Here is a 144,179-nt window from a genome sequence, read left to right as displayed (position 1 = left end):
AGCCTTGAGATAATGTTTCCAGTCCAGATACCTGATGCCTTGGTATCTTGGGAGGGAACCTTGAAAGGCGCCGAGTTTGTGTCTTATTGTAAGTTATGGCTGTTTACATTGAACACCAGGTCTGGTTATAAGACTATGTGAGTAATTAAACCTAAAAGTTGGCTGAAGATTAAAAGTTTCTCTCACAATGACTACTGTATACTGTATAAAGTGCGTGGGAGGTGAATGTGTGTATACTTACCAGGTGACAGAGAGAGGAACAGGTCACTGAGGGGAGGGGAAATACAGGAGGACAGCAGCAGTGCACCACTCTGAAAGAGATTTGTAAAGGAAAAGAAGGACATGAAGACATTTTGTGAGGTGTAATTTGCAGACATCACATGTGCAGCTAATTTCATTATTCAGCCTCATCTTGTACACAAACAGTAATATTATGATTATGTGAGTTGCCTTCAGGGCAGGCTCTGACACATAAATGCACATGAAAACAGACACAAGCGTTTGCACGCATGGCACTCTGGGGTGTAATTACACACACACAATCCTCGTCCTTCTTTGGCTTGTGCAAATTTTTAATCATTCTTCTGGCTTCTGCAAACTAAACTGTTAATAGGAAGTTGCTTGCCTTAAGAAAGACTGCCTTCATCAGAGAGAGTGGTGGTAATGAGCTGGCAAATAAGACAAACAGCACTCCCGTCCTCATCTACTCCTCTGTAGATTTTTGAGTTGTGTATATGTCACCGAGGGTTACAGAGTCTGCTAAAAGCATACAATGTAAATGTAAAACACAAAAAGGATAGACAAAAGTGAAGCTGAACAATGGAAAAAAACTATAGATGGGAATCAGGATAATTCACATCTCGGCAAGCCATCTTATATCCTCATGTCCACACCACAGACAAGACAAATTCCTCAACATTTCCTGTACTTAGCAGTGAGCGTGTTGGGCTTGTGTCTCTCGTCACCTCATCATCACAGCTCCATCTTGCTCCGGCTGGTGCAGGACAGGAACTGTGGCAGTGATTGATTCTATATACAAGCACTTTGGAAGATAGACTTAGCCGGATAAGCAAAGACAGTCCAGGATCTATTTCAATAATCTAAGTGACAAAAGCTAACACTCTGCAGATTTTATTTACGTCTGGAATTATCCAAGTTTACCGAATGTGATACAATGTGTGAAAGAAAACACGTTTCCACATTAAAGAAACATCCATCCATCTTCCACTACTTTATCCTCCACATGAGGGTTGTGGGGGACACTGGTGCCAATACCAGCTGACATCGCGCGAAAAGCAGGGTACACCCTGGACAGGTCACCAGTCCATCACAGGACCACATACAGACAAACAACCATCCACTCTCAAACATACAGTCAATTTAGTGTCCGATATGCCTAATCTCCAAATCTGCATGTTTTTGGACTGTAAGTGTAAACCGGAGAACCCGGAGAAACCCACACAAACGTGGAGAACATGCAAACTCCATGTAAAACCGTGTCACAAACCTCGGTCTTCTTGCAGCAAAGGCAAGAGTGCTTATCACTACACCAACCATGTGGCCCATTGAAGAAACATGTTAGACTATAATGCCGCTTTCCCACTACATAGTCCCAGCACACCTCGTCTCGGCACAGCACAGCTCAACTCTACACGGTTTGATATGGTTTCCATTACTATAGTTAGTACCTCCTCAACGTGGATGGAGTCATCATATTACAGCTGCATGAAACTACTGTGACTTTGTTTTATGTGACTTGTTCTCTGTGTACTGCAGCATTAGACTCAGTTAATTAAAGAATTGTTCAGTTCTTCCTGCATGACCAGAGCACAGACTCTGACATAGTCACTGAAATGATTTATAGCGCATCATTGCTCACGATCACCACTTTCGGGTCATTAAATACATCAGACTCCTCTGTTAAATATTAACATTTCCTTGATAAATGTTGAAGATTAACGCGTGTTTTCATGATTTTAAAAACTTACTGACATGCAGTTCAGCATTGTTCGGTTTGATTCTTGTGTCCGACATCACGCTCATGACTCTTCCAGTGATGACACTCTAACCAATCAGTGGATGGCAGTCTCACGACATCACACATAGTATTGGCTCAGCTCGCTTGGAACCTCGCCAGAGCAGGTACTAAAAAAAGTATATTCACAAAATAAAATTTCATTTGTGGGCCACAAACTCGGCTTATGCTTCTGTTTGGTGCTTTGGTCTTGTTATGTCTAATAGCACAGCTTGTATCAGTGCAATACTGAATTATACCAGACCTAAAATGCCTTGGTACTGCTCTCAAAAATATACCAACCAGAGGAGGAAAAATGTCTAAAACATCTTAACCAGAGAAGAACAACAAAAAGGTCTGCAGTGAAGATTCATTGAAATTAAGACAGTTGAAAGTAGTGAGAAAGCTGACAACAGAGCACAGCAGACTGCGACATGCTGGATTTTAATACTTTGTCCTGGACAGTAAAGCAACAGGGACTTCAGCCAAGAATAGCTGGAACTCTCTCGACCACTATCTCTCTCTGATATATGTCTGCAGTTATTTAACGTATATAACTTTTTACGATTCATTAGTTGCCTTGTTGTCTCCTATCTTCATCTGATAATTCTCCGCTGCTGCTCTCAAGCAGCCACACTTTAACTTTCAACACCCCCTCACACATTTGTCTAACACAGCCATAAAACAGTTTATCAAAGCATGCAAAGGATGTTATCCGAGAAAAATCTGTCACTGTTATTTTCATTGTTTGATTATTTACGCAGGGCCTCTGCCTATTACTTCCTGTATGGCCATTTCCTAGATGATGATTCTTTCTTAGAGGAACCATCTGTAGCAGTGCTCAACTATCTAAATCTTCCACGGACCCATAAAGCTGAAGTTTATAAAGCAAATATGGACCAAAAATAGCAAAATGGCCTTACTACAGTAAACATAAAAATGTACTACTGAGCACTGGAAGGAGCAGTCACACACTGTTACATAATATAGAGGAGGAGTCCTTGATTACTAATCTGGCTACACATAATATCATGATGAGAAGAAATATTAATTAAATTACTCCATATAATTATTATTACATGTAAGCTACAAAACATCACAAGGGTGTGCGGTGGAATGCTATATTGTTGTTAGGCAAACAAATAAAAAAGGGTTATGGTTAGGCTAACAATAACTAATTTTGAAATCAATAGGTCTCCAACATCGACCATTGATATACTGATATAGTATTGATCTGTTTTTTTTTCCATCTCTCTGCCTCTATCTGCCTCTCTCTCCGTCTCTCTGTCTCTCCTCTTCATGCAGATGAGTCTCTCCCACAGTGGTGGCCTATATGGATGTGATATTCTACATGTCAAGTGGTCTCGCCAGATGAGAGCTGTTCACAGGCCTCTTCAGCCAGGGGAGCACATCAGTGGGAATGCGCTGTGCCAAAAATTGGATATTCAGAGATCAGTATTTATGTTATGCAGAGCAAATGGGTGAGAACACAATAAAGACCAGATACACAGACAGAGAAAAGGAAACCCCTAAGGCAGGTCATAGCCTGAGGGCCATCACAACACAAGCTCAGTCATCCAGGGTCTTTAGCCTGACCTGAGAGACAGCCAAGATGGTCTCGTGAAAGCTAATAAAGACTTCCACTCTGTAATGTTACAAGGAATCCCTCAATTCTTTCAGTCAATTGAATAAATATAAAATACATTTTTGACTAATACTGGATTTTGAAAGGTCAAGAGAATGATGATAGTCTGAAGCATGGGAAAGCATTTAGTTGGCAGTTAGGCCCCTGCACCCTACTCGTTTATTTTCATTCATTCAGTCATTCATCCATTGTCTACCGCTTTATCCTCCACATGAGGCTCGCAGGGACACTGAAGCCAATCCCAGCTGGCATAAGGCGAAAGACAGTTTCAGCCTGGACAGGTTGCCAGTCCATCGCAGGGCCAACATAGAGACAAAGAACCATTCACTAACACACCTATGGTCAATTTAGACTGTGGGAGGAAACCAAAGTACCTGGAGAAAACCCCCAGCCACACGGGAAGAACATGCAAATTTCATGCACAAAGGACCTTGTTCTGACCAGGGTTGCGAATGCCAGTCTATGTCATCATAATCGAGAAGAATTTGCAATAGCAATATTCAAAAGATAAAAAAAAAAAAAAGACATAATGATTACATAAATAAAACTAATCAAATTTACAAGGGGAATTGAATGCACCTCTAAGCTCAACACACTGTGGACTCAACATTACTCACACTAACTCCCATTTGCTGGATCTATTATGGATCTGTTATTAATCATCAACACACTGGTCGGTATGCAACATGGAGTCTCCACACAGAGCGGTGAGGCAGCACAGCTATCGGCCACTATTAAAGCCATTGACCACAGACGCCGGTAAAATGTCTTGCAACAAACACACCCTGCTGCTATGGAAACTCCCATGGATGCACTTTGCTACTTGAGTTCTCTCCCTGTGCCCTTTGTGTCTGTGTATTTTTAGAATGTGCTATTTAAAGTTAACATCCAGTGGTGCAATAATAATTCCTTTGATTAGGGCAATAGGTAAGAGGCTGGTAATCTATCAACCAGCCTGCCAGAGGATTAAAATGGCATTGGACAGTAACGGCTCTACAATCATCAGTCAACATGTGACAGCTCTACAAGGGAAGCACACAGGGGTGCTGATTAAAAGGACAGCACTGTTAATGCAGCCAACCAACATACTCCCACAGGTACCACAGAGACAAATATAGCAGGGGAAGTGACATTATCAATGTAAGCAGAAATAGCTTCTTCTAAAAATAACAATAATACACACACATCTTTACACACACTCACAATTGCTGACTGGAAGTAATGACTATTCTCATAATCAATTCATCTCTTGATTTTGAACCATCAATAAAACAGAGAATTGTGTGGTAAATGTCCGTCAGCATTTCCCATGTCCAAAAAGACATTCAGTTTACTATCATAGAGGAAGCAGAAAATATTCACATAGATTTAATGTGAAACATTTCTACATTTGAATAGATAAACAAGTATATATGTTGTTGAGTAGTTCATGAGCCAAAACATTTCCAACACCATAGAAATCAATTCACGGTCACAAAAACATTTTATTTTGCCTTTTAAAGACGCCTTGTCCTCTTTACCTGTCTCTGCTATAACAATCAGGGAAACCCCTGTGAAACATCAGAGTGTTCTGTAGCACCAGTTAGGAAGTGTGTGGTCTTTAGTTGTGTTGTTTAATTGTGTGATTGTTGTTACTAAAGGGTCAGGACTACTCACTGACATTTGCTTTGTTGTTCTGCTGCTGAGGACAAGTCATCAATTATAATGTTATATTACATAATTGTTTTCCCATGAGACGGAAATTACAGACTTTGTGTTTAAGAAGCTGAAATAAAACAAACTCTCAAAGCAATTAACTAACAATCAATATTGTTAGTGAATGATTTAGTCCTTTAATACTTTTTGCGTATTGCGGCGCTAACTCACACAGATGAGTAAAAATGGGCTTGAAAAAACAAGTGTGAAATAACTCAAACAAAGCAAATGTCGTGTAAACATGCACTACAGCTAACAGCCTCCTCATCTCACTTCTCCATGGGACTCACTGCTGGTTGTTTTGCTACCAGGAACAACACCTCACAGCCGAGTATTGAGAAGATAACTCTCATTTTGTCCCTGATGTTAGATAACATCCTCCTCTGTAATGCTCTTCTGAGGGTTGCTATGACAGGGACATCAAACAACACTCTGAGAAAACCCCGTCTGATGGTTTTCACGCAGCTGTGTCCCACAGAGCACCAGGACTCCTCAGAGGATTGAACGAGGGTCACCAGATTGGACATTGATTCAGTGGACCGGAGACTTGAAACATCGAGTCCTCAAAATGAAAAGATTATCATCATTTATTCTAACACCACATATCTTCATTTTAAAGCATACTTCTATCAGATGGAAATTCAGAGACGAGAATGACGTAAATCTTCTTTGATTCAAATGTAAAGGTCATGGAGTGAAAGGAAACATTGGGTCACAGTTTGAATAAAGAACGTTTCTTGTTGTATAGATGTTATAAGCCTATATTCATCAAATATTTCAATTTAGCTTTGGACACATTTATATACGAATATAAGCACTATGGACCTATAATTCACATTTGTACTTGAAGCAGCAGTGGCTTAGCGGTACGTGGTATTTCACCGGAAGGGTGCGTTGTCAACTTGAAGGTTGTGGGTTTGATCCCCAGCTCTGCTAGCTTATATGTCGATACGTGTCCCTGTGCAAGACACTAAACCCCAAGTTGCTCCTGGCTGACAGATGTGTGATAGAAAACGCCGTGCAGAGATGTGCTGTACGAATGAATGAATGGCAAAACTGTGGTGTAAAGAAGCTTGGAATATCCATCAAGACTACAAAAGCAATATATAAATACAGACCATTTACCATTTTTCTTTGTAATTACTGGGTTTTAATGATATTGTTTTGCTTCCATTACTTGCAATTGCACTATAAGTATTGGTACTAGTACTACTACTATTATTATGATGGCAATAAAAAATGTTCTCTTCAACCTGAGTGAAGAAAAAGAGGAACTGAAGAATTCCTAATTAGAAGAGTTCCTTGAACAGTAAATATTTACTGTATTTTATACTGTAAATTGTCTTTCTTTTTTACTCAAGTGTAAATATGCTTAATTCAAGTGGCTGCAATACAAACCATGACCTGCTTTTATAAAACACACTTAGATACAATAAAATGAATGAGTTGAAAGAGAATTCCGTTGTAGGAGAATTGAAATAGGAGATAAACACAAAAGCAGAGGCGTTCAGAGAGAAGCCCAGAATGGCAGAAGAATAGAGAGATGTACACACACCAAAACATTTCACATACACTTTGACTTTTCAATTTTTTTCCTCCATGATGCTGTCAGAAGTCAGCTCCCAGAGGGCCACAATAAAATAGAGAGAGGAAGACAAAGAATAAACTCCAGAGATAGGAAGGTGAGAGGGAGAGTCTGTCTACTTAGTGAGTCATAGAACGATTAGAGAGAAAAAACACTTATTTTGCCTTGGAGAATAATGGACAACCGTCTTTAACACGGACAAATAGATCTGGGCATATATCTCATTGCAGCCTCACACACAGACAACACATCTTATGCAGTGATGGTGTTCAAGACCCCAGGCCAAAATAAAAGGGATATAGTCATTACACCAATGATGGGGAAGTCAACTAATAATTAAACAGCCGATATATGACATAGACATAGTTTGCAGAGTTCTCTGATTTGCCATTTACAAGAACATGAAATATTTCAAGCTCCTTTTCAAATGCTTAGGTGTTGTGAATGTCTGCTTAGAAGGACGGTTAAGTTGGTTTTGTGTTACGAAATTAGCCCCCGTTCTGAAAACATCATTACTGTCTTATTTTTCAGATTAACCAAGAGGGCATTCAAAGTGGATTCCAGGTTAAGTTGCACTCAGCTAGAGCCCCTTAAGATGGTCTGATGCTTCTAGGCTGTACATTTTGCACTGTAAGGATAAAAAGTGACAGCCCGAGTCAGGGTTTAAAAGTACAATCCTCAGGTTGTACAGTAGATGTCGTTTTAACGATTTGGAGATAGATTTGAGGTCACTGTGTTGCAACTCATTTAGTGGTTGTCAGGCAAATAAGCCCTCAAACATCTTAAGTTCCTTTTGTTTGCTTTTCATATTCTGAAACCTATCTCCAAATGCCTGAAGGAGATTTGCAAAGCAGCCAATTCAAATGTCACAGCAGGTTCTTGTTCTTAAGAAAACACTGCATTAGTCCTTTCCAGTGTTCTTTAAATTTCCAGTAATTTAATTTCACTTACTTTGTTTTCACATTTGATATCAGAGATAAGTCCCCAGATAGGACACTGGAGCTTGATGTTATGCTCTGTTGGGTTTTATTTGTCAGGTTTGTTGTTTATTGCCTGTCAGAGAGAGAAAGTGGGACAATGTGTTTTAGGATACTTTGATGACGTTTTAATATTGCTCTGCAACTGCAACAATTCTCTTTTTGAATGCAGTTTCAACTATTTCATAAAAGAAGTGTGTCGGAAAAACTATTCTTAGTTTTGTCACAGGCGGATGTTTATGTTTTGTGGAACATATGTTATTCGTTATCCATCGTTTATCAAACGGGGGAAAAAACAATGTCATGTTATTCAGCGGAAACAAGGGTTGAATGTGATTAAGTGTTACGGTTTTTAAATTTACAGCCGCATAATATATGTATTAAGTGTTAATGCAAACCAAACCTAAATCACACAGTCACGTTCATGTTTTCTGTATAAGAAAGGGGAGCCATGCAGAAACGGTTGGAGAACTAACACTAACTTGGGCAGTATGACTTTCAAATTGTGGTTGCTTTAATTTTTGAATAAGTTCTTCATTAAAACAACATTAGTTTTTTCGGTTAAACTACAAACTGTTATGCGCTGTTTTTCTGCTGTTTTTCCAGGTATTTATCGTCAAATTGTTTCTATTTAGGAGGTTTTCAACTGCAGTGATGGGGATTTAAGGTCAGATCGGAAGATATTGGACAGCGTATTAACGCAGAATATGATTTAATTCAGTAGATGTTTGTGTTTGTCACTTTTGAAGACCACTGAGACAAGTATGATGGACTGATGTGTATGGGATGATCCCAGAGGATGGCAGTAATGTAACAATCTGCCATTAAACATCAGAGAAGAAGAGTTGTGTTTTTTTCAGTGTGTTGTATGACAACAAAAACAGAAGTTTTCTTGGCAAACTCTTGCATCGGTGGGTGAGAGTCATATTTCGCTAACATAAGTCACTAGTATTGTTATTATTATTATTACAGTGTATAAAATATCTAATTTTCATATAGAAGATGAGGTCACTACCAAGTAGAAATGAGTAAATAAAAGATGGAAAAGCTTTTTGAGAGGTTGGTCTCCAATAACTCACAAACGTACTGCTTAAATAATAAGATGTGTTAATATGTGCTCTACACACTTTGTTTCATTTCCCCATTCTTCCAAATGTTGTATAAAAGTGTAATTTGTGAAAGTTATTTGTCCCAGACTCTGCCAAAGGAAGATTTACAACACTCTTATGATGTGCTTCGATTGTGACAGTTTTCTAAACTTCGCATTATTTCCACAGTTTGTTATTGTAGCCATCTGGTGGTTTCATGTGCAAAGCCGAGATGTTTGTTTAAATGACACGCCAGACGTGGCTGATGAGAAATCGCCAGGGGCCTTTGACGAATATTGGGCACTGATCGGAAATCCAAGTGAGAAAACTGTTGTGTATGTTTACACTCAGTTTGTTTCTCTCTGGCCTGGAGTTCAGGGAGCATTTATTATTTTATGAGTTGTAAACTCATGAGAACGGTTGATAAAAATGCCATTAAAATCCACTTTGTTCCCCCATAACATAAAATAAACTACGTCTTCAGTTAAACCAATATTAAATATTTTAAATACATTTCCTCAAAGCCATTAAATAATGCAAGTTGATAATAAAATAGTACACTATTGTTTCAAGTCTGCATTTAAACAACAGCCTGCTGCATACTTGAAGATAATTGGCCAAATGTCAGTCCTGATCGGATTTTCCTCCCAGTTTGAGGCTGGTTTGAAGAGATTATCTGACTAAATTATCCTGTAGTGTGAGGGATTTACAGACGCAATTTTAATGTCATCGGATGCATCAGATTCTTTCCTATTTGAAATAGCAAGTATTAAACGTGTGATATTTACGGCTCGAACAGTGATTGGGGGCATCAGCAGAACCCTGCATGAGAGCGCGCTGACCGGGAAACAGATGTCGCCGACTTTTGTTTAGAATCGAAACATGGCGGCCCACAGTGTGTCAAGGATGAAGGCCAAGACTATCTCTTGAGCCCCGAGACGGTAGAGAAAGACGTTTTATGGTAACGGTATTTCTCAGCACACGCGTTGCCTAAAGTCCGCCTCCATGCGTGATTACATTCTGAAGTCAGGTTAAAGTGTGTGGTCCTACGTCTTGACTGGATCGTCTAGTCCATGCATTCTCAGGATTATAACAATGAAAATCGGTTACACTGTCCATTGTGTCTGTGGTCTCCCACATTTTTAAAATCTAGTTGGATTTGAAAATGTGTGTGGGGCTGGCTCGAGTAGAGCAGGATAATTGATAAGCTGCTAAATGTAACATAATTGCTTGAACTTTTTATCTCATACAGTAGAGGGTTGACTGAGGATGCTCATCTGACACATAATGTACACACACACGGCTTCTAAAGCTAAACAAGAGCTTTGCGGGTAGAAAGAGGAAGATGCAACATTCTTGCTGTTTATCGAGTCATCTGATCTGATCCAGTGAGACATGAGTCGGAGCCGTGCTCGACGCTTTGTAGCACACTTCAGGCTAACCCCAACCCTGGTCTTATGTATTCTGTGTTTTCATGTTTGATTCTTTCACTCTGTTCTCTATCTAAATGTGAACAAGCGCCCCCTACATCAAATCAAATTCTAGATTCAATATTTTTACTCGATATTACTGAAAATGTCTTCCATACACTGTTTACAGTATCAGTTCCAGCTATGTTATGTCATCATGATGAGAAACCAGGTTGAACTTTAACAAATAAATAAATCAGTAATGAACTGACAGTATGCAAAATCCAATCAATATTAAGTGTTGCTAAGGGTTTCTTAATTTCCTCCCTCAAATATTGACAGTGTGATAAATGCAGTAATTGTTTTTGCTGACTTCAATAATCCACGTCAGAGTATTGAAAAGCGCCAGTCTCTGCACCACTGGGCTGGATGGTTAATAATAGCTATCCAGGAGAGGATGGTACGAAATCAAGTTTTGTATTCTGGAGCGAAGGTCGACAGTTTAATTGGAAGTGCAAATTGTGTTCACGTGTATCCCCACAGTGGATTAAGCCACGGGTAAAGTGAATGTGCACATTGCAAATGTGGGAAGGGGGGGGGATGAGAGTGTGCACACATTTAGCTGAACTACAATTATCATCACATCAGTGTTGGGCTTTTTTTTTTTACTCCTCAAAGCCTCTTTCACACAGATCAGGATGCTCCCACTCCCTGCTACTGAACCAGCGAAGATAATGCTGCCAATTTTTCACTAAGAAAAAGTAAATATTGACTCGACGACTACGGCTCCCATCTGTTGGTGTGAGAGAAAGCGTCTCTCCTCTCTTTCTGTACGTCTCTCTTTCTCTGTGTTGCTGGCTGTGAGAGTCTACCGAGAATACCCCGTCATTATATTTACCCTCCAGCCACACTTACCCTTGTAGTGAAGATAAACTCACGGTCTCATAGCTGATATCTCAATTCTTCTTTATACAGAGACAACAAATGAACCTGCATGATAATCTATCACATGTGGACCTGTAAAGGTGGAGCTAACCTTTACAGGTCCACATGTATTCTGCATGCAGTAGATATTCCTAGTTATATGGTCCTTCCTTGAAACTGTCGTTCTGATAAGTGACCTGGACAAATATTTAATTTGTCCAAGTACACAATATGACACTATATACAACACAATAATTCAAAATATCTCCAACACTTGACCGTCACATCCATATTTTCAGCTGAGGGAAGGACAGTGTTTCACGCCGTTGGATCCATGTAAACATTGACTCGCTTTAGGTATGTTGACTGTGCTACTGGTCCAAACAGTCCAAACATTTGTTTTCATCCCTGGAAACAATGTGAAGGAGTTGTGTGTGTTTTTTAAGAGGATGAACATGGATTATTTGTGGCCAAGAAACGTGAATTAATTAATTTTAATTCCACCTTTGTTTTCAGAATACTTGCACTGTCATAATTGCATCCATCATTGTCGGTCTAATGTCACATACTGCTTTTGTAAAGATATGGACTTTAAAGGGAGCACTGGTGTTTTTCAGGGTGGGTGTGGGTGGGTACTGTGGGCAGGATGGTTTGGGTTTAGTATTTTACACTTTTGATCGTGACATATTGGGGAACAAATACAAATTTTAAATATAGTGGAGACGTTGATCAAATGCTTGGTCAGAACCAATGACCCAGTAAAGTCATTGGGTCCTGACCAATGAACACAGCCAGCAACCTTTAAATATGGTCATCATTTTTCCATCAAAACCAGTGGGAGATAAGGGGCCAATATTAGTGCAGATGGTGTTGCTTTTCTATTGCTATTATCCACAGATTTAACATCATACTGTCAAGTTAAACCCAAATATTCATCAATTTCAGCTCCAAAGTCTGTTCTGATGATGAAAAAGGAAAATGACTGCATTTTAGTGCTACTGTGTTAAAACTTGAAAGCTACACAAAGACTAATTCAGTCAACTTTTCTTTGTATTGTGAAGACTCTGCAGAACTTTGATTTATGGATAATGAAAAAGCTATACCTCTTCCCTCTATTAAAAATAAAGATCAAGTCATATGCAAATGAATCTAGCCGAGTCGACAATAGGCCTTCATGCTACACTAATACAAATGGCATCATTAATGCTGAGCATATTACAGAGAGCAATCACCTCTCGACTGTGTTACGGTTTTTCTAGCCTGACATGAGGGAACACACGGCGGCAGCAACGCAACCTGCTTATCAGAGAGTGATGTCTGGCTGAGGACGGACGTGCACTGCACATCAGTCTTGTTTGGAAGATACAGTGAAAAATTTGGCCTCTTGCTTTCATCATTCAGCTCTAATCCAATAAGATGTCTGTCATCCGCAGCTCTCAATGTAGCTTGTTTGCAGTGCTGAAAGCTTTGGAGCAAAAATGATGTGTTCGCTAATGAGCAAATGCAGAAATAAGAGTCAAGTAGATTTCTGTGCTGAATCGGAGGGAAAAGCCCTAGTCATTGTTTTTTTTTACCTTGGGGGTTTTTGTTCTTTCACAAGGACATTAGATTACACACTGACACCTTGCGATTACATAAGTTGTCAGGTGGGCCTACAGGCAGGATGAGGCCATATGTTTCACACACATTATGCACACATTTTAATCAATTCACTTGATGCAGATTAGGTTATTAATATGCAATCACGAACCCAACGCTCTGGAGACAAGACTCTAATATTAAAGAGGCAGCCTGTAGTATACTAAACTCAGGAAGTAAAGCCTTTTTACCATCCCAGGTGTTTACAGGACAACGCTTCTCTTGCACAGAAACGAACAGGAACTCAATAAAAGTAACACAAGGAAAAAAAAGAAATGAGTATTGCAGCAGTGATCTCTGGCAGTGAACTCACCAGTTCAGCATCAATAATGTTCAGTGGGAGAAGCACGTCTTGGCCTGCAGAGACAAAAAATGACATTCTTTAAGACGGAGAGAGAATTTCATAAATCAGTGAATCTGGACTTATTTGGCTGAGGTCTAAAAGCATTGGTACGGGAGGAAGGACATGGCCTGAAAAAGAGCTCCACAGAGAGAGATGAGCACATACCATGTCCAATGAAAGAAATATAAAGTATATCACACTATTGACAAACTGCTGTGGAACAGCCTCAGATTGTCAGATTTCAACTATATGAACCGACATATTGTGATTCAACATGTTTTGTAACATAACACAGACACTTGTCAGTTCGAATGCCAATCTGTTGGTCTGCTGGCCAATCAATCCATCTGGATGCCTGTCTGCACTGCCACGTTCGAAGTAGAAATGAACCTCATCAAAAAAGTGAGACAGCTCAGTTAATCAAGACCAGATAATGTGGAATAAAAGGAAATAGTAGCAGCAGAAGAAAATACAGAAGAAGCGTCTGTATTCAAAAACAGAAAAAAAGTAATTCAGATGTGCAGCAAAATGGCAGGCGAAGAGATGAACGTCCCACTGGAATAAACCTCCAATCTTTCAGCAGCTCAATATGATGTTGGAACGCACCCCAGTGTGAAGACATACGAAAAGAGAATATGAGATTTTCTTACTTTATTTATGTTCGGACCAAACGCTACAGCAAAAATCAAGCTGGAATCCCAGAGGTCAACACTGGGAAATGTGTGTCTTAAACACATTCCCTCTAATATATATGGCAGTCACATTCGTAACCCTTAGAAATGTAAAAGCAACGCCGGGCTCGTCATGTGTGTGCCTGGACTTCAACATGTTGTTTTACTTTCCTCTTCATTCTCCATTATATATCGAGATGAGAGACTAAATCTAGTTTTCTTATCATTGGCTTCACTGTGTCATTCAGTCGTGCTAAATGCAAAAAAAGATCAATATTTTTTTCATTCATCCAATTCTGAACATTTAATTAAATCCCGTCTCACCACCTGCATTACACACAGAACACTGCTACGTCTGCAAGACGAAGACGTAAATAATGAAATCCTCAATTAAATGTGTAATCATTGATTTCCAGCATAATGATTAAAAGGTATCAGAAGTCTCAATTTGTCAACGCTAATAATTGCTGATAATGACCACGATGCAGTATCAGGCAAAAATAATGAATGCTGGCTGCACAGCACCTGCCCAATAATAATCAGTCATTTCTCAAGTTACTGACCACTCAGGCTACATCCACAGCCATTTTTCTTTTACAGAAACACATTCATTCTGCACCTGATACACCTGACGTCCACATTACCCCAGCATGTAAGAGACACTGAAAAAAAAGGGCCACAATTCAGCTGTGAACGACTAGATATAAAAAATCTGCTCAACCCTTTAACACCAAGCACATCGCACACGACACGTTTGTGCAGGCGCACTTTGCATTGCCGAAATTGCGCTGCGGTTTGTGCTATCGGAAAAATCCCAACAGTTTCTGAAAGCTGAGAAGTTGCACGTCAAAGGCAACATGTGGTTATCACAGTGATTTCACTCGTGCTGTTACAGAAAGCCGGTGAATCAGTGTATTTGTCACCAGAGAGGAGAGAGTTGGAAAAATGCCTGTGTTTCCAAAATGTTCCCATTTTTTGGCCTATTTTTGTAATGTTGCCTTAAAAATGTGTTATACTATTCAAATTTAACACACACAATCTGGTTTGTGTTTTTTTCTAAATAAAATTACATGGCTAACCTAATGTTAGGGTTAGGGTTAGCGCACACTTGTGCCTAGTTGAGTAGAAAAATACAGGTGTCATATCTCTCCTACTGGGGGCAGTACATTAGGAAAAGCTCCTGTTCTCTAACTCAAACAACCCAATTAGTTGTTTGAGTTAGAGAACCGGTTGGAGCTCTTTCTGAAACTAAGCAAACTACAGAGGTGAGCTTCCTGTTTACACCCCATACCCAGTGTCACTGACGATCACATACGGTGCTGATACGCTCGTCTAGACGTACATGTAGATCTGTTTTTATCTGAAAACACATTAGTATGGATGAAGACCGGGGACACCAAGGACAGAACACTTTGTAATCTGGAGCTAAAAATATATACATATACACACATGAAATAAAATAACCTGTACACTCTCAGGTAGCCTTTAATCTTCTTACTACACCTCTATTAATGAAAAGCTTCACAGACCAGGGTTTAAGCCACAGGTGGGGGATTGTTAATGTGTGAGGGAGGGTAGTGTTTGTCTCCATAATGACCAGCCAAACGTTTATGTGGCCAAGTCAATAAGCCTAAGCTGAATTTGTTTTCTTTACAATACTTCTGTGCAACAGAGGTTAACATTTGAGAGATGACGTGGGTGAAAAAAAAAGCATCTGTAACTGTGCAATACTAGACACCCTCTGGGGTCCATGTCCAAAAAACCTGCTGAGATAAGGGACAGTGGCCTCACAACATTTACAAGACATTATAAGACACCTGTGGTGCATTAAGTAAGGCTTTCTCTGCAAGTATGGCTCACACACCTCACACTGTGTGCATCGTAAGAGCACGTCAGTCTGTGTGCACACAAGGAATAAGCTCAAGCAACATGTTTGTTAAGGCACAACATACACCCAAGTGAATCCCGGACAGAATAATACATTATGGGTTATTTGAACAGCAAATAAGCCTACAGGTTATTCCTAAACAAATAACGCCGTCAGAGTCTGCCTCCTGGGTGTATGTGATAAAACAGGTTATGAAAATAGAATGCTGTTGTCTGACAAAACCAAGCACTGTTGCCGCTCAAACTTGGTCTACGCAGAAACCGCTTTTTGAAGAAATTTCCCTGCTGTGTTTTAAAAGAAAACAGATAAGGGACTGCACTGCAGACAGCAAATTGACATTGATTTCACCTAAAACTCAAGTGCTGAGGTGTCAAAACTGAAACTATCTGTTTAAATAATCTTGTCGCATTCATTCATTCGATACAAATGGATATAACATAACATAAAACTCCAACATCTGAGATTATTTAGGACAATAAAACAGTATTATTGCACTATATATACTGTAAGTTCATTTTGTCTTTAAATGTCCTATTAATAAAGGAGGGATGTTCTTTTCATTCCATTTACCTACATTTACACACAATAAACCAACCTGCTGCTGAAGCAGAAATAAAGAATCAAATTAAAATTTGTTTTTTGGATGGTTAATTAACCTCAGTTTTGTTTGTTGTGTTGTTGTGTTGTTTTGTTTCCTGATCAAAACTAAATCATGTGACATTTACCGTGATATTTATTTTTAATAATCTCTTTGGCCCAGCCCTGAATTAATATAACACGTTATATTGACATGACATTTAAAGATAAAGTCACAAAATAAACACAAGAAACTAGCGCTTTCTGTTTGCCCTGACACAGAGAGGCAGTGACACCTTGTTGTCTGGGATAAATTCATGTGCAGCTGCAGCCTCCACATTTACATTAAATGAACCTTATATTACATTATAAACAGGGGTTATAACGGGCTGTAAATGCAGCACAGTGCAGTGAACCATAATGTGTACATGTTTGTGCCAAAATAAGACCAAAACCAGCCGCTAGCGGTGACTGCTCTGACTTTTATGGCCACAGAGCAGAGCAGTGTGCGCCTGTCACATCGGCCGGCTGGCTCTTTGCTCTGTCCCGCTACAGCTAGCTTCGGTCACTATAGTCTCCCCAGTCGCTGGAAACATGAATAACCCCGCATTTCATCAACTCCACAGGCCACGGAGGCTCTGCGGTGTGTCATTTTTACCTTGAGGAGAGGAGAAGCCGCAGCGACGAGCGCGGAGAGAGTGAAAAAGAAACGCTATATCAGGTTGCTAAATGTCCCCCGTTAATGCGTTTGGTTAGCTAGCTAGCATGTAACGTGTGTGTGTGTGTGAGAGAGAGAGTGTGCGCGCGTTTTGGTTATCTCTTCAGGACCTTTTCTGGCTAAAACACTGACCTTGTCAGGACCAGTAGTCCTCTAAGAACCAAAACCTGGTCCTAATGAGGCAGAATATCATTTCTGACGCGGTGGTTGAAGTTTAAAGGTAACATGTAAATATAGTGGTTATGAAAAAAAGGTTAGTTTAGTGGTAATGGATAAGGTTTTGGTTATAGGCTGTCCACATGAGTATAATTCAATACAGAGTCCTGATAGCTGCGCAAACATGTGTATGTGGGTGTGTGTGTGTGTGTGTGTGTGTGTGTGTGTGTGTGTGTGTGTGTGTGTGTGTGTGTGTGACAGGCGGATTTGGCGTGTACGAGCGTGATGGAGTTGAAATGAAAGGTCCTCACACAACATCCGCGTCAAATACAACACAGTGCAGCCCCGGTTTAACTGAGCAGCAGCAGCAGCACAGTTTACACAGTTCCACTGAACTATATGGATGTAGCAGCAGCTTCTACAGAGATTTCAAATGCCGGGTTGTGTGTGTGTGTGTGTGTGTGTGTGTGTGTGTGTGTGTGTGTGTGTGTGTGTGTGTGTGTGTGTGTGTGTGTGTGTGTGTTTCTTAAAGCTGGAGATGGGGACGGGTTTAACCCGGTGGTAAGAAAGGATGCTTGTCAGAGTTCAGAGTCTGGACTTACTTTCTCTGCCTGTGTCCTTCACCTCCTCCAGATGCTGATGCTGCTCCGTCTGTCCCGTCTCCCTCCGCCTGTCTGTCCTGTGTCCCTGCTCCTCCTGCTGCTTCTCCTCCTGCTGCTGCCGCTGAAGCTGAAGCTGACGCTCACTGTCCCGCTACTCTTGTACCACTCGCCCTCCAGTGGAGAATGAGCGGCCCTGATGCGACTCTGATGAGGAGCAGCTCGGCAGCGCCCTCCTCCTTCTCCTCTTCCTCTTCCTTCTCCTCCTCACAACAACCCACCCACTAAACGTGCATGCTCCGTGAATTACACGCGCGCGCACACAGCAGCGTGTGTGTGTGTGTGTGTGTGTGTGTGAATGAGTGAATGAGTGAACCTTGGGTTGACAGACAGACAGAGTGAGTCATCCAGCAGAAGCAGCTCCTCCCTGCCCTTCCAACAGCTGACTCTACTGTAGCAGCCAAACACTTCCTCCTCCTCCTCCTCCTCCTCCTCCTCCTCCCTGTGACAGTGCACTGTCTCTCCCACTGAAGACACTGTGCTGCTCTGCTGTCTCCTCACGATTACACTTTCATTTATTTCAGTTTGCATCACTTGCTCTCTATAATGTGACAGTGATTACACTGATCAGCATCAGCAGTAAAACTCCTGTCTGTTTTTTTTGAATTCTTGTGGCACATCAGTTTCAGCTTTGACACCACACAGGACAATTAAATGTACACACGGACCAAAACTAAATCGGAGGAAAACCCCCCCAAAGAACTGGGCAGAAATTTAACAACAATGAACTGTAAATCACCACATCACCTTCGTCAATGTCAAAAAATGGAGATTGTGCTAACACACTTTGACACACAACAAGTGTTAAAATAATTTTAAAAGGCAATGGTTATCAATATGAAACTGTTTTATCGTGATAATATTTAGGCCCACACTAATCCCTTTATTAATGACGTTGTTTTGATTCAAACTCTGGGTTTCAATTCATTTTTCAAATCATCAGTAACAACCACAATCGAATCAATCAGCCATTTCTAACGCTCTGTTTCATGTATTTAATATTTAGTTATGTTCGTATGAAGCCACAAATAGAGATTGGTGGGACATTAGTGTTGTTTATATACATTAAATCATGTGTTATGTCTAACCAGATGGAGAAGGAAAAGAAAGCCAGCCAAATATATCATTAAAAAAAGTTACGTCATATTTCTGCCCTGATTGAAGTTTGGCAGTGGCCATAGGAAACATGGTTTGAAGTTCAACATAGGTTGTCATTACAGATTATTTAAAAACAGGGCACACAGGCATACACGACTCTAGCACAACATTAAAACCATCAACCTAGTTTATTACTGTGGTCCATTGTTCCATAACAGAATCAAAAATAATGTAATGTATATAATAATAACGTTCTTTGGGAGATTTCTCTCCTAAATGTAATTCTCCCATTGCCTGAGCAGAAAACTCATTTATAAATGCTTTATTGTGATATCACTCTTGCTGTGTTCAATTCTGGAGGAAGAATCACCTTCATGCTCTGAACATTTAATATTAATGCCAAGACAAAATGACACAGGAGCGTCTTAGGAGAGCTACAGTTAAAATAAAAATTTTATTTTAACTGTAGCTCTCCTGAATACATCCCCTTCTCTTGAAAATGTAGTCAAATAAATGTTAGAAGTATTAGGATTAACACGGCTTTTCCCAGCTATTTCGTATTGTACACTATATTGTCTGGGGAAATTATGGGATATAAAGAAGAATAACCACAACAGATGCAGCAGAGGTGAAGATGCGGTGAATTTTGCAGAAATATTGGTTAGAAAAAAATGTATCTGTTCTATCCAAAACCAACATAACACGAGTTCTGACTTTAAGCAGTCTTTCACGGAGACGGAAAATATTCCCAACAACTCATACCTGCAACCCTCTATATCTTTGTATGTGAAATAAGAGAACTTCTATGTTGTGAAAGTTCATTATGTCTACTGATAGTTTTTTGGGTTTTTTTCTAGACAAAAGGGAAGTTTGCAACAACAGCTGATAAGGCACGTCGCCACCTGACATCAGGTGTCAGTTGTGAGGAAGAGACAGGTTAACAAGCTAATGAAAACTTCCTTTTGTCTAAAATAACTAACCAAATGACTGTGAGGTGCTTCCTCTATGGCGTGAAAACAACAAACAATAACAACAAAAGCAGCGTATCTGTCACTACACACGACACAAGTGTTCTGAACTTTGACAAATATTAAGTGTCAGTGTTACGGAGAAATCACACAAAGGAAGGTCACTGTGCCTTTCATCATCCATTTAAAGGGGACGTTTTAGAATTTAGGACACAGTTTCAGGGATAATATTAGAATTACAACCAGAATGTCATACAGTCTAGATTAGAGTAAGGGTAGTATGTGTGTGAGTGTGTGAGTACCTTCTAAGCAGCTCTCTGTGGTCCTCTCCTCCTCTGGAGTCCTGGTGTGTCTCATTACAGTCCAGTTACCGGACGCCTCCTCCTCCTCATCCCCGCAACAGATGGACAAACGCAGGGTGATGATATTCCAGGGAGTTAGCAGGAGTGTCGCTGTTTATTTAACCCAGAGAATCTTATTAAAAAGCCACTCTCCTTCCGTCCTGAGCTCCCCGGGTTAATTAGCTCACTTCCTAGTCGCTGGTATGCATGGAGGCCTCTAAATGGTCACAGCGGTTGTTACGGGTGACCAGGCTTGTCTTATCTCCTGCCGCTTGTCGGGATTCCCGCCGAGGAGCTGATACTGAGAGGGGACATAGTGTTTATGAAGTTGGGAAAACACACATATGCACATATGTTGTATACAAAGCGGGGGGGGGAAATCCACGTGGACACAAGCGGCAGCATCAGCACAAATTTGCTCACGGTTGTGTTCACACCAACATGTCTGCATCCAGGTATTAGGCCTTGAGATAATGTATGTTATGAATTGGCACTATACATCCACATTGAATTGAATTAATGATCTTTGTGAGAGTAAAAGAAATCACTGGTCATGCTACAAAGCAGTTAATAGATATTACTGTGGCAGAAGAACCAGTCGGCTCAAACAAAGACATCCCCCTTCTGCAGTCTGTTACATTTATGTATAAAAAAAAATAGTGCATATTTTTGAAGCGCTAACAAACGCTGAATAACTCATTACAGTGGTGTTTAGATCTCGTGTCACCCACAGACATTCCCGCACTGCACACAGGAAGCGCTTTTCCTTTCATGTCGACAGCGAGAAGCGAGATGACTCTCAAACAGGTGGGGATTGTGACTGCAGACATAAAGAAGCGCCCACGGGAAAAGTTTCAGAGGTGAATTCTGCTGCTCAGAAAAACCCCGCTCGTTCAGCACTTTGAGGATATGCTGGTGTATACACACAAACGCTCCCTCAGTCGGGTCTGATAGTGTTGCTTGACAGAGCCTGTTTTCAGATGAACACATAATGTTACTGTTCACGCAGAATAATAACATCAACAACAACGAAAAAAGGTTGCACACTGCAGCGTTAACTTGAAACACAGTAAATCACAGGACTTTTAGGCAGCAGAAGGATGTCCATTATGTGTCCATATGGTTCATGTTTCTCACCTGCTTAGTAATATCACGGTACATTTGTTTGATTCAGAGGTTTTTGCCTCTAAGAGAGAAAGATTAAATACTCTGTTTGGTTTCAGAGCTTCTCGGTCCACTGACTTAATCACGTAAACAATCAAATTCCTGTTCCTCCCATCGTTATTTCAAAAGCACTGTTACCTAGGAGATGACAGGAAATAGGTCACTGAGGCTTTCTCCCCACTTCCTCCTGTTCCTACAGTGTGAAATACATACACTTACCTGCACACACACACACACACACACACAGATGCTTCCACATGTACATTTTTCACTAATCTCTCGTTCTGTTTATCAGCCATGATTATCTAGTCTTTGTCTGGATAAACAGTGACACGTCTAGTTCAAGACAAAACAGTGAGTTATGACAAATGATGAAAACAAACCATAATTACATGACTGAAAATAAAGCCAACAACATGATGAATGAATGACAATCGTTTTAAAATATAATACAACCACAGAAATTAAAGATTAAAAAACAACAACATTTGGTCGATAAACGACAAATTAAAAGACCCAAAACTCAACTCCAGCGAAGTACAATAATAGCCACATTTATTTTCATTACAGGCAAATTCCCTTTACACTATTTTTTTTCCCCATCAACTTCATATTTTATCCTTTATGTCATACATACATTTACATTTACAGAGTGCATACACTTTAGTTGATGAAAAAGGGAGGGTGGGTTGGGAGGAGGGTAGTTGTGGACTGTTAAATAAAGTGGTTCAAGACATAAAAGTAGGATGTCTCGCATTTCTTAAGAGACATATGTCAAATACTGCTCATCACAAGCATTACTCAGTAGTGTTACTGTACTAAAAAGTGCACACGGTCTATTCAATATCAGACAGCTTCATATAGTATTATGGCAATTTCAACAATGATGCATTTCACACATTCAACATCAAACAAGGCAAACCTATTCAAAGGCACAGGACTCTCACATCAACATGGTCTTTTTTAAAAAGTAGTTTACTTACATGTCAGATCACCTTTCTCTTTCAACTCTCTCAACTTTTTTTCCAAAAGGAAACTCTCTGTCTGGAACAGGATTCGATATAAAACGACACAACCTTGAGTTAAATGGCACTGGACATTTGGGGAGTGATGAAAACGTCCCCCGCTATGGTCGCTAAATGGACAGTTTATGTGTTTGAGACGAAATTGTTCAGTTACTTGTGAGATCATGTGAACGCTGGTGTTGTGCAGATTTGTACTGAGCGTCTGCTCATCATGTTTTAAAAATAACTGATCCACTTCCCCCCCCCTGCCGCTCCGAGCTGTAGCTACCAAGTGTGGCTGAATTGAGAATAATGCCTGTGTCTGGCATGTTTCCTGTTGTCGCGTGCACGCGCTCTGCTCACACACAATTACCTATCGCTGCACAGTGAACCTGTGAAGAGGAACGGTGCTACTATAAAAGTACAGCAGGGTCCTCTCTCTTCTATGTGAATGCCCCAGTGTGACAGTTTTAGTTCAAGCGGGCAAACGTAACTTCAGTCTGTTAACGTGAGCCAGATAAAGTAAAACGGTGTGTCATTACCAATAACTTGTCTTTTCACTTATCACGTTCAGATGCTGATGCCACAGTGGATGCATCAAGCCGCTCCAGGTGCACTTGTTTTGCAGCTTTTCTTTAAATGTCTTGGTGAAAATAGATTTACATTTTGATAATCATCTCTGCTCTAGAGCTACTGTAACATTTACAGTTGGTCAAATACATGCAGATTTCTGTACAACACACTTTCTCTCCACTTCCTCTCTGGGCAAAAACTGCCCTCAAGCAAAGCAAAAAAAACAACTTAAAAAACCAACAGAGCACTGCATAATATCGTCATGTTAAATATCGTACAAACCAAATAATGGTTAAAAATGGATGGTTCTAAAACAAAAAATAGCAGCAACACACATGCTTAGTTCTGTGAGAACAAAATTGAGAACCAGCAAGCCACCAGTGCCTCTGGGTTAAAGTTAGAGTTACATAGTTACGCTGTGAGAGCTTTCAGTGCAAATGTGGACAAGTGAATCTAAACCTTATAAAGATGGTAGCATCACAGGCTGAATGTACGCAGTGGTTTTCTTTACAATACGAGTTGACTCCACTTATTCAACACCTTGGCACCACACACCTCACTGACCACATCTACTGTCAATATCATGATAATAAAAGCAAGAATAATCATAATAATCGTAATAATAATAATAATAATGATAATAATAATAATAAAAACTACTCTCTGTGCAATAGTTCAAGTAAGTTATTTCCTGCAAATAGTTAGTGCTTTGTGACACAACCTGTGACCGTACCAAAGAAAAAGACGACAAAATACAGTTAACATACAAATACACAAAATGTACGGCTTTGTGGACAAGACTGCACTCAACGTAGAGAGGACCTCTACTCACCGACCCAGGCTCAGATTTGATCTGATCCTCCCGCTCGTTAAAATTAGTTGCCACAGTCTCGTCATTCGTCTGTAGTCACAAAGTCACAGCCACCACTCAGTGTCCCAGTGTGGAGCAAAGCGCCCGAGGGGGTTTAAACCTCTACAGGGACGTGTCGTAAACTCGGTCTGACGAGCCCTCCTCCGTGTCGTCGTCGGACTGCGACGCCTTGTGGTTGAGCTTCTCCGTCGTCGAGGAGGCGACGAGGTTGGCGCGGTCCTCGCTAAGCTTGGCCTTGCTGCTGTCCTGAACAAATTCTTGGATCTCCACAGGTAACCGGCGGAATTTGTCCTGGTACTCCTGGTCCAGATCGCTCTGTAACTGCAGAGGAAGAACGGGAAAAATCAACAGTCTTTACATGATGGAAATAAGAAAGCTAGGACACTAAACCTCTAATATGAAGTGTGGTGCACATCATACATGAGATGATAAAGGGTTATTATTAGGGTGTACATCATTCTAAAATGTCATATTTGATGACGATGCCCAGGAAAATACTAGTTACGTGGGCTTCTGGTGACTTGACACCATATTTTCCATTGCTGATGAAATAGAGTTGGTGATGTTTGTCTTGATGGTGGTCAGATTTTCTGGAAACACTTTCACAGTTATCTTGTTAAAGAACATAGTCTGTTAAAGGTACAGAAGATGGCACAGTTGGTATCAATACTGGGTTAAATGAGTATCTAATCCAGTACAAATCTTTAGTGTCCATTAGTATTTGAGTTTGTTAGAAGCCTAAAACTGGTCTATATCTTTGAAGTTCTCAGAAGAGAATAAACTGAACTGGAATGGAAGTACGACCAATCCCCCTGACAAAGTCAAATAATGATACAAACAAAACATACAGTATTTGATATTTCACATCAAGATCCAGATATTATTTCCAGAGTAAGAAAATCAAAATGTTGTTCTTAACTAGCCCTCCACACACCATATCTTTTATTCATATCTTAATTATCCTCCCAACAAAGTCTTGTAGCTGCTTCTCTCTCAAAAATAGGAACATAACAACAACAGTTTCCAAAACACTTCCCATTTGCAGCTTTAAGCATACTTTATAAAGAAACATGACACAGATGTATACAGATTTAAAAGAGACGCAGATACCCAAACCTACCAATGAAAAGCAGGATTTTAGAGAACTCAAATTTCACTAATTTAAAGGATTTTAACCTCTACTGCATCATAAAGCTGCATCGTATTTGATGAGATACGACTTACACTATTTCAAAGATTGTTTTCATAAGAATGCATTGTTCTCCATTACTTACCATTGAGATTGAAAATAAAGGCTGGAAATGACCTAAACCCTGACATTCAATCCTGAATGGATACCATGGCCTGCTGAGGTTTGACCATGATCCTCCACTGTCACCGTTTGCGACTAAACACTGCCTTCTCTCACTGAGAACTAGAAAGGAGAAGCTGTTTTCTCCGAGGCGTAGAAGCCCCCAATGATTACAGATGACAAGATTGTATTCATTTCATTTTGCGGCAATAATTGCTGTAATGCTGATTTCTCTGTTTAACTACCCCGACAGATTCCCACGGGAGAGCAGTAATTAAAAGAAAAGCTGCTAAGATGAATGGTGTCAAAGTCTCCCAGCTCAACACAGTCATGTCAGCATTGTGAGTGATCAAAGATACCTGTGAACTCTGACAGGGATTTTATTCAGCAATCCATTAGAAGCATTTTCTAATCAACTAATGACAAACCTGAACTCACATTCTACCTCAAAAGTAAACACAAACAATTGGGAAATGTATAGAGGAGAGAGGAGAAGAGGAGACGTGGAGTCATTTCTGACACATTTTCCTCAGTGTTCCCCAAACTGTAAAGATATATCACAACCTAATTCACAATATAAGTCGTGACAAGAGTAAATAACTGCACACACCTCTTGGGCGACGGGTGAAACATCTTCAACTTAACTGAAGTAAGTCATTTTGCCTACAGCTAACACTGTGATCTGGATGACTGAGAATCAATAACATTTATGACTACGATACCTGTTACAAAGCACTTTATCTTGACAAAGTGCAAATGCATTGCTATTTATAAAAGGTGTTTTATGATGGTTTCAAACCTCAGGAGCTTTTGAGTGCAGACAGGAATGTGTACATCGTATTAAAGGTCCAGTTTGTAACACTTAGGAGAGTTTATTATGCAAAACTGAATATACTACCTATACGTAAGTGTAAATTGCTTTAAAATAGAAGTGTTTGGTATTTGCAGCCTTTTATATGAACTTTAGGCTTTACTCAGACCGCCATCTTGCACCATGTTTCTACAGCAGCCTGAACAGGCTAACAGTCAGAAAGTAAGCACATACTTAGACTATGCAAACCAAGGAGTTTACTTAAACAAATTCTGAAATAAACATTAGTGAATTTAGATATTTTCTTCAATTAAAAATGTTTAACACGGTTATATAATACCACAACTAATAGTACAAGATCTTGTTTTTGTCATACTACAACTTAAATACCTTTACATGCAGGAAAACAGTAACTAAACCCCCAGACTTGTCCCTGCAGAGATTAGTAAAGAGGTCAAGGTCAATATTCCATCCGTTCTCTTTTAACATTATTTCTGTATTTTTCAATCACTACCCTACTCATGTTTCAGAGAACTGCGGTTAATAGAATAACCTAAAGTTGTCTTTCAACATTAACTACACCTCAGTTGTATTTCAGAGAACAGGGGATAGTTCCTTAACCTGAAAGTTGCTGCAGTCTTTCTTTACTTAGTAGTGTAGCTGTTAGATCCGCCTTGAAATGTCATGATGTTAGACGCATCACTCCGTCTTATCACAGACACAAAAACAAAACAAAGCTATACTGAGAAACACAGAGAGAGTCGTACTGTATGTTATTATTTAAAAGTTACACACTACAGCTTTAACTTAGAAAGACTATTTTCATCAAGATTTCTGAATCTGCACCATTCAATAAAACAGAATAACAAATGCACGGTTGTTTGTGTCATTGTGTCAGCTGTATTGTGTCTTCACTAGATTTCAAGATGATAATAACAATGCAGTTAGCATGTTTGAAAGTATGTGCCACCAAGTGAAACCACTACAATCAGTTAGAGACTCAGTTACCTAATGAACACTAAAATATGCTGTCTGTGTTTGTGTAAACCAAGGAGCCATGGACTATTTTTCCGATGTTTTGAGTGAAGCCTGCGAGAGCTGCCACCGAACAAAGCATCTCAAGGTCATTTTCTCTCTTGGATTCTCTTTTTTTTTTTCCTATTTTCTTCCTTCCATTCTCACTCTCTCTGTGGCTCTCACAGAGTGGACATCCAGCACATCATAACCAGATGGCTAAAGATGCACCACAGCTCATCTCTCTCTCTCCCTGCGTTGCACTGCGCATGACCTACTTAAGGGTGGGACAGTCTGCACACTGTGTGTGTATGTGTGTGTGTGTGGGCAGCCTGCCTTTAGCCTGCCTGCTGAGGCACAAACACCCTATGATTAAAGCTGTCATCTTCCTCCCATCTGACATTGCCCTGGCACATGTGAAGGAGGTGGGAGCAGCAGGCAGAAGAGTCTGAGAGGCACCAGGCAGTGTTCAGCCATGACATGTGTCTATCTGCATGCATCGCTGTGGGTCTGCTGTGACTGTAATCAACAGCTCAAAGTCAATCAGACGTGCGTTAGATGTTCGGGTCCCGAGAGTTTGAGCACTTTGCTTTCCACAAAATGGGACATTTGAAAAATCTCAAGTAGTATCAGAAGGGTGGAGGAAAGAGAGAAGAGGACTCTTTTAAACATTTTCCTGTGCTACGGCTTTTTGATCATCATCCCTCCATATCATTATCGTCTCTCAAGTGAAGAGAAGAAAAGTCATTACAGGACTGCAGTGAATAAAGTCAAGATTAGGAACTCCTCTTTTGAGGAGAAGTTTTGAATCGTCTTAATCTGCCTGAGCTAAATTCTGATGGAGATAAAAAGTGAGACATTGCCTGTGGTATCCAGGTATCCAAGTTTCTGTTTGGACAGCAACCAAGTTTGAGCAGCTAATCTTCTTAGGCTTCTGCTCTGATTTCCATTCATTTGGACAGCCTGAATAAAGTGTTGCCCTAACTTTAACCACAATCATAACCAGTCAGTGCCAAACCTTAACCTAATCACAACTCAAATCTTAGCCAGTAACTTGACCAGTTCCTCACAAATGAGCTTCTGCCTCATTAGGACAGGGTTTTGATCTCCATTAGGACTACTCTGCCTGACGAGGTCAGTGTTTATGTCAGTAAAAGTCCTGAAGAGGTAATAAATAGACACACATTCACATTGGCACACACACACACATTTCTGCCTTTCTTAAAATACAGCGCCCATTGACCTTCTTCACCAGCTGTCCTCATTTTGAGTGAGAAGCTATCAGGGGAAGTGGAGAAGGCCTCCGATGAGCCAAATTAATTCTTTGCTTTGAGCCATGACATAACGCCTGCTGCAGCACGGTCAAAAACGCCTTCAGTATACAGCCACGATAACTTCTTACAGTCACAATAAGTTCATCTTAACTTTATACATAGTATTCAAACCATTCCAGTGAAGCAGGTAATCTTCAGTGACCACCAATGCAGATTCACATCAGAGGTTGTGTGATGTGTAAAGGTATGCGAGGCCTGACCTTGAGAGGTACTGCATAACCATACATGGCCCAATTAGGCGTTTACCCGAGATCCCATGTCCACAAGATGAGATGGGGTCACCACCCTGTCAGCGTTAAGAGGCTTTTTGAAGAAAAAGGAGGTTTCCCCCGTGCAAGGCATGTATGTGTCATACATGAAAGAGTGTGTGTGTGAGGAAGAGAGAGCACATGACAGAGAGTGGTGAAGACAGGGAATGCCATCCCTTCATTTACATTCTTTCCACAGTAATGGTCATAATAAAAATGCACTGCAGCAGCTCGATGGAAGAAAAAAAAGAACTACACGGGTAATGAATGCAGCTGCTACTCAGAATGGTTCTGCAAGCTCTTTTTCCTTTCATCATCTGTGTGTGTGTGTGTGTGTGTGTTTGTGTGTGTGTGTGTGTGTGCTCCTTCCCGTCTTCTTTCAGATAATTAATCTGTTGAGTTTTCTTCAATTTTTCTCTTTAGGTCTGGGAAAACACGTCTGCATACCTCCACCATGCATCTACAGTACAGTAATGAGTCTTTCCCCTAAAAGGACAGGTTCACAAGTGAAGCTTAGCTGCAAAGCCGTGCTTGCCGTTATCTTTATGTCTTTACTAGTTATGCTGATTTTTATAATACATGTTAAAACACAACTATATCATTATTTCTGAGATATTTTTAGTGACATTATTTTGTGTGTAAAATGTAAGGTCTTTGTAGGTCAGCATGCAGAATTATCACAGTTGTTGCAGATATGTTGTCATACAATGTGAATATTGACTCATTTAATTACCTAACTAGCACATCCTGAGCAACCTGAGCATTCATTAGGTGATGATGCTTTCCTGGCAACCTGATAAATGTAATGGGCGGCAGCAGACAGTGGGTTTGTCAGTCTGAAGATGGGTTCCCTAATGCTGGTAAACAAAGTCGATGTTAAAAACAAAACCTGGAAATGCAAGATGATCTCCAAGCCTGAGGGGAAACTGCAGAGCTGGTGGTAAATGTGGGTTTTATCACAGAACACTATTCTTTTCTTTTACATTTGCACCTTCTGCTTGTTGTTTCAAAGGAAAGAGAGTCGCAGAGAGTTCAACTCTTTCAATTTTTTTTTTTCAGTCGAGTGGATATGAGAAATTACGCAACACACTGAGGTTGATGAATGTAAAATGTTTTTTCTCCGTTATGTTAAACGTCATAATAATATAATAATATAATCACGCTCTTCACATCCTACCATTCTCTCCCTCTCTCTCTCTCTCTCTCTCTCTCTCTCTCTCTCTCAGTGATTTAAATATTTGCTCTCTCTAAAGGCAGGAACCTCACAGTGATACTGCAGCGAGGACACGTTCCAGCAGGAGTCAATGTTCCCCTGATGGAGTGTAACCCTGGAGAGCTTCATTAGCACACGTGGGCATACATCATCATGCAGAAGCCCCAGTGTCCACGCACACATCCACCCTCCCGTCAACTGGAAGTGACATTTGTCCAATCACCGTCGAGCTCACCGCAGTGAAAAAACACCCCTATTCTGTGCCATCCCATAGAGAACAGTTAAAGCTGAGCTTCAAGTGGTTAAAATGCGTAGGCTGCTATGGGAATACGAAACTCACGTAAGACGATCCGTCATCTGTGATAAACAGCTGATTCTGAACGTACTAATGACACTAGTTCTAGTGCAAGATTAGTGTTGAAATGTAAATACGACGCAGTACATATTTGAGACACACACACACATACATGGACACTGGTGCACTAAAGCACTGAAATAGCAGCTAGGATAAAAGAGTAGAGTGGTAAACAAGTGCGCAACATTTACGCACAGTCACACATACATAATGGATTTTACTTCACTGCCACTGGTTTGCACACAATATTTCCTGTGGGTATATGTGTGTGTGTGTGTGTGTGTGTGTGTGTGTGTGTGTGTGTGTGTGTGAGGAGTGAGTGCAGTAGTAATGCAAACCCACCAGGCAGAGATGATGCAGATCAAAGTCTGTGATGAGGGAACATAGTCTAACATCATCTAACAGTGAAAGAGAGGGCGTCATATATTTGCTCTTTTGCTCTACAACTCCAGAGCTCCATGTCTCCTCCAACCTGTTTGCTCTCTCCCCCTCCCTCCCTCCACCCCTCCACCCCTCCACCATGTGTTGCTGTGTTCTACCTCCAGTATTCATTCCTGGAATCGGTCATGAGGACTCAGTTCCAAATTAACAGATTGCAGAGAGACATAAAGGATAGAAGAGGATAGAAGAGGTTGGGGGGGGGGGAGGGGAGTGGGGATCTGAGTTTCCATGGCGACTGCAGAGGACTCCTGCTAGTTGAACGAATTAGTGAGTGTGTGTGTGTGTGTGTGTGTGTGCATAAATGTGTGGTTCTGTGTGTTGATTCAAAACCCGCTCAGTGGGGAGACACCATGACATCAGACACTTTTTTTTTCCAAGTAAGGAAGAAGCAGCATGTTCTCTCACAATGTGCATTCACAACACGCACACATACACACACACACACACACACACACACACACACACCAACGCTCACTGCTGTCAAACATATTGCGCTATCACTGTATCACATCGCTTTGAAGGACAAATAAAATGTGTGGATGTGGGGATGACAGTACAGTGCAGAGGAATTACAGCATGGCTTAGTAATAAGCCTTTAGTCATAAAACCCCCAAACTGGGTGGAATCTTTTTCACTCCACGTCTGTCTTATCAATCAATTTTGTCTAAAAAGAATGTGAACTGACCAAACTGGTACAAAGCTTTAAGTCATACCAGCAACCTACACCACAGACTTTCTCTGACTGTACTTTGATGTCAAAATGATTCTGTCATAGGCCCAGTGTGCAACATTTACTGAAGAATATGTTTGTTAAATGTATAATCCCTTTAAAATGATTTGGTTTTGGTAACTTTAGAATAAGCCTTTTATACATATTTATGCAGGGGCCTTGCTTTACAGAGGCTGTCATCTTGCACCACCATGTTTAAACAGGCAAACCGATCATAGTGTGTATTAACAGCTATGTAAACAAATAACTGATTGTGCTGAAATTGTTGGGTTTTTGTAGCCATATAATAAGATTTAAATGTACTTCAGGCAAGGGCCTTGTCTTACAGAGGCCGTCATCTTGCACCATCACTGTTTCTACAGCAGCCTGAGAGTATATTTTGAAGCAGAAGCTTATGATGCAAACTAAGATGAATGTTTCAGTGAAGGTTCTCTGTCATCCAGCTCATAATATGTAGTTAGCTGTGGGCTACTGGACTTGCTTGAGTTGAGCTTGAATACATGGTTCTTCCCACTAGGAGCCTCTTGGATGAGAGGTGAAACATAATTCAACTCAACTCAAGCAAACCAGTCGCCCACAGCAAACTCCTGAAGAAGATGAACGTTGATGTCTCTAGTATTTAGTCAGTGGAGTACTTCCTTTGTAACAGCATAAAGTCTCACCATTACATTATTTCTTACACCTGAAATAAGTCAAGGTCAGGGTAAGTAACCCTAACCTTTAAGGAAAAAGCACTGTAGTGTTTTACACTCAGTTTTGCCACTCATTCATTCACAGAGTGCGTCTATGTGCAGTATATTTTTCTATCACTCATCTTTCATACCCATTCACATGCTGCTGGCACAGTCATCAGGAGCAACGTGGGGTTAAGTGTCTAGCCCAATGACACATCAGCACGTAGACTAGTGGAGCCGGGAATCAAACTAAGAACCTTTAATTTGAAAGACAACGCGCTCTAACACTGAGCTACTTTTAAATGTATTGAGCTACAGAATACACTCGTCTGATTTTGACCAAATCATTTTCTTGCTGTTGCTCCTGTGATCATTTCAAATATAATGTGGTCATACAGACACGACAGAAACCAGTTTTGCCAAATGAAAGCTCATTCATCTCACTAATGTCAGGACATGAACTCAAAGTATCAAACAAACTATTCTTGTTAATATCTATCTCAGATTATAAGCAGAACAAAGGATTCTTTGACTTCCTTTTCTAAAAAAGACTACATCAAATTCATATAAAAATATGGCATATAGCAGAGTAGCAACATGCCAGGATATAGGAGCATGAGGTGTGTTGCCATCATGCAAGGTGCTGCTGACTCCTGTGGGGCATTTTGATTGGATCATTAGCAGGACAGCGCACATGCTGTGAGTGACGACAAATGTGACCATGTCTTTCTTCCCTTTTCTCTTCTACCACCATCTAACACTTAAGGCTATCTTACATTTTAAATCCCCTCACCTTCGAATTGTTCAGCACTTGCCTAACGCGATACAAAACAGGGCAGGCCAAGAGGAAAGAAATTGGGCTTGTAACTGGAAGGATGCTGGTTCAAATCCCAGGAAGGGCCTGAGCAAAGCACCCAATTCCTGATTCCTCTCCGGTTGCAGATAAGTGCTGCCCCCTGTGCCTGGCTTGTGTGTGTGTTCACTACTGTGCAATTCACTTTGATTGTACGTAACATCCTGAATGTTTTAACACAAACACAACCCCAGGGCATCTTCTGCTGACTCTGTCTCTAGAGTTGTGTCCTCTGACATCTCCAGCATGTTTTGCATAAAGATGACAGCTATTGCATGAGAACAAATATTGCAGGGGTGGTTCATTATTATGCAATAGCTCCATTCAGGCAAATTAAATTTGCCATAGTCTAGATGTCAATTTGGAGGAGTGATTGTGACAGCGGGTAAAGTAATGGACAATCAGTTACAATTTTGAGGGAAACATTGATTGCTACCAGAATGTCATTTGATTGCAACACTAAATTGATTTGGGGAGAAAAAAAAGGGGGGGGGGGGGTGGCGGGTCAGCAGCATGTCTCAGATTGGAGCAAACCATTCATTTCTGTGTTGATTACATGCTGACGACACCGGTTGACACAGCTCAGACTGAGTAGGTGAAATGACTGCAATCATGGCGTTATTTGATGGCGCTAACTATTAAACAGTGGTGAATGTCACCACAGGACTGAGAGGAGTGAAGGTGATGAACGTCATTGATTTACACATAAACTGGACGGTTAACAACACAAACACAATCAAATCTACCCTCCCATTCAACACAGTTTGCTCTCATTAATTGATTGGCTTATACTTCATATGCAACACTTGTTTGAGTACAATTCCACTGGTTTTTATATTAGCGTCCATGTTTAATTTCAGCGTTTACTTTATCTTTTAATTTTGTGGTTTAGGGTGGTTGTTTTTAATCCTAATTTTATTGCTATTATTGCACAAATATGTGTACACTTGGAATGGGTTTTATATAAACCTTGAAACATTCATTTTCAAAAGTAAGTGCTCATTTTCATGTTGACAGGCAGATCTTTTTATGAGGGTATCTTTGCACATTATTATAAATGTGATTATCTACTTACCAACGATGAGCAATAGTATTCGGGGCTCAGTGCTGCTCTATGTGTTATTTAATTTGTTTCTTAATTTTGGTTTGCCAGTCAGAGGGAGGGTGAGTCTGTCTTTTTGATTTATCTTCATTAATTTAATTCTGTATTCCTTTTTTTCACCTGGAAGGCCTGGTGTACTTAGATTTGTCAAAATGATTCTGTCATAGAAATCAGAAATCTGCATATGTAACATCTGCCTCACATCTCACACACCTCGGCTGGTGATTCACATGTTTTGAAAATTGCCATTAATAATATATTTTCACATTAATCTACAACCTCATCTCGTCTAAATCCTCTCCCTGCTCCCTGTTATCAATAAAATGCCAGGACTCTGCAGGTCCTGCCAATACTTCACAATAAAAGTCTCATTCAAATCAGGGAACAGAAATCTAGAGTTATTTTGCTCTTAAAAAGAAGTGCAGGATGTGTTTGTTTGTGACACATGTGACAAATATCAACTTTGATGCTGCCCAGCGTAGCTGACATTCAGCCATTGCTGCTGCGGCACTCACGGCTGTAGTGAGGCATCTAATCATGCTTTTCAGTAGTAGCTACAAATAAACCGCTAAGCTTAGAGGAGCTATCGCTGTGATCTGTAGGTAAAAATATATGTTGTAAAAAAAAAATCTAAAAAATCACAATTTACTGTTACTTAGTGACATTATCGGAGGAGGAAGGAAGGATGGATAAAAGGCAAAAGAGTGACTCAGTTGGTGTCAAACTGACAAAAACAGCTGATTGTTCCTCCACTGCGCCTTGATGTCATCATGATGTCTTCTGTGATTGTGGTTTTGTTTTGTGGTGGAACAGGACTGTGCCTCACTTCAGCTCGTCTGCACTACACTTAGGTAGGTACATGTCTGCACTGCACCTCCCACACACAAACACAGGAGCTCAAAAGGAACACTGAGCTGTCACTTGGAGAGTGGGTGGATATGAAGCTGTGTCTAACCGGAGATTCCTGATGCGCTGAATGTATGACTTAAAAACACAAGGAATATTTGGTAAATGTATGCTATATGATCCTCATCTGAGAGTGTGGATGCATGTTACTTTTCTTTAAATATTATAATAATGATAATGTGATGTCATTACATCTTATCTTAGAGGCTCAAGGACACTGATGGATGGGATCGGCTCCCTCCAGCTGGGGTGTGATCTCACTATACAGGCCAATCTGCTTCCACTGTTATGATGCTAAGCTGCCATGCTATGCCAATGACCGTTATATTACAGTTCAAGCTGCCACATTCCAACTCTTGTTCTTATGAAGAACACCAATATTCTTGCACTTATTGCAATCTATTCTGCCATGTATTAATGCAATGCACATTCATTAGTTACCACTCAGTGGCACAGCTGTACAGAAAGCTTGCATATTAAAAAGCTGGCACCTCTAAAGCTATATTAATGCCAAACACTGGAATGCAACAGTGGTCTTACCATGATCTTCTGCTGCAAACACATCCTACAAAGACAGTCACAATAACAAGGTCGGAGACTCACAGTAAACCCAAGTATATGCAGCATATCGCAGAGTATTCAAGCTGAACCAGATTCAGCTACAACAGCTCAAGGTCATAACACTTACACACGGTTTTACTGTTTACACTGATGGCAGCCGCATGAAGCAGGAATTGACGTTAAAGCCAACGAAAACACTCTTATTCAGTCATGTTCAACTGTTTTCCATCATCAGTGTTCACAATGCCAGACAGTGCTGCGTCCACAAACAGCATCTCACCAAAGCTGGTGCATGTCGCCACCTAGTGGTCAAAATGGGCCACTATAATTTGGGTTATGGGAATTGTTCATAATGCTTTTGTTTAACCTTACACTCTACACATAATATGGATGCTTTTTCTTTATGTACAGCACTGCAGGCACCATGATAGTGGATTCATGTACATGTGTTACAGACTCGTGACTTGTGATGCAATCATAGTTCAGGAATCATACCTTCGGCCTTTCATCTAAGATTTGTTGCCGGATGTCCTTGTGCTTCTCCAGTAGTCTCTCATGTCTTTTACTCTGTGCATCCTCCAACTACACACACACATAGACAAATAAGTATGTGAAAAGCTGATTGAACTGTGAATGTGGACTGATGGGACACAGCATATTGATGTTAATCACTCTCTTACAGTAAACAGAAATGTCTTCTCTTACCCGTTTGATGTACTGCACCACCTCATTGACAAATGATCTGTTGATCTCCAGCTTCTCTCTGAGGGGAGAATTTTATTTACAGTTAAACTGAGCAACCACTGAAAATTGTACACATTCTTTAGTATTCAGTGACATCTAGTGGTCATTCATAATGTAACATCCAACGCTGCAGCGACACAGACTTCTAACAATATTGTCCAAACACAGATACTTACTCCTCTGTTACATTCTTGTCTTTAGATTTGGCCTCATTGATTTTCTCCTGCCTTTTCTTGTCCATTCTTTTCTTCAGATCCTTCTTTTCTCTGTAATGATCAGAGGAAGGAAATAGTAACAGGATTTTCCGTGTTTGTGTGAATGTTGGCGCATACAGTATGCTGAAAACACGACGTCTTACTTATCGCAGATGTCTCTGATCTTCTTGAGCTGAGCGCTCTGGCACTCCTCTGCTATAGTGGTCAGCTTCTCAACCAGCTGCAGCCAGAGTCAAAGAGAGGTTTGAGTCACTTAAAACCAAACATATTCATTCTTGATCATTTTATTTCATATTTAACTTAAGCCAACAACAGCGAAAAAACAACACCATCTCCACTCTGACACAGCTGTGCTCAGTGCACAGGTGAACTGGAGCTGAAGATATTAATTTTTCCACACCACACAACAGAATATGTGCACAGACAGCCGAATGATGGCCATAATATTCCACAGGGAGATGAAGGCGTGGAGAGTGAGGTGACCTACAGTTTATTGCAGTATTCATTCATTCGTTTACTTGATATGGTTATTCTGCATCAGCCTTTCCGAGCGTCAGGACAGCAGAATGCAGTCAGCACTTTATTAGCCAAATGCAAGCCTGGGCAAGCTCCCGTGTGTGTGTGTGTGTGTGTGTGTGTGTGTGTGGCACATGTGTGACACGCGTATGCCACTACTAAATACAATGATTGGTTTTATTAACTCTGGAAAAGCTCTGACCCATGACCATCTCTAACCACAACATCTGTATGATATATCTCAACTGCAAATTCTCAAACCTGTGACAAAAAACTATTTGCAAAAATTAGTCAATTTCCATAATTCAATGTGCAATTTATCTCAACCTCTTGAAAAATCTATGGTCAGTACAATGGGCACATTATACTAGTCACATTACCCTTTGGTCCTTTAACCACTTTGAAACGTGAAGCTTTGGGTCCTGATTTGCTTTCCCTGGTTTTCATTGCTACATCACTTGTTTTCATTAAGAGTATTTAGGATTATTTCTTGGTATTGTTTTATCGTTTGTCATGTTTACATATTCATTTTTGTGTTACTTACTGTTTTTGTTACCTTTTTGCATTTGAGTATGTTGTCTTATTCTATCCACCTGCCTCGGGACTTCAGATGTTAATTAGCCAATGGCTCTAACAAGGCATGCTTACATGTTGATGTTCATTAATTTAATTTCCCAATAAACAAATAAATAAAGTGCATATAAGGAAATGGCCTGGTGTTTTTTACTGTGTCATCGATGTCACTCTACAAGCGCTTAAGTAACAGACATGTTCAATAAAGAAGTATATGAAGGAAAGCCGGTGGTAAGTAATAACCAACTAACAGATGGACACAGTACCTCAACATGAAATGACTAAATTGACCTTTGGAGAGACACAAAACAAAACACATGTGTTTAAAAGTCGAGCATCTAACACTTACAAGTATGTTAATAAAGGTGCATAATCACTTTGAAATAAAAAATGATTTGGTTTTCATAGCCTTAATATAAGCCTTTCATGTGTAATTTAGGCAGGCTTTACAGAGGCTGCCAAACCAGCTAGAGTTTTTGAAATGGATGCTTTCTATGCAAATTGAGATGAAAGACATCCTTTTTGTTATGTGAAAGTCACTGTAGTTTGTTGGCGCTCTTAGAAAAATGAGGGAAGAGAAGTGCTCGGATTGTTAGAATCTGCAGTCTCACCATTCAGCGTCACTAATTCTTACACTTTAAGCCTCAACAGTTAATTAATGACTTGTGTGTGCAAACAAAAAGCATCTCAAATGTCTCTGTCCATATTGTAGATACTTACTAGTGATAGTTAATGAGGACACTTGAAATCAGACACTGAGATTGTCAGAGACATATTTTGAATGAGTGTATTTGTTGTTTGCTGCAGTTAGGAGTACCTGTTTGATGTGCTCTCTTTTCTGGTACTTTTCGCTGTAGTACTGCTCCTGTCGGAGTGTGAGGAGCTGCTGCTGCTGCTGCTCCTTAAGCTCTGCCAGATGCTGGTTGCACTCCTGATCCAGCTCACACAGCTCCTGGTCCAGGGTTGACAGGGAGTGGTTCGACCGGCTGGATGTGTTCACACGCGGCCACAACACAAACAGGACATCCACAGGTTAATGACAGCAGAGTGGTCCAGTCTCATTCATGCAAATGAACGTGTACGCTATATGAAGCAGCTACAATCAAAGCAGACAGTGTGTCTACTGCTAATTCCAATAATATTCTCTATCAGGGGAGCTTCCAAATTTGAAATGTTACAACTGACTTTAATCTCAACATAACTCAGTTGAAATGTGTTGTCTTTCTTGGGCTTTTAAACGTCGTGTGTATGATGGACTGTGTCGTGAATGCGCCCTAAAGGCTTTCGTATCCTGTGTCCAGCTCTTTATTTTCTGTAAGTGTTTGTCTCGTAGCAACACAATAGTGTTCAACAGTGGATTTAATAAACAGTGTGCTTCGGTAGATGGAAAATATGAAGGAAGTAAAAAAGCCAGGAGGAAGGTGTTGAAATACACTATACTTCATATTATAATAATATTCCAAGAGAGTTGGTCAGATTTGTGAGAAACACACACTCACAGTCTGGATAGTGTGCAGAAGGAGAGACTGACAACTAAGTTAAGCTGTGTGCTTAAAGACTTTCACTGTGACAGTCAACCAGCAGGAGGAGAGTTTATTTTGAACAGAAGAGGAGGGCCACCTACCTTTTCTTACCATCTCGTTTGTGGCTCTTCTGCAGAGCGGAGCGCCGACGCTGATACTGGCTCTGCAGCTCGGATACACGAGCTGTGTGCTCTTTGATCAGCTCGCTGGTCTTTCTGTGGTGTTTCCGAACCAGCTCCTTCATCTCCTTGTACTGTTTCCTCTGCTCACGTACAAAGCCCTTCTGTTGCTTCAACTCCTCCAGTGACTGAGCTTCCAGTTCTAGAAAAAAAAACAAAGTGGAAGAGAAGCACAGACAAGAAATTATCCTTTGCACAGTACCAATTTTCTCAGACACTAAAATCAGCATGTATATTTAACTGAATGTAGATAATGCAATTAAAAACAAATCAGTACAATCACAGCTGTATTAGGGAATGCTCAAGGCGGACTTTTGAAAACATCATCTTACCAGTGAGAACAGTTTGAATGATGTCTTCACTTTTCACTGATGGTTTCAGAGAGCCTGGTTACATACATGAGCAAAAATGTCGTTTTTACAATGAAGCAGTCACATTATTATCTCAGCATCTGAGTGAACAGCTAACAGTGGTGTGTTAAGAGTAGAACTGTATTTATCCCCTCATTCCATCTATGCTATATTGGCAGAAATGAATTAAATTAAATTAAATTAAATTAAATTAAATTAAATTAAATTAAATTAAATTAAATGAAAGTATAATCAGAATTAAATTATAATGCAAGAACAATGGGCATTAGCTTTCAATGTAAATAGACTATTGCACATGTGGTGATGCGGCACCTGCAGACTGGGTCTGGCCGACCAGTGACGGGGGTTTTGGGGTGATAATGGGTGTGTGGCTCAGTCCGTTCTCTGCGGGCGACGTTACCCTCTGATCCACCTTCGATTCTGAGGGTGCATCACTTCCTGCCTCCACCTGTAAATTACAGAAAAACATTCAACATTTGGATCAGTTCCACTCAGTATAAGTGTTGACAGTGGTCACGACTAACACATTTATCACTATCGTTATTACCATCTTTCTGATTAACAAGTTTCCATATCTTGTATAGTTGAAGCTTTTTAAATATCAAATGCAACACATCTTTGCTGCTGTCAAATACAACATCATCTTGTTCTCTCTCTTCAGTAAAAAAGAAAAAAGAAAAACATAAAAGTTTTTCTCTCTCCACAAGTGGTTGCATCTTCAGAGTCTCCTGCTGTACCTGTGTGCTGAAGGACAGTTTGTAGACATAGCTTTGGTAACCCACTCTCAGCATTGCTTCCTGTGACGAGGCTCGGCAGATCTTAATTTCCCTTAGGCTCGACTGAATCTCTGAAACCTATATGTTTTTATCAGGGAAAGGTTAATGCGATTTTGAATAATGTCTCCTCTAGCTGTGCCAGCCAGACCTTTTTTCCATTCGTCCCCTGCTCTCTCCACATTCATCTCTGCATGCTGCGCGCCGCCTTCCACTGCTCTATCTCGTTTGGTGACTGTTACCATGGCCACAGCGTGAAACCAGTCTTTGTCAGCCATCCTCGTGGGAAATCTTATCAGCTGGCAAATCAGGTAAAAGAAGCCGCACAGAAACAACCCCCTTCTCTAAGGACCTCAGATAACCCTCTGTCCTGCCGTGACTCTCACCGTCAATTTATCCGAACTTAGAAAGTGTTCTCTCCTTCTCTCTGTTGTACTGAATCCACATTAATCCTTGGCTACTTGTACTAGTATAATGCGTCATGTCCATTTACCTCCATGACTCACTATCAAGACGGCTACTTAATCCATAATATCCATATTCACAGGTTAAAACATTTAGAACAATTCTTTGAACTGATATTAATTAAAAGCTGATGTGTCATGAGTGTGACGTGTGTGCAGTGCAATCATGTCCTGGTACAAATGTTCCTTGATGACTATTATGTGAAACAAACATTACTGAGTAAAACTCTCAGAGCTTACACTGTAGTCTGTAATAAAGTTAAAGGTCACTTGGACAGAAGTTGACTCATTTCCAGTGAATAATGTATCATTATTTATAACATTTAGCCACTCAGTCAGTGCTTCTAGTGTAAAAGGTTGTTCCTTAATTCTCTGTGTAATTATGTACAATATCACTTTCTCACAAAAAAACACCTCAAACTTAACTTACTCTGCTACTTGTCTCCTTCAAAATCTGAGAAGTATATAGTTAGAAAACCTCTTTAATCTAAGTCATTTGCAGTTTTTGTCAAAACAACAACAAGACATAAAAAAATGTGCCGTGAAAATGAAAAATCTGAATTTCAAAGTGGTCAGTCTGTCACATGACTGAGTGCTTTCATTTCAGGAAATGCTGTTATAAACACTGTTGATTAAAAGTGTCTCTCCCTATCCTGAGGCATAACAGTGAAAATACACAGGGCCACAGCAACAGAACCTGGCATTGGAGCCTGCAGGTGGAAAAGACAATACTGACAACAATACTGCTACTGCTGTGTGTTGCAGTGCACTTTATCAAACTGGCTGGGAATGAAAAATGGCCCAAACAAAGTGTTTTGATAATATCTGTGGGGATCTGTGCTGGAAACAAGCTGGAGTTCATAATCCATCTTCAGTTGCAACAGCATAGGCTGTGGGTTTAAAGTACCTTGTGGTCTTATGAATAACCTCCTCTTCCCGAGTCTTACTAGAGAAAAATATCTTCTTACTACATCTCCATAGACTCCTGAACAAATGCTTTTAATTTCCAAATCTGAAACCTCTTTTGCTGTTTGCAGTTCTCGTTTGGATAAGACAGGGGGTGAATTGTCTGGATCAGACTCTTTAAAAGCAGGAATATTTACAGAATATTCAAGCACAGTGGCTTCTGGATCAACATTGTAGAATACTTCCTTATTCATTGTGAATTTTGCAGAGATGTTCCAACTGTAATTGACTGACCAGCTAGCAGGAAAGGTTCTGTAAGAGGAGAATTTGCTTTACACAGCCCCTCTGCACCATTTTAGGAAAATATCTGGACCCTGAGTAAAACCACACACCTCTTTGTCACCATCCTCCTCTCCTCCCTCCTCCAAAGTGAGAGCAGCCAGCTGATTGGCTCTCTGCTCCATCAGGTTGACATAGCGGATGGGATTGGACAGGGCTTCAATGACATCTGAAAATTAAAAAAAAAAAAGCATTTTTTGTGACACCAAAATAATATTTAAAATGAGCAGCGTTCAGTTTGTGATGGCACGATGACCTCACTTACCTGCAAATGTGTCTGGAACATAGTCTTTCACTTCTACGTACACGAACAAAGCAGGCATCGTCAGAGACAGGTTCTTCTCATTCCTCAGACTGATGTAGTGATAGCCTGCAGGGTTTGAGTCAGATTTATTAGTACAAAAACAACAAGATTTAACAACATAATGTTAACAGGAAACAACTGTTGCACTAAATACTTCATCCCCAGGATATTAATAAACACAAAATGTGCAGTTACCACAATTGTTTTGATGCTATATCTAGCTGTTTTCCATTACCATGTCTTCACATTACATAAATATAAATTACAGTATTGTCCATGGGCCCATCATTGGTATTTTGGATATGATTTTTGAAAGTACTGTGGATAACTGTGGACTCTCAAACCAAACTCACCTGGACGAATGGCTGATACAGGAATGATACGGTGGCCGATGAACTTCCCACCTTCTTCAAACACAGCTATTCTCAATGAAGCAAGTGTGGGCAGGACAACCTGAGGACATTTAAAAAAACAAAAAAAAAACAATGTCACTCATTCTTGTGAGACCAAGAAAAAGATAGGAAATTATGACTTGATATTTTGATTTGAGATATAAAAATTAGATCACTTCTTCTCACCTTCTTGAAGACAATGGCCTCTTCTTCCCAGACAGGGTTGATGGCGTTGCCCTGAGAAGTCTTGGTCTTGAAAGCTTTCCTCTTTGTGTCCACAGGTAAGCCAAACATGTCCATCTCCACGTACGTGCCCACTTTTTTATCTGACAGGAACTGGCCAGAGATGATCTGGACGGAAGGGAAGGGAACAAAGCAAGACAAGAAGAAAAATACATCTATATTTAAACACACAGACAAAGCCTCATGAACACAAAATACCAGCATTAACCACTGTATACCTTGACAGACAGTGTGTTGGCTACTATCCCGTCCACTGTGCTCTCAGTAAAAGGGTCAAAGTGTTTGTCTGGTCGTCTCATAAACTCTGGTTTGAGTCTGTATCCACATTTGCCGTTGTACTCGTACATGCCCAGGTTTAATTGCATGGACAAATCTGTACAGTTAACAAAGAATGACCACAGTTACTTGGTTGAAAAAAATCACACAATGCCAACAATATGAAGGAATTAAGGAACTCACCAATAGTTTGGAAATTGAGAGCCACCAGCTGACAACCAGCATTCCAGAAGAGCTGAGGGTTATAGTTGGAAGAATCCACTCGAGTGCCTTTAGGGTAGATCCTGCTCAGCTGCAGCTTGTTGTATCTGAACAGAGCTGAGTTAAGGATGAGATTCTCTTTCTCTTTTCTGCTTACACAACCAAGTCTGTCAAACTACAATGCAACAATGCTGTTTCTACCATCAGGACTGATGAGGCTGTAAGAACAGAAACTCAACTCATACAAACTGAAAATAAAGACAATTGTTGTGAGTTGTACCACGCACTGTTTCAGTGGAACTTTGAAGGATACTCCACAAACTCTACAGGGGACTTGGTCAGTTGCTCCAAAGCTTTGGTCTCGACAAAGGATGACATCTGGTAGCTGCGATTGATCTCTGCAGACACCAACGGTGATATATATAAAACAATCTGATGGTTTTAAAGTTTTCTGTGTAACGTTTAGAAAGGTTTACTGGCAGACATTAAATACACTATAGTGTATAAACAATTTAAAATAGGTTTTCTATGCCTTAGAATAAACATTTAAAGTGTACTTTAGGCAAGGGCCTTGATTTACAGCGGCTGCCTTCTTCCACTGCCATGTTTCTATGGCAGCTTAAATGGACAAACCAAGCAGAGCACACATTTCTCTTTTTAAAGTGGTAATTTAGTGCGCAAACAAAGGCGAAGAACACTCTTTTCTTGCATGTAAAGGCAACCATAGTTCTTTGAAGCACTTGGGAAAGGGGGGGTTTAGTGGAGGAGATTAGATGTAAAAAAAAATAGTGCAGAGATGTTCTTACTTTTTGAACCCTCAAAGCTGTTAAACTTGACTGGTTGGATGTAGATGACCAGGTTGGACATTTCCTCTGTGGCAAATGCCTCACTGCCTGCGGTACCCTGTACACACATAAACACAAAGTTTTATAATTCTTGAAAACAATGACGCTTTGATCAACACATCAGAAGGATTAAAATGCATTGCACATACATGTACACATATGTACACGAGAGAGCAGCCTCCCATAGAACGGAAGTACTAATTAACGCTGTTTTTTTGGTGTGCATCTGCGCCCATTACCTCGTTTATGAAGCCCTGAAGGTTCTAAACAAACAGTTCAGCCACAGAACACTGTGTTGTATTGTAATCTGGGGCTCAGCGAGATCTCTGAAAAAACCTGGTCCAGTTACGTAACATGCTCATTTACAGCAACTAGGAGGTTTTTGACCATAAAAACGAGTTAAGTAACATCGCAGTTACATATATTATATGTAAGTAAACCTCCATAACTCACATATATCCTATCGGACCACTCTATGGGAGATTTAAAACATAACATGCATGCAGTATACATTTAAAGTGACGACTGAGATACACACCTCATCCATTGAGCCCTTTTTACAATCATCATCGTCGTCATCTTCATCTTCACTTTCTGCCTCCACTTCCCCTGGAATATTAGTCACAGATTAGGGCACAGACAGGAACAACATACAAATGTTCACAAATCCAGTGTAAAATATTTTGAGATATCTTGAATCAATCGCCTCAATTACATTTAAAAGCAGCGAAACTGACATAGGTGACAATGACAGTTCATGTACTGAGGAAAAACAGCCTCTGCACCTACATAATGAGATATACTACTAAAGAATGTGAGGTCATGCTGACTCAGGTAATTCATTTTAACATCCTAATGGTCGAACTGACCTACAGCTTCTGCAGCAGCCTAATGAGAGCTCTGCCAAAGACTTCTAATCTGAGGTCATGCTGTCGTACCGTGTGTGTGACTCACCGATAGACTTTCTGCCCTGTGGCCTCAGGCTGAGCTCAGCGCTCTCAGTGGTCTGTGAAGAGTCTGCCATCTCTTCTTTGGTTGAACCTGTGTCGACAAAAAAAAAATAATAATTGACAGCAAACAACAACATAATGATAAACCTCAATGTAAAAACACAAGGAACCGTAATTTGAAGTGAAACAAATGTAATAGTCTACTATTTGGCAGTACAGTTTGTCATTAACTACGTATCAGTCCAAGAGCAGCACTTTTAAATTTTACTAAGTGTTTCTAAAAAGGCTGTATCAGACAATAAGTGACAGGTTTGTGCAGCCATGCCGATACAAGGGTGCAATTTGTACTGGAGAGAGGGAATGCACGTCCACCTCACTTTTCAAATTGGACTTTGTGTCCACCCAGTGTTTTTACTTTCAGTAAAATCTCTGTACACAATGTCCTCTTATTGTCCATACCCCAAAGCAACAAAACCAGTTTTCTTTTTCAAAGACTTTTTTCAGGAATCTTTATAAATATGACTCTGGGCCTGAGCCCCCAAACAAATTTACAATTTGTGATATGTAAATGTCAAATAATCTTTATCAGATACAGTGTTTACTTCAAAAATAATGCAGAAATGTAGGCAGCATGTCCTAACTGTTTTTCTTTTTGAGTCTGATTAAAAAAATCATAGACCACAGTGTTTTTCCCACTTGTGAAATCAAACCTACACCTGTGCACTGATGTGTGAGCGTCTCATCATGTGTCAGCACCTCATCATGTGTCAGCACAGACAAATGAACATTCCTTGGGCAGTACACCACTTAACCTCTCCACTGTTACGCAACAGTCAAACACTTGTGCTACATTTTTATTACACTAGGGGGCAGTGTGTGTCAATGCCAGAATGACAGTCAAGTGGCTCAGCAATGAAGAACACTTGAGGTGAATGATAGCTGTTGTAATTTACATACACACAGTTTTGAATAAAGGTGCTGAATGTATAAAGTATAAACATGACACTGGAGCGCACACATACACATACACAAAAACACACAGGAACATACAAAATGACACATATAATGTTCATCAAATATTTAAATATGAATCACCTTATAAATTCAACCCAAAGCTGTGAAAATACAAAAATCCACAAATTGAGACATGGTTTATGGCGTAATGTACACACAGCTGCATTAAGACACACTGACACATTGAAGGCCACTGCTGGTGTTTAAGACACCTCAGTGACCAGCAGTGTACATGTCTGATGGGGAGAGCATGCATCAGCCAATAATACCTTCAGTTGATGGAAAGGGCTGTAAAAATGATAAATGATACACAATAACAGTGTTTGGCACCAGTGATTGCGTTTGTGGGCAGCAGAGAGGTGTCGGTCCAGAGCACAGACCCAGACCCAGACTGTAAAGCTACATTTAACTTCTGAAACATCATAACTCATCTGTCCCAGAGTGACGTGACGGCTCTGTTAGAGGGACGACAGTGTGTGTGTGTGTGTGTGTGTGTGCTAGTATGTTCCAGTGATGTACCTGCGCTCGGGGACGAGGGCTCGCAAACACTGGAAGAATCACTGTAGGTATTAGAAACCTGCTCCGACAGTTTTTTTTTGTGACTCCCATCCGTCTTGTGGTGTTTCTTCTTGTTCTTCACCAAGATTTTGCCCATCAGCTCCATTGGGCTGGGTAGTGGCACATTGGACTCCAGCTGAACATGGAGTAGAAAGAGGAATGTAAATAAACAAATAGAGTCTATTCATTGGTTTCAAGTAGAATGACGTAAGAGCCAGCAGGAAAAAAATGTAAAAAATGTGTTATTCAAAAAGGGCAATAAAAAACAAGTTGAGTTAAATATGTTTCTACACAGCTAAAGACTACTCCATTACAGCCATATTTTACAAGAGTTTGGAGACACATCTAATTACTGAAAGGAAATGCAAAAGTTGTTTACTGGAGTGCGTAATTTCACTTGTAAATTGGTGGCAGTTTTAGGAGAAAATTTGTTTTGCTCAAAATTCACTAAGGATGATTAGAAGTGACTGTTGATGTGAAAACTCACAAGAAGTTTACACTTTCAACACTAAACACAGCTTCCTGGGGGAAACTGAGCGTTTAACGCACATACACACTCTCTCAAGTGAGTCTGGCTAGAAGTCTGCAGATCTCTGATTTATTTATGGCATTCACTACTTTGGAAACATGGTGTTTAGGAATATTAATAATTTATCACCCAGAAAGTCTGTAATGAAGTTAAATATACACAGAATCAGGGTCTTTATAAATGTACCCGACTTAAAATGATTATTACTTTTATTTGACTTCTTTCAGGAGCAAGAAAACAGTGACTTATACACCAAACTTAAATAAACCCTTCACCTACGTTGACACCTACCATACACATTCACCCACAACTCTCTAACTGTTAAAATATCACATTGTTTGGTTTGTTTTCTTTGGCTTCAGTCAAATATTTCCATTTAAATGGAACTAGTTCAGCACTAGAGGTGGCATGCAATTCTGACTTGACTCAAGTGCATAGCATTAAAGCCATTCGATTAAATCTTAATTGACTAGAATTGATTCAGTTCTCCCCAAATCCCCAAACCCCTTGTCTGCTCCAATGCAATAAGGGACTGACAATTGGAAATCAGTAGAGTAGGTTGAGGCTAAAAACACTGGAATGCTCTAAATACTCACACTTGCTCTCATTTCTAGGAATATTTTGTGATGAAATGTGACCTAAACCTATTCACTTAATGAAATGTAGTTAAGTATGTCCACACTGCTACATCACATTCAAAATGCAAATGTGAGTTCAATACAAAATTATATAAAGTACAATTATTTTACAGCTCATGTTATTGGTTACATTTTTCACAATAGTTTGAATGTATTAGCATTAAATACTTACTTTTACATACTGTACATCATTTAATTCTAAATTGTATATCAGTTGGTGACACACCACTAATACATGATACAGGCAACTGTGTAATCTCTGATCCATGTCTGTCAGCTACTTCTGATTCAGATTAGTTCATGCTGCATTTCCGTATTTCTGCACTGTTGTTAGTCTCTTGTGCTAGCTCCACTGTCTTACAGTATGTTTATTTCTCTGCTGCCCACATCATTCCCAACCCCGCTCTTCCTTCACGACATTGCCAGTCCTGATCCGTCAGCAGCTTAAAACTCAGCCTCCACAAGATTCATCAAACGGCTACAAAAACAGCTCTATTTCCCAAACATATTTCATATTTTTTTCAGCAGTTACAATGTGGTGACAATACAGCCTTCAGCGGCATCGTGATTCCACTGATGAGAGCCATATAGCGAGCAAGAAAACAATCTGAATTACGGGGGAGAACAGAATGTTCTCAGATTAATTGAAAACGACCACAACAAAACCAACAAAATATTAGCACCACTCTCTCCTATTCAACGCAAATTCCATTCCATTTTGTGGAGTGGACACTACAAGAGACACTCAAGTTTCTGAGAAAACGGTAATCCTCTTAATTCTCACCCAAGGCTCAGCTAGAACCAGTCTAGCTACAATAATCTCTCTGCCCATGAGTCTATGATCCAACAGCGCTGATATCCTATTCACTACGCTGTACACACAGCTGTCTCAATGCCAGAGGGGAGTGGCTGTCATTGCACTCACCTTTCTCTGTTATTACATGCTCACTGGTAGAAATCTGATTCCTTAATAGCATATTCTCTCTGTCTGGCTTACTTCTCCCTTGGTGTCTGCCTCACTGTATCTCTCGCCAACCCCTTCCCTGTGCCACTCCATTTGAAAGGCTTCTACCCTGATAATGCCTCAATGTCAAATGCAGTCAGAAGGCTGTAATTCTCAGCGGGCTGTGTCTTTGGCAGTAGCAGCGCTGGAGGAGATCCCTGCATGTGTGAGATAATGTTGCATCTGACTGCTGGGACCTTCGACTGCTCTTTAGTGTTACACCAACAAGGACAAGTCATCCCAGGGGAATAACAGAGGAGGAGTAAGTGGTATGTTTGAGTACATATGTGTGCAGGATTGTATGCGTCTGATTGAACAAGTGTGAGAGTGTTTGCAACAAGTGTCTCCAGTTGCCTCAAATAAGTGCCTGCGTCATTACACACAAAGACTCCTGGGGGGGAGGGTGTTTGGCCACAAAGGGACAAAGCAAGCTTTTGACGGGTTGCCATGGCAACAGTGCAGAGATAGATATAGGGCTGCCAAGGAAAGCCACGTTTAGATTACAGCGTAAAACATTTCCATTTAATCTTACACGGCTGTCATTGGCAGTCTGTGCCATGATAACAGAGAGCCAAGCTAAAATGATTGTGGACCGACTCATTTAAAGTTGGCTTCCGGGGCACATACATCATCACTACAGGTATGAGTGTGTCTGTGATTGAAAATGAAAACACAAAGAGAGAGAGATGGGGAGAGAGTGAAGAAGTGAGAGATAAAGTCTAGGAGGCCATTTAGGAGCACGCCTGGAGTGACAGGACGAGGAAAAACAGTGACAACACATTTTGCCAGGTGCTACGAGGCGCCAAGTCGATAAGTTGCTGAATGTGAGAAAGATGGAGAGAGAGAGAGAGGGGGAAAAAAACGATATATAAACTGAAAAGAAATGGATGTGAATTGAGCGTTATTTTTTTTTATAACACAGTAGTGTACATGGAACACATCCAAATATACAGGTGCAAGGTTAGGATGCTGCACATCAGGCAGCAGTGTTCAAGGACGCTTCTCTGGTGCACTCATCTGTGCGATCACATCTGATGAAACAGTCACTGCTGGCCGTATGTGTGTGTGTGTGTGTGTGTGTGTGTGTGTGTGTGTGTGTGTGTGTGTGAGAATCTTATAAACTCACCGGATATTTTTCCAAAGGCTCTGTGAGTAATGCATCTCCAAATATTGAGCGACAGTACTCCGCCATCTTTGCCTGTTGCTTTGGTCTGAGGGCCATCACACACACACACATACACACATTATTACATACTACAAAATACCAAAGTTCATACAGTATGTCAGTCCTAGGAGCTGCTGCTTGCAGAGCTGAGACCAAAAAAATAGCTGATGTTAAATCATCCAGTGACAGACAAATACTCATCAATAAGGTCAAGCGTCACACTGTTGCCTTCGCACTTCTGACACGTATTGATCTGCTGACTTACGAGTCCACATGGTTCTCAAAAGACAGGATGATAGGGAAGGGCGACGTCTTGAAAGCGCACTCAGCAATGGCCTCGATCACCTCCTGTGAGATAAACAAACAGAAAAAAAACAATCAATAATATCACTATTTTAAGTACACACACACATATCAGGCAGACTGTTCTGTTAATGTTGAATTCTTGTTTAAGTAAGATTAAAAAACACTGAATGTCACTGTTGTTCAATGAGTAATATGCTGTAGAGTTAAAAGCCAATACAGCATTTAAAAATGCTCCTCAGCTCAGCCACAATAATCTCCATTTACCATGTTATTATGATTCCCTGTTAGAATGCCTGCGAGCCTGCCCCAGAGAACATGACCCTACCTGGTGAAATCAATAACTGTGGGTGAAAGCAATCGCAATTCTGGTTGCATGACGGAATGTGTGCAAAATCAGGGCAATGGGTTTCCACCGAAGCATCAATATTCCTTTTAAAAAAAAATAAAAAATGTTAAATGGAATCCTTTGAAACTCATCATAAACATTTATTCATACCCAACATGTTTCAGTGCGGATATGTCCACAGAAATGAGAGCGAGGAGATGAGGTGGTGTCTGATTTCTGAACCACTGAATGTCTAAGTCAATTACACCATCATTAACAATGGTGTCTATTCAGTTAATGCCTTCATTTCCATTTGCTCCATCTCCTCCAATAAAACTGTTTGCCTATAACTCAACTCCCTCCATCTGTAGCTGTGTTTTTTTCTCCCCTCTTGTCTTTCATATCACTTACACACAACTTTGTATTTCACTTTCACACAAACCCAATTAAGACGGTTCTGCTTCTTCTGTTTCTCTCATTAGATATGAGATTTCCTCTACCGATCAATCCACCCCCAACTCATCCTTATTTTTCTCCAGAAAATTCCCGTGCCCTGAGATTTCTACCCTCCTCCTGCACGATGTGAGGAAACAATAAACCCTGTTAAACAATATGATGTTTTGTATCAAGCATACGCGGTGTAGTTCCCTCTGGAGCATCCAGATAAATGGAGGATCTCATCTATTGTTCAATATTGTGATGACAATACGAAATATAGAACAAAGCAAATACATTATTACAGATACTAAAGCGTAGTCTCAAGCCCTTAGAGAGGACGGTCTCTATCTTCCATCACAGTAATACGTTGGTTTTAGTCAATCTTGGCCGGCAGAATTAAGTAACAGCATTTGAAGAAGAAATATTGGAGATGTCCCTGGATGTATTATACATGATTAAAGCTTAAAAAGCTTATGCTGCGGGCTTCATCAACACTATCAGACCTGACTGAGGGAGCGTTTGTGTATACAGCAGCAGTGCAGGGCCAGGTAGGGACAACAAGCATTAACTTAAACAGAAGAACAACCAGTTTGTAGTAGCATTTACTTCTGAAATGTTTTGTTGGCACATTGTCTTTTCAGTCATACCCTAACCTGTTTTCAGCTGTCTCACTTTAGTGGTGCGATATTGCTGCTCTATCTTGACATATAACAAATCATTTCCTGTGTGCAGCACATGAATTTTGCCAGACTGACAGTCACAGAGCTATGTGAACTCATTTGACAATGGTTAGTGCTTCTTGAGTCACCAATAACTCTTTTCTGGTTTCCCCTTCAGTGAAGGCCTAACTGATCACAAAAAATGTAATTCCCCAAAACAATTTTTGTTTGAAAATGTGTCAAATGAATGAATTAAAATAATTTTACAAGTGGTTGAAACAACTTCAGGGTTGTGACCAACACAAGCCTTTATCAGGGTCAGCAGTAAACTTGTTAGTGATCAACAGAAGCTCCCAGCAGTGACTGATTTAGCACAGGCACTGTGCCTGTGTCTGAGGATATTCAAAAATTCACGGCCCATGTGAAGAATATAGTATAATGCTTCGTGTTTCAGGCAGCCATAAGGAGTTTAATGCACATGTTGACAATGCTATGAAAATTGACTACTACTCCTGCTATAAAAGCCTTTTTTTGTCCTCTCACGATCATTCACTGCATCCCTATCTTTTACAGTTTGGTATCTGCTGAGAGTGGGGTTTGCTTTGTCTTTCCACCACACTTAATTTTTGTGTGTGAGTGTTTTATTCTTTACTATATAAAAGGATATCATTGTAAGATTCCTAAGATTTTCATGAGATCAAAGCCCCAAATGTTCTCCTTTTTATGGTCAGGATTTAATGTGTAGTCATCTCTCTATACTGAAGTTGTTTATTTTTTATTATTTTGCAAGGAGCTGGTGTTTTTTTCTTTTTCTATTTACATTTAGTCAGTTTTATTACGATATATAACCAAAAACTTCAAACTACTTGACATTAAAACATATTACACTGGTGAAGTTGAGGGCTTCCAAGGGCTTTTTGCAACCAGTGGAGTCGCCCCCTGGTGGCTAATCAATATATTCTCACTTCCTGATTGACTTCACCAAGGAAACCAGAAGACTCCATCCATTTTGTATGTATGCTGCAAACACATTTGCACAAAGAGTCTAAGGGAGATGCATATGTTACCAAGAATAGGAAAAATATTTAAACCCAAAATATCTTAAAACCAAAGCAAAAAAAACCCAACAACAAACAAACAAACACAAAACAGAGGATGTGGTGGAAGACAAAGCACTGAGTGGATCATGAGCACAACATGTGGATTACATCATCGGTCTGTGAGGTCCGTTTACCCACACACTCTCTGCATCCACAGACAAAGACATTAAAATGCATCTTCAGAGAAAAATGTTCTCCCCCTTTCTTCTGCCACACCCACTACGTCCCCATTACTCCGCTCTCCTTGTGTTACCTTGAAGGAGATTTCAGTTGTCATGGTGAAGCCGTGAGTGATTACGGGCTCTTCTTCTGTGGTGCGACCCTTCCAGCAGTCCAGTTCAATGCAGCGGCACCCTGACAGGAGAACCTGCTTGTACATCTCAACAGAAGAGTTTCCTGCAAGCTGGCCAGCTGTAACACACACACACACACAGGTCCACAGTACTAAGTAACTGTTGTATTGATTACAAAAGTAACAGGATGCATACAAAAGCACGTCCTCTCGCTTTTTAGAGCTCATTAACCACATTAGTTGCTAGCATGCAGTAAAAACTCTTTAGCTGGCGTCATCTCAAGCAGGCAAATCTCATCGCACTGTCACCATTAGCAGAGCAATTATCTCTTCACATTAGCAGCATGTTTTTTTCTGTGAGAGGCAGGGCTGAGTTGTTACTTTGGCTGGGTTAATACGTTCCCTGGTGTCTTTTTCATTCATTCTCATTTTATTTCTATCACTCTTTTTAGACAGCCTCATCTAGATCCTTTAAGACGTCGAAACACTCCATGAAGCATTGCTTTAACTTATGGATAAGATGCAGATGCGTAGATGAGAAGATAGGATAGAAATACACCAAGAAAGAAAAAGTTGCAAAAGCTCTTGTCAGTTTAATTACTGCATCTTGGATCTTTCTTATAAGTTGCACAAGGAAATAAATCCATTCAGAAAGCAGTGTTTGTCAGGAGAGAAAATCAACAATGCATTATTTGTTTTTCCCCATTTCTTCATTTCACAGGCTATGAGGCTGCTCTATTACAGAAACTGCTTTTCTTTGATTGCCGGATAAATTTGATTCACTTGAAAGATTCAATGCTCCCCCAGTTTCCCCCCCGTAGAATAGATTTGAATAGATGAATTCTATTAACTATTGAAGGGAAATGGTCTTTGTATTGTGGCTGCCTTGCTTGTGCCCTGCCAGAAGCCAGTTACTGTGACTACAATCTTTAGAAATATTTAACTCATGAATATCAATGAACCTTGAGTCTCATGGCATGGCTTGATTGGATAACCTATGAGAGGTAATGCAGGAAAGGGGGTCTGGTATGCTCCGGTGCATTTGATTGACTGACCTCCGAGGTATAAAGACGGATGTATTCACTTGCGCAACCATAATTGCTAAATTTCTAAACGAACAAGTGATCCGTTCATGGGTAGAAGAAGAAAAGATGCACCCGTGTATGTACTCAGTCAGGAGTAAAATCGAGTTAAGTGGGGATCACGCAAAGACAGAGCAGCTTACATGACAGGTAGTTTGGGTGTATAGAGGTGTATGCATACCTGTGAGGTATGTATTGTGTGAGGAGTTGATGAAGTAGTGCGAGAGGGGAAAGGTCATGTCTTCACTCTGGTCCAGCTTTTCTGGTGGGATGATGCTGTTCTCCTCACAGTTCAAATACCTGGCGAAGCCTTCCAGTGAGATCTGACCTGCATGAAGCCGACACAGCACACAAACGTGTTAATCCAGACACAGAGTTTGATGACTGTCTTTATTCTTTTATATTTCCACAAAAGTCCACAGAGTTCCTCTGTAAATAAACTATTTATAACACACTGACGTACCACACTGCAGCACTTGGATATATGTTCTTTCAGGACAGTGGAAATGGACACTATTACCTGTTGATCTTAAACTGAGCCCACACAGACTGAATCCTGCTTAAATATTCATTCATGTGTAGTGTTATTCTGGGGAAATAGTTTCCAACAAATACACCGTTTACTCTTGTAAGTGAGTGTTGTAGAGTGTACACAAAATGACACCTTCTTTGATGCATTTATAGCCCTGACATCTTCAATGCATATAAACGGGACAAACAGAGTTAAGTTGGCAAGTTGTAATCCCTTCACCAGTTGGAAATACAAGTTGGTTTTAAATATTTGAATACATTTTCTCTTTGTTAAACTTTAAATGAAACATACAACAAATGAAGTGTGTGTGTGTCACTGCAGGTGCATTCTCATGAGCGGCTCAAAGACTTATATGCTTTCAAAGGTTTCATTACAAAAATGTTTATAATCGCTAATTAAAGTCACACTGAGATTACATTATTGGTTTAATTTTTCCACAAAGCTTAAGTCACCGCTTGCTAAAAGCCTTTGTGGTTAATCCTTAAAGCCTGTGTCTCTGTTTCCATTTCTCACACTGCAGGTGTGGAATGTACGATAATGTAACATCCCAAACCTTCAAGGTTGTATAAACGAAAAATGCCCGGTTCTTTTTTAAATACAGTTGTCAATGCCGTCAAACATTGTCTGCATTTTCTGAGCTTATTTGTGTCACAGGGATGTGAAAGAGCTGAACTACCGTTGATATTGTGCTTTCTTTGATTTGTCAAGGTCACTCTTGTTAAGTCATGCCTGTTTTCCGTCATCACTGAGCTCATGTTCTCGCTGAATGTGCTCGAGAAACACATTGATAATCAGCTGCAGATGAAAAGCTCACATCTCCCACTACCTGGATTTAAGACAAGGACTTCACACACCACACCTGGACTGGAATAACATCCTCAACATGGAACCAAAACACCTGAAGCCTCCTTCACCCACATGCACAAACTTGATTTGATGTTATGCTAAATATGCAAAATGATGCAACGTGCACAGCAGGTCCCTCCGGTCACGTTATGCTAATTAATGCGGCGCTGCCCTCTGCAGAGATGTTGGACTAATTAAGGCTGGCTGCTGTCTGTGACATCTGAGCACAGTAGCACTCAGCGTCTTATACTCCCTGCTGATAACCGTGACCACCCTCTGCCAGGCGGACGCCTGACCCCTGCATCACACGCTCACAGAGACAGTGTTTCCCCAGTCCCTAAGATGTTTGGAGATCAAACAGGGAGAATGGTGTTTACATGCCTGGGATTACAGGTGTTATTGTAAAAAGTGAGGTTAGACCTGAAAGGAAACTGGAGATGCGGAGATTTCCTCTTTAAAATCAAAAGAGATGAACAAACACAAAATGATATGTCAACATCTTCTCTGGGTGAGGATGTCATGTTTCTTTATCCAACGACAACGAATATTAGAATGGGAATGAGTGAGCATAGACTGAAGGAGTCATAGACATTTGCCGTGTTTTCATCAGCCTGATTTTCTGCCGAAATTTTGAAAAATAAGCTTCAAGCTGCTTTTTTTGCTTGAGGGTGGTGGGAAATTTGGAGAATCAATAAAAGGTGATGTAAATGAGTGTGATGGAAACTACATTTGGCGAATCAAATGGAATGTTTAGAGATTATGTGACTGAAACATCACTCCCACTTCCGTCATTTCACTGCGCTGGGAAAAAAGTGGGTGAAAAGAAGAATGTGCCAACTGATGAGATTTCTCAGCTTTGAGCAAGGAGCGAATATTACTTCAATGATAGATGAAAGCAGCCACCATGTATCAGCAGCTATTTTTTCTCTTTATTTACGGCAAGTTGCACCATCCTATCCATTTGTGGGGACAGGTACTTTTGCACCACTTATCTCAATGAACTAACTCCCAAAAGTTTCTTTCCAGCAGTGGATGGAAACACCAAAACTTTGATAATTTAGTTAAAATTTGCTATAACTTTTAAGACCTTTTTAGCTCATGAGGGGATTGACAACAGCTTTAACGTTCACAAGATGGAAAACACAGAAAGAAGAGAAAGTATAACCAGGAGGGTGAGTGAAGGAAGGAAGGTTTCCTCTTTCTCTTCGAGCTGTTTGTTTTGGGGAACACCTGAGGCAGTCGATGCCTGCATTGCATGTCTTTCCATTTCTGTGCACTGTGAAAGCACATGTTCAGTATGCTAATATACAATTCTGAATGCAACTCCAGTGTGAGTGTCCTTGAGAGGGAGAAAACACTGCGTGCATGTGTATCTGAATGTGTGTGCGTGAGGGTAGCATGTGGAGCTCTGGACCCCTCTGCTGAGCAGATGGCAGCACTTCCTCCGGCTAGATAAATACTTCACATGGGGAAATCTGTCACTGGGACAGAGAAGGGCACGATTCCAGCGAGCCTGGGACAGGATGAATACACAGCAGCACGGCAAGAACACTGGTATACGAGTCAAACACTGGCCGGTCAAACAGGATACTTGAAAGACATTTAAAGGGGACATATTATGCAAAATCAAGTTTAAAAAAAAAATCATTTAAAGGTGAAGTAAGTAGTTTATAGTGACATCTAGAGGAGAGGCTGAATTTTACAACAACAAACTGCTCCTCTGCTCACCCCCTCCCTTCCCTGAGCGCTATGGTATCCTCAGCCGGTCAAATGTCGTCCTCGTCGTCTTTCTTCATGTCAAAAGAGGGGGTTCGTGAGGCGAGGGAGAGGGCGAGCTACTGCGGCCGTAGCAGACGAAGCGGAGAGAGTGGAGGCGGGACTTCCGCTACAAGTAAAGGGACGCTTGATTTGTTCTCTCCCATTTGTCTATACAGGCTCCAGTAGAAACACGGAGTCTCGCTGCTAACAGTGGCAATGCAACAGCGGCCCGCGACCATGTTATTTTAAACAACATGAAACATGTTAAATGAAAACTTTTATACAGCGACTAGACAATGCAGGAGCACATAATATGTATAAAAAAGTGGATTTTGTCATATAAACCCATAAATACTACACAATGTCCCTTTAAATCCTTATATTTGGGACTCTGGAGGACCTATCAGTCGGAAAAGTGTGAAAAAAGATGACTCACTCATGTTTTTGTGGTCCTCCTCAGTCTAAGTACAGGAGATAAAACACGCGATGTTGACTTCCGTGCTCATTGGGACATCACAATGCGCTAAATTCCTGGATTTGTTGTCTCGCGGAGCTCCGCTTTGTCCGTAAAACACGCAAGAGTGCTGGCGAGGGCAACGGTATCCGAAAACTGGAAGTCCGTGTAAAGTTCTATTCTTGGCTCATCAGTGCAGAGTTCTACACAAACTTCCAGCCTCAGAGAATTTATCCCAGTAGCCTCTGTGGCGGATGTAATTTAGGGTAAATATGGTATAATATGTCCCCTTTAAAGTGGCACTCAAGGTCTGTTTTAATCAGTTACGGACAATTTAGTTTAAGTGTAATCATTAATAAAAACGTGCAAATGTGAGAGTTAAGTGTTTTTTTTCACAGTAACAACCTCTTCTGGTACCAAAGATTAGCATGTGTGATGACACGTATTAATAAAATATATTAAAACATGAACTGACACTTCAGACGAGCAGGACAGTTATGAAAGGTTCTGATGAACCGCTCTACACGTGTTAGTCACTTCATGATCTGCTGCTCAGGAAACATTTTAACATTTTAATAGTCGTGTACCAAACTGTGATAAAGCTGATGTTGTTTTGATTTAGTGGGTAAAGACAAACAGTACGATGTCATGACGAATTTTCACATGCTCCTGACTACAACCTAATTATGATGTGTGTTTGTTATAGGCCGTAATGGAGGAAATCAAATGTTATTCAGAGACACAAAAAGGTATAGATATAGTTTTTTTTTTGTAAATTGTGACGAAATGAAAAGGGAAGTAGTGTAAACATGGGAGGGTTTACAAAGTGAGATTGAGATATAAAAAATGAGACTTGATGTCTGGTATTTGGAGAGTAATGTCTCCCAGTTTTGGCAGCTTCCTTTGCACTGTCACTGCCAACAACATGGAAGCATAACATGTCCTGGAGTGTTGGATCTGTAATGACTGTACATCTTTTTTCTTCATGAATTATTCTACTCGGGATGCTCAAAAGCGACACCTAAACAGCTTCTTTGTTTTGCTTTTAGTGCAGTTTTATGATGACTTTTTGTTTTTCCATTTATTTGGATCCCAGGTTACAGTAGGTGTAGGGCGATGGTTTTAACAGTGAGCACTGATGACGATATTTAGTGCCTGTGGAAAAAGTGCAAACTGACAAAACACAAACAAGTAATAAAAAAAATAAAATGCCACCACTAGGAAAGCACATATGTCACATTATGCAAACTGGGTCATGTATTCAAACATCTAATGATACACAGGGGGATACAGAACTCATGACTCAGTGACGGCAAATACACAAACACTAAAAGTTGCAAAACTACAACTAGTTGCCTGGCAACTGTTCCTAATCAAGAAACAGGCTGGCACACGCATTCATAAACATGTACAACAAAACGGTTGCTTTTAGATTAAATGATAATGCTATGGCATGTTAATTAATGAGCTTGTACAATTGTTTTTTTTTCTTTGGGTAGAGTTTCTAAGATAAACTAATCAGCTGCTGGCTGTAGCCTTTCATTAGATAAACAAATATAAATATACTGTATACTTAGAGGCAACGTACCACTTGTTCTTTGTTTACACCCTGCTGTGGCGTGTAATGATGGGGGGCTTTAATTAGTCGCATTAAATATTTAACAGTTTCTCCGAGCTTTGCAAACATTTATTTCCTACAAATTGACCTGTTTGATCTTTTTAAGGTGTTTATGAATGAGTGAATCTGCAGATTGTGATTTCTCAAGCAATGTCAGGGAACTACAGTGGACTCAACATACTAAAAATATGTAAGATTCTGCATCAAAATGTTAAACACATGCTCTGGATGGTTTGTCCATTTAGGCTACTCTAGAAACTAGGGCTCATTGAAAACATTTCCAAGGTCAAATCAAGCACTTTCTATGTAAATTTTCCAGGACGTATGGCTGTAGTAAATGTATATAAATACACTGTGTTTTATAAAAGTCAGAGTCAAACGTGCACGCAAGGACCACGGGGAGCAGTTCTCATATCGACTCTTATTTTATTCGTCCATCTAACAAGCAGACTGTTCAGTCAAGCACCTTTCAAATCTTGAGAACACAACACTAAAATTCAGGCACTTTAAAGGATTTCAAGTGCCCATATAAACCCTAAGAAGCAATCGAGGCCTTGCCTTAAGTACATATAAAAGGCTGATTCTAAAAGAAATGTGGATTTTTTTGTTTGAAAGCAATTAGACATTTATATATAAACACACTTGGGGCTGTATATTCAATTTTGCTTTCCAATAAACCCTCCTAAATGTTACTCGGTGGGGTGGATCATAGTGTGCATTATGTGAACTAGTGCAGTGCCCGTAGGAAGTATGTATTCCTATAGTTGGGAGCTGAAGAAGATTTTTCAGTTATGGTGGCTGACAGTCACAACAGCTAGCTACGCTAATGGTAATTGAAAATAAAAACATTTGCGTTGTGCCTCATGAGGTTGCACAGTGTTAAGTGCCAAGTTAGCCGCAAAGTAGTAGCATGCTAGTGCAACAATAAATATGTGCTCGCTTATTGGTGAATGGACACCGACTTCGTCGTTTCAGTACAACACCATGTTCTGCAGTGAACCGTGTGAAAATATCTCACCCACCGTGTGAAAGCCCCTTTACTCCCACCTCACCGCTCCACACAGCGCAGCTGCTGCTGATGAGCCGCTGCCTGCCTGGTGTAGAGTGATAAATCAGGGAAAATTAAAATTCCTCAAAAATATTTGAAAATCAAGGATGCACACCATCCGGCCATGCTCAGCCCATGTCCAAAGTCTTAGGGCGATCTGATTAACGGTCAGCAAGATATGTCCGTCACAGACAGACACAACTTGCTTTATAGATAGATGTATTATGTGACATAAACATGTCGGTGCCCTTACATTTGTATCATTACATATTTGAATGCACTAACCTTTCTGAGCCAGAGAAGGATTCGGTTCGTATTTATCCACCAGCAGCTGAACCTGTTCTGGTTTGAGAGGAGGGTAGAGAATCTCATTCAGTCGAGGGTCTCGCTGTTTAATGTTAATGAACTCCGTCATTTGCTCCACTGTCAGGCATGGACGACTCTTAGTCCCCCTGCAGAGATAAGAGAGACGATAATAAAGTAGAGTGAATTGTGAGGAAAATGAAAAGGGACGTAGGGGAAACATGGGAGGGTTACAAAGTGAGATGCATTAGCACGAACAGGATTAAGAAAATTGAGATATTAAAAATGAGAGTTGATGGAGGGGAGGAGTGGTAATGAAAACAGGAAAGAGAGCAACAAATATTCGCAAAGGAGCTGAGGATAAAATGCTGTCTTGGGCAAATTATAACATTTAATTTAAACACATTTCCTATCTATGCCTGTTCCACTAAATTATCCCCTCCATACCCTTGTGACTCTCATGTCATGTCACTTAACAATGATTAAAATGCAGATTTATGACTTGGCGTGGCCAGTATCGTGCTGGCATGCAAGCTCAGCTGATAGACTGAGTCCCTCTGGACCAAGGGCTAGCTCTGCTTCTGCACTATGTGATGACACTCAGCCAGGATCGAGGAGCGCTGTTACAACACACACTGTCCTGCATTAATTAACTACTCATAATTAGTCTGATGGGCAAAGGCAGGTTCTTAAACCTGCAAAGTTACATTGCTTGATCGAGGCTGGCAGCGATTATCTAGCTGCTCATTGTGAAAGAGAAACAGATGGCTGGAGAAAAACTGTAAATAATCACTCTCATATTGTTTGAAGATTTTCAAATGACTCTGTTTCTACATTGGGATTGTCCCTATTTTGTGTAAACTGCAAGGATTATAAAATCTGGAACAGATCCTAAAGGACAAAATATAAGAAACACAGTTCTTACACATCAGAGAAAATGTGGTCCAGCTCGGGTCGGGGGCAGATGTTGCTCAGAAACATGTTGTACACCTCTGGAGTGAAGTCTTCCTGGGGGATTGAGTCATTCTACAGAGGAGAACAGCAACATGGTCAGATAATCTGTAGTAGCAACAGAAATAGAATCACTTTGGGGAGCAAGTGGCCTCGTAGTGCTAACAGCACTGTGGATTAACTACTCAGTATACTTTACAGCAGTGCTTCCCAAAGCATTTTGGTTGAGCCCGCTTTTTAAAGATACCAAATTATCGTGATTAAATTACAACATAAATCGTGGCACAAATAAATCTGTAAATTAAGTATAACTTCATTTTATGGATCTAATTTACGACATACACATAAATCTTAACTGAAATGGCCCGGGAAATTCTGCACATTTCCTTGGGGACGAAGCAAAAATCTCCCATGACACATCTGTGGGTCCCAAGCCAGTCTTTGGGAATCACTGCCGTATAGTAGTAGAATATGTATACTGATATTTTTTTTGTTAAGCCTTAAAACTGCAAAAGGCAAATCAAACTTAAATGAAGAATACAGTATCTCATGATAATTCACACACAGTTTCACACACAAACATAATATTCTCCCAAAGTGCTCAATAGTCTGAGAAAAGCCTTCTTTAGATCTCACTTTGGGGTAACATATAGGACAACAAATCATTTCGTTGTTAAAATATTAAGTAATCTTTCAAGACCTTTTGATTTTTACTTCTTTTACTCATTCGTTACTGTTGTACGTACAACAAGGTTACATGTTTCAATACCGTGAAATGTTTCATTTATTAACCTGACCTCTAGTCTCCTTCAGGAGGAAATTACACAGGTATACGTTTTAAAGGCACAGTGTGCAGCACAGCAGCAGGCGATAGCATTGTGCAACAGCAAGAATCGAGAAGGCAGAACCAAGCACTCGGAAAAAAGAGAGAGAGGAAAGATCAGGAAGGATGCGCCGAGGGAGGGTGGTGGAGGTCAAGCACCGCAGACATTCAATGACTCATCCCTAAGATGTTGAAGGCTATGCGGTGTGTGCACTTTTGCCACTGAGTGTGTGTGTTTGAGGGATTAACAGTCCTATTATTTAGCTGTAAACAGCAAAATCCCACCAGGACGTCATACACCAACCTGTTTTTAAATCCAGTGTTTTCCCTGTGCTAATTGTTCTCTATGTGTTAAATCTGTTTAAAATAATTGAAAACACTGAATGCAGCGATAGTGTCCGCCCTACTGTATGTGGACATGTGTCAGTTATGTGTTCAGAGTGACTGTGAAACAGGCATGCAAATTGCTCAGTGCTGCTGGAATACAGAGAGTTTGTTGTGTTGAGGGACTGTTTACACCTCTATGCATGAGAGGGCAGCATCTCTCTAGTGACGTCTGAGTGAGGTGAAGATAAAACAGCTTTTGTCATCTCTATTGCTCCCACTGGGTCCATTTGTTTCATTACCACCAAAGCTAAATCAGCTCTGAGTGGGAAGTCATGCAGACATCCAGAAAATAAGACTCCAAACACACGAGTGAAGAACCAATCAAGCACTGTTTCAGGTGAGGAGGAGAATGAGCCGAGTGGTGAGGTGACGATGGATGGATGGATGGAGATGAAAGAGCTTGGAGACGAGAGGTAAAGAGAGGGACCCGATTGAAAGCAGGTTCAGAGACAGAGGGGGATACAACAGAGACAACAACACTGAAAAAAGAGGGAGTTTCAGTATTTTTTGGTGACTTACTCTGCCAGAAGGGAGGTTACAGTTTTCCAGGGCAGTCTCCACTCGCTTCCTGTCTGCTGAGAACATCCTGAAGATACTGTAGGGACAAAAAAAAAAGTGTAATAACAGATAATACCAACAAAAATAGAGGATTCATCATTCTCTCAATGTCCAATTGTTGGATTTATCACAACCTGTAAGTGGTATTTAAAAGAGTATCATGTTGTAACATCAAACAAGTGAAATATTGAAATTAAAAGGGCACATACAGTACTATACATAAAGTTATATATTATTGTTTACTATACTTCCTACACACAAACAAAATATAAATCTATTTAGAGGGATGACCATGTACAGATGCATTAACAAATTTTATCATTTTCTATCATCATTGATGCTGCGATTAAAACACCACAGTACTAGCGCTAGTGTCAGTACTTGTAATTCTACAATCTTATCTTGCCTGTCGCAAAACTAGCGTTCACGCTCGTGTAAATAATCAGAAGATGTGCAGATATGGCCGTCTTCATTATTCATGCAACGCAGCTATCGTATGAGCACTGTTCTGTGAAAGTGTATCCGCGGTGACATATTTTCATGAGGTGAGAAAAAAAAAAAAAAAAAGCACAGTTTTTTCTGTGTCTTGACACAAACATTTTTCACATCATCCTCGGCACATTTGAATGACTCATTTTTCTTTTAGAGATACATGGTTTTCACTGGATGCTGAAGAATACGCTGTCCTGCCTCATCTGTCATTTTCAGTGTTCAGAGAGACAGTGCCTCTGTGTGGTTGGGGGGTGGGGATCTATTTTCTGTTTTATTCTAGTGTATAAAAAGAATAAATTGGATTTACTGCAGTGAACATCCTTACAGCTACCACTAGCTTACTTAAGATCTGTTTCCGCTGGCCATAGCCCCTTTTAATTACATGCAAAGGTATCCATGAGCACATACTGTAAGCTCAGTGGGGAAGCAGAGTCAAGCTGACATTAGTCTAGCTGACATGTCCTCTCAGTGAGGAGGTTAATTCCCTAAACGGCAAGGAGTGTTTCCCTGCCTCTCTGTGCTGACACCCGCTGCTTTCCTCTCCGGCTCTGAGGGAGGTTATCACTGAAGTTCACTGTTGCCTGCCTGAAAGCTCAACTTGACTAATGTCGACGCTGGAGAGAGAGAGAGTTGTATTTTCAACGAGCTGATGACACAAAACTGGAGCACGCAAAAGGAAGTTCTCACACACACGGAGCTGAGGCCAGGAACGGTGTGCCTGTGGGAACTGTGGGGAAAAAACCTTCCTCTGGTACATGCGGGGGAAAGATGTAAACGTACAGCTGTCAAACAATCGGCACTTTGTAGTTTATGATGGCAATTATGTGGAGTACACACGCACACAGCCGTGTCTCTATGATTTCAGCAGGAGTTAAAGGTGCATTATGTAATAAATGTAAAGCAACTGGCCATAAAATCCTCCTAATATGTCACAGAGACTCAGGAATAATGTTCATATAACAAACTGAACTCACCAACAACAACAGTAGAGCCAAAAATATTTGCATTAAAAAAATATTTTGCAGACCGCAAATCAGGTTTATGTTTTGAAACCATGTTTTTGCATGTGGCGCCACCTACCGCCATCTACCAATCATTGCAGTCAGTAGAGTCTCAGCTGCCGAGCAACCACGGGTCGCCAGTTATGTTTGAGCTACAATGGCGAAGAAAAGTGAAACCTAAAAGACCAGTATTTTGAATTTGAGTGTAGTAACCGTTTTTGGCCACATTCTTAAATATGGTGCCTTTAATGAGAACATTTACTGCATTAAAGAATTCTAAAAAAGACGGAGCATTATTACATCAGATGCCATCAAAATATAGTATTCTCTAATATGAGAACTTAAAGATATTCATCGTTTTTAACGACGAACATTGAACAATTAAATCACATCCCCTTGCTTGCACTGTTTCAAATTGCGATGTTGATTTAAAAAATGTTTTGTCCTTGAAAAGAAAACAGAAAATGTGACACAGAGAGAGAGAGAGAGAGAGAGAGAGAGAGAGAGAGAGAGATTAAGAAAGATTAAGAAAGATGAGAGTTGTGACAACAAATGTGAGGGATAATATATTCTAATAAATACATGCATATATGCAGTGTACACTAGAGCGTGTAAGAGTGACGACAGAAGGTGAATGACATTCTGCATGGATCAAAACAGCAGAGAGGAGGCAGGGGAGGGAAGGATGAATCAGATACTTACTTCTTGATGGGTATTCGCCCCTCAGGATTGAGCTGCAGCTTCAGTCGAGTGTATCTGCATTAGACAAAGCAACGTCAGACTCACACAACATTGGCTGTAAAGCACTTCAATACCTGAGTGATGCCCATGATCATCTATCATGTCTGCATGTGGTGAAATGCACACCTGTGTATCAATACACCTCCCTCAGAGTAACTGCATGTATTGATATCTTTATGCATACCATAAATAATTGGCTGTGTTCACATGACATGTTAGCATTGTGGCTAATCCCTCAGAAGTCTTGCATTAGCAGCACTGAGCCATGCAGCAGCAGCAGCAGCAACAAAACAGACAGCGCAGGCTGGGCTATAAATAGCTCAGCTGCAACAGGAGCCATCATTACAGGCTGGGTTTTAAGTGGCCACTGGCTAATAATTAATATCCATTACAGCGTCCACTTCATAGGCCATAGCAAAGTCACCAGTGACTGTAATGGTTAACAGGGCCAGACTGGGACTTGACTGAAGCAGCTTTTCTACAAAGAGAGAGAGAAATGTAACTGCTGACATCACTAAACGTACATGCAAGTGACTTCTGACCAAGGAGGACAATGCAAGAGAAATGCAAGACCCAGTCTTATTTCTAATGTTTATCCTGACCTTTGCATTCTTTTGGAAATCTTGGTAGTGGTTAAAAGCTTCCCCTATGAAATGAGACACCCCTTCAATAATGTCACGTCATCACGTAAGCGGACAGAACATGTTTTCACATTCAACATGCTGTCATTTAAAAAAAAAGCCGCTGTCAGCTGTTGTTATATCACTATTGTGGACTATGGGAATTATTGTGTCTCTTCCACATCCAGGGATGAGTGGACCAGTAAGGGCAAAGGGTGAAATGGGATTGAGCCACAGATAAAAGCAGGGCAAGAAGGAAGAAAAGGAGGAGAAAGTAAGGTGTTTTTTAAATGACCTCCTTTGCCTTACAGCTGCGTCTATTATTCATTGAGATGAGTGGGGGGAAAACAAATTGCTTGCATCAGTCTCCTTTCAAGTTTGTCTCAGTGATTCTGCTGCCTGTACTCTCTCTCCCTCTCTAGTTAACCCTGGTCAGGTTCCATTTCAGTGCAAGTAACCCAAGTGGCAAGGACATACAAAACATGTGAAAAACAATAAGGCAAAGGTAACTTCTCAGTTATGCAGTACAGTAAGTACACAGTATGTAATGCAATTCTAAACCATTGCACTGATATTCAAGCAGTGTAATCCGAGTGTCTGTTTTGTTTTCTGTTGCCGTGAACCCATCTATGCTGCCCATCCAAAAAATGGGCTTAAGAGCGAGCGATGAGAATGAACCACATGCAGGAGGGACATCAACTTCACCTCAGATATGAGGCCTCATGCCGCAGCAGTAGTATAACAAAGAATTGTTTTATTTGTACGCAAACAGTGCAAAGCAAATGCTGCTGTGAGCAGGCAGCATGACTGTGAAACCTGCTCTATTCAATTTTATCCAACTCTGTGTGTACTGTATGGTCGTTGGCCACTTTTATTGTCTCATAAGTCAATTAGCCTCTTTGCGGGTGTGAGTTAATGGCTTCTGTTAACTGATAAACATAGACAGCACAGACAGCTGTGACTATAAACCAAAGAGAGCATTATGTTTTCTTTAAAAAACAATACTGAAGCACAGTAAATGTGCAGAGGCATAACTCAGTCACTCACTGCACATACAAATCAGCTGTGGGCCACAGAAAAGAGTGTTTGCTCCAATTACCCAAGCTGTTGCTGGACAAAGAGCTGTTCATGAGAGCGAGGGCTGATTTACATACAGTAATAGGTTGGACTTGGGACCAAGAAATGCAGCTGCAGTAAGCTACAGCATGATTTGAATGTACACATTCTCACACATACAGTACATATTTGCACTCCTGAACTAGGAAGCAGATAAGCCACCTGAAACACACGGAGCCAAGTTCATTAACTATTTCCAGCTGTTTTATTTGTCCTCCTCCTTCCTACCATCCTGCTTGTTTTTCTCCCCTTAATCTCTCCATCGATGTGAGGTGAAGTGACCTTTATGAAGCCAAACCCGCAGGCTGCCCAGCGGAGCAGCCAGCGGAGCTGTGAAAAGCAACTTCCCATCATCTTCAGTCACTGTGCACAGCTCTTATTTTCTTAGATAAAGTTGTGTGTGTTTCAGGGATAACAATGCTTTATAACATAATTTGCAAATATGTACTGTACTACATAATAATCTTTGCTTAATTTATGTGTACTTGTATTTGTACATCTTTTGCACGAGTAGTCCTCATGGAGACCAATGTACACACAAACAATTGTGTGCAGTAGGGCTGCACGATATTAGGAAAACATGCTCGATGTGATGACATTGTTAAATAAACAAACACTTAAAGGGGACAGATTATAACCTATTTCTCCAAGTTAACCTAGTTCCCTGGTGTCCTAATGAACATGTCTGTGACATACTTTGGTCAAAATACCATAAGAATGAAGCACCACAGTAGTTCAATCACCCTGCCAAAACAGCATTGTTCAGAAAGCTCTGTTTAGTAGTATCTCTTTAGGTCCACCTTTAAGGTCCACTTTAAAAAACAAAGTAAAACAAAACTTAAATGACAGTAAATGACGTCAGCCACAGAGGCTACTAGGAGCTAACAGCATTTTGCATTTGGAAAAGTGATCATTTGCAGGCTCTAGCAGGCACATTGCCGTCATATATAACATATATCCACTGGACAGATAAATCCTCTGAGGCTGGAAGTTTGCGTAGAACTCTGTGCTGCACTGTGGAGCCAAGAATATAACTTTTCTTGGACTTCCGGTGTTCGGATACCGCTGCCCTTGCCAGCGCTCTTGCGTGTTTTACGGACAAATCGGAGCTCCGTGAGCGCGGATGTCAACATCACTTGTTTCATCTCCTGTACTTAGACTGAGGAGGACCACAAAAACATGAGTAACTCATCTTTTTTCACACTTTGCCGACTGATAGGACCTCCAGAGTCCTGAATAAGGATTTAAATGATTAAAAAGTTGATTTTACATAATATTTCCCCTTTTAGCCTACGGTGTTAATGTCATTCTGCTTTGGGTTTGAGCTAAAATTTTGTGCAGATAACATACGCTTTCTCCAGGCAGGCCTCTCTGGACATGTTCTGGACCAAGAGGTTAGATGCCAAGTTGAATAACTCTTCTGCCCATTCCTGCAGTGAATAAAACAAAACACAGTGTCAGTGCTCAGCCCCAGTGCAATGTGGTGTAAATAATTGCTGAGGGTTGAAATGTATCTGCTGCCATATGTTGGGAGCAAATAAAGACATTGGTTCAAATGTGTGTATTTCCATTTGCTTGAAGAAAACAAACAGTGATTGCTTAAGTATTATGAATCAACAAGGGGCTATGCCTTAGAACTTCTTTAGTCATGCATATTAATTCACAAAATTATCACTTTGATGAAGTTTGTGTCATTTCAAGATTTTATTTTTCTGTTTTATCTATCCCACCAATGCACAGATCACTGATGAGGGAAAATGATCACAGTTAATGAGATTATTACAACGATAATATATTGCATTAACTAGATTTTTGTTGTGCTTATGCACAGGTTTTACCTTTGCTATTTCCTCCTGGAAGGCCATGAAGTTCAGGTAGGTGATGTTGACCATGTCGGTGCCGCTCACCACCGTCAGCATCCTATTCTCCATCTTCCCCGCCAGCGTGCTGACATCCAGTAGCTCACGCAGCTTGGCTTCCTTAACAATGGCAATACACAAACACACACGTGTCATAACCTCATCAAACTGATTAAAATCAATCAGGTGTTAATCACATTACACTACAAGTCACCCCATAGTTACAACAGTGGAACGACACTTAAGTCAAATCTGCATCAAAAACCAAGTAGACCTATGCTTTCCCCCCCGGGAAGTCAGAGACAGCACTGCGTTGTGTCAAAGTATTTTGCCACACAACAAAAATAACCCTATCCGTGCACTGAACTGGAACAAATCATGTCAGTACTTTGGAGTTCACACCTCATCTGAGGGCTGATTTGTGATTAATGAGAGGTCGGCTGTCTGCAGCAGACACTGTGAGGAGCAAGGTGACAGGCTACATTCCCTGAAGATCTAAAATGACTTCCATTAGAGCGGGGAGTGCGGTGGTTTGAGCAGTACCGTGACAGCAAGGCACAGAAGTGAAGGAAGACGGTGTTGGTACAGGCATCACCTTATCAGCTTAATTGTGAGAGGTGTGAATGTACATGCAGGGGATCAGGTGATTTAACTTAACCATGTATGCATAACATCACAGGAGGAAATGTTTTATCATTAATGTGAGAAGATTAGCTGAGTTCAAAACAGACCAGGAGGCAGCTCAAAAAAGTTTTTAAAATATTTAAAATATATATCTAGAGCCTCGAGCAATATGTGAATTTGCATTTGACTTAATGCCCCGCAACCTTCTTTAATCCATCAGAATCAGCAGATTTATAAAAATAAAAAATAAAAAAAAAGACTGTGCTGTGAGGCGTCTGTTGCCTGTTGTAAAAACACAGTGGGTGCTGGCGGCAGTCCAATTCACACAGAGAAAAACTCTGAGGAAGAATTTGTATTCAAAGGAGGGAACTGTCTAAGGAAAACTAAACCAAACTCATTTGAGCAAATATACATTCAAGCAGCTCATCTTTGGTGCAAACCATATAAAAAAACTAACTACAAAGTCTCTGAGGTGCAAGAGAGGAATAACAATGATCTTTTTCTCTTCTTTGCGACCCCGTATGCAAGAAGCGTAACAAAATGGTTGCTCTAGCTTAATTAACACAACAAGAAAAGCCCTGTTAAGGATTTTGCGGGGAAAGCAAATGAGCTCCCTCTTTTTTTAACCAATCAAACAAAGAGCATTGTGTCCTGTGTCACGCTGATAAATGTCCTCTACACGTCCCTCACGCCCCCAAATGAAATTGTGCGGCTTAGTGGTGGCCATTATTATCATGCTGAACTTTTCTGAGGCAATAAATTTACCCATGATTACCTATTGTAGAATCTTTCACTTCTGCTTATGTAAGCAGGTACATTTTAGGCGGCAGCACGGAGAAAAAAATGCCTTGTTATTTTATAAGAGAATGAAAAATGGTCACAGGTTTTCAGTCGCATTGTGATTACCAGATGATAACCTCTGAGACGTTACAGGGTCCTGGTCCTCACCACCAATTATTTAGATACAAAGTGCATATGTATGAGAATCACTGTCCACTCAAGTATTCTGAATACCACTAACCACATCAATCAAAGCATATAAAGCCACTTTCAGGAGTGAGGGATGCTTTGGCAGCCTGCCGTAGATAAAAGGCTTCTGAGGACAGACAACACGACAGTGAGGTACATATTTCATTTACTATGCCGCTTGAACGTCAGTCAAATTTGATACCGTCTCGCCGAGACTCTTGCAATTAGCTGAACATATAGCCCCAGTCAGCACAGGGCTGAACCAGGAGGGAGCTGCAGGCGGAGGACTGTTTTGAAGAGGAAGGAAGGAGCCGATCTCAAGGCTGGAGAGAGAGAGCGAGAGACAGAGAGGAGTAAAAACCATGAAAAAGGCAGAACAAAGAATGAAGGAGGAGGCCCTGCCATGTGAGTGAAATGTAATTTGTGCTGGTGCATTGTGGGAGCTGTTGGAGGCATGCCTGCGGTCCCAGTTACCACAAACATGGGAGATGTAGAGCCAAACAAGTGACGGCTGGGGTTGTATTTGGAGAGATGGTGTGTTTGAAGCAGGGAGGTAGTTTTATGTAACACATTCACGGGTAAATTTAAACTTTTGATAGAATTATTGAGCAGTTTTCATGATTTAATGTTTGACAGTTTGAGTTGCCAACACCAATGCATTTATCTTATTCTTTCATTCTTTTTTTAAAACTGTATGTCACCATCTACAGTTACCATGGTCACACGTGTCTCCATGTTACCGCGCTCTGCAGTAGCACAGTCTACTCAGTAAATCCAGTTTGCATTTTGTGTTTATAATACAGTCACTGCTGCTAACCTCCAGTAAAACATCACTGCAGATCCTGGTTCACTGCAGAGCTGGATTCACTCACTTGTTTGTTTAGGTTTGGTTTGAGAGGAGATGTTATAGCATTATAGCTAATATCTGCATTAATAAGTTGGGTTTATTACTGAGATTAATCCTGAGACTTACTTATCTCTCTCCTTATAGCGAACTGACAAAAGTTACCAGCATTAATTCATGCTGGAACTTTTATTTGTGGTATCATTATCATCTCCAGAGAGAGGCTGTTTAATTCAGTACATCATTTTTATAGCTGCCTCTTATTCTCAGTAGGTTTTGGATTAATTTAGTCCATAAATCCCCAAAACGTAATATGTTACTAAAAGACACTATACTTTGCTAGGTGTTTCTAATTCATAGTGTTGCAACAGGTCAAACTGCTAAATCTTTGAATTCACATTCTTCTACAAAAAAGTATGTTTCATCATCAATACTTTGGATTGTTTCAATCAAGGAATTCAACACTGTTTGCAACACATATTATTAATCACAAGGAGTCTTGCGTCAATGCAACCCAGTGTCGACTAGGGTGTGCTTGTGAGTGTGTGTTTATTCAGGCATGTTAGCAGCTGCACTGTGTCAGTGCGGGACTTTGCAAATAGTTACTTAGCATTCAGGTGAAGCTGCAGCCTGGAGTATTACACCCACTTCCTCTTCCTGCCTAATAGTTTGTCACAAAGCTGTATCTGTCACCAACCATGCACTCAAAATGTGTCACACTCCGCTGAGCACAAGGCAAAGGATTCAGATTGGCAAAGGGAGGTCAGCCACACCAACCTGCAGTGGGGGGCACCTAAACTCTAAACTCACGCTCACTTACACATGAACGTCAACGATAAACTGTATTGTAGAAAGCAGAAATAATGGCATGCACATAAATATACACACGGGACAACAGATCAATGTATATATGAATGATCGATGATGACCTGACCACCTACACAGAGGCAACTTAACATTTGCCAATTGCATCACAGATGTTGTGTGTATCTGTAACTCACACACAAAAAGACACATTCCTTATTATGGACAGATAGGAGTGGAGAAAATTTCATGTATGTATGCAGTTGTTGACAAAAAGAGCTGCTTGAATAAGTGAAAAGTGTCTCATTCAGGGAAGGTGCTGCTGGTGTACAAATTGCTGTTGCACTTTTGTCAGGAGTGTGAAAATGACTGATTTTCCTTTTCTTAATCTAGTGACTCTCAAAAGACTTAAAGCTCACAGTATTGTGTAAGCGAAAAATACATGTTAGATGGTTGCATGAGAACGCCTGCTCTTTGGTTGACCCCGTCAGACTGTGCTGGTTGCTGCACTACATATTTTAAGACATCTGTACTTGCTAAGAGAAATGATGTTTAAGAAGCAAAGGAAGTGATTGTAAGGTGTATAGCAGTCAGGATCTAGGTGGAAACATACACTGAGAATACAGATCATTTGCCGTCCACCACAAGTAAAGCTAAACATAGGCAGGAGGGTTTGGAAGTTCTCAGTCCAACTTTTTTCAGCAGGATTAAGAGGAGAACATCTTATTTTGAAGCGGTATGGCGCTGCAGAGATGCACTGTGGGTTACATGCAGGGCGCCGATTCTCCTGCTGCTGGTTAGCCTTGTTAACTAACAGAGCAGTGAAATGCTGCTGGTGGGGCAGTGAAAAGCCTCGGGCGTTGGCCAGAAAATAATGGGATATCAAGCTGGGGGCGATGTGCTCCTTCTGCCACACAAATACATTCTATCATTTACATGCACATGGAATACTGTATGTGTGTGAATACAATACATAATGCTGGATGATATTCCACCTTTCTGTCAATTACATCTATATCAGTGTATAGTAGGTATAAAGGTTTGTACTTTCTTGTCTATGCGTCTCATAGAGCACAGAGCATTTCACCCTACAGCAAAGCCAATATAAGAAGAAGTCCTCTCTGATGCAGTCATTTATTTAAGAGGGTCACGCTACATCGGCAGAGCATGTTTAAAACATTAGCCCCATCATGACTTACACAGACAGAAAGCACTGAAACACTGATCCCATTAGAAGAAGTAGTCCCATCTTTCTCGCTAAGCTAAAGTCGTTTCCTGCAAAATGGTCTTCCTAATCATCTCCATGCGTCCATGCACACACAAAAACACATGTAGACACACGGGGGAGAGTACAGACACAAGAGTGAAGACGCCGCATTCTTCAAGCGCGCGAGCGACAGTCTGCATACACACACGAATAGACACACTGACACACAGTGTGCACTCAGAATATACGGGGCTGTTTGAAGATTCCAAACGCAAGAGTGCTTTATCGTTTGTACAGCAAATGATCAAAAACCAAAGCAGCATTTAAGAAAAAGCAAGATCTCAGTATTGTTTGTTGTTCAATAAGCAGAGTAACAAATAAAGAAACCCAAGAAATGCTTGGGGGCAATTACAGGTTTTCAGTGAAAGAATCTCTAGCACTACAACTCAATGAAATATAAAAAAAGATGAATGCAAACACACCTGCACACAAACACACAGAGGAAATAAAAGTGATCTCCTCTGTGGAAACTACTGTACATGGAGTAATTCTGCTACAGGGGGACACCGTGTAGTTCATCTTTAAAGCTTTGCCGCTGATCAAACAGCTCGTTTGATTCCGCCTCAATAGCAGCAGTGCTCAGTTTAAGGATGGGAGAGTTGTCTAGTCCCATTACACCTATGCAGTCTCATATTTTAAATTCCCTCAGCTTGACTTGAACTGCCGTGCTTATTTTTCTAGCTTGTGGTGAACCTTTGCCACAGTACAGGACACTGTATGCAGGCTGCGTCTAAGCTACAGATAAACCGCTCACAAACAACCTCATTGTAAACAAGATCAAAGAACACAAAGGGGAGCCGCAGAGGATGCGATGGAAGGTGCAAGGAAATCAGAGAGGGATCAGGGGAGAGTGTTTGATTGTGGGGCATCCGTCTCCCTCTCCCTAACTCTATCTGCATCCTGCGCACATCACCTCATCTGTAAGGCTCACTGTCTCTGCTGCTTTTTATTATCCTAGCACGTGGTCATAATTCATTTGAGCATTCAAGTGTCAGTAGATGTAGACCACCACAGTTTCATGAAGCGGAGAATTGCCCACAAGGCCAGGAGTAAAAGGTCAGCGCCTCATCAGTCAGCTGTCAAGTGATGCCTCGCTGACCACGATGCGGAAACCATAGACCTTTTCAAACATTCTGGTTAAGAGTTTGTTACCGTTTGAAAGTGAAAACGAGAGCTGAAAGATTTGTGGCAAATATCTATTTGTGACTCATAATGCAGCTTCTTTTTGATATGGAAAAAAAAATGTCGCTATTCAGTGAAATTCTTACTCTAATAGATTTTTTAATGTGCTATTGTAGAGTATATTCAAATATAAGGCTGGGAAATGAAAGATAGAGACTCCTTGCAAAAGCTCACTGAACAATGAAAAATAGACAATAAATTGCAGCATAATTAATTTGCTAATTGTGTGATCAATCGGTCAACGCTCGTGCCATCCACTAGAAATGATACTTTCCTTAAAGCCATCTGGCTCTCTCGCAAGTAGCTCTCAATACATTCCATCTGTTAGCCCAGTGAAATGGGTTCAAGAAGTGTAAGAGCTGAAAAACACAATGATTTGTAGTCTGTTATTTGGATAAGGTGTGGACCATGTTAGGCTAAATACACGTTTGACAGAACCGTAAGAAGGAGACTGAAGTAAAAGTATAGAGGAAGGATTGCAAAACCTTAGCTCATCATTAGCTCTCCACTGGAATACATTTGGCAGTGATGATGTGTCACTGACGCTCATGCATCAAGGCCCAGGTTGAGGAAAAGCATGTGGGGAGGTTGGAGGCTCACATGGACTTAACAATCCCTCATTCCAGCTCCTCAACAGGGGCATTTCATTAACCCCTGAAGCAGTGGGACATGAAACGAGTGACGGAGGGATGGACGGCGGGGGAGATGGAGAGTGCCTATAACACAAATGCCAAAATGCCAACTCTTCAGTAATAACTTGTGCTGACATACTCCCATTTCCATGTCTTGGGGAAGTGGCCTATAACATTCTCGCTCTTTCCTAATGATCTCATGACTAAGAGTAGAAATGAATACCACGGCTTTAAGGGGAAAGTGAAAAATACATTTATTAAAAGAACATTTTATTTCCCTTTTATCATGAATAATCTAATCATGAAATGAACCACATTATTAGAGTAATTCCTCTTCATGCTCTGACTGTTTTCTACTGCCTAGCTATAGACATCTATCAAAATTGAGTTTTTGCCTGCAGAGCATATACTGACAGAAGCCTTCTTAGTTTCACAGAGCACCTACTTCTCCTGCCTGTAGCTGTAGCTAAGTATGAGCTACAGCTCTTCATATGTATAAACATGATGCTTTTTGTCATGTTTATAGTATGAAGATAATGATAGCAATGCATTGAGTTTATGCATTGCTGCATTTATGCAGTTTCATCATACTATTATTTAATGAGCACAAATTCAATAAGACACATTTATGAAACAAAAACATCCTTTAATGTAAATTTTCAGTTGACATTAACCTTAATTAACATGACAAGTTCTTTTTTTTAAAAATAGCCCAAAAGCCCTCTTAGACTGTTGACTAATCAGTGAAAATATTTGTTCAGTACCTACATTGCCCAGAAAAAAATATTTGTCAAAACTAAAATGTACATCAAGTGTAACTGTAAAAACAATAGGAAAATAAATAAAATATGTTATTAATAAATACAAACAAAAAACATTCTCTTCCAGAATCTCATCGAACATATCATGCAGGGAGGGCTCTGCTCCGCTGGGTCGTTGCCTCTTGCGCTGTAGATGTGCGCTCTCTCCATCGTGCGTCTCATCCTCGGCACCGGCAACAGGTACGCATGAAGTATTGCTCGTGGGCGTCGTTTAACATCCTCATCAAAGTAACTATCTTTGTATCTGGCATCCAACAAGGTAGCAATACAGAACATGGGATCACACTCGATTTGATCGAAGCGTTTATTTATAGCATCTAGTAATGCGGTCTTTGTTGTTTTAACGCCGTGGTCGGTGTCAGTCTGCTTGCTCAGAAGACGTCTCAGGGCTCTCACAGAGGGAAGGACGTCGGCAGCCGATGCCTCTGATGAGCTAACTTCTCTGGTCAATTGTTCAAACGGGGAGAGCAGTGTTATAAAGTTTTCAATTAATTGCCACTGCTGTGCACTGAGAGTGGCGGGGAGGTCGTAGTCTGCGGTATATGTAGCAAGTGCGCGCTTTTGTTCAAGCATGCTCTCCAACATGTAAAATGTACTATTCCAACGAGTGGAAATATCCTGCTGTAGCCTTTTTGGTTTCATCCCCAACTAGATTTGCACAGCCTTGAGACGCGAATAGGCGAGGGGTGAGTGTTTAAAGTGGGCGCCGATTTTTCTGCAAATAGCCACAACATCTGTGACGCTGCGCTGTGCAAACTGCATGACGGGGATCGTCCTCCGAGACAGTGAAATATTCCCACACGGTCGCCATTCCCTGTGTGGGCATAGTTATATGTCCCCCCCCCCCCGAGCAGAGCGTTCATGCGACATTTAAATCAACATAAACATCGGCCACTACCATCTGTGAATGTCGATGGTCATCCCTAATGCAAAGCGGTACACCGGCGACGCATGGACATCATCAGGTTGTCGATCGTGGCCTGGGGGATGTTGTCCCATTCCTCCTGCAGAGTCACTTGAAGTCGGTGGTCGTTCTGGGGAACTGGAGCTGGAACCCGCTGGCAACACGCCTATCCAGAACATCCCAAAGGTGTTCAATAGGTGACATGTCTGCTGAATACGGCGTCATTCAGTTGTGTTGCCACAGCTGTAACGCTCAGCCCAGCACTCAGCATGCCAATGGCACGCTCCCTCATGATTTGTGACATCTGCGGCATATTGACAAGTGACAAAAGTCCACATTTTGGTGTGCCCTTTTATTGACCAGACCATAAGGAGTGTCTGTGTACTGGTCACACATATTGACCACCACTCTGCCATGCTCCATGACTCTCACGAGTTGAAATACTCAATCTGAGATTGTAGTCAATAGGAGTGGCCAAGTGACACTGGACTACTGGGTTTGAGAAAAACAAATCATTCCATAAACAAATGCATCAAGAATCTGAGCATCTATTTTTGTTCACCATTTCAAGTTTGTGCGTTTATATTGTTGTTGACTATAGTTTAAACACAAAGCTAAAAATGACAATTATTCACCGTGAAAACACTCAACAACATGTGCTCATGCATGATTTTGAGTACTTTTGACAGGTAGACAAAAGACATCTACCCACTATCCCTGTGTTTAAGTAAAATTAAAGTGCCATCTGACAGCTGTTGACAACTGTGTTTGCAGCCTGGGACAGAGAACGGCAAACAAAAAGCATAATTTAATCTTACATGCCGCATATAAAAAGCCTTGACATCTCATTCTGGCGGCTGTGTCATTGCAGGCAAACACATTCTTTATTGGAAACATAAGGAATGCTTGACAGAGTTTGACTGCAAATCACAGCCTCCCTTGATAACCACATCATCAAATTTAACTGTCACCCCACACACACTGTCAAGAAGAATCGTCCGCAGAGGAGTTCTCACTATTTCTGACATTTCCTGTGCCACTTGTTTCCCCCAATAACTCATCTTCTTGGCTACAGTAACTGCCTGTGTGTTAGTGTGTGTGCGTGTGTGAACCACATCCAAGGAAAACATCTGAAATAGCTTTATTTGCAATACTAATTCACGTCACTACATTTTTTTGGGATAATAATCCATGCAGACGAGTGCTCTTTTTACATGGTCAAGGTGACCATTTTTTAAATGTATTTCTTTACAAATAAGTAAGGAATCTCTATCGACTGCACATCTTGACCGCGGGCATTTTGAAGAGAATAATGCTTCAGAGATGTGGAGGAAATTGGACAATCTTGCTGAGAAATCTGCTTTGCTCAAGCACCATGGTAACATGAAAGCCATATGAGGAGTGGAGACTACTTCAGTTGTTATAATATGACACTCTGACTTCCAGCAAATCTTTGCGCGAGTAAAAAGCCAATGCAGTGCTTTAATTAACAGATGTAGATAGATAGAAAGTGGCACTTTTATAACTGTTGAAAAATGATAGATGCTCTTAAAACAATCTGCCAACACTGAATGAAATAGCTTCCTTCAAGCTCCAGTGTGCAACTCCTGATGGAAAAAAAAACCCCTGAAAGTGTCCAAATCAAAAATACTTCAGGTATTTTCTGATAGAATTCAACAGTTATCATCTCAAGGTCAAAAACCAGTCATTGGAAGTAAATATAGACATGAATTGAGCTTGAAAGATGCTGCTGTGAAGAAGACATGTCTTCTCTTGCTACAGCTTTGGGACACACAAACTCGTTTTTATATCTTACCCTAACCGTAACCATCACAACTAAGTGTCTAACCTTAACATTTACCCTAACATAAACCCAATGCTAACCCAGGTTGTGGGGCCCAGACAAATGTCCCCACAAAGATAGATTTTCTGGACCTCACAAAGAGACCGTCTGCAAGAGTCAGGACTATGAGGTTTAGGAGGAAACTTTTCGTGGGTGCTTCTTGGAGGTGCCAAACCAAGGAGATGAGCAGTGACATCAGAGTTTCCCCATTCAGCTGAGCCTGCAGAACTTTCTTACTATATCATTGTGTGCGCGGTGCAGAAATGTTGCCAGGTAACATGAAAACAAAACACAGGGAGAGTTGTGTGACGCTGATAGACTAAATCATCATTGTGTGAGCTCCTTTGACAACAGTTTAAACGTAATGGACACTGGTTTACATCTAAAAGTTATACACTTCAGCTTTAACTGGACAAAAATAAAATGTGTTCAAGGTTGATATTGGTTATGTACAGAATATCTTTTGGCTGATTGATTTGATTTGATGGCTAATTGAATCTTAACGTGCATGTTCTCAATCAAATCATCATTAACCCCAACACCTCCACATGCCGTCTGAGAATACAAGCTTATTTTGCCATTAATGGCCCAAAACAGATTTCCACAGCAGATGCTGGGGTAACAGAGGGGATGGAAGACCTGGAAAGAAGCAGACTGCCAGAATTGATTATATTGTAACATAAAAGCTTGGAGGCCAGGACACAAAATTAATTATACAGAGGAGACTAACCGGAACGTGGTCAGAGTTCCTCTTCATCTTAATTCCTGGTAATATAACCTGCACAATCTCTTACAGGAACACGTGTTCCAAATAAAGCTGTAAATGTGTTCATACACTTGAGTGTGTTGAGAAATCATCAAAGAGAAGACCAGTGTCTGAGGGAGAGAGTCAGAAGCAATGAGATACAATAAACAGAGAGACAGAAACAAGAGGACAATTCATGCTGAGCGTGAATCACTGTGAAGGAAAGACGGAGAGACAGACAAGTCAAGGGGCAGGTTTGATGAGGTGGAAGGAGACTACCTGGCACGGACTCTGCTGGATGAGTTCACATTAGACGGAGAGGAAAGCAGAAGCACAGACAGGTGGGAGCTGACCTCAGTCACACTTTAGCAGGAGAAAAATAATCAACTGCTCTGAGTCACAAGCTCAGCACTTCTCATTAGAACAAGAGCACCTAACTAAACAAGTCAAATAGCCGAGCTGGCAAACAAATCAAACACACAGCTCACTTGGTTGAAGACAAAGAATTGCCCCTCTGTAGTGTAATAAAATGATACACCATGAAAAATAAAGCTGAGGCAATTGTTGCCAGATGTTCCGAGATTTGAAATGCTCATGAAAGCAGTTCAGTTCAAATGTTAATGAGATCTTTAAGATAAAACCTTCCAACTAACATACGTAAGACTCAAAACCCTGCATGCATTTTTTCCCTCTTGTGCTACATAAAAGCACTTTTCCATCTCAGTGTGCCCCAGGTATTATGGTCATTACTCCCACACACTCTCTGAGTCTCATTTGCATAAATTTGTGAGGTGGATGAACCTCATTCTGTTCAAGCTGTCCATCAACAGGCAGTTTTTTTCAGGGGTGGCACTAAAAACAGCTCCTGGGCACCAGGAAATGGCAGGTACATAACTACAGTCATTATCCCACAGTCACACAGAAGCTCTAATTGAGTGCAAACAGAGTTCTGGAAATGCAGAGAGAAAAAATGCTTATAATCCTATCAGTGATAAGTGCATCCATACATGAGAGCAACACATCCATGTGTGCTGGGCATCTAAGGAAGAAGAGTTTTACACCCACATAAGGTTAATAAACATAGGTGGTGCAAAAGTAGAGCTGGAATAGAAACAGTCAGGAGAGATGGAAACGGCCTCCACATTTTTGACGCATGTTTGACTTGACACTGAATTTATATCTGCTGAATTCTATAACTGACACTCAACTCTCCACTCTCCATGGTATAAAAAGCTGAGACAGGATCAATGAAGCATTCAGTTTTCAGAATTATATATATAAAAAAACAACTTTGCAAGAACTGTGGCTTATATTGCAAACTACTGTGAAAATATGATATGCGACTTTTCAAATTTGAAAAATGAAACATTTATGAAAAATGTGGGGCCAACAAAATTTTCATCAAGTCCACTCTTCCTTGATGACATTTCTTAGATTGATCAGGACTACGTTTTACTATCTACTCCTCGATCAAACCATCAAAGCAGCCTGTATGACTGGCACAGTACACACAGTACATCATGCTGTTTGTAAAAAGGGCCACTTCCAACCTTCAGTTCACCCTCTGGCACCCTGCTTGGGCCTTCGAAGAGCCAGGAGCCCCGCGGAGATAGGTCCCCACAGGGGAATAACCACAACTGGGACCAGGAGTAAATAATTTATAAGATTCCCTGTTGGCACACTGCGTTCAGGCCGTAGATGCTCTGCCACTGTTGCTGCTACAAAGAGAACACATATGTCTTCCCCCTCTGGCTGTTTCCATTCTTGTCATCTTTTTCCTTACAAGCCCGCTTTGTCTTCCTTCTTGACAAAACACTCACATTTGCTGGCTTCCTCAATGTGTAGAGGACATTTAGCAGATTGCAGCAAGAATGACATATTTAGTAATTCTGACCAGAAACAATGGGATTTATTGGAGGACATTCCTCGAGGACGAAGGAGGGCTGCGTTGCATCAGAAGTAGTTGACATGCTGTATTAAGTAATGGTGAAGGCAAGGAAAAGTGTCTGTGCTTACTCTTTCTGCTAATGTAGATGTGCTTAGAGACCTGGCTTCATTCATCCAAGAGACATGGCTTTGTTCTGGTATAATGAATGATATTGCAATTCATGGCCTGCTATTCTAAAACAAGGCCTGCAGATAACTTGGCTTTGAAATAGACATTAACTGCATTAATATTTCTTTTGATTTTAACATAGTCTATTATAAGCCCACAAGCTATTGGACAGTTTCACTTTTCATGGGCTACAGTATTAATTACCAGTCTAAACATTTGATTGGATATGACTGCAAGTATAATGTATGGCTCCAAGTATTAAAACACCACAATGTCACACAGAGTTCTGTAAACTACCCTATTGAAGGCTTGAATTAGCTATGTTTTACATTTTTTGCTTCTAAAACCAGAGGAAACCAAAATTTTGAATGAGTGGGGCTGGCTCTGCCCACACTATGCGCCAATTAGACAGTACTAGCTGTCAATCACACAGTGTCCATGCACTGTTTTATTTAACTGTAAATAGGACTATAATTAACAAATGAACAGTATAATTCAAGTCACAAACACAGTCATTTTCAACACAGAATTACATAATTATCTTTGCAAACAGTGACAGTGGCTGTTCCACAATGGCTTCATTTTCATGACCCAGTAGCTACGTCCATTAATATAAACAGTATATCAAAGACTGTTAACCACGAGACAGCAGGGTTGTTGGGGGCTTTTTCCAGATAATTGAAGAGATATCGTAGTATGTGCTTTAAACAGCTGGGTCATTCGGGTTGCTTACAAAACCGCCTGAGGAAACAGTTGAGTATCACCCAGTTAACACTACTGTTTCACATAGAGAGTCAAACTCAACTGTGTGGCATAATCACGAGCATAAACAGGCCTAATTGGGTCTCCAAATCCCTCGGCAAACATTTAAAGATCCTTGTTAAACATCGTGCAGTGATAATTGAGATTTATCCTGCGTCTGTAGTCATCATTTAGCCTTTTGCCATCATTAGCTTCACTGTGACATAGAGAGCCTGCTGTTCCGACACCCCCGGACCATCTGCCAGGCCAGAACATGCCAGCCACCAACCAAAGAACCAACCAACCAGTCGCTATACCACCTTTGCATAATGCCCCATTTGGTATGGCATCTGTGTACTCCACTGATCTGCCAACAAAGGATTACCCATTGTTTGAATGGCTCTTTGGATAACAATACTCAAATAGCCATTTAGTCATATGATGTTTGAGGTAGCAGTGAGCTGACAGTGACGTCTGGGGACGAGACCATTTCAAGATGCCATGGTGTTAGTGCCATCCAAGATAGACATGAACATTCAATGTGGAACTAGCCTCCATATCTGATTGGCTTTAATTCTGTGACCCGTCTCTGGTAAAACATGATAATCAGTCCACGATCGTTCTACGCAAGGCAACAGACACCTCTGCTACTTCTGATCCTCATTAGGCAGTCTCGCTTTCAGATTGCAGACCAGTAGATGCGTCTTAACAGTGGCAATCATCTGTTAACTAGATGTGAGACAGAAGATAGGAACAGTAAACTCATCCATGGACAACTTTGGATTGTGTAAAATCTCAGTGAGCTTTTCACTGGGATATTACCCTCACCAAAAAGCACATATGAATGGTTTACTGTCATAGCAAATGGCCAAACATCTAGTTCTCTAACAATGCCAGTCTACCATGCCAAGCCAAACCAATTCATACCACACAGAGATCTTCCTCTACACTGGTTTGCAGGCTGAGGTAGGTTTTATAAAGACTGTAAATTATGTTTGGTGGACATACAACTGAGAAAGTAAAAACAAAAACACAACACAGAGATCCAATGACAGTATTTACTGGCAGAGATCACTGATTTGGAGAAAGGTTTCCAATTGCATTACATTACATAGTGAAATAAAAATAATCCCACCTGTTAACCTGTTGTTCCTTAAATTACAGTATCTCTGAATCGAGCATGGGTTACCTGATGCTCATGACCTGGTGTGCCTTACAAACAAATGTAGTAGTAAGGGGGATTATTTCTTTTTCTACACAGCATTTTTGGCAAAGTGTTACACTTGTGAAATAGAACCTGCAGTCTGTCAGCTACTAAATAATGTGGTGTCCAGACTGAAAGTGAAATGGCAGCAACAACAAAAAAATCACTGTTCAAAGCCTAGTTTATCCCAACAACATTGGATGAAGAAAAACAAGTGAGCGAAAAGAAAAACATTTGCATGCCACATCCACTCATTCTGGTCTTTTGGACAATAAATAGTTGGAGGGCGCTCTGTGGTTTCTAGAGCAGCAGCTTTGAGAATCAGACGTTTTCTTTTCTAACCCTCCTGAGATTTACTATCGAAAACCAATTAAGTCTTTGGTGTTCTTGTGTGCTTGGAAGGGACTGTTGCAGGGAGTAAGAAAGGTCACCTGTCTCTGTATGTCTTCAAGTTGGAAAGGTCATTAAAATAAAAACATCCACAATACCCACATTTATAGTCACAGAAATGATCAAAACCAATGTTCAGCACATACACCTTTCACACCTATGTAATCAATGGTGTTAAGAGCTGCCGTGTGTGACAATGTGTTGCCAATTAAGAGAATTACCAAGAGCTGCTTTCTCACCTCATCCAGCCTCCACAATGTGCGCACCGTGTACTTTATTTCTTGTAAAGATTATAGAAAGGTGGGAAAAACCCTGGTGGAGATATCGATCATGCCAATTAAATCTGAACAGATTCAAGATGAAGGAGATGTTTACTCTTGTCTGCAGGCATGTCAGATGTTTGTTTAACAATACAATCGCAGAGTCTGTTTGCAAAATGAGATATCTGGAGTTGGAAATAATCGATGATCATTAGCATCATTGCTTCATTAGCGCTTCTTCATTAGCATATGGGATCCTTGGCAAAGTGCGGCAAATTAAAGTTTGTAATTAACGTTATGAATGATTGAAGACCTTTGCTTACAAATTTGTCAACTCCCATTTCTCAAAAAATACTGTTAGAAATGACGGTTAAAATTGGATGGAGCTGTGCATGTTGAGCTTCAAATCTCCCATCCAGCGGATGGTTTACTGCAGATTTTTATTTGAACTTCTTTAAATGGGACCCTTCAATCACTTGGAGAATAAATTTGGGGGCGGCTAAAATATCTCAGCAAATGAGAGAGAAGAGAAGAGAAGGGTAATTAGTGGTCAGTTTGAACCTTCTTGTCAAATGGCAGAAAGTTGTGGCATGTCAGAACACCTTTCCTGTCCTCATTATCTTTTTCTTCATCATATGTGCCTTATGTTTCCATGGTAACAGACCCATCAGACTGGTCATAACCTTTTTTTACTTGGCTGCATGTTGGGGTGGTATATATCGGTATATGTGTGTGTGTGCGGGGATATCGAGACAGTGTGAAGGCCACAGCATGTCTTCAGTGAGAGTCAATGCCATTGTTTGCTCAGTATTTTCTTCTTGTCACTGAGTAATTTTAATAATACACATGGATGATTTACTGAGATAATTATGTGCTGAGATTTACTGAGGTGCTCATATTTATAATACAATTGACATACCATATGAACAAGCTTGACTGTGAATTATATAGATATAAAGTGCAAGTCAGAGGTGGTCTATGCAAGGTGGTCAAAGCTAAGCATGATAGGAAATATTAGGATCTCTGCTTGGCAACTGGAATAGAAATAGCTAAATTGAGATGTTATTGTTCAATATTCAAACACCTAAAACCAATGATTTATTACACCAGCAGAGAATTATATTAAATCTGTCAGCTTAAAGTAGTGGACAAATCTGGATGGATAATTGCACAACACAATGTTATAGCAATATGCTGCTTTGAAACATTCATATTAATTAATTATTCATTGATATTAAAATGACTTCAGGGATATGTGTGTGCACAGCTATCTAATTTCAGTGTGGACTGACCTTTCTTGTCCTTTGAAACTAAAATGGGTGTCATGTGTTAACGCCACTTTTTTCCTTCACAAGCTAAACAAAAGTGACTTTCTTCAAGCCACGGCCTTCTTCTCTGAGTCTGAAAGCGCTCGACTTGACTGGTTCTTATTTATTCAGCTCCAGTTCCAGTGGGAGGACTTTTGCTGGGTTAACAAAATGTCACGTTTGATTTCACTGTGGGAATCAAGTGACTTGAAGAAGAGTTCCAAGTTCCACTAGAACAGATTGAAACAAGAACCAGAAACCAGTCTTCTTAGGTACAGACACTACAGATAGGTACAGATCACTGTTTGTCTCCTATATGATATATTTAACTGACATTTCCTATTCAAACAACCACTGATTTATAAAGGAAAATCATGAACATTTACAAGGGTGTACATTCATTCATACATACATACACACACCATTTTCAGGATTTATCAATGCATAGTGTATGTACAGAATATAGATTCCAGTCATTTCACATCTTCTGTGTAGTTCATTTACTCTTACTCCTCCTGACTTCTTTGTTTTGCCTTTGATTTCCTCCTCTGTTGTTATTGTGGTTTGTCTGGAATGATTGTAATAATAATGGGACTTTGTGATTGCATCAAACCAACAGTTTTCTCTTTGAATTTATTTGACACACTGCACAGTCCACCGAGTCGTCTTTGCTTGACTCAATAAGAGGAACAACTGAGAGAACAAATACGATTTTGTTAATAATTGACATTATTGGATGTAACAACTTCATGTGAAAAACTGTTATTGTTTCGGCAGATCCATAAAGAGGACAAACACATTCATATCCCTTATTACCTCTTTTGTTCCTGCCTCTTTCAGGCCAGATTATACACAAATCACACCTCTCTTTTCCTGAGTATGTCGTCCCTGGGTTTGGGACATTGCATTGGCTGTTCTACTGAAGGTGGGGACTTTATCTGAACAGGTGCACCATTATTCTCCTTTTTGCCTTTTCACCTAGATAGTCATCTCTGAACCCATTTTGGTAACTATGCCTCTGTGCAAACACAGCCGGCTCTGTTCATTGCTACACAGTCTCTGTTTCATTTGTTCATTCATTCAGTCACCCCTTTCCTCATCCATCATGGCCCTGCCAGCCGCTCAGTCTTCAACTAACCTGCGACATGAATAACTACTGTAAGTAGTGCAAAGAGAGAGTAAGCATCACCTTCGATTTCTCCATGAGCAGTAATGAGATGGCTTGCTTTGCACCAAGGGAATTCATCTGTGTGCAGGGATGGCCTAAGTAATTGACTGAAGAATCAAACCCAAACCCATCAGGTCCCATCAAGCTAACCTTTTATTTTCCTCCTACTTCTTTTTTGTCTCTGCCTGCCTCTACTGCCGATGCTCGCCTAGAGGTTACATCAATGTGTGACACTGATCAATTGCTTGTCTTTGATGACAAATGGTGCTGCAGCTACCTTTATGGAAATCAATGAGTCCATACATGCGTTTACTTTAATCACCTCTTACTGCAAGCTGCCATTTGCCTTGCAGACAAATCCCACTGATGAAAACGGCAGTCAGGAGCAACAATATCCAATCTCTGCGTCACATATTGGCACCGACTGAATTGACAGTTTGATTGAGTGCACCAGACCAGAGTCTGAATGGTAGGATATGATACATACCTGGCATGTTTATTTCTGTGGCCACCTTAACTTGAAGAGCCATGAATATGATTGTCTTTGAGTGTGGTGTGTGCATGTGTGAGTGAATCATGTCTAAAATGGGAGTGCGTAGGAGTTCTCTCTGCAGACCTCTCAACTAGAAAAAAGTTGAACGCCTCCGTGCACTAAAATGTCTCAAAGCAGAGTCCACTGGGGAAAAAGAGAAGGAGCCACACTTACATTAATTAACCTCACTGTGACACATGCATACACAAACATCTCTTCATTTTTCCACTGGAGAGGTTTGAACATTTCTCATTTTAAACGTCTACACAAACTGTAAATCTTTGGGTTTTAAGATGGACTTTGACTTGGATGAAAGAACAGAAGTAATATAACCACCATTGATTGACTGATGGGCTCAATTAAAGCTCCACTTACCTTTCTTGAATTTTTACACTTTTCTTTTGTAATCTTAAATTGCTCCTAATAAGCGTATGGCACTCTAAAACATAAGATTAACCCACCAGGTTTTGAAACTCATCATTATTTAATTCTCATATTATTATGATAAAAGTATGACCAATTAAAATATTCGGACCGAATAAAATAATTCGGCGAGCTAGAAAGTATAGCTTTAAGTGATTAAAAATCACAATTTCCTGAAGAGAAAAGAATAATATGTTTGTTCTGAAGAGCTTTGAAGGGAATGTTTGGCATTATTAAGTTAATGATGAGCCAATTCTCAAAAACCTGATTATTCTTGTATGTATTTAATCAGTGAATCTGTATCGATCCACAAACCATTTAGCAAGTGTCAACTCTGCTCTAATACCGAAGCAGAATGTCCTTCAATCACTCGTACTGTCAGACAGACACACACACACGCCATTTTCATCGACTGCCTGCTTAAAATCTTTCTCAAACCATCTTTGCTCATTTACACATTTGTCAGTCGTGAGGGTTTGATCATTAATACACCACAAAAACAATAATTGGCTAAAGTATTCTATTGTGGCACACAGCCATGTGACACTACACTACAGGCTATTAGGGTGAGCAAGATGTACTGCGAGATGCATCTGACTAAATTTCATAGGTTGGCGCTGATCCCTGAATGTCAGCATGTAAGCAGGGATCAACTGTTATTTCTCTGTGTGCGTGCAGCAGGTGAGGCCGCGGTTTGAATTTCAATTTGTCTATCTGGGATGTGGGTGAGACAATCATGGTTGTATATATATATATGTATATATATATATACTGTATATATATATATATATATACATATATATATATGAATTACTGAGCCATCAGTACAATACAAGCATATGTACATATTATTACATCACTGAGATATTCCACAAACGACACCGCTTTATAACACACATAAGCTCTAACTCCACACCGACTGCCACACTCACACCATAAATCAGCCACTTGTTCAGTGATAAGCTGAAATGTGGCTCAACTAGTCTTGCTATTAATGTCGAGTATCACAATGTGTAATATTTTAACACCAGCTGAGCCAGTTTGACGCGCCTAAATACATATGAAAGATGATATTAGGTTATATTTAGTGAGAGATTTCGGACAAAAGGCCTTCCCACCTCAACAACAACACAAATAAACAGCAAAAAAAAGTACAAATCACTTAATCCTCACTATTAACATGAAACACACAGAATGCAAATTCTACCACTGCCGACAAAACATAACAGCAGAACTAATGAGATGACCTTGTAAAGCAGCATGGAATCATGGGAATTGTTGTCCAAGGAAAACTTGTGTCAGAATGTGAAGCAAACTGCAATGAGTAATTGTGATTCCATTAGGGACAAAAACACATAAACAGAACGCATAAACAAAAACATAAACCTCACTCTGATGATTCATGGGGAGTTTTCGCTGTCACATTTGCACTTTTGCTATGTGCGTGACGGTAGACGTTGAGGTAATCGGAAGCCATGCAGCTATTGTTGTGTAATGCACAGACGAGTCATAGGAGTGCATGTATGTCAGAGAGTCAGAGTAAGTACACTGTACATCTTGTTGCCTGTTAAGGCGCTCATTAAATTCTGTCAGCGGATGTTGAGTGAAGTGGATGACGTCATTAAAAGGAGACATTGACTAGAAATATGGATTTCTATGGATTTAAAGTGTGTTGGAAATGTTTTGGTGAGTGTAAGCACACAGTGTAACGCAAAAAACGTTACATACAGTAGTATATCCTTAAATATCCTTAAGCGAATCAATTATGAGGACCAGAAAAACAAAAATCATGCCTGGGAAGAAACACATGGTCACCATCATCTATCAATGATGAGCTGGTGCTCAAACATTTTACTGAATAAAACTGAAAATCAAACAAAAAAAAACATTTTTGTTGAAAAAAAATTAAATTAAGAAGAGAACTTTGTTCAGTTTCTTAGATTTTACCACTTCACTGCTTCAGGATTGGCTTTAAGGTGTCTGTCAGTCACTTTGAAGATTTGAAGAAGGCCTTGTTTGTTGTGAGCAGTCCCAGCAGTGTGCATTAGCTTATTTGAAGATTTTTTTTAATGTCATGTTGTCAACAAAATGCATCTCGATTGGTTAGATATGTACCTGCCAGAAGTGAAAACTCCCCTCACTGATGTGACAAACAGCTAAGACTGAATACAGGTTAAAGAAACTGCCACTGTGATGCAAAACTTAAATGACAGCCTCTACACACTGTGTCAAGTTTCACATAATTTAGCTGACGTCATATATTTTGACTGTCACAAATCTTGTCCGTCTCTGTTACAACTACTGACACTTATTTTGATAGCGTGCAATGTACTGTCCATCATCAGAATACCAAGCAAGCTTGACTGCTGACACCCCACATTCCCATAGTTACACTATTTACAGCTATGTTTCATAATACAGATGTGACCAGGCGCAGACAAAAACTCCAGGGCTGTGATTGCTGCATGTGAAGCACTTAATGTGACCCTGTCTATCATTTATTCACACCAGGTCGAGCCAAAACAACAACAACAACAAGACTATATGCCCCACAATGTTAAACCTTTTAAGATTAAAATCCATTTAACGTTTATTACAGTTTAAACTGATCTAGCCCTTTGCTTTCCAAAATGAAATTGTCTGGTTGGCATCAAGAACAGTTTTTCAAGTGTAGTTAAGAATTTGTTAAGGCACTGATTCACGGCGCCAGAAATAAATGCTGGGACATTGATACTGCACGCTGCGTTTCATGTTTATATCTGTGTAATCACAGCCATAAACACGCTGATAACACAGCAGATTTCAATAGAAAAGAGTGTTACAGAAGGCAGAACTAAACCCTGCAGTAGCTTTCTGTGCACTTGAAGGAGCTGTTAAGCACTTACTGCTGCGGGAGATAGAGCTTTGGCTGACTTTGTTGGCCAGACAGAGCAGTGGTGATAATGGTCCACTGGCCTCTCCCAGATCCTGTTACACTGCTGGGGACACACATTCTGCTCTGTAGTTAGCAGCAGTCCTCACTGCTGTGAGCTCAGACTGTAACAGTGCCGGTTGCTGCTTCCTTTTCATCTGAAAATAAATGTTTGAAGAAAAAAAAAATGCCTCTGCAGGAAATAAACACAGAGGTAGTGATTCTATGTTCTACATTTTACCAACATGTTACATTACATTACTGTACAATAACAAGAATTAACTGTCATTCACATCCATGTGATTACCATGTGTGTCTCAGCACAAAACAGTGGCTGCAACTGTTTGGACAATCCATCATTGTTAACTATCCACTGTGAAAGCACTGTCTCGCTCTCAGTTGATTGTGATTAAGCCGATGGCTTTATTGGCTCTTATAGTTATTTTTTTTAAAGAATTTTATAATGTGCACACGAGTACAGCTCTGAGCTCATTTACCCCTTTTACATCCTGATCCTCTGACCAGTTGCTCCTGGCTGTTCCTGGGTCAACGCATGGGGTTATGGCTTTGGAATAGTTTACTATTTATAGTTAAATATTCTGCTTCCATAGACTTTTATGTATTCATGTATTTAAGACTTTTCCAAAGCAAACTTCATGGATAAATTTGACTTCACTCCACTTGTGAAAAGCCTCTTCAAGGCACTCTGCTCTATGTGTGAAATCTAGCAATGCTACAACCCAAAAGTTTGAGAACATTTCCTGCTTGTGTATGTGTGACAATGTGAGAGTCTCAACAACCACCTGCTACACCCAGTCATGTAGCAACAAACTGTAGTATTGTTTGACAAACACAACAAAACAATGACCAGTACATGGCAGACACCGACTGGGTGAGTTAAGGATATCTGCATAATCGCATCACAGTCTGCACATTCTGCCCACCTACAGTGGAACCAACAGCTGTGCCTGCCTGTCGTCTTATTTCCATTTTTAAAAAAGGACAAAAAAGTCTGCTCGAGAGAACATAACAATTGTATATTACAGCCCGAACGGCACAGGCTAGATATGTTTTAGACTCATATCGGTTTGGTTGTCAAAGAGGCAGAGACAATTTGTGTGTCAGACACGCGATGTAAACAGCATGGTGCAAGAGATACTAATCACATTTTCCTCTTGCCCGTTCTGCAGAGAACAATTTAGGCAAAAAAAAAGCAGAGAAGGACCGAACGAGACTTAAATGATGCCCTTTGCAGTGTGTAAAGAGGCACAATGATGTACAGCGATGTACAAGTTAGTCAGACAGCAAGGAGTTTATCCAGCAACAGAAGATGTTATTGCTGTTTAGATGGAGGTGAGGAGAGGGAACATGTTGTGCGGGAACAAGCTAATCTGCTGATTTAATAAAGAGACGATATTAATGGCTGCTTTGGAACAGTGGGGCTCGCTGAAGTGGTGTCAGTGTGGGCTCAGACTGGGTTTTCCTAGATGTTAAATGTAGTATTATATAGTGTTAAATAGATCTGCATGAATTAAATGAAGATACCATCAGCTAATCATACCTTTGTCATGCAGTACTTAAAGTTACAGTTGGCTTTTGTCCAGCAAGTATCTTTTTTACATATTAAATAATTATTACTATTAAATAATGTTTTATAGAGTAAAAACAACCCAACATAATCTCTATTGTTTATTATCCTCACGTCCCCCCCTGTAATCTGCATTGATAGAAGAAATTCTCCGGCTATTTGAGGCTATATGAAGTGGATGATTATCAGTGTTGTGCTTTGCTCATCAGACCTGAGAGTGTGATTTGTTTCTGGAGTCAGCCGTCAAAAAGTGGTTGGCTATTGTCATTTTGATAAGCGGCCAATCTAATCAGCTTGAATGATGATGGGGTGGACACGCGCTAATTAGCATCGGCAATCTGAGCAGCATAGAACAAAGGGACGCTGCTTTTGTTGTACCTCGTCGTTCTAGGCAGCGTATATGTACTTCTGTGTGGGTTTTGCATCTACGCAAGTTTGCCTTCACTGTGTGTGAGTGTGTGAGAGCTGCTCTTTATTAAAGGTATTTGTATTTGTGTGTGTGTGTGCTTGTGTCTTCACAGGGATAATACATGAATCATTACTGGGTAGCTGGAGCCCGTGGGCAGGGTGGCACAAGTTTATCACAGGTCAGACAAATCGCCCACACACACACTGCGAGCCAGATTTGCAGCACAGCAGCCTGCTCCCAATCTTAATGACGTTCAAACTCAAATTCCAATACTGCTTTAAAGGCAGTATAAAGTAACTCGAGCTGCTGCACACAAAAAAGAGCCGAGAAGAGGCCAGCCAAGCCAGCCTTTTTCATCTGGAGACCATTTCTAGCCAATCTCCGAGCAATGATTGTATCTGAGTCTGATATTGTTCAGTCGACACGCAGGACTCTCGAGTGGCAACAGTGAAGGTACCGCTGCAGTCCAGTATCTCATCTTGACTGTGCTGCAACTTCCATGAACAAATAACGGCTGTTGGGAATTTGAATCAAAGCGGAAGGAGAAAGCACGTACTGTAAATATAAAACCAACAGAGTGGAATGATGAGCAGAGTCTAATGATGAGCAGAGTCTATATAAAAAGAATTCTTCTTTGGATCCATGTACTCACCTGTAGCCCAGAACAGAGAACATAGAATATTGATCGGTTTCATTGATTTCCATGGGAAGGCACTAATTGTGACTGATCTGCTTTAGTTGTTACTTTGCCATGAAAGCCACAGTGTATTTTGACTATGGCTAAACAATTTGTTGTTTTCAAATGATGTTTAAAAAAAATATATAATAATAATAATAATATTGTAGTCTTCAAGTCCCCTTAATTTTAGTGTGTTACTTAAATCATGTATTGTACTATTGTAAAATGAGTTCACACAACGCTGATGAAGTCTATCAGCACCACACACCTCTCTCTGTTGCTCAGTATAGTGGCGTTTAGCTCTCGTGTCGCTCTGAAACATTCCCACGCTGCACACAAGACGTGATCTGTTTTACATCAAGACAGATGGAGGACACAGGTGGTGATGCTTCTCCCCCGCCACCCGTCCGCCCCTGCACTGCCGCTGTATACACAAACACCACCTCAGTCAGGTCTGACAGTTCTGCTTGACAAAGCCTGTTTTCAGATGTTCTGCACCATAGAAATAAATGTCACATGGTGTTTCTGTTCAAAAAGGCAGAATAACAACATAAACTTAATGTTATTCACTGCAGCTTTAAGCTTTTGTTAAAAAAGTCTTATCCCAATGGTAATAAATCAGAAAAAAACACTATCTGCCAAAAATGTTCTGCCCTTATTATCATATACAGTATATTCTGATCTGTGTAAAGCCTTCCCCATTCTGGCTAGATCCTCCCAATTTGTGAGGAAAAGTGTTGTCCACCTGCAGCAACTGCTGCCTGGTATTATCTGTGCTTCACACCTGACATCTGCCTTTGACCTCATATAATCTCTGTGTCCTTCAACCATTCCTTTCATCCTTTATGTCGCCCTTTTCAGTATTTTTGTACAAAATAAAACATCTTCTCATCTCTCTGCTTTCTTCCCTATCCTCTCCACAGTCTGCAACCCCCTCACAGCCAGTTCCCACCCTTCTTTCCCTCCTCTCATCCATTCCTCAGACACTGTGTCTCACTGGTGCTTCCATTAAAATACCCAGGGTGCATCGTTGCACCATCTCCCAGTAATGGATTTCCAATGCTTCGACCATCCAGCCTGTCACGTGATCATGTCTCCTCCCTGGGCTTCATCACTCAGTAAAGCTGTTTAGAAATGCATGAATCCTCTCTGTGTTATTGTTCTCATTCCATCATTACTCATCCCCCAGATAGAGCCACAGTGTACAAACCCCCACCTGCTTCTCCTGCTGCACCCAGTCAAACTGATAAAGATGGCCACCGCAATGCAACATCAAAAGATTGACTTGGTCCTCCAGCTCGATAAAACTGACTTATTATATGAAGATACCAATAAAAGTGTAAAAGAATGTGGCTTATTGTTCTAATCATAGCTCGATGATTGGAACATTAACTGTGAGAAATGGATTTAGCTTTGTAATTACACCACACCGTGCCAAAATCCTTTGCAATTATTGTGCCAGATTTTTAAATGTGTGCATGAATTTTCTGCTTGTTTCTCACAAACACCAGCATTTTAATGAGCTGTGAATTTTTTTTTTTTTTTCCTTTGAAAAAAAATCATCCATGCACTGTTAGTGTGTGGGTTTGAATTCAAGTCACACTTTTGTCTTCACATCGCTCTGTAAACACGGCAATGGGCAGATGGACTGTGAAAAGTTGAATCACACAGTTGCACACAAATACATGTCAATCAGTTGGTTTACTGTCAGTCAGTACATCCATCTGAACTCGTTTCGCTCGTCTCCATCACAGAGTTCTTGGCTAGACTGTGATCTGATTCATGGCCGGGCTCACACCCACACATGCCTTTCAATTCAGCGCAAAAATAAACACTAACACAGCAAATCATCACTCTAAAGCTCTCCCCCCCAATTCATTGCGCTTTTCATTTTATTCACAGAGACTTAACATGCGACAACAAGCAAAACAACTAGGAATTGCTGTTCTTGAATCAATACACATTATCGCATAGACATAATAAAAAAAAACAAGACAGCATCTAAATAAATGAACAACAGGCTGGGTCACCACTTTGAGCTTACCTTTGGCGTTTTGGTGCACTTTCCATTTCTGGCATCTCTAATGTAGGCTATATCCAGTAGGTCTGTTTCCTGGAATTAAAGAAGATGCACAGATCAGTCGGTGATTGCGTGAATTCACACACAAAAATACACTGGCCCTTTCCATATCTATACCAGCTGGGCTGCACGATACAGGGATGATGATACATTGGGTACATTTTCAAAAGTGGTACTCAATACTGTTTATACTGTCGCTATAGAGCCTCCTCTAGCAGGGCATGAGAGCAGAGTAGAGCAGGAGTGAGCACTGAAAGATTTGAAGTAGTGTTGAAGAAATAACAGCAGCATATGTGAGGAAGAGGAGGATGGGGAAGCACCTCTGTGCTCACAGTGAGAAAGTGAAAGTGGCTTCCTCAGGATACATTATTTTTACACTAAACAGTGTTGTACGTATCACCATTGACACAATATGAACAATATAAACATGTGATCTATAAACGGAATTGTTAAGATCATATTACAGTTTTTTTGTATCTATTGAGAGGAGTGGAAGATAAGGGAAGGAGTCAAGTGGCTGAAGGCCCGCTGCCAAGTAGGTGTCGGAGGCTAAAATAAAAACCACTGTCAGGACAACCTGCAATAAATCAATACAGCACTATCAATATTGCACCATGAAATGTCACAGTGTTTTTATACACAGTTTTAAATACCGCATACGAAAGGGGACAACATTAACCAGGAATCATGTGATCATGAATGATGAGGAAAAATCAGGACAACTGTGAAAAGTTCCCATGTTTGACTGATGTGTCACAGTACTTAACAACCACAAATACTTAAAATAAGCTCTGGACAATATCTTTGTTAAATCAGTTAAAGTACATAGAAATTGCAACACCACTCACATCACTTTTGTTGAGAGGAGTGAGAGCAAAGTGAGCTGCGGAACACTCCACACATGCTGCTGTATGATGCTCTGCAGTAACCCTGCCACAACTTGGCTACGCTCAGCTGTTTATGTGGAAGTCAAATAGCAATGAGACACCACAAGACAGCATAATCGTTGTCTACAATCGTTCTTCAGATGAGATGAAAACACTGTAAATACATCACCATTGTTATGATTTAACCAAAAAGTAAAGGCATTTTAAGTAAATGGAAACCTTGGCTCCATTGTTGATTTATTATTGATACAGTGTGGGAAGCAATGTCAGAGTTTCTTATTCCTTCTTGTTCCATCACAACATATTGTTGTAATGCAGAGGCAAAGTGGGACAGAATCCAATTGAGGTGCACTGAAATATTAACACTGCACATGGCATGGCAATGTATCTTTTTCCCTTATATTTGAATTACAAAAATGTTTCAATTGTCTGCTTTTCTTGAATTTATACACAGTATGCACCCACCCTTTTTAAATACTGCCCATATTTTAAATGCTTATTTACAAACCTGTGGTCCTTTAAATAGCCAGTAACGTGGTTAGCAGTAAATGCATACAAAGTGCAATTTTACAGATGGACCCTGCTGCCTTGCTTCAATCACCAAATCCCGTTATCTGTCTGGAGTATCTCTTCATCTGTCTGAGAGGGAGCCAGGGCATGAGGTGGAAAATTAACCAGAGTGAACTGTGTGTGTCCACTCAGCATTATCTGAGCAGACGAGGAGCAAGAGGGGTTTGACACAGTCTCCCACCAAAAATACTGGTATCTAAACATCTCAAGGCAACAGGCTTGGTGGAAAATTGCAAGATTTCTTACCTATCAAAAAATCCATACCTATATCCATACCTCAGTGGTCACCCAAGATTATTTTCTAATCCAATTTCTTGGCCATAATCTTATGTTAAGTCGATGGCTGCTTTCAAATTCTGCTACCTGACATTATGGACTTCAGAAATCCCTCAGCCATCAATAGAAACATAACTAAATAATGGTTAAAAGAGGGAATACACATGTGGCCGCTTTGCTATAGATGCACAGACAATAATGTACAAACCCCATTTCCATTTCTCATCTCAGAGACATTTCAGCAGTTAAGTGACAAGGTACTTCTGAGCACATGGGACGATGTCCATCACGATGGCATGACTATTTCTAATCCAATACCGTTTGAGGGCTTGATGTTCACACACATTCAGTAGTTGTTTCTGCCCTTGGCCTTTACACACTATGATTTCCCCTGACTCCCTAAATATTTTTACAATATTATGTTCAGTACATGATGAAAAGACAAACTTGCCCTCACAAAGTGTGGTACAAAATGTTGAACCGAGAGTTATCCTTGTTAGAATCTGCTTAGGATGTCTTTCTCCTCCTGTTTCCCCTCTTGTTCTATGACTGTTTTCCCCTGTCAGTGTGAGTGGGTGTGTTTGTGGGAGTGTCTACACCATTATCCGTTTTCCCTCCACTACCTCCAACTCGCCTTCTGTAGTTGATCCTGATTGCCACCACCCTCTGTTCCTATATTTTTTTTTTGCTAGATTCTTTGTTCTTCATACTGGTAATACTCAGTCTCCATGCTTGTTCGTACTGCACTGATGCCCTGCCAGAGTTTCTTATTTTTGCCTTTTGTTTTTTCCAGGATCACCAGCCCCCTTTTGTTCTTCTCAGCATAGACAGCTTTGGTTCTTTTGATACTGCACGTTTGTTTTTGCCTCATCCTGAGATCAACTCTTTTTTTCTTTTTTTTTACCCATCCTTGCTGTTGGCTTTGTGTTGATTTTTGGGACTCTTTGTGTTAGCATTCTTATTATCAAAGACCTTTTGCTTTATCTTTTTGACTGAGTCTGAGTGTCTGCATTTTTCTTCTGTTCTTGGTGGCAGCCTAACAATCCTTGCTTGCAAAGACCGAGCCCTTGGTAGATGATCCTTTCATACCCAGTTTTTACACCTTCACCTGCTAATTGTTGAACCTTGCAGAACAGCATTACTCTAACCCATTCAGTCTCTTTTGAGTGTATCACAGCCATTATTTTTTTTAAGTTGCATTTTTAACTTGAAATTTTATTTCAACTTGTCAGTGAACTGGAGATATGTTCGTTGTAGTTTTATCTGTTAAATAAAAGGCTCAAGTGAAGTACAAACTGCAGTTTTAATTGCATTTTGAGCAAACACCCAACATTGCAGGGCATGGAAATTGCTAGCACATAGCCCTCTATGATCATAGCACACAAATAAAATTTCTCTCTCTTCTAGAATGTGTAGCATCAATTAGACTGCTGCCGTTTGCAAAGCAGAGCCTCAGAGTCAAAGGTCAACGCCTATATCAGGTCTGCAAATGCCTGCCTTTGAAGTCACAGAGAGATGGAACACCACAGGAGGAGCAGTGGGGCTTCAGGAAGCAGCTCACTTATGAGGTGTGTTTTTTTTCTGTGCCCTCTGGACCTGCACAGTTAATGTAGATCTGAGCCAGTTTGTCGTCATTAGTTAAGTGTTAACCTGCGAAACCTCTTCAAAGGTAAAGCAAACGGGGCTGTGTGTGGGTGACAGGCTGTGTGCAGTGAAGGGAATACACACAAGCCCAATACTGTACTATCCGAATGTTTGAGTCAGCATTTTGGTACAGTGAGAAAAGGCTGAGTCATTGTGCCAATATAAATAAAAATTGATAGCAATGGTGTTTTATTATTTCTGACTTTACAAATGCCAACACAGCACAGTTACTTGATTAAAGTACTTACTTCCACTCGAGCAGTCCAGCCATCATTTCTTCTACTTGGTTTATTTCATTTATTTTCAATGTTGTGTATCTGTTAATTGCTGTCAGCCCAGATTATCGATCACATTCCTTCTTGTTCTGTCTTCCACTCTCCTATTTTCCTCCCCCTCTGTGTGTGTGTGTGTGTGTGTGTGTGTGCATCAAAACAGCGAGCAGGGTTCCTCCACTTTGCTGTAGCCTATTAACATCTACTGCACGTCCGGGAAGCAAAGAGAGCCAGCAGGTAAGAACTACAAAAATTAATGAACACGCTTAACCTTCACTGGCCCAGGGCCCTGTTTTCTTTTGCCTGCTTGTCAGTGGAGCTGCTGTTCACACAATATTTGCAATAAATTGCCTCTCCTTTAAAATGAAAACCTTTCATTTCCACATAGCAAGGGATGGTGGTGTTTTCTGGGAAACTTCGGGAGATTTATCATTGATCTGACATTCTTTCTGTTGTCAAAATTGCTCAAGCTTCAGGCAGACTGTTAATCTACAACACACTGAACAGGTGGAGCACTGTTTTTCTAAGCTAAACAGGAAAATAAAAATCAGTTCAAAGAAGTTTGAATTAACCAGGTAGGAAACATTTGGACATGGTGGATTTAGAACAACAATTTTTAGTTGACTTTATCCCTTGAAGCAAAAAAAAGAAGGTAAAAGCACAGGAAGAATGTGTCGATGTTAGAAAATAGGATGGTGGATAGAATCACAGAAAACTGTTAGCAGTGAAACAGAGAGCCAGAGGTTACCTTGCTCATATACTGTACCAACCTCTGGGTTCAAAATGGATGTGCACTCCACAGGGCACAGGGCTTCTGCTGAGCAACAGTGACAGGAAACAAAGAAAGTGTAGGTAGAAAGCAAACGAAGTGGGAGATGTCAGAAATACGACCGCCTTGTCTATGGAGTGTGTGGAGAAAACATACAGTTTTAGCTTCAACTTACTGCTATTAGTGAGTGACAGCTCATATATCCAGGAGTGCTCAATATAACCATGATAATTAAGTAGAGTTCTTCATGTCATCTATTTATATCACATAAATGTAGCCTCTGTGAGGAAATGGCAAGTACCTACTGTAAAGTAGCATCAGACTTCTTTGTAAACAGTAGCGTACTAAACAGCAGTTTTATTCGTCTGAACTTATTTTGAAAGCTTCCACCGCCAAACATTTTGGTCATCCACCAGAACAGCTGCGTCTTGAATCAGGTTGTGACCAGTTGGATGCGGTTTGCTTACTGAAGTGAGTGTCATGAGATCACAGACTGTAGACTACACCTTCCACTGGACAAAAATAAGGTGTTGTAAAGACAGAATGTATCCCAGCACTGTCTGGAAGCCAAGGGAGGCTCTGTCTGTTTATATTGCAATTTGGAATGCAACACAAGTCAAGGATAAAATTGAGGGGAACTCTGGGTTGTAAGTGGTGCAAAGGTTAATAAAGCCATTGCGTAACCAATTATAGTTTGTCCCCTGATCATAAACAGAGCTATTACTTATGTGAACGAAACACAGTATAGCTGTACAGTTGCCGTGTCTGTCCCTATAAGTGGCACTCCAGCACCACTCGGCTGCCAGCAAACACGCACTGTTATGGGGGAAAATGATTCATAAAGAGCTGTGCTTGAACCTGGTTGAGAGTCACATCCATGCTGCTGTACCACTTTTGGGTTTCTGTAGAGTGAAAGCAACAGCCCCAAAGTGATAAAGTCACAAGCCTACTCACCTGAAGTGGTTAGACAGAAGAGAAGCAAACAGAAAGCTTGTTTTTGTTGCAGGGACTTTGCATAATTTGCACTGTGCAGCCTCTTGAGACCTGGCACTGACGGTCTTAGCGCAGTATTCTGTCCAACGAGAAATCTTAGCTGGCTTACTATCTAAAATTCACAAAAGCAACTATTCAATTTTAATTATTTCCATGGATTAAACACAATTAGTCAGTCTGACTGTCGGGTGAGTCAGCAGAGGCAGAGGAGAAATGAGGTATAGCATGTGACAAAGGCCTTGAGCCAAATTGAAAAGTCGGGCTTTGCCACAAGTCTGCCCAAGGGTCTGTTTAAACTGAACAACTCATTCACTCTAGTTTTCATCTTCCCCCCTTGTCCCATGTATCCCGTTCTTTTCCTATCTTTTGTTCCTCTACACCATCATAAAACTGAGCTTAAATCTGATTTGGGGCAATGATGAGCAACCAATAAAAGCCATTTTCACTTCAGCGTGAAAAAAGAGCATACACTTAAAGGCCACATTATACTTCTCCGACTGCGTAATGCGTTATTGTGTGCGTCGTGACGGATAGGTGCTGCAATTTCCTGCCCGATCAGTAGGGGTCGCTGCGCAAGGTTGTTGTGCTTTTTTTTGTCCTGAGGACCAATCGCAGCTCTTGCCGTCTCCGTTGTCCCTTGACGGAGTGACGGACACTTAAAAAATATTCCGTGCACCCGGAGACAACGCAGAGACTCTACAACAGGTTCTGCGTCGACGCAGAGGACTCTGCGTAGACTACGCAGAGCACTTTACGCAGGAGTATAAATTGGGCTTAACAGTTGAGCATATTTCAGAGCCTCATTGGAAAGTGGTCAAAAAGCAAAATGAAATACATGCACTATAGTTCTGTAAATTGTCTTTCGTTGTCTTTGAGAAGCAGTTGGTGCAAAACGTTTTTCATCTCATGTTTATGATTTTCTGACACATAAGAATGTGTGTGTTGATGACTGATAACAATATCAGTATTTAATTTAAGTGTTGGTATCATTACTTCACACTATCAACTCCTAGTCCCTTCATCTGCACCAGGCAGCTCAAAGAATGGTCCTCACTGTAGGAACTAGTAATAGCCAGGGACAAGAGGGGAAAGAGAAAGTGTCAGTAGTGTTGCTGTGGATTTGCCGTTCCTAAATACTGTCTTTTTAAAATGGCAGTATATAAACTGTCCAGTTCTTTCATAGGTAGACAAAGGGTTGGAGAGCGAATCATGTGCTATGACTGCTCAAACTTGACTTGTTGGCAGGATTGAGGCTTGTTGGTACAGACTTGATTACACAATGGTCAAACTCATGGGCATTACCAGCTTTTTGTGTGAAGTCAAAATGCAAATCTGCTCTGCATAAATCTCTCTCACCTTTTTTGATGCTAACATTTGATTTTGATTTGGCTCTTTTCCAGCCATTTCTGGTTCATATTTTACATTCCAATCACAACGTCTGCAAAAAAGATCTCTAGCTTTTCACAATCTTTGACAAAAGCATACACTCTCTTGCTTCTGTCAGGGCCACCATCTTAAAGCAATGATCCGTCACACTACAGTTTTTATCTACTCCCCTATTTCATCGTGGCATTTCAGTATTAAAAGGCTATGAAGTGGAAAACTTGCCACAGGGTAGATTGTGTATAGTTGGACTGTAGAGTCCAATATAACTGCTCATTTTCTGGTGAAAGTAATGTTTCATTTCAACATGAACAGAAAATGCACCCCCATTCACACTCACCTACCTTTCTAGATTGGACGTCAACTGACTGGGTTGACACTCCACCCCCTCAACAGACACACACACACTGCATTTCATGAAAAGCCTATAAATCAAAATAGATAAATTTTCTTCCTGTATGTTAATACAGTCTGTGTATTTTTGTTAGTATTTGCATAGAGGAGTTTCCCACTTTATTTGAGTACAGCGGCAGCGATGGTCAGCATATTAAATCCCTAAGGCGCATACACAGACCCAGCATGTGCATGTTTGATAAACTCATCTTTATTTTTGAAGAAGACACAGAAATGGTTTGCTACACAACAGCAAAGGATTTGATTATATTGTGCTACCGGACTATTTTTAATCAAGTCACTCTTGCATAACCTGTCGATACTTATGATGCTTTTGCTGGTTTGAAATAATGCTGTTGGGCAAGAATGGGTTTTGTTTTATTATTCATTTCCTTTGCACAAATCATTCCCTTCCTCCTTGTCGATCTGCAGCCTGGGCCCTTAATCATGCCACATCCGGCCCTTTGTTGCGACCTTCAACTCACATTACTTCATGCTTTATTGTCATATCTGTCCTCCTTCATAGCGATCATAACACAGAATACTTAGCCATAATTTAGTGCTGGTTTCTAAAATGCAGGTAAAGACAGAAAAGTTAATCTAGTGTGGATATAGCTTTTTTTTTAACCCACAAAGATCTTTAAGTTATTCAATATTCATCAAATTAAATCTACAAATCTACATGTCTACAAAAAATTATATTATGAATATAAATATGATATATTTGTATGAATTCATATAGATGTATGAACATGATAGTTTCTCTGATCTAAATACATAATGTTCTTACATGAATTGAGTCATAAATATGTGGGAATCACATGTCTTTGCTAATCTGTTCTCATGGTCTGATAAATGTGGAGAGGACACAGGGAGCAGAGGTCATTAAGAATGAGGAAAACAAGGAGAAAAGCAGTGAAGATGGGGAGGAAAAGAAAAGAAAACAACACAAGAGTTGTAGAAGCATGGCTGCAACTGATAATGACTATCAGCAGCCGGCATGTTCCGCAAAGCACAGAGACATAGAGATAAAGGCTAAAGAAATCTTTGTATCGTACATTTGCACACACACATGCACTGGCTCACACAACTCTATAGATGCATACACACACACACAAACTCCAACTGCTCATCAGTCCGCAGTCTCTGCTGTGTTGAGTCAGTATAAGCACTCCGGGACTGAAAGTGATGATGTGACCAGTTTGTCAGCTCACACTGGTCACCATTTTCCTTGGAGCGTGCAAGACCAATCACATCTTGGACGCGCACACACAAACACACGCAGACCCGCACATAGTGACGGATGGAGCATAGTGAGGGATACTAGAGGGAGCCCACTCCGCTCAGATAGATAACAGCACTGAGTGGGATGACAGAGAAAGCAAAGCTGCTTTCCTCATCTGTCTATCATCCTTTCTTGTTCTCCATCTCTCTCTCTCTGACTATGTTGTGCTCCTGGCAGGATTTTTTGCTCGAACATCCCTCTTCCTTTCCTCACTTATTGTGTCCTCATCTATGCGTCTGCTGCCTTGGACATGCAGCTCAGTGTTCCTCCTCTCACCTTTTTCTCTCCTTGAAGGGAAAAGGCTCCTACTTATCCTGCCTTCCTCTATCCCTCATCCCATCTGCTTGAATCTTAACAGAAGCTCCCATGATGATGGATGACAGTTCACATCTTGTCTTGTCTGAACCCCTGCTGACACACGCACACACACACACACAGTCACCACTATCCCTCCCTCAGTTTTCTCCTGTCCTTACTCCTCCACACCCTCCTCACACAGGCTCTTCTATCGGAATGACTTCCTTCAGGCTCTAATCTCCTGCAGTGGAACATCTGAAATCATTGTCCTGAAGCGTGTCACACACTCATTCATATGCAGGAATGCTTAACTGCAAATAAAAACATGCGTAAAAACCCCAGAGAGGATGAATGAAAACCAATAGATATGTATATTTGCTGGTTGATGTGCTTTCACTCGACAAAATTCTCACTGTTTGAACATGTGCTTGTGTTAAAAGCTTTCCATGCCTAATCCACAAATCTTTCATGTTTTAACAATTTTTAACTCAAACTTGGACCTGGATTTTAGGAGGGTGTATACCCATAAGAATGTTTATCAGTGTTTAAAAAATAAATAAAAGAAATGCCTTTTTGTACCCTGAGAAGGAATCCTTTATATGTACTTTAGACAAGTCTTGCTCCCCTTCTAAATACTTATACTGTCTTTGTAGTTCTCTACTAATAAACATCCTGCTTTCAAAGAATGGACAACAGGTACACTGGTGACCACACCACATTTCAGTGTAAGAGCCTTTTGTCTGAAAGTGATCAGTGTGCCTGTGAGTGCTTGTGCCAGTCCTCTGAAAGCCACTGCCAGTGGCAGATATAGTGCTGCTCTGGCTCTCAACTTTCACATCACCTCATTTAGACACCCTGTAAGAACAACCTGTGGGTCCTTCCAGGTCAAGACAAAGCGGACATTGAGAGAAATGCACTTTTCTCTGTCTTTGAGGAGGAAAAGCTTTTCACCTCTCCTTTTCTGTGACTGTCTCTACGTCTTGACGATCCTTGCTTCCTCCTTCACTCTGCGATTGTTATTCCTTCTCCCTTTTTTTTACCTTAAACTCGAACGGTTCGATCTGAACAAGTACAAGAAAACATTCAATCATTTGGGGGACAGAGAGGACAGAACGCTGGATTGAATCCAAAACTAAACACTACAAAATCAGATTGACTCAGTGACCGATGTAAACAGTGAAAAGCTAATTCAATAGGCTATAGGTCTTAAACATTTCATGAATGTATTAATATTGTGTGTGTTCTATATTATTTTTATGATTTAAACTGAACAGCTTCACAAGAACAAAACCCTCACTGAGAAGACCTTGTGATTAAAGGCAATATAACACAGCAGTAGCAGCAGCAGCAGCAGCAGCAGCAGCAGAAAGAATCCCTTAAATGTTGTTATCAAAGAACTGCGCCTGAGTGATACATTCAATGAAATATAAGTTCTCTTTTGTGGAAAAACTATTCAGCGGTGACTCTGCTTCTAAATGACTTTAAATACATTTCTGTGGTGCAACTTCATATTACTTCAATACGCAGTCAATGCTAATACCACTATACTGTATCTATATAAGTGAAGGGGAAAAGAAGCCTGCAGATACATATACTATGGAAACTGTATCCACTTAAAATGATATTTCAATGAATGTAAAAAAAAGTATCTTATATTTTTATTTTGCCATGATATTCGGTAGAACATGTTACATGTTGGAAATATCAACATTATCATTAGATAATAAATTAAAATATAGTGATACTATGCATAATCCAAAGTGGCACACTTATAGAAGACATTTTGCCAAAATCTAAAATTCTGGATCGTGCTGTTCCAATAATAAAATCCCACCATGACCACTGAAGATTGACTTGGCCCAAATGTGGTGTATATTCCCTGCAGTGTGCTCTCAGTTTCACAATTTCCAATTTTTGATATTAACTAATTAGGTGTTTGATGATGATGATGACAGATGGCGATTGGATGTGCCAGTCAAATGTTGTAGTTGCTGCTGTTAAAATAAAGTGCTCTCCAAATGATGAAGCTCAGTGGCAAAGCATTACACCAGGAGGAGACACACTCCTATTAATGCAATGGTCTTTCCATCAATAAGATAAATCTTCATTACCACAGAGGAGATGATTGCCAAAGAATAAGATACAAAACCGGTGTAAGTATTGGTCAAACCGTACTCAAAACCCACTGCTACTCTAAAGCTATTTGCCTTTCTTCTTTCCTGTCAAAGAAACCACTGACAATTATGTGTTTTTGCAATGGTTCCTAAAAGCATTTGTTCGAAAATAGAGCACAAAGCCGCAGATGTAAAGACGAGAGCAAAGGACAATGAGGAGAAACAGGGCTAAAAGCTTTCACAACAACCCCAGCCTCAAGTTTCTGCTAATGCAGTGATTAAAAGCATTATTCTCCATGTCTTCCTGTCTTCTAATAAGCTCTCTCTTTCACATCGCTCTCACTCTCGGGGCGGACTCTTAAAGAGTAGCTGGTATTTTAAATATGGCAGACTGCTATGCCTCTTGCCTTGGCCCAGAGCACCTCCAAGCTGCTTAAATTTGATGTCTTCTTATCATTTCACCAAACTGAATTGACTTTAAAGAAAGTCGACTGACCCACATATGTGACACACTTAGTTGCTCAAGTGGAAATGGAACAGCAAGAGGAAGAGGGGAGTTTGAGTGAAATTCAGTGACGGACAACACGGCGACTGCTTGGCAGAAAACTTTCTGAATTCACTTCAACACTATATTTATCAGTGAAAAACATTGAGGTCACATCTGCCAGATACTCATAACACTGTGATATTGGATTAAAAGCCTGGGTAAAGCATTTACTGAGCCTAATCAAGTCTGTCAGAGAGTTATGGTTTGAAGTGCACTCTGCTCAGGGAAATGTTCCTTCTTGCATTTTATCTTTGGCTAAGATTTCTTAGATTTTTTTTTTCCTCAACAACTTTCACTCACGTTGTTTATGTAGAGATGTTAATAACCTACAATAAAGGCCAAAACGAGTCCCTCTGTGCGTTAATACGCTTACTCACACGAACACTTGGAGAGACAGCAGCAAGATAATTGCTGCAGAGTACAAAGGAATTCGGCTTAAAATGAGAAGCAGCAGGGTGGCACGAAAACCCAGAAACCCCTGGCTGGTGGGAATTACAACCCTTTTAAATATCAGACGCACATTTAATGCAATTATTTCGATTAGTCTGCATCAAAGCAAACAATAATGCAAAGTCTGAACGTGAAACAAGTATAATTTAGTGTTTCTGAGAGTGAACAGATGATATATAGCCTGCTGTTACAGGCTTGTCGCTGTAAATGATTAACATGACACTCAAACAGAAAGAAAAAATACTCTTTGCCCTCTGTGATCATCCACACTAACTAATCTACATCTGACTCTCTGGAATGGAGTTAAAACCTCTTGTCTCCAGTCACTTTCTTGACAACTGGTCATTCTGTTTATGTGTGGGAGGTACAGGGAAATTGTTTGAAAGCAAAAAGGACTATAATTGCCTTATCAGCAAATGGGAGTTGAGTGCAAGCCATTCACTGTCCTAATTCCTCCAGCAAAAATAAATTACATAAAATTTAACAAGGCCTTTTTAGTGAATAGGGAAAAAACCCAGTTTGAAACATTAGTTCACATGAAGAGAGAGAGAGAGGAGACAGAAATTACATATATTATATATTTACAGGGTTAAAAAATTAATGCTGTGTGTGCTATGAGGATGAATAAGCATGATACATAATGATGACATTTTCCTGGAGAGGCTAAGCATTTTAATCTTGACTCAAAGCCTGAGACGTTACGTCTTGCCTGATTTTCTGTTGACATACTCAGGAGCTCAGGACAAGAAACTGATAATCTTGTTAATTATGCAGATTTTTTTGATTTTTTTTTTTTACAACATTTTATCATTATATAGTATTTCAAACATTATTATCACATGACGCTATGACCAAACACATGTTCTACAATGTGACCTTGATCTCTCAGTGGATAAATAGACTGCCAGTGGTGTAGTTGTGACTGTTGCCGGTGCAGAGGTTTCATGATATCAAAGCTACCATTTGCTTTTGTCAATTTCACACCGTCCTTTACAAGAGAGAGTAGTAATTGAAAACATTCTGTTCAGATTTCAATGGTCTTTTAACACTTTTGTCTGTTCTCGCCAGCTGAGATGATAAAAGAGAAAGGAGAGGGAATGAGAAAACTTTATTACTGGGCGACCTCCTGACCTGCGCTTCACAGCCAGGGACCGACAATTTAAGAGAAATCTAATTGTTTTACAAAAGTGTATCTTTCTGTGTGCAGCCTCTGAATCCATACCCGGTGTGAAACAGGACGTGTCGTACTTGGTTTCTTTGCTACTATGCACGGATTAGTATGTGTGGATCCAAAGGAAGCTCATTGCTTTTCACAATGTGGAATTGAATTATTGTTTCAATCAAGCAATACCAACACCATTACTGTAAGGTTACTGAGCTCCACACTACGCTGACATGTGACTGTGAACATGAACCTGCATTAAACTTGTGAGTGAGTACGACCTCTTTCAGTAACACTATCTGCTCCAGGCACAGTGACATGTCTGTGCTCACCAACCCTTCACTTCTTCTCATCATCTCATCCAAATGTGGTCCCTGGTTTGATATAAACCAAACTGCAAAACCTCAAACTATATTTATTTGGAGAAGAAATTAATTGGACTCAGGATTGTTAAGCAACAGCCTGATGAACAACATGGGGCTGCAGTCAAAGCCTGGGATGAATAAGGAAGGAAGTATTTCCTCTTATTAAGGGCTTGTCTTCAGTGGGACTTCAAAGTCTTTTGGCTGAATGCCCTTTTTTTTGAAATGGCTCTGTGAGGAAAGCTGCCACCTGGCTTGGAACAGCGATGGCAGTCAAATGACAGCAGCAGGAGGGTTTTGAGGTCTTTGCAGCATCAAAAAACAAGCTGCATGGGTTGGATTGTCATGGCAACTGGGCTGGGTTGGCGTTTGAAGTAAAAGGAAGGGAGTAGAAGAAGAAGAAAAAGAAGAAGAAGAAGAGAGCGGAGGAGAGAATCTCATGGTGTACCTGGTGACTCATAACAGTAACCAAATTTTAAATCTTCAAAGTGTCAGTTTTTAATAGGAGCTATACATTTTCTGCCGTAAACAAGACAGTATAATCACAACAAATTGAGAAAATCACTGACTGGGAAATTTAATTCTCCACCTCTGACCCTGCACATACGTATGGCATTACTTATCTGAGCTCTCCACACTTTTGTGAAAGGCTGATGGTTTGTGACCCACAGAGCAAACACCAGGTCATCCCAGTAATCCCATCCCATACTAACACAGCTCAGAGGTCGACACACTGTATTGACCAGTGACCATAGGTCGATCTCAAACCATCATTTAATTAAGAAATGCTCCAGTGAGCCGAGCAAAATTAATTCATCGTGGTTTCAAAAGAAAGGATTGAGTGAAAAATTGTCTAACCAGATGTCAAATTACTAAGAATTAAAATGTTTGGAGGATCACTGAAGAAATGGACTGCAAAATTAGAGCGAAATTAAAAATCAAAAATTAAATCATTATTCACCAATAAGCCAAACATTCTGAATTGACACGTCCAGCAATTGTTGTATTATATACCCACTATATACAGCGTGTGGCCAAGTGTGCATGCATCTGACAGCCTGATTAAATTTTTCTCTTTTTTCATTCTTCAAGACCTTTGCCACTTCATGGGTTTAACTGAGTACCCCATGAATAGCTTTGAGGAAAACTTGTCTAAAACTGTATGTGTGACATCTCCATATGAGAGAATACCCTTCACCCTAGACATCAGGCAATAATCTCTGTCTACCCCTGACTACTGTGCACTGGCAGGCCAAAAAGCAAGCTCACTCTGATGGATTCATATTGAGTTGTGATGTAGATTTCAACCAACAGTTCTATCTTGGTCATGCAAATGTCCAACTCTGACAGCTACAACAGCAGCCTGGACTTTGCTTCACATTTAAATCTATTCAAATCATAGATGTCAGAACAGCAGCTCCAAGCTCTGGAAAAAAAGCGGTGGCTGCTGCTGCTGCTGCCTGAGGGTGTATAATGTATATACATAGCCTTCTGACATTTCACAGTAAAGGTCCAAATGATCAAGGTTCACCTTAAGCTCAGCTTATTTACTGAGCTGTGATAAAGTGAGGTATCAGAACACATAATCTGCTGGGGGAGGACTCAACATGAGATTGTTATCATCTTCGTTAATACTTCAGTGCAGCAAATGTGTTTTCATCAAGAATAATTACTGGTGTAAAATGAGGTGAGGAGACCTCTGCACACTGCAGGTTATTATTGTAAAGAAAACCAATTGTCTGAGTCTGAGCAGGCAGCGATGAAGAGGTAATCAGCGAGTCCAAAGACAGTAATGACAGACAGTGACAGGGACAGAATTGAATAAAACAGAGGGCGAGAATGAGGAACACCTTGCAGATGACTGCAGTCTATTGGATTAAGTAAGTAAGTCAAAATCAATTACCAGGCAATACTGATAACTATACATCTCAGTGTCCATGTAACTCTTTGTTCATATGTTTTATGATTTAAATAAGAGGTGTTTTTGACAATGTCTGAGTGAGTAAAACACAAGACTAAAGAGAGAAGCAGTGCAAAATCTCTCTTCCATCATTGACTCTTCTTTTCTTCATCTGCTTTCCGACTCATGTGTCAGTGTGCACCATCACAATGTCCATTCAATATCAGATTGCATTCGGTGTGAATGGAGTCAGACCAAAGCAATCAACACCACATAGATCAATTTGGAATAAGTGGCCCAGAAATAGGCCAGAATAAACGTTATAAATACCTGGATCCAGGACACAATGAGAAGCTTAATCAACCTCTTCACTTGCTTTCAGACAGAGAGAGAGAGAGAGAGCACCTTTGAGTCAGTCAATACAAGTGGTTTGTTGGAAGTAACCTATACTGTACATGAGAATGTAATCTAACAACAACTACAGTACATAGTGTAGTTGTGCAATCCATTATATATATTGTCTCCTGTTGTCTTCTGTGTCTGCAGGCTGATGTTTCATTTGTGATGCTACCTAAGATAATATAAGATCTTGAATATTTAGTCAAGTACACAGCCTGTAGTAGTTAGTGTCAGTATTGCTGCTTGTACCTAATGCAAATTCAGTGTATTTAATTATAATACAAGGCTTAGATATGACATTGATGGTTTTATATCTCAACTCCAAATAACAAAAATAGAAAAACCTTTACAATGTAATTTCATTTTCAAATCAAAATCAAACCATAAGGTAAAATCAGATTAGCATTCACCTTCTGCGAAGCTGAACTTGTGTTATGATCTTCTGGAAAATGGAAACGTCAGTAACAGTAAACGTTACACGAGTCCCCGAACATCAGTGTTCCTTGAGGTTTGTCACCTTTAGCTCAGCTTTATTACTGAGCTGTGATACAATGATAAAAGCAGTCCTTGAGCTTTTGAACGTGTTAACCGGGTTAACCAATGATTAGGGATGACTCCATACTGATTTTTTTGTCCAATACGAAACACAACCTTGAGTATCTACCATAACCAATGTCAGTACAATGCAGTCTTTCATGTTTTTAAAAGAATTTGGCTCATCCAAAAAGATTGTGTTGCCCAATTGATGACTTTCACCAAATGATTTTCACCAGTTGGCTTTTTGTACAGTGGGCATGGCAAATAGCTGTAGTTACTGACTGTGGCAAGAAGAAGACATGTTTACTCTTCATGGAAACTAATAAGGGTGCCAGGAGAATACCCTGTTATGACAATGGTGTTATCCTTTAAACACCAGGCTAAGCAAAGTCAATAGTTTGTTTAGAGGCGATGTCAGCTACACTAAAGGGCTAACGACATGGGAGATCTATAAAAGAGTAATTCTGAATCCTATAATGAAGCACAGGGTGAGTCAAAGCTCTTTCACTGTTTCATAAAAGAGGTTATTCAGTTAAATGATTTATTTACACTACATTAAGCAAGTCTTCAAGGTCCTTGAAGTCTTTCACATTTTTATATCACAGCCTTGTGCTGAAATTTTTTTAAATTGAGTTGAACATATCCGTCTACACTCAGTGCCCGATGACTCATGTCAAACTAAGCAACAGAGAACCTGTATGAAGATGAGTGAAACTTCAAAAAACCACCACCGATGTAGCACTCCATTGATCCAGGCTGCTCGTCTGGCCTCGACTTTTCAGTGTTGATGCAAATCTAAACACAACAAACAGCCTGAACATAAATATTCTTACAGAAAGGAATGGACCTCATGAGCTCAGGCCCATAGTCCATGTACACAGTGACAACACACAGTGGCTTGGCGCCCACAGATGTCCTTGAGTGGCTCAAACCAATTTAAACCAAATAAAAAAGAGACTTGAACATGACAGTCCACCGATTGTCCTCACCAGACCTGACAGATCAAGAGTCTCTGCAGATTAGAATGTAATCAAGAGACCCTCGTATGCAAATTTGACACAAGGATTCAAAGGACTTTAGCACAAGCTTGCATCATAAACAGATGTGAAAAAGTTTCCTATTTAAAAATGACTTGCATGATATTGTGTTCCTTTTATTTACTCTAACTCCTGTACATCGCTGATAGTGACTGTGAGCTTATATTAACTGTTAGTCTTCAGTCACTGCTGCTGCACCATCATTTACAAGCCATATAATTGGTTAAGCTTATCACTTGAATCCAGGATGTGTTAGCTCCACATCTGAGCTGCCCAGACAAAGCTGCTGCCGTCACTAAGTCACTTCCATTACCTTGGCAGACTCAGCTTAAGTGCCAAGATTCACCTTGAACATTGTCGGCAGCAGCAGAGCCTCTAAGCAGCCAAAACGCTCAAAATGGACACAAAAGCCCTTTTTCCGGAACTGCCGGTTTGTGAATGGACTCCAGTTGCTCAGAGGAGGAAATGAACAGAGCCATGTCCTGCACTTCATCCTCAGTGTTCTGTTGTGCATGTGTGCCTGAAAGAAGTTCTAATCAGAATTCAAAGAGAAGAGCAAACTCAAGTGCAAACAAAGCCCTCTGAGGTCCCCCAGGAACTGCTAGTCCAAAAGAGCTTGGGAACTTTTCATCATTTAACACCTCACTTTTTTGTTTTTGACTCACCGCTCCAACAAAAGACTTTGTGCGTGTGTACTTTTCTACTTTAAACTTACTTTAAAGGTCCAGTGTCTATAATGTAGGTGAAATGATGTCCCTTAGACAGAAATTGAAGGTAACCAGTACATTTACCTGTTTTCCATTGCCCCAGAAGGAGCCAGGGTAGCTCTACGTAGGCAGCCATTCTGGACCAGGGTTATGATGATGCCCACAATGGACAAACTAAACATCTTTGGAGTTTTGTTGCTCACCAAAGGCTACAACGATTCTTCAGCACACTAGGAAGTGAAGGCTGAGGGGAGGGAGCTTCAGCTGCAAAGTGTAACTTCCAACATAAAATGTTGCTAAATTGTACACACTGTACCTTTAAAGGTAGATAGTTTACATTTTCTTGTTTTAGGATGAGTGCTGGTGTGCTTGCCACCTAATAAAAACCGCCTTCGGGGAAAAGCTTTCCTTTTCTAGAAAGGTTTGCTGTCTCCAAACACTGCATAGAGTGTCCTGCTTAGATGTCATAATATTTAAATTCTTCAATAACAAGAGTGACTACAGTTTTTCTCTCCCAAACCATCCCTGGACAACAATAAATAACATCTACAAAGGCGCTGCACAGCAATATCTAAGGACGATATCAAAAAGCCTGCTTTGACCTTTATCTGTGAGTGTTAGCCATTGCAGTGTTCATTGTAAGAACTGACCCTCACCTGATATCCACCACAGGTAACACAACTGTCTGAACATATTTTCTGTGCAATTTAACACTGTGTGAAAAGACTTTCCTCAGCCTTCAGGAGAAAAAAAAAAGATTTTTTCAAAGCAAGACCCTAAGAGAGCAACTAGATAAAAGTATTTTAGGAAGCAATCATATATTGTACTCCTGCTCCTGACAGAGCAGGGTTAAAGTACAAATGTTATTTAAAGTCGAATGCGTAGGAGAGGAACATTAGACATTTTCACACAAAGCTCAGCTTTACTGATACTGAACATATACTATTATGCAAAAGATTTAGTGCACCACCAACTTTGTTGTTTTTATATCTGTCAAATTATGTGACAATTGGCATTTTGATTGGAATAATGTGTATGTAATGTGTATGTAAAGCTCAAGCATGTCTTGAATAAACCTGCTGCAAAAGAGATTTTTCACAGCCGAGATCTGCGTCATGAACTAGTCGAACAAACATGGGTTTTACCCGTAACATTAATTCAATCCAGGTTTAAGAGAGCTAGGGTCATGCCTTCTTATAATGTCTTCTAATAAACTGAATATATTTAACATAACACAAGACTTTACCAAAAGACAATGAATCAGTAGCAAGTGGACTTAGCTGTTATTTTGAAAACTACAAATTCAGTCGTCTTTGGAGTCATTGCTGATTCAATGACTTTTGGATAACCATGACATGGATGGATGAGAATCAACACAGACAACACATCACTTGCAAAAACTCAGCTAATGTGTCACTAATGTAGACTCATACACAGTCCATTGTTAATTAACCGCACCAGCAGTCACTCAAACCTTTGCTCATGAGGTTAAAATGATAACGATAACAGATTTTCTGGATTAAGTACGTTTCAAAGCTTTGAAGCATTAACAACTGCCATGGAAATCAATGTCCAAGTCCATAAAAATGACTTAATCCAGGCATTACCGCAAAGAAAGCATCTCTCTTTTTACCAGTCTTTAGGCCCAGAAGATCAAATCTAGAGACAACTCATACACTCTTAGAAATAAGTTCAAAAAAGGGTTCTCCTACAAGGGCTGAGGTTCTACCTGGAACCATTTGCTTCTGAAAAACCCGTTCCCAAAGACAGGGTTATTACACTAATGGTTCCAGTAAGAACCAGTTATATCCAGAGAACCCTTTAAAACCCCTTTCCTGAAAAAAGGGTTCTTGGTGGAACCCTTTATAAAAAGGTTCTACCTGGAGCCAAAAAGGGTTCTCCTATGAGGACAAGCCGAAGAACCTTATATGGTTCTACTCAGCACTTTTATTTTTAAGAGTGTAGTGAAACTAATGAACAGAGTATTTAGCCCACCCCTTTCCCAAGAAGTGTAAAGAGTCTACAGTGTCCTTTCACATACCAGAGAGGATCTTGTTCTCCATTTGCGTGTTAAGCTTCTGCTTCAAAAAGCCAGACACATGCTTTGTCTGTTGGACTGCTGTACGGACAAGGTGAAGCAAGGTCCTTGCCAAAAGTATATAAATGGCTTATTCTATGTCTATGAAAACCAAACAACTTATAAATACTTAAAGCAGTTACACAGTTACACATTTATACAAACATACTGAGTAGTATATGTAACTCCTGCCAATAAACCCTCCTAAAACTTACACACTGAACCATGAAGGCCAATCAAAGTAAAACACCAACCTAACTTATGTTGCCAGAATACTAATATGCCATGAAAGTGAGGACATGACAGTTGTCATCCTTTTCGCTGATCATCATTTTTGTCCTTTCTTTTCTTCATTATCTCTCACACTCCCTTCATCTCTTTCTCTCAGCAAGGGTACAGCCGGAAAAAGGGCTTCTGCGCACTAAGCTAAAACTTGGCAGAGGTCGCAATTCACTTTTAGTAGATAGGTTGCACTTTTTTGCTTTGTCTTTCACGCCGATATAGTGCTGACGAAGGCTGGAGTAGCAGCAGCAGCTGGTAATCACAGAAAATTGCTGTGTCGGGGGAATCGGATGTGTGAACTCCACAATGACAAAGCAGAGAGAGAGAAAGGTGTGTGTTTGTTTATGTGTATACAGTGGGTAGCAGGCCAAACCCAGACAGCCTTACTCATGCTCTTGATTCGGTTCAATACAAGGCTCATTCATAAATATCACACATTCACTCGCTGCAAAATAGCACGATCTGGATATGGCCTGGGTTGAAGTGTCTTTCACCTCTGAACATCGTTTCAAGGCCATATACTGAGTGCTTGTCCTGCTGTGACTGCCCACTGCTGAAACACAAATCTCCCAGGAGAAAGCATTTAACCTTTTGTTATAACCACAGCTGCCGAACACGCACAAACAAATGACACACAAGGAAACAATGATATCAGTTTCAGAGTATCTACATTCTCAGAATATAAGCACGGGGGGCAAAGAAGAATGTGACATTTCCAAGGTGTGTGCTGCTGCATGGCAACCATGGCAACAAAACCAAAAGGCTGTTCATTTGAGTGAGTCAGTCCACCTCGCAGTGTTGCAAAGCTCCTCCCACTGAAAACAGGCTCAACCAATAAGAAGAGAAGTTATTTTTAACCTTCTAAAGAAGCACCTGTTCCTGGTTGGACATTATAGGAATGTTAGTGTACGTGCTACATGTGTAACTGCATGTTTGAGGATGTGCGTATTGAGTTGGCTGCTACTTGTACAACTGTTAATGTGTGTGCGTGTGTCACTTTAAGCTACGTGTATGCACTCGTCTGTCCACTGTCACACCTTGTCTTTTTTAAATGCTAAAATTGAAGGATTTCGCCAAATAAACCTATTTATCCCATTCAGCATCTGGTACACTTAATACAGTTCCTTCTAATCCCTCTTTCGCTCCTTTTTCCACTTTTAAACTCCCAAGTGTAATTAAAATATCTTGCCTTATTTAAAAATCAAAATCTTCCACCTGTCAGTTAAATCCCCTGCCAAATCAGCTGGTCAAAAGTCTGTCTTCCCTACTTATCCTGTCTTATTCCTGACAGCATCCACTCCTCTGTGGCGTCTGGGTAGGCTCCATCAACTCTCAAAACAGCTGCCATACCTCCTATACTGAAGAAACCTGGTACAGATCCAAACAACCACAATAACTTCAGACCAATTTCCAATTAATTGGAGAACATCTGCAGCCCAGGTTCATATCAATCGTTGTTAAATATCCTGTCTGAAGAGCTCCAATCTGGTTTCACAGCCCTTCATAGAATCACAAATGATTTGTTGATAGCAACCACTCTCCTTGATAGATGAGCTCCCATTGGTTTCACTGGCATCCCACAACCACTCACACTAGAATCCACACAGTTTTTACCCAAAGGGGAAGGAGAGCTACATTAACTTTAATAACTTCCTCATCTTAAATCTGCCCTTTTGGTAAGAGTCCACCAGTGATAGGGGTGAAGTGAAAGAACAGATTAAACTTATCTCTGAAACCAGGATGCCTTAAATCATCTTGTCAGCTGCTGCTGCTATTGTTAAGTCACCACGGTTGCCCAGACAGACTATCAGAAATCAATGAGAGTATCATGTTAGTGTTCCGACAAGTCTTTCTCAAAATACAAGCTCATTAAAGCCGAGGCCGAATCGTTTGCACAACTTAGCGTGACTTCTATAAAAAGCCTTGTGATGAAACTGGAGGAATCCTTCTTAAGTCTCGAGTCATGGACTGTAAAGAAAACCAGAAAGAAAAGGCAATAAACAACAAACTTAAAGAGATCTGGCAATGTGTTCACAACTAATCTTTGGCTTTCTCATCTTAAAACATGGCTGAAATCCACTGATGGATCAGAGTCTGACAGAGGAACTTGTCTCTCTGTCTCAATAACTGTGTTTCCACTGACGGATTCGATGCTTGTTCTCAAAGAGAAACCCCTCATTAGTGCAAAATGTGCTTTTTTTCTCACTTCTTTTTTTCTCTGATCACTGCTCCCACTTGAAGAGAAAAAAGAGGAAACTGACACAATGACAACTTTCCAAAAGATAATAAGGACAAAAGATTTTCTTTAGCCATTGTTTTAATTTTACAGGGTTGAGTTGACAGGTTTTGTTTCCTGGTCTTGATGGTCGGCAAACAACTTTTTTGTATGTAATTTCAGAACGTATACTTCTTTTAAGCCCAATGTATACTCCTCCATAAAGTGCTCTACGTCGATGACCCCTCTACGGCGTCTCCGGGTGCATGAAATATTTTTTTAGTGTCCGTCACTCCGTCAAGGTACAACTGAGACGGCAAGGGCTGCGATTGGTCCTCAGGACAGGCCTAGATAACGCTGCTCTGCGCCGGCCACTGTGCGCACCGAGCGTCCACAGTGGAGGAGCTGATCACCGCTGACAACGTCGCTACCAAACTATAAATACGTCATATCTCAACACACTAACCTCATGTTTAGACTCTAAATGGCTAACTTCTTGCCTCAAATCACTGTTTCAATGTTATTCAGCTGCAACAACAACAACAACAACAGCCTTTCTCTCTCGGACACCATTGCTCACTGTAGCCAGAATTACAAGAACCTTGCCTAGTGACCCCTACTGATCGGGCGGGAAATTGCAGTGCATATCCGGCACCACGACGGAGAACCATGAAGGCTTGAGGGGTCTCCGTGGTTACGCAGTTGGATAATGCATTACGTAAATGTAGAAGTATAATGTGGCCTTTACTCGTTTTATGGAGGCCTACACTGCAATGTGCAAATTATATTATTATTATTTAGCTTATGTCAGACATGTCAATTATTTATTGATTCTCAAATGTAATATTAATGCCAACAAAGCTTGGATTAATAATCAATTCCAGCACTGACTGTGTCAAGGGCTTATTGATTTCACGTTTGTTTACAGTCTGATTTCACACAAAGTTAACTAATTACCACTGACGTGCACTGCTGAAAACACCTTTCCCTTCTGCTCATGCAATCTAATTAGCTTTGATTGGACTGATTTAAAAAAGTATCTGGCATCATTAGTTTTAATCAGTGACTTTCAGCAGGAATTTAAGTTATTCTAAGTCAAAGGTGAGTCACGAGTATTTGATATTAAAGTCAAGGTTGAGCTGTCTGTTTCGATTTTGTCGCGTCAAGTCCAAAGAAATCAGATTCATGACTGAACGTGGAATTTTACCCAGGATGAGTTCATAAATAATTCATCATACTGGATAAATAAAGTAAAGTAATGAATAAAAATTGCTTTTTCTCTCTATCACAGAGAGAATCCTTAAGCAAGGCCTCCAGGAAATAGTCAGTCTGACAAGAGCAAGGAAACTGTGTCCATCAGTGACCGTGTGTGTTTGAAAGTGAGCACGGCGGGCACACTGACTACAGTTCTGCTGTGCTCCTGAAGAATCTGAGGAATGCTTTTACTCTGCAGGCCATCAGACTGGGTCTCTAACAAACACAGAACAACTGCACAGAGCATTGTAGCTTGTTTAAATTGGTCTGTTGAACAGATGTGCGGCCACATCATGCATAAACTTGAGCAAAAACACAAGAGCAGACATCTTCATAAACACACACTGTTTTCCATTGATTATGTAATATACACTAGGGTTTGCCTTTCTTTATGCCCTAATAGAGATTTGTCCGGGCCGTGCTTGACATCAGTTCGAATTATTATGTGTGCAGCACGACTGCTGTCAATGTTGAGAGAGAGAACAGACAGTCCCACATGTACACACACACACACAGACAAAAGCTTTGCCATTCAAAAACCTTCCTTTATGTCAAAGACACCGGAAATAATGACAAATGGATGCCAAAGAGGCTCTCTCAATTTTCTCTGATGGAAAATGACACTCAGCCCTTGTTGACTCCTGTCACCGACACACACTTTTCCGCATTCATAAGCAAACGAGGCATCAAATATGCACCTTGTATTTCTTTCTGTCAGTCTGCGTCTTATCTTAGTCCTTCCTTATTGACTGCTTATTAAAACTGTACATAGGCCTTGGAGGCAACCCCTCTTTTTCCACACATAGCGTATTATTTATAGTAGGCTGCCAACTTAATAAGCTCTACCAAACAGTAGAAGCAGCACACTCATAAATGACGTGCTTATGTGTGTGTTTGTGCGCAGAGGTGTGTGTATGGGGGTAAAGTCTCGGTCAGCACTCCTGTCTTTACTCTTGCATGGCTCCAGTGAAATATCCTCATCTGGGCAAACATAAAATCAATGATGGCTATTAATTAGTCTACCTCTAACAGTTATACACACAAATAGAACAGAAGCACATTATGCTCGTCAAGCTGTTTGGAGCTGGATTGGTTTTTTTGAAGAATAGCTACGCTGGACTGGCTGAGATGCACTCAAATATACATTTGCAGAAAAGACAAATAATAATAATAACACTTAAACGGAGAGCAAGCACTCAACAGGATAAGTTTTGTCTTACAGTATCTGTTAACTTAAAAATCACAACTTTTTTCCTGCTATTATGAAAGCCATAAGCTAAGTAAAGACAAAGCACAATGCACTATGGCATATTCTCACAGGTGTCATGTTAAGCACTTCAGGTGCAGCAGTTCAGATTTCTGTCCCCTTTCTTTCAGAACTGCTTTTTTCAGAAGCTAAACCTTGCTTCCTGGTGTGCTACATAGATTATGAATGGAAGATGGGTCGAAGTGATGATGCACACGTTTTAAAAATGGCAACAACTAGCAAATCAAAGACAAAAGACACTGAAAGTAGCCTGTAAAGAATCACAATGTGTCAATATTTGATCTTGTGTGGGTCTGTGTCTTTTCTTCATCTCAGATACAAAGTCTTTTCATAACAAACATAGCTGTAATGATTACAGCTTGCCCACCTCATGTGGCCGGCACAAATTCTTTTGGTGTTGCCATGGTAATTATTAATGGATCGGATGGCAGCGGTAGATAAACTTGGGTAGTTTCTAGCAACTTCCTGTGAGACATGTAGATAAATGATATCCTTGTGGGTAGAATTAATTGCTTTCCTAAAGCACGGGAACGTTCCAGTGCAACACGATTTAAATGGTGTGGAAATTCAGATAGTTTCCGGCTGGCTGACCTCATTGTGAGAGAAGATTATATTGTATACAGATTCTATGCTGCTGACAACAAAGTGGGAGGGTTAAGTCGTTTTCACATTGACTGGAGATAACCAAACAGACAGTAGTTTGTTTTTTTTCTTTGGTATCTTACTCAGCCGGGCTTTAACAAGTCGAATGACGCTAAAGCTCCGTGCACCTAAATTTATTCCTGGATTTACTTCCTTCACTACTAAAAGCATTCATTCTAACAAACCCACTGGGGGAAGATTCAGACTTCCTCACTAAGACGACCGTGAGTGCATCAGTGGCTGCAGGCTATATAAAGCGCTCAGGGAGAAATATGAATGAAGAATAGCAAAACATATAGTCCTGGCTTTACCTTTACCATAGTGCAGTGCAGTGCAAGCTTTCTGACAGTGCACTGTGTTGGTCAATCACATAGACTATGTGCAAACACACCACTGCTAATTTGTTGTTAAACATTTCTAAACTGGCAAGGAAGCAAAGGATTACTGCTGCTGTGATAATGAATGAATGTTTGCAGGGGAAGAAGTCGCCTGTGGTGTGATTTTTATCTTCAACTATGTAGGGCAGCATAAAAGAATTATGACAGAAAAGTGCCTTTTATGAGGATTAGGTTCAGGGTTACACATTCTTTTAGGTGCTCATTGTGGTGTGGTGTCTCACCTTGTTCTGGTCAGTCCAATACAGGAAGTAGCCTTTGGGGTCAACTGTTAGAGTCACTGGGGTCACAGTGGTAGAATCCTACAGGAAAACAAGGGAAAATACATTGTTAGACAAGACAACAGAGTCTGTGTGTTTTTTCTTTTCTAGGGCTGTGTGGTCTCAAAAACCTGACCAATTCCAATTTTCAGATCAGAATTGTGTCACTTCAGTATGTGGTCATAGGTCAGATATTTATCCAATATGTGGCCAATTCAACAAGAGTGAGAACAGTCATACACATGCTCCGAATGCTGGTGCCTTTGACATGTGGCGGCAAGACAGCAAAATCAAACAACAATGTGGTAAGAGTACCATCTTCTACAGCTAAATCTCACCCACAAATCCACTGTGATAGCTACTGTTGCTGAATTTCCCCTTTGGGAGATCAACATATTAACTTATGTAAAAATGACACATACAAAAATGGTATTAGGTAATACCATCTGTACCATCTGTTAATCTGTACATAGCTCATGAATGTAGTTTCTACATGGGTAAATGGTTATGTGTGTGTACAGCAGAAAATGTTCTGGGTAAATGAATGCATTCATTTCTTAGTGTGTAGCTTTTGTAAAACCATATGCATGCCATTATCTGCAATGGCACCACAGGTGCTGTTTACGTTGTGACGAGTGCACTCAGTTCTCTCCTTCTAGGGTGCTTTCCATAGCACGACCTGGCATCGCCACAAATGACCAAATAGGCTGGGGTGTGAGTGCCAGGGGTATGTGTGCGTACATGCAGTGTGTTCTTATGTGCTTGCATATATTAGAAGCGACTGAAAACATGAACTAATGGTTGTTTCACTGTAGATTTTTTTTTAATCCTTCCCGCCACACACATGCTAACACATTAAGCACACAGTTTGACCCCGAGGCATACATAGCAATGCCAGATATTATTGGATGCTTCTATAAAAAGAAAGAGCCTTTTGCATATTTCCTCTGTGCCCATGGTGGCAATGGTTCAGCTGAACAGTAGCACATTGTGTCCCTCCATCAGCCATCGCTGTGAGATCAAAGTGATAGAAACGGCATTTGCTGTACAGAAAATCTTCAAAGTGCCCTCATGAGGCTTCTAATGATGTCCCTATCACAGCATTGGGACCGGGAGCTAATGTTTTTTTCATCTGCAACACGTCTGTTGTATTTGTGCGACCCTATTCGACCTGCCATGCAAGATATCATTAAAGGGTTGAGCTGGTGGCTGGTAAACAGCAGAGATGCCTGTGTGGAGGTGTAGAGAACCATTAGTACGCTGAAATCATTTCACACTGCCTAAGTAAGACAGTTGCAGTTTATGGAGCCTGAAACACCTGCTCCATGACAGACCAATTGTGAAACCCACTCTCTTTATGAACCCGTGGAGAAATTAAAATGACAGAATGAAAGCGAAAGAGGGGAAAAGAGAAGCAAGTGGAAAGTAAACGAGACGACTCATTCAGCGCTGGAAATGGTGAGCTGTCGCATCAGAGACATTTGCTACAGTGATGTTCGCTATGGCAACCCACCATTCCCATGGAATCTACTGGAGACACAAGAGGAATCGTTTTGGTCGTGTTCACACAGCTGCACAATCTTCGCAGGCTTGGTTGACAGACAGCATTTGCAGCTCAAACCATTGAGCAAATGCAACAATGCATACGCAAACATACACACACACAGTACTTACCGCTTAGGGGGAAGTATAAAAAGCACATGTTCATACAAACAACATCTCATAACAACTGCAGCACCTCATTGCTGATTTCTCCTCAAGCTACACTCTTCCAATTATTTTTTTGTTACAGTTTTACAGATAAACATTTATCTTTCCCGTCCACCATCAATTCGGTTACTCCAAGAAAACGATGATTAAAACTGATTAAACCAAACATAGTCAGGGACAATAAGTCATGAATTCACGTCATGGCCGAGATGCAGTGATTGATTGGATTATTTTTGATGTCAGATGGAAGGGAAGAAGGCTTGAAAGCACCAGGAATCTGCCTAATGATGCAGGAGCGTTTATTCTTACCAGCCTCTATGCTAATGGCCATACTCTCCACAGTGACCACTACTTACACATTAAGACATTATGTACCTTAAAGATCTCCTCATGGGTCTGCATATACAAAAACACAACTACTAATAACATTGTAGATTAGACTTTAAATTGATTTGCTGAGATTCATCCTGCTTTTTACGATGTGTCACTAATGGGGAGACATTAAATAGTGGTGAGGCCTTGCGCTTTGGCTACATTTAAATCAATTTATTGACCGACTTGCAAAAGTTTGCGTGCCCTGAGGGAATCAGTCCCAGGCAGAGGATGCTGCCATTTTCAGTGAACTGCCTTTATCATTAGCCATCACCTGAGGGGATGTGTAAAAGAGGAGATTTTAACTCGGCGCACTTTTGCTCCGTATGCTAATGACACATCTCATAACTTTTAACGGGATTTCAAGCTCCCCTGTGGTGCCTCATAATATCCCTTTCAACACGCATCAAACCAAAAGAGCCTTATATAATCATAAGATTACCAAAGTCTGTTTACGTGGACCCAGCCTTATCATCTACATATTTCTAATCTGGCAGTGATCTTGAACTAAAGGCGTAAAGACTTGGATGTCTGTCTATTCTCTGCTCTCTTAAAAGAAAGCAACCATTTGGTGCTGAATGTGCCACTGTTTGACAAATAATAACACAACCAGGCAGTGTTTTATATACCAGCTATTTCATGAGCTCCAGCAGCAGCAAGTCATCTGCAAGTGGCAGCAACAAAAGTACAAAATATTAGGGGTAGAAATTGTATGGCTCTGGGTAATTTCACAATTTCCTATAATTCAATTCTGATTCAGAGGGCTTTGATTTGATTATAGAATAATGATCGATGCGTCTTCATTGCATCGCATTTCTGTTTTTTTCTTGAAAACGTTCACTGATACAAATACTATAATTACATAATTTGGAAAAACAACATTATATCAGTGCAAGCAAGACAAATAATCATCAAGCAAATATTACAATCTATGTAGGTATCAAGATTTGTTTTCCTCTACCCCAACACAGCCCAGTGTTTTGTGGTTTGTGGGAAATAAAAATTGTTGGCTTGAGAAGGTCTAGGACTTGCAAATATTTCAAGAGGTTTTCTGATTGTTCCTCTTTTCTTTTTCAACAGTCAACCACCGAGCACTGTGTGCCGATGTCTGCACTTCTCTTCTCCTGAAGACTTGTGGTTGTTGTTCATGAAACAGGTGTGTCATCTTTACTCAGTAAATAGAACTTCACACACTTTTTGTCTCTAAATATTCAGCAGTGTCATAAAATGTGTGCTTTTTTTTCCCAGAGAAAAAAGAAAAATATGAACTGCCTCAGGTTTGTATGCCTCTGCCAAACAGTCAGGTTACAGGAAATTCACAACCACAGTCCCAAATAGCCAGAAAAGTGCTGTCACAAATCATTCATTTGCAACAATTATGTTAAGCCTTCATTGTTTGGATATAAACTGTCACATTGTCTTGTTAATTTGCCACAAATATTGATCTTTGATCACCAAAATCTAATCATTTCACCTGTGCAAAATACACTGATGCCTTCAAGGCCTTCCTGAGATGTGCCATGAGAAGATTCGAATCTACACATTCAGTTGCACCTGATTCAAAGACATTTCTGAATGAATGAGAATCTACACAGAAAGCACTGAACTAAAGCAACTCACACACATTCACAGAGAGGTTGGATTTAATCCTAACTTTCTTTTTAAATTGACAACGTATTTGGTTCTGATTCTCTCTCTCTTTTGTGTCTGTGATTCTTTCCATGAAATCCTACAGAGAGGAAGGAAGGAGTGGGAAATAAAACAGCAAGTATCTGTGTGTATGGGTGTGTGTGTGTGTGTTAGAGAGAGTGTATTTTTTGCAGGAAAAGCCTGGCGGGCAGTTGGTTCTGGAGATATGGCCCTCATGTACAACCTGCAGTGCACAAACGCAGCTGGTGGAGGAAACAGACTCACACCAGACACACTCCCTTTTCACAGCATGTCAACCGAAGTGCTGTGACAGGGTGAGCACGCACTAACAATCACAAGTTAAGGAAATACTCAGAGTGTAACTTAGGCTTGAGATTGATGATTGACAGAGTGATAAGTGTGCAAGTGTCGATTATTTCCTGTTCATCATGTGTTTACTGACCACCTTCACGCTGCTGAACCTGATCTCTGGGAATTCAAACGTTTCCTTTCTTTTATTATTTGAAATATTACCTTTAGAAACAACACATTCATTATCAAATCTTGAATTGCTACGGTAAACAGTGACTAACACAAAGTTTGTTTAAAATAACTGTAGTGTGAAACTTTTGAATATAAACAAATTAGATTCAAACCATTGTCAAATGAGTTCACACAATACTAATTAAGTTTATCAACTCCACACACACACACAACTCTCTGTTTGTCAGTATAGTGGTGTTTAGATCTTGAGTCGCCTAGCAACATTCCTGTGCTGCACACAGTGAGTGATTTGTTTCAAGTCAAAGTCAGCAGGAGGAAACGGAGCATCATTGTACCAGTAAAATTAAATGCCAGTAAACTTTGAGTATGATGGAAATACAAAGAAACGCCCCCCAGAAGTTTCAGAAGTGAATTATACTATTAAAAAAAACCCGGTCATTCAGCAGTCTGATGGGGTAAACATATCCCATCACATGCTCCCACCTGCCCCTGCACTGCTGCTGTATACACACAAAAATTGCTCCCTCAGACAAGTCTGATAGTATTGCTTGACAGAGTCACCGAAAAACAAATAATATTCCATTGTTTCTTTTCACAAGACCAAACAGAAAACAATACTGCAGCAGTAATAATTCTTTTGATATTGGACTTTTTGACTTTTTGAAAAATACGCGCTTTCCCCTTTCACCTAATTGCAGATGTCATTTAGTCTCTTCTGTTGCGTAATTAACATAAGATTTTGCATATTCATATCATAGCAGATGTAGATATGGCTTTTCTTAATTCAGCCTTCTGTTTGAGTCATTATTCATTATCAGGGGGCGTGTTTGCCCACATTCGATAATCCATTTTAAATCCAATATGGTGATGCGATATTATCGTGCACAACAATCACAGGTGAGAATTTCATTTTCAAAACAAAACCACTACTTAATTATGGCTGTGCTCATATTCCGATTCTCTCACAATAAACCTGCTACAGAGACCTGAGGAATTCAAGCAGTTATTCCACTCGAGCATGTAGAGATAAATTACAGAAAAGATTCTTACGGAATATAAAAAGCTATTATATTGACAAATTATACAATCCAACCAGGTCAATAGTGTTATGTTTAAAGAGTAACTGATATATGATCATTGTCTATTGGATGTGTAAAAATAAAAGGATGGTTAACAAGGATGTGATGAGTAGTTGGTGGTGTTGTTGTTGTTGTTGTTGTTGTTGTTGGGAAAGGTGCAGTTGTCTGTAAATAGGTCACAACTATTAGGTTTTCACACTGTGCGATCAATTTTAATCAAGGTCATTTCACTACAGCTGTAGACTGTCATAACTATGGAAGAGTGATAACGAAATAAAAGGAAGGGAGGAAATAACACAATGGTTGTTGAAGTCCTGCCTGGTAGTTACACAGCTGTGAAACACTAATTAATTGTATTTAATTGATAAAAGGCTCCCAGTGAAGGGGGAGGGGCGAGCTCCCATGCAAATGTTTAATTTGATTTAATGAGCGGCGCGCGCATACATTCTCACACACACACACGCACGTGCACACGCACTTACACACAGGAGACACGTTATTGTAAACACGCACATGCCAACTGACACTACAGCTGTTGCATGTTAACCAGCGAGCCACTGTCAGACACTCCACTACTGTTGCATGAGTAACCTATGGATTTTGTCATAAACAGTCCACCAGTGGCGGAACATGCATGCAAAGAAATCATGCAGAAACGATCGGACATTGGAACAAAAAAAGAAAAAAGAAAAATGGAAATGCCCTGCCGGTCTTTTTCGCCATTACTTACATCATCCCATTTCATAAATTTGTTGCCCTTTCTCAGGCTCTCGGGCACGGACACTGGCTTGAGCTGCAGCGCATGAACTCCAGGCTGTGCCCCTGCCATTGACTCATCGGCTCTTCTCGACGCACGGCTGGGGGTAGAAATGAGTCACTTCACTCTCTTCTGCTCTTATTTGATCTTCCTCTCCTCTTGTAATCTGCTCCAAAGCAGGCTGGCGGAAGCCCACTAGTGCTGCTGCTGCTGCTGCCAGTATGACATGCCCGCACTGACGGCGGCGGTGGCGCGTCTCGGCTTTGGAGAGCAGTGGAGGCGGACGCAGGCGCAGCAGAGCGGGTACACTGCCGGACTGGACTGACTGAGCGACACACAGCCAGAGAGAAGACGCGTAGAAAAGGGTGGTGGGGGGAGTGCTGGTTGAGCGAGGGGGATCTGAATGAGTGGCACGTCTGGTTTCAAATTGTGCAAGTCAATGCAGGGGACAGGATCGATGCCTGAAGTGATCTAGCGCCTCCTTGCGTCCGAGGCAAAACCCAGTGGCCCCAGGCTTTGGAGTGGGTGAGACGCAGGGGATCAGGCTTATGAGGAAAAACTTGGAATGATGTCATTCTCAGAGCAGGTGCACGCAACAGTTTAGTTTGAGTAACAGTGTTGTAATGCAAAAATTATACGGTATGTTTGGAATAGATTGTTGTAAGTTGTTGTGAAGGATACACAAGATAGAACTAGTGAGTGAAAACTCATCAGCCGCATCAGCATTTTGTTACAGACTACTGAAATGTGAACTGATGGTAGTTCTCACTGGAGCCAGACGCACTGCAGGATTAGAGCTCTAAGAATTTGTAGCTATTCTCACATTACCAGCTAAAGATTCAACTCTGATTTCATACAGGTGCATGACACATCACATTTGGGAATTCACATTCAATTTGTCACGATGCCTCTCCATACATGTATACTGAATAACAACAGAAAATGTCCTATCTGTGAGACTGCTCAGCGTGGCACACTCTTAGAAATACGTCTTCTAACTCTTCTACAAGGGCTGAGGTTCTATACCTGGAACCATTTGCTTCTGAAAAACCCTTTTCCAAAGAGTTTTCAAGGATTCTTGGTAACACTAATGGTTCCAGTAAGAACCATTTTGATCCAGAGAACCCTTTCAAACCCCTTTCCTGAATAAAGGATTCTTGATGGATTCCTCAAAAAGGTTCTACCTGGAGCGTAGAGGGTGGAGAGGGTGCTTCTATGAGGACAAGCCGAAGAACCTTATATGGTTCTACTTAGCACTTTTATTTCTAAGAGTGTAGAGGGAGAAAGGTCAGAGATGAAAGTCATTACAGCCAATTTAACTCTGCTCCATTGTTGTGTGGCTTAACCACACTGAGACATACGGTTTCTGATATGACCATTCTCAATCATGACGCATTGTCACACTGATCCACTTTGTCGAAGTGGCTTGCGTATGACTTTAAGGTGAAAATGACTATCCTCTAAGACAGCACACGTGATAGATACACAGACACCTTTTTGAGTGCGTCATCACTAACATCTTCATGAGGGCTACTGGTCCCGACAAGCTCAGTGTTTTTGATAGAAATTATCCTAAAGAGGTGACAAGTACACACACCCACACAGTCTGGTTTCCTTGACATCAGAAGACATTACATTGACTTACATTCAGACTTATTCTAAACTTAATCATAACTACTACTGGTCTAACACTTGACCTAACCTCATCCCAACCACACATCATGTCTTCACCTTAAAATGTAATCATAAACATTATGGGGACTTTTTGTACTCACACACACACCCACACACCAATCAGAACTGACCATCAGATTTCTTAGACCACACAGACTTGAAAAACATTCAGATCTGAGTCACAAAAGCAAAAGCAAAAAAAAACACTAAACAAAATAAAAACCAGATCTGAGTCACATCAGCCTCGTACACTCTGCACCCAGAGGTGGATACAGGATGGAACTGTGGCAAACAGCAAAAGACAGCTATGGAAGGAAATAAGAAATCCATCCACACCCATCAGCTGGAATAGATGCTTATTTATGTTTCAGTGCCCAACACGACTGTGGGCTTTTTTACTTCTTCAAAGTTCCATGAGTCAAGAATGCGTCACTGCCTTGAGGATTGTTTTTTTTTTTTTTTAGTTTAACTTTCTTGTCCAATAAGACATAGAAGCCCTCTGGACATTGTACCACCCACACTGGTTATTTTCTGCCACTTCCAAAAGGAGACTGTAGCCTATTCAAGCCCTCCAAGCATTCCCCCGCCCCACCTCTCTTGTGTGTCTCTGTGGTCAGTCAGTGGCCGGTGCTGACAGTCAAATGTGGCAGATGAGTTGGACCTGTCAAATTTTGACCGGCCCCCTTCTCATGTCAGTCGTAATAGGAGTCTGTTTGAGTTTGCCGCCTGTCATTAATGATTGATTAAAAGTGACAGTTTGGACACCAGGCCTCAGAAAGGAGCTCAGTGACTGGAGATTGGTGAAGTCAGGGAGGGATTCCAGTGTGTATGTGTATGTGTATGTGTATGTGTATGTGTATGTGTATGTGTATGTGTATGTGTATGTTTGTGACTGAGAGAGAGAGAGAGAAATTAGTGAAAGTGAAAGTCAATCATTCCAAAGAAGCATGTATTCTGTAATAAAAACATATAGACAGTATACGATCATACCAGAGCAGGGCCACAAACGGTGAGTCATTGTTTTCCCCCCCATGCCTCAGAGTTTGATATCCATTATTAGTCTTCCTATCAGACCTGAGGTTCCAACCAAATCTAAAACCAGCCGCTGCATTCTCAAAGGCAAAGGCCTCCAGCATATTAAAGCACAAGAAATTTCCTTTTTTGTCTTCATTCCAGGAGACGCTGAGCTTCTGAAATACAAGATTCATACAAGATATAGTCAATAGTCAATAGTCACTTTCTTTTTCCTATTTTGTAACTAATAATGTGGATGCTGCTTTAGGAGGACAGAGGTGTCAGGAGACATTAAGCTGCGCACACATCATTATTTGTGTAGATATATTCCTGCGCTGCATGGTTCCAGCAGCAACAACATTAAACTTGAAATTCGACAGACTGTGACCATGTGAGCACAAGCTCAGCTAAAAATGTTAAAGGTGTTCATTCAAGAGTGTGATACAGGACCCTTCTATATGATTAAGGCAAACATGACGGAGCTAATATATTCTTCCAATTTATTTGTACATTTAGTCAGACAAACAATGGTAATTAATTGAATTAGTAATACAATCGCCACACATGGGGCCCAAAGGCAGTCGCCCACTTCCATTTGGTAATTCAGCTCTGTGTGGCGAGGCCAACATTGTCCCAGTTTCATCAAGATAGATTTGACCTTCAGCACAATTTACTGACCAAACAAGGACCAGCTGAGTTCATCTAAAGGCATCAATATTTGATTGAGGTCAGTGGTCAGTGGTGTCATCAGCACAGTGAATATCCAACATGCTACACTGACCTTTGCATGGCAGGGTTTGCTGTACGTACAGTACGTCTCAGTCATGACACTGGCTGTGGAAGTAAGGTTTTTTTTTTTTGCCTCTTATGTACATGAAAGAATAAACAGAGTGCCATGCACATGATGAGGAACAGGTGTTCTCAAATGGCTGCCTGCTGGTGCTTTCATTAGCAATATTAAGTCCAGATCTCTCCCAAGCAACACCTTTAGCACGCCGTTAACTACACTAAATTATAGGCCATAGTCCGACGCATCAGAAACTGCATGCCTCTCTGCACCTCAACAGCTAATTGTATCACTTATCTTTAGATGCCACAAATAAATAATAATTATCCTACATAATGCGGGAAAGTCCCTTTTTTGATAAGCTGAGCTGTGGAACTTCAAACAGACTGGCACTGGATGAAAAGGGGTTGTTGTGAATAAAACGTTAAAACATCTATTTCTAAAATACAAATTAAATCAACCTGAAAGGCCTTCAATTATTATTTTGACTTCATTTTCTGTTTTGTTTTTGTTGTTTTTTAAGACTAGTGCAATGCCCATAGGAAGTATATACAATTATGTTGTGATTCAACTTGTAATTGGTCAGAAAATATTAATACAAATTATTAATTATTTTTAATAATTATTTTGTTATTAATTTTCTTAAAAACGGGGCACCATTATGTTGTGATTCAACTCACTCTTAGAAATAAGTGTTCCAAAAGGGTCCTCCTACAAGGTTCTACCTGGAACCATTTGCTTCTGAAAAAGCCTTTCCCGAAGAAAGGGTTTTTCAAGGGTTCTTAGTAACACTAATGGTTCCAGTAAGAACCATTTTGATCCAGAGAACCCTTTAAAACCCCTTTCCTGAATAAAGGATTTTACAAGGGTTCTTGGTGGAACCCTCCAAAAGGTAACCTTTATAAAAAGGTTCTACCTGGAGTCAAAAAGGGTTCTCTTATGAGGACAAGCCGAAGAACCTCATATGGTTCTACTTAGCACTTTTATTTCTAAGAGTGTATTCCTACAGTGGGAGCTAAAGATGATTTTTCAGTTATGGCCAAAGGCTGTGTGTGAAGGTTGGATGTACAAAGAGGGGAACTCTAGTGTGGTGTTAATATACAAAGTGTATATTGGGTAAGACATGGATGTACATTGAGATATAAAGAGACATAGAAATAGTTATTTTAAGAAAAAGAAAAATGATGTGTGTATTGAGAAGATGCAGTAGGTAGTAGTATGAAGAGAGCTGTTTGTGACCTGTAGAACCATGTCCATTGTGGCCACATCCATGCATTTTTAAAACACTCACTTGAAAAACTATGTTTTGTCACAATAAACTACTCATCAGTCCTTAAAGTTATGAGCTTGTACACGGAAAAAAAATTCAGGATGCACACCATCGGGCCATGCTCAACCCAAATCCAAAATCTTAGGTCTAACGGTCAGCTAGATATGCCCGTCACAGACACACACACAGACACAACTTGCTTTATAGATAGATGTGATGTAGCCATATTGTGAGGGACTGCGGTATATGAAGCCTCTGGACCTGGCACAGGGTCTCTCTATGCTGATACCTGCATTGTCCTCTTTATGAACCCAAACAGATTGAAGACGGTACATTAGCAGCATCTTGTGGTTCAATCTCATCAGTACACGTATTCTACTGCTTTTTTTTTTTTTTGCAAGTACCTTCTCATTAACATGCATTGGATATACAAACATACTTCTGTATGGTTTTAATCATCAATTACAATTTAACCTTAATCATAGAATATATTTGATTAAAACTAAAGTTTGCCATGTATTTTCAAGCTGTTCTTAGAAGTGTCATTGAAATTTGAATACAATATAAAATCATAAAAAATCATACAAAATTACAATAAAGCCCTTGAGACATTGTGCAATCTCAGCATAAAGTCTGTATTATCTAAACTTCTAAATCTAAAAGATTGTGTTCTTTTTTTGTTGTTGTTTTTCTCAGCCCGTTTCATCTTGCAGTGCGTGTGTGTGGGGCAAGGGGGGCGTGGCTAACTGTAAGCCGTGGCAGCTGACAAGGCACACCTGGTTTCTTTTCTCCATCAACCTTTTCATAATGTGCAGTGCAGTGTACGTATGACTGCCCTGACCTCTACATTTGGGGGGAAAACAAAACAACACAGAACAACAAAGGTGAACTCCAATACACACACAATAGCAGACACTGTCCCTCAGGTGATCCAGAACGACCTTCCTTCACATATTGACTTAAGTAGAAAGTTTCCAGAGACTACAGAGGCTAAATATCTGTTTTTTTCCCCACTTGTTATTCAGAAAAATAGAAGTGTCTTGAATGAGAAGTGAAAATCCTCAAACTAACTTCATTCACATTCGCATTCACAAACATCTTTGAATATTTTTGCATCTCACGATATTTTGTAATTATTGCTTTTTGCAGGCTACCTTCACACATTTAGCTTTTACTTTTTGTATTCCTTGTGTCATGTCTTGTGCCTGCTAGCCAACCTCTGCCTGTCTTTTAAAAAAAAAAAAAAATTATTTAGCATTTTTTCAACATTTTTGGTTATTTTGTCTCTGCTTTGGGGTCCTAACTGCAAAACCTAACAAACCTGAAACGTAAAACTACATAAGCTATGACAAATTCTATTGATTTTTTATTGGTCATCACATTATTGACTTCAAGCCTGCTTTGCTGAGTGGTTTGAGAGAACAGTAGCATGATTCACTGCTTAAAAATTAGTTAATACTTGTATGGCCTTCAGTAGTTTGTGTAAAATCAAACTACTGAATGTTGGGTATCTGACAAAAAGCAGAGCCAAGATCTAAATACTCTGAAGCCAAGTGATTTTGACTGTTCCTCAAATCCACCTGGTACCATTGGGAAACCACTCAATAGTAATTCATGGGCATCCCTGCTAATTATGTGAGTATAACCTATTTACTCTTGTATTATGGGACCATCAGGCTTGGTATTATAAATGGTTACAGTTCAAAGGGACTCGCTACCACTCATACTTATAAAATATTGCATAAGTACTGGCAAGCTTAACTACTACTTAGTGAATACGAGCTCTTCAAAGGCAGCAGGGATGTGGTTTGTTGCCTATAAAAAGACCAAAGCTGTTCTGGGACCTTTTAAAGCAAATGGAACAGTGTGGCGAGTTCACCAACAGAGTGCGCTGTGGCCTTACTATGTCACTGGTGGCTTTTCCTCTGCTTACTATTAAAAATAATCCTCTCAAGGTTCAGGAACTTCATTGTCCATTCAGTCCAAATTCCTGGTAACTAACATAACACGGAACATGTGCAGTGAAAAACGATATGTTAAAAACTTAACAGCTTGCAGAGGGGGCCCACAGCCTGTGTTTCAGGTCAAATTATGAGTTTAAACAAAAAAAAAAAAACGGTGCTCTTTCGCTCTCAATCCTGACTCTGCTGACACAATAATGTGTTATTTTGACATTATTCACACCTGGAGAGTTGCAGCAACCTTGAGTGAGACAGTGGAGGTTTTAATATGTCTCATTCCTTGCTCTGTAACCAAACACCTCTACTACTTCTATTGTCTTATCTGAGATTGAGGAGGGGGAAAAAAACTGGCAGGTGTTCTTCCCCTCAGGCAACAGACTTCAGAAATGAAGAAAATAGAGGGTGGGAGTTGGAATGAAAAGGAAAGAGCAGACATGCATGAATACGTATGCATGCACACAACAATACACACACAGCATATACTTTGACACATGTCTGAGTGTGTTATAAGATCACACAGCCAGTGCTTTTACATGTAGTGTAAACATGTCTGAGGGTGTGTATTAGATACTCATTACAGAGGACTGGGTAAGCTCTGGGAGAGACTGGGAAAGAAAACAAACAAACCCTACGGGGTGGCTGAGAAGAGTGGTGAGAAGCAGAGGGAGGCCTCTCCCAGTGTAATTCAAGTTCAATAACTGACCTCTAACCTCGCTCTAACTCAGGTTACACAGTTCTGGTGAGACAGATTATAGGCACAGTTACCTCACAGCTGTGGATACTATACACCTCAACAGAAGCCTTACACACACACACACACATGTGGAACTAAAAACAAAAAAAAGGTCAGTTGGTAATGTCAACAATCAGCTAAGTATTCCTGAATATCAAATGGCAACATGTATGACAGGTTTCGCAATCTGCGCACCTTTTGGGTATGATGTAAAGAAACCAGGACCACACAGAGCCCTTTCACAGCCAGGAAGCAGAAGACATTGTTCACCTGCACAACCACAGCTGGGCCAGTTTCACTCTGTCAGAAAGAGCTCATTAACTACATGTCGAAACGATCACAGAAGAAAAACACAGCTACTTCAAACCACTGTCAAATACGAGTAATCGCTGTGTTTACACACAGATACGGGGCTACCATCAGCGTTTCTCTGCAGTAAATTCACCCTCAGTAACTAGAATGCAAACAAGATGCAAAGAGAAGGAAGGTGTTGTAATTTGCCTGTTTTTTACTGTGTTTATGTTTTGGTGCCAGGTTAACCACACTCCATACACATTTGGGTGTCTACCTGGTAGCAGTTGTTGTTTTATTTACATTCTAGTGCGTGCAAGCAAAGAAAGTAAACACACGACTGTTACAGTTGTCACAAAAAATAACAAACAGCATTTTATTCCAGGTTTGCAAACAAAACTCCTGCTTTTCTGTGTTTGAATTAGTGTTTACTTAAATATATCAATTTGCCACATGAATCCAGATTTTGCAACTTCCAGATGAGGCCAGTGAAAGGGTTGCAGATGCCATGGTTGTGGCCGCAGCCTAAAAATGGTTCACATCTCATGCTGTGTTAGCATAACCATGGTCACATGTTTGAGGCAGAGACTGAGCGAGTGAGGGAGAAAGAAAGAGCAACTGAAACTTCATTTGAACAGTACAGTTCTGCGCAATAACAACACTTGGCAAACAAAAAAGAAATGCCCAGCCGAAATTGATTGCCTTTCATTTGACCACTTCCCTCCCAGCTGGGGTATTGCTTTGGTTAAGACACATTCTCATCCCAGACATCTGTGCTTCTAGGCAACTTCAGCTTCTATTGTGTGGTGCAACAGTAGATGGGGCTGCAGGTCTGTAGGTCTGTAACTCGACAACAGAACAGAGTAAAACGATTCACCCAATCTTTCTTGCTGTTTTTTCTTTTCTTTTCTTTCCACTTGTCCCTGTGGACTCAATATTTATGGCTTGGTAAAACCAACATGGAACGGGAAGTTGACCAACATATCAAATGTCAAGGTCTTGTCAGAAAGGCCCTAAATTTGCATCATTACAGCTCATCCTCTGGGGAGATGGTGGGGCTAAGTCAGACCATATTCACACAGCTGGAGGAGAGAAATTAAATTTTATGTCGGGTCAGCTTTTTCATGTTTTCATAGTCATAGCTTGCCTATATGGCTTTTCCCTAATCATCGTTATGTTACACAATGTCCACCTATAATTTAAAAACTGACATCTTTAGACAAAGCAAAATACGTCGTTGTAGTCTAAATGAAAACCAGGATTTATCAGACCCCTGCCCCTCCCACTGTGACTTTGCCATTTAGCGTGTTTGTTATAAGTAGGTCTGCCAATCAGCAATTCACAAAGGCTCTATTGTCTGTGGCCCACTATGGCACAGCTCCAGAGAGGGTGTAAAACTCCTGTCTGCTCTGATAGCAATCTGTAGCTAAAGCCCTTCTCCCAATCCCTACACGCTGCAACAACCCAGTGTTGACAAAGCCTAGGCCACACTGAGATGCTGATCTAAGGTCAGTTTTGTGCCCCACAAATGGTTTCAAGTGAAGGATTAAGTGGAGGTAAGCTGGTTTTAGGTCTGCGCCTAAGGCCAGGTGCGGAGTTAGGGATCAGACTTTGTGCTGTGCTGGACCTTTTTCCCTTAAAGTGTGCCTAAATCCTTTTAAGAAAGAAAATGTTGATGTTTACATCCTAGCTGTGACCCCCTCTTGGCCTCTCTGCGCGAGCATTCCTGCCATAGCTGTGACATCTTACTAAGCTTTAGGACACTAGAGGGATAGTGAAAACAACGCCTAATCACAGCCACAGGGCACCTGCATGATAACAAAGCAACCCCTTAACCCCTCTGTGTTTGTGTGTGTTCCTTAATGCACATATGTATAAATCTGTGTGTGTGTGTGTGTGTGTGTGTGTGTGTGTGTGTGTGTGTGTGTGTGTGTGTGTGTGTGTGTGTGTGTGTGTGTGTGTGTGTGTGTGTGTGTGTGTGTGTGTGTGTGTGTGTGTGTGTGTGTGTGTGTCATCATTGCTGGGCTGCAATCGTAACCCTTGGGCAAAAGGTGCACCAATTCTTGACAGAGGGATTCAGCGTCCAGCAAACATTAACCCAGAATGAATGACCAGAAGTGGGCTTGGCCTGGAATGTCAATCATATAATCACATTTAATTCAACATACTGTATTTACTGCACACACTTTGATCTTATATGCACTGACATTCCATAATGGACTAACAGGGCACACAGCTTTGGTAGTTTAAATTCTGAACAGTGTTAATCACAGTTATACACGAGCAATGCTGTAGCTCCAATACAAGGAGATCAGCTTCAAGTATAATGCTGCTTTAGCTGCACTTGAGAGCCACCATTGCTATATCATCTATTAATTTTTAATGCATTTTTTTATAAAACTGGAGACACCACTGCATGCAGTCAAAACAAAGTTGTTGTTCACACCAAATCCGCTCTGGTTTTCCTGGATACCTGTTTACTAATGTACATATGCCCTGTCCCTAACATAGAAAACAGTTTAGGTAAGGTTTTCATTCATGTGTTCAATGCTGTAAAGCAGCGTACTAAATTTTGTTTTGTTGGCCGACGGCTTTGGGTGCGAAGCAGGGCTTTGGCTGTGGACTGCTGAGCTTGAGGAGATAGGTCAACACAGGTCAACCGAGTGCAGCTAAACAAACACGCGCTATCAAAGAGGAAATTTCCTGTCCAATCTCAAGTTTTCTCTTCACAGTGTCCATTCACCAGATGATCCCAAGGGATGAGAAAACAGGTTTGTGTAAGTGACTGTTGGTACAATGACACTATGTTGACTGGTCACCGTATTGCCTTTGCAACTACTATCCTGAGATCATCACAGAAAAGAGTAAAAGAAATAAAGAACTAAATCATAAAAACAGTTACAATCATATTCAGTTTGAGTTGTCTTGTTCTAAAAGTATTTTTCTTTTGAAATAAAAGCATTACATTTTCATTTCATGCCATGATAAACTCAGCAAAGGGACGGCATGCGGATGTGTCACACAGCAATTAACCATCAGGGAGGGTTTGGCTCTAAACCCTTGCAACGTTTCAAATTGCTTCCCAGCCACAATTCCTCCATCCTCTTTGACTCAATTACCTGTCACCTCCGCACAAAGGACACTCTATGGAAGGCAATTTCTTATGCAGACGTACACATAGGCACACAAACGTGTTCACACTGTGTGCACACACAAATGCAGACACACACTTACACACTACGAGGAACAATGCAATAGTTCTTATGGTTGCGAGGTGCTGTTGTAATTTATGGTGGGATAGAGTTACGGGCTTAGCCCCACATTAGTGTCTTCCTACCAGGTGATGAGCGTTTGCAGACGGGGCTTTAGTTCTTCCTTTCCAGCTTGTGGAGATATTCAGCATGATATGTGGCTGTGAAAAAAAGAGATGAGAGCACATCGCTCAATAATTTAATGTAAATGAGGCAGAGAAACACAGTGGGGGGTGTTTTTTCTGTTGAGTAGAGCACTAGGTTTTCTGTATCAATTCGATTTTTGAATGAAATTTAATATCACATTTTTGGGAACAAGCTGCCAAAGAACTCATATCACGCTTGCCAACAGTATCACATATTTTCTGATACTGTCAAAAACTTTCTGCCAGAGATTTTTTTTGCTAACATTAACAGAACACTTTAAGTATACAGTAGAAAACAGTGACACATACAATAACTATGGCTCTGTGAATTCTTGATGAACACCACAGGCAGCTCTTTATATTGGCTAGGGTCTGTGAGTAATGCAATTTTGGAAAATGAAAAAGATAATCAGAAAAGGGTGTCCCTAAAGAATCTTATCCTGGAGATCAAGAGTAACGGAGAAATCTGGCAGTCGAGCAGGATTCACAGAACTAGGATCATATATGTAACGCTTATTCCAGTTCAATCTTTTTGACAATACTCCTGCCATGAAGTTGCAAGGTTTCTAGAAACAAAATAATGTGACTATCCTCTTTGTTTGAGTTGAGATATGGGGAACGATATTGAAGATGTGATTTTACAATATAAATGCTTCAACCTCCATCAACCAAGGTCATGGGACTTTTTTCACACAAAAAAATCAATCAAAGTGCAGTAATGATGTTGTTGTTCATGACATATTAGGTTTTTCATCATTGCATTTAGAAGGAACACCTATCAGTCTCAGCAAAAACTAATACTGATCTGTACAACTGTCTAATTCCTTTTTCTCCAATGAAAACCCAGAGTGCTTGCGTGTATGCGTTTCCGCTGCTATGTCTCTGTGGTAGATCACAGTATTTACTTAATTTACAAGATCATGTGCATATGTCAATGTGTGTTCATGCTGTAATAATATATGTGTGTATGGTGCACGTGTGCACCACTGAGTGGACCTCCCCCGCAATACTGCAGAGATTTTTCATCACATGAAAGCCAACAGGGGGTGGTATGCATGCAGGGCGAGTCGCTTCCATCTGCCCTGTCCACTTAAATTAGTGGGGCCTCGCATCCAGCAGCATCTGGTTCCAATATGGAGCCAGGCGGAAGGGTGGGTGCCTCACTGTGCGGCGGAAAATACAGCCTACTGTACCTTTAAATAGCCCTCAGGAGGCTAGGGACGGATGCTGGCCCTATCGCCCTATCCCAAGATTCTTTGTATCTGGCCTAACACTTCTTCCCTTTGAAAGAGGACAAATGTACAATTAGGCAGGAATGCCTGCAAAGCTGTTTTCCAAGCGTGTGTTCGCAGAGCTGGCTCAGGCAAATGGTGGATGGTGAGAGGTTATGCACCGTCAACCTCCTTCACTGTTCCGCGGTGAGATGCACTGTCTGACCCTGGCCGAGCTGGGTTTCTCTGGTTCTACTGGGCCTTGTTTGGGTTAGCCTCTTGTTGTTCTGGTTCTGCAGCAGTTTGCCGAGCCAGGTCTCTGTCAGCACTCCTCTGTGGCACAAGTCTCTAAAGATCCCTCCCTCCCTCTTCGTCTTTCCCTGGACAAGAGGCACTTCAGAGCTTACGCATAATTCAAAGGTTTCCATCTCAACCATAATTCACACTGCTCGCTACCCTAAATAAAGGGGCTGTCTCTAACTTCGGTGATTGCATGTTTGTCAAGCGAATTGTCAGTGCAGCAGACTTGAGAGGAGGAAGAGAAGCATGATGATGACACGCTTACACACAGGAACGTGCACAGGAGCCATCATCCTATATCTATAAGATTGGTAAGATAAACATAAAATAACTAAAATGACATCAGTATAAATCAAATGTGTTCACACAAAGATGTGAACTGTTGTTAGAGTTGTGACTCAAAAATGGCTTTGCAATCTGACCAAACTGTAATCAGCAAATGAAAACTAGTCTATGTAATCCGGTACTTGCATCTATCCAACAATGCACTTTGAAAACATGCTGACAGCCAAAACAACTCTTATGTTAAAGTACGTTTTAAAATGATTCAGATGCGGAAAAAGTCTGTTGGTGTGCAGAGCACTGTGAAATATTTTCTATTAAAAAAAAGGAAAAGAAATAAAGCTACTATACAAAAACCACAAATTGTATAAGAGGCTCTCTGGAGTCTCTCCCTTGAATTTCCAGAGCACAGGGAGTCTGTGTTTCCATTAGCCATGAGGGAGGAGAACATGAAGCGAGAAACACTGTGCCATCAGATAAGACTGATGACAAGGCAGAGAGAATCGATGACAAACTCCTGACAGCTTTGGCCCATGTCTTCAGACCTAGTCCGCCTGCTGAAATATAGATCGCAGTGGGCCTCTAACGCACGCACACACACACACACATACACAGACAGAGTCAGGTCTGCAGACACTTGTGTAATGTGTGAGTGCATTTTCAGACAAACCACAGGAAAGCATTATAATGCTGCTATCCGAGCAAAAATGGCCATCTGGATGTTTGGATTTTTACCGTTTTTACGCTGCTAACTACGTGAAATATTACCTCCATGTACCTCAGTGTTCACACTCACTGCTATTCTTACAAAACCCTTGCCCTTTGACCTCATGCGATGGAGTGCACACAAGCACAGAGCCACAATCAAAGGGCATATGCAAGACAAGCAGGGAGCTTAAACTTTATCTTGCCGCCTGCCTCTCAAATTGAAGAACACTGCGACACTGTCACCTGGAAACATTACTGTGAGTGAAAGAGTCCACACCACCCAAAGACAACTGCCATAACAAAACAAGTGCTAAACTAGGTAATTTTATTAAGTTGTGACTTCCCTTCTTTTCCTTCCCTACATCAGGGGTTCACAGGTCAAGAGGATCTGTCAGCGGTGACAGAGAGGATTATGGGTGTGGGCATTCCATTGGCAGTCATTACTGCCCTCAGTCAGCACCCGGTACGCTCTCTCTCCCCCTCTTTTCTCATCCTCTGTCTTTCTGTCTCTTCTCTCTCTTGTCCCCTGACAGACTAAGAAGCAATTTGTGTCACATTAGGGATATCCAAGGTATAATTCTTTTTCATGCAAAATCCTTTGCTGTTTTTCAGCCGTCCTTTTGGAGAAACAGATGCCTTGCTGAATTTAAGAGTAATTTCTTTTAGACTTTTATTTTTTTACTTCAATATTTCCCAACATTTTTTGGATGGACTCCAGCATAACTCCTGTGCACATTGTGAGCAAAGTTGTTTAGTTAGCAGAACTGTTACTCTACATTCCTGCTACATTACAATCACCTATCCAAATATGACACAAAAAGAGAAGGAAAATGAGTGTGAGCAGCAGTGTGAGGTTTGGACCCCTGCACTAGAACCCCAGCCCAGTAGGATTCCTCACATTCCAGCCCGTGCTGGAGCTGGAGCTCGTAATAGATCTGAGCAGGCCTGCTGGGCTCAGTGCATTGTGGCCTGTCCTCTCTTCCTCAGTTTTCGTCTCTGGAACAAGACAGTGTTTTTCCTTGTAGAACACCTTCCTGAGAACAGCCTCAGGTACAGACTTTCCCTCCCTCTGTCATCAAAAAAAGCACACAGGAATATTTCTTCCTTTTCCTTCTGCCCTTCGTCCAGTTCCCTCTCATGCACGTGTAACAGGATAGCAGGAGTTTACATCGCGGCAGAGCGAGGGGCTGGGTCTTTTTGACAGTAATGCAAGGGACATTTGTTTACCTAACCTTATGGGTCACAGTGCAGTTTAGCAGGGAATGAATGACTTCATTTTTAGGGTTTAAATTAAAGGGTTCCTCCTCGCTTGAACTTAAAACAGATTTGTGCATGTCTTGGAATGAACAAAGTACTCACTCACTCAGTACACAGACCTTTCTACTCCATGTAACAATAAAACAAAAAGGCCAAGAGTTGTAGTAATGGCAAGGGTATAACAGATGGTTGCACACATTTGTTTACAGTTATTACATTCCTTAGTACTGTTTTTAGATCTTAGATCTAGTAAATTCATCATACATATAGTAAAAAAAATCTTTCATTCCCCTGACATGGTGTCAGTTACTTCAACAGTTATTGGGCTACGCCATATTTGAGGGAAATTGCTACCTTATGTGCCTTTTAAAAAAACCCACTGGATTTTGAATGGGACCTTTTAAAAAGGGGGTAGTGTTTCATTTAGAGTTGGTGGTCATTTTGGCAATGTGATTTTACCACCAGGGAGCCTTGGAACCATTTACACTCACACATGGCATCAAGGCCTGCTGTGGTGGTGATCAAGTGCTTTGGAGATGCCTGGACACCATAAGAACACAAATTAGAGCCCATCTCTCCCATACTTCCCCCACACCAAACTATTCAGAGCTATAGGATCATGCTCTCTCCCTCTCACTACAACCTTTCATGCTGCGTATTCGTCAAAGGAGAATTGATTAAAGGCCCTGTTAAATGACTTCCTTTTCAGAGCTATTATTTTCCAATAACCAAAGGAGAGACGATTGAGATCAGTAGTCTAATCTGTTGTTTCCCTCTCCTCCTTATTGGTGTTTTTGTTAGAACCCTGCAAAAAAGCTAACTCCATTTTTCTTGTCAGTCATCAGGTTGTAATACTGGGGATCATGGCTGTAACTTAAGACTTCTCAAGCACTCGCGCGAATGCCTTTTTTCAGAG

General features: G+C 40.6%; 1 protein-coding gene across 1 annotated transcript; it reads right to left on the bottom strand.

The window, feature by feature from the left end:
- Positions 1-23,840: 23,840 nt before the first annotated feature.
- Positions 23,841-128,485, bottom strand: plcb1l (phospholipase C beta 1-like). Its single transcript, XM_083898286.1, has 33 exons — positions 128,352-128,485; positions 122,292-122,369; positions 95,916-95,984; positions 69,548-69,688; positions 69,060-69,139; positions 65,935-65,988; positions 63,701-63,776; positions 61,946-62,046; positions 61,003-61,169; positions 54,643-54,789; positions 53,341-53,498; positions 50,525-50,607; positions 50,221-50,305; positions 46,886-47,060; positions 45,357-45,443; positions 44,941-45,011; positions 44,364-44,460; positions 43,871-43,955; positions 43,540-43,664; positions 43,299-43,453; positions 43,024-43,188; positions 42,799-42,898; positions 42,407-42,511; positions 42,195-42,310; positions 39,972-40,107; positions 39,621-39,674; positions 39,211-39,430; positions 38,404-38,572; positions 36,641-36,717; positions 36,459-36,548; positions 36,244-36,301; positions 36,034-36,120; positions 23,841-24,326 (listed from the first exon to the last, which is right to left on the bottom strand). Exons 1-33 carry the CDS (start codon positions 128,448-128,450, stop codon positions 24,108-24,110), a joined length of 3,729 nt encoding a protein of 1,242 aa, XP_083754412.1. The 5' UTR covers positions 128,451-128,485; the 3' UTR covers positions 23,841-24,107.
- Between the last annotated feature and the right edge of the window lie 15,694 nt (positions 128,486-144,179).

This window comes from Microchirus variegatus, assembly GCF_963457635.1.
Source record: "Microchirus variegatus genome assembly, chromosome: 12".
NCBI classification, from domain to species: Eukaryota; Metazoa; Chordata; class Actinopteri; order Pleuronectiformes; family Soleidae; genus Microchirus; species Microchirus variegatus.
This window is presented reverse-complemented; position numbering and strand designations above follow the sequence as displayed.

Bases quoted from the DNA above. Each gene is read 5' to 3' on its own strand.
- plcb1l (XM_083898286.1), bottom strand. From the start codon at position 128,450: ATGGCAGGGGCACAGCCTGGAGTTCATGCGCTGCAGCTCAAGCCAGTG. The intron at 69,140-69,547 runs GTAAAACCTGTG...TATTCACTGCAG, and splicing joins TCCAGGAGGAAATAGCAAAG to GAATGGGCAGAAGAGTTATT. The intron at 36,121-36,243 runs GTAAGAGAAGAC...GTGTGTGTGTAG, and splicing joins TGGTGCAGTACATCAAACGG to TTGGAGGATGCACAGAGTAA.